Source organism: Aulonocara stuartgranti (genome assembly GCF_965226115.1).
Source record: "Aulonocara stuartgranti genome assembly, chromosome: 8".
In the NCBI taxonomy this organism is placed as follows: Eukaryota; Metazoa; Chordata; class Actinopteri; order Cichliformes; family Cichlidae; genus Aulonocara; species Aulonocara stuartgranti.
The window spans coordinates 21574841-21710326 of NC_138959.1; the positions used below are offsets into that span (position 1 = coordinate 21574841).

At 41.5% G+C, this 135486-nt stretch overlaps 2 protein-coding genes and 1 long non-coding RNA gene across 5 annotated transcripts; 1 reads left to right on the forward strand and 2 right to left on the reverse strand.

The window, feature by feature from the left end:
- Window positions 1-3100: 3100 nt before the first annotated feature.
- cpped1 (calcineurin-like phosphoesterase domain containing 1) lies at window positions 3101-62963 on the reverse strand. 3 transcript variants are annotated; one of them, XM_082543252.1, is made up of 6 exons: window positions 62711-62963; window positions 53602-53820; window positions 39222-39394; window positions 38297-38428; window positions 38046-38178; window positions 3101-4453 (listed from the first exon to the last, which is right to left on the reverse strand). In XM_082543252.1, exons 1-6 carry the CDS (start codon window positions 62772-62774, stop codon window positions 4227-4229), a joined length of 948 nt encoding a protein of 315 aa, XP_082399378.1. In that variant the 5' UTR covers window positions 62775-62963; the 3' UTR covers window positions 3101-4226. The 3 variants fall into 3 exon arrangements, with proteins under 3 accessions (XP_082399378.1, XP_082399380.1, XP_082399379.1); XM_082543254.1 differs by lacking the exon at window positions 62711-62963 and adding an exon at window positions 57620-57996; XM_082543253.1 differs by lacking the exon at window positions 62711-62963 and adding an exon at window positions 54858-55002.
- Window positions 62964-64991: 2028 nt separating this feature from the next.
- shisa9a (shisa family member 9a) lies at window positions 64992-126817 on the forward strand. The gene is made up of 4 exons (XM_082543248.1): window positions 64992-65855; window positions 67070-67176; window positions 108967-109152; window positions 118951-126817. The coding sequence occupies exons 1-4, from the start codon at window positions 65341-65343 to the stop codon at window positions 119832-119834; spliced, it is 1692 nt and encodes a 563-aa protein (XP_082399374.1). The 5' UTR covers window positions 64992-65340; the 3' UTR covers window positions 119835-126817.
- Window positions 98431-100516, reverse strand: LOC309712456. Its single transcript, XR_014278298.1, has 3 exons — window positions 100438-100516; window positions 98612-98704; window positions 98431-98516 (listed from the first exon to the last, which is right to left on the reverse strand). It is a non-coding gene; the product is annotated as an uncharacterized lncRNA (long non-coding RNA).
- Window positions 126818-135486: the final 8669 nt, after the last annotated feature.

The window sequence follows — 135486 nt, forward strand, 5'->3', positions numbered from 1 at the left end:
AAGTAAGGCAGCACGGTGGCACGGTGGTTAGCACTGTTGCCGTACAGCAAGAAGGTCCTGAGTTCAATTCCAACACCAGGCCGGGGTCTTTCTGTGTGGAGTTTGCATGTTCTCCCCGTGTTTGCGTGGGTTCCCTCCGGGTACTCCGGCTTCCTCCCACCGTCCAAAGACATGCAGCTTGTGGGGATAGGTTAATTGGAAAATCCAAATTGTCACTAGGTGTGAATGTGCGAATGAATGTGAGTGCGAATGGTTGTCTGTCCCTGTGTGTTGGCCCTGCGACAGACTGGCGACCTGTCCAGGGTGTACCCTGCCTCTCGCCCTATGACAGCTGGGATAGGCTCCAGCGCCCCCTGCGACCCTGAAAAGGATAAGTGGAAGCGAATGGATGGATGGATGGGTTAATAAAGTATTCTGATTCTGAGCTAAGAGTGACATCCGATGTGGTCTTCTGCTGTTGCAGCCCATATGTTCCGCATTCAGAGATGCTCTTGTGCATACTTTGTTTGTAATGAGTACTTATTTGCATTCCTATCAGGTTGAAACAGTATGGCTGCTCACTACATTTTCTCTTTTTCAGACCATTCTCTAGAAACCCTAGAGATGGTTGTGTCCATTCCAATCCCAGTAGATCAACATCTGGTACCATCTGGGTCAACTACCATGCCACATTCAAAACTACTTAATTATCTTTCTTCCTCTTTCTGAATAAATGGAATTTAAGTTTGCAGGTCGTGTTGACCATGTTGACGTGGCTAAATGCACTGAGTTGTCGCCATGTGATTGGCTGATATTAGGACTTGAACACGTGTAACAAAGTAGCCATCGACTGTGCACCTTTAAAACGTTTTCTACGTGTACTATTTCTACTTCCTAAAAAGAAAAATACGCCTTGTTTACGAAAAGAAACTGGCCTATCTTGGTTATAAAAGTCTAAAATATAAGAGGAGGAGTTCAGAGATGGCTCAACATTGTTTCCTGGGAGCGGATTTCAGAAGTGTCCAAAGTTCTTGTATAATACAAATTAACACTACATCTCACTGCCGTTTAGACACATGCATGAGAAATTGTTTGTGTGAGCTGAGCTTGTAAAGTGGTAACGGCTACAAATGAATGAACACACAAAAAAAATAAATCACAGAGTTAGTCACTGTTAGAGAAAAATCAACATTTATTATAAAAATACAATTGGCTGTCACAGTAATATTGTTCAGTATGGTCATTTGTTAGAATTCAACACAGGAACAAGTCAAAGTTGTGTAATGCCATCCCCCAACACATACATACATATATATATATATATATATAATATATATAAGAACATATATATATGTTCTTATATATATATATATATATATATATATATATATATATATATATATATATATATATATATATATACATATATACACACATATATATATACACATATACATATACATATATATACATATATATATATATATATATATATATATATATATATATATATATATATATATACACACACACACACACACACACGCACACATTTATGGAAGAAACATGCACAAAAACAAAATTTAGACACACATCCTCAAAACAGATAAAAGAACAAAGTGGCTGAGCTCGTCTACCGGGGAGGATATAAAAATAGATAAGGACATAAGGTTCCTTCTCAGACAGGAAATGAAGGAGATGGACTCAGTCGTCTTTCACACATCACACTCATTATCCATTCCTCTCAGATGCCGCCTCCTCCCTCTATCGCACGCCGACTTTTTGGAAAAGAGACCGAATCCGTCAGTGTGAAATGAGGTCAGTGATCACATCGCCGATGGAAAATCACCTACAGTACCCACCAGACCAGGGCCGAACACGAACGAACACACACACACACACACACACACACACACACACACACACACACACACACACACACACACACGAGGAGTAAGTAGACTTTCTCTCCGACACTTGCAGTCTCTCTCCGAGACACACACAGATGTGTTGCTAAATGGTTGCCATGACAACTCTGTTAGGTTCCCAGTCGGTCAGGGAGAGTGTGAGAGTCTGTGTGTGGAAAGTGTAATTGAGTAGAGTGATTTAGGGCTCACAAAGAAAGTCATTTAGTTTCAGAAACGTCCATTTTAAAAGACAATTCCAGGACCATTGGCTCCCAAATAAGCCTGCAGGGAGTCGAGCGTTAACGCTGTGACTAAACGGTCAGGAAATACTGTCCTCCTCCTCCCGCGGACACACCGCAGCACCGTCACATCATCGGTCTGACACCTCCTTAAGTTTGGCTTTCATCGGACAATTGCACTTCATTTCTTTATTTACGTCTCCGGGTCTGGTTTGCTGCGCAGACGCTGACGTGTGCGGATTAAAGCGAACTAGGTGTGCTTGAAGTGTGAGCTGCCGCATCCTAAATTTCGACTCAAGCTCCAGCCTAATGATGAAATATTTTCATCTGAGCCGCATCACAGCGTGAGAAAATCACAGTCAGTTTGATCTATGCTTCAATAAAATCGTAACTGGGAGCCACGGGTGGATATTGCAGCACTCGCACTACAGAGTCATTCATGGGTAATATGAAGCAATCTTAAATTTTTCGAGAGATTCTGATTAAATCACGAGTTATTATAGAAACTATTTATGGTCCCAATTCCTTTGCCATCCAATTTATTTACATTGTGTAATCACCTATTCATTTAGATTCCCTTGTTAGTGGCAGGTCCACCATTCCACCACGCTAGGCTTTAAATTGCCTTCATGAGCACATGAAGTAGCGCAGCGTGTAATCTGTACAGACGTATGAATATGAATGCAAATATGCAGAGTGGAGCTTTAATGTCCACTCCCATCTGAGCAGGTTTCGGTTGCAAGTTAGCATGTCTGTGGCGAGCTTATGCTGGAATTAAAAATGAAAATCAAGCTTCAATCTAAATTCTGCATTTGTAAACAACGACTACAGCATGAAACATGAAGTCCTGGCCAGGACATCTTCTTTGTTTGGCAGTTTTTCCATTTTATCACACAGATATCAACCTCGCTGTTTACTTTCTCTCCAAACCTGAGCCAGAGCTGCAGCTCAACTGTATAAATGTTCAAACATGGGCAAGTCTGTTTTTTTTTTATTCTAAGGTGGTCACATGGTGGTGTATTTGTTTACTGTGCCAATGAAAAACCAGTAAGCTTAAAACTAGTCTTAGTTAAAAGTAAGATTGTCAGTTTTGTTGTAGTTGACAATGATAAAGAACAATCTGTGAGGTCAGCTTATATTAAAAGACTCTTGATAACTGTTAAAAAGAGGGAGGGGGGGGGGGGGGGGGGGGCTACAAACAAAGAGATGACAGATGTACAACATTAAACAGAAAACACATACACACATCATAAGGTGATGTTAAAGATTGCATAGGATGTCCAAAAAAGGCTTCAGACTGCAGGAAGAGCAAAGAAGACAATTTAGGAACATTAAAAGGAAAATTCCAACTTTTCACAATTTTGAACTGATTACATTAAAGAAACAAGAGCTGAGGTGGACCTTTCCCCCCCTCAGTCTCATCCTTTTTACATACTCTTGTTGTGTCCTACATCTCCCATCATGCCTCTGGAATGTTCCAAAGAGAAACTGAGCAAACAAAGCCCAAGCCCGCTTCACTGTTTTAAGTTGGAATCTTCTTTTAAAAATGGAAAACTCTGGATGTGCTCAAAGTCACACACATAACACATGCACTGGACCGCACAGACAGACTGAGCTAGTGCCTGAGGATGTGATGCTACTTCAGATACAGGAGGACTGCACTTGTCAATAGAAGAACCCACGAGTCTTAAAACACATTCAAAGATCTGTGTGGCGCTTTTAGGAGAGTGGGAAGCACAGATAACATCTAACCCTCCAAGAGATGCTTGCAAGAAAACATTCAGTCGAGACAACATAAACTGGAAGCTTCTGTACACGTGACTACCTGTGACTGACATTTTTGCTGGCTTTGAATTCACTGCTTTTCTTCTCATAACTATTTAAATTATGTTGTTTTCACTTTGATGAAATTAACAGAGTTTTTGATGATTCAGTCGTTGGAGAACCCAAATCTGGGTCTGGTAGACCATAAGAATAAATCTCCTGTCTGATTAGAACAAGTGATCTCATAATACTGTAGCACGTTGCAACAATGTGCTGAATGTAAAATATACTAGTCGGTTAACAAAACACCCAGCTTCATCGTTGTTTGAGTGTTCGCTCAGGCCTGCAGGAGTTTCTTGAGGTCCTCGTCTAAGCCTCGAGCCCTCAGCTGCTCCAGGCTGTAGTAGCGATGGATGACGTTGTCTGCAGTCACTACCACCACCCTGACTCCGTGGGTGTCCTCTCCCAGCTGGCAGCCGATGGCCGAGCTTACGACCATGTCCAGGCCACCGTGGCAGCCCCCGGCGTTACGGTGATAATGACCGGAGAAAACCGCCTTCACCCCTGCAGCGAGGAGGGACAGAGAGGTAGTGGTGAATGGTACGGGACGCTGAATTTACAATAAATTGGAGGCAGAACAATATTAGATTTTTCAGGCTGATACTGAATTATGAATTTCTATTTAGATTTTTTAAAAACATTTTTCTATGATATGGTGAAAAACAATTACAAATATTTCACAGCTTTTAGAGTTTTATTGGCAAATAAATCACATTTATCCAAAGAGTCACTATTTACAGCCTCGATCCTTCTTCTTCATAACTTTTACAATTCTCTGTGGGATGCAGAACGTTAGCTTCTGGGTCAAATTCTAGATGAACCAATCCTGCCTTATCAGTGCTTGAAGTAGATCAGTTTGTGGGCTTCTGCCTGCCCACCTGCTTTCTGGGGATTGACTACAGATTTGATTAAGATCTGGAAAGTTTTCTGGCCATGGATGCAAAATGGAGCCACTTGGTTATCTCCTTTGCGTTGTGACAAGGTGCTCCATCATGCTGGAAAATGCACAGATTGTCACCAAATCACTGCTGGATGGCTGGTAGAAGATTGTCTTTGAGGGCATATTTAGCATGGTCAATTCTTAACAAGCACAAGCAGCCAAATGTGTCATGAGCGTCGATCACTGAAAAGGCAGGAATAGGGTGGCATCATTTAGGTCTATGATATATATATATATATTTTAAAGTCACTGTTTAATAGCTTCCCAGCATTGTATTTTATATACCACTTAGCAACATCTCTTGACTGATTGCTTGCTACTTTTTTTAGCTTCCTCTCTGGCCTGTGTGCTGCAGATGCCTTCAGTTGCTGCTTGTTTCTGGGTCTTTCTACATTCAGTTTTGTTTTTAATAACTGAAAAAGATGCTCTATTGCGTTGAAATCATGCGAATGACTTGGCCTTCATAAACTCTTTGGGTTGCTTTTGCAGTATGCGTTCATAGTGCAGTGCTAGCTGGGTTTTTTCAGGACTGTGGAGGCTCTCATGTGTTTTCTGGAAACATTTGATCTAGTCTTCTTGTTCTTGAGTGTAACCAGTGGTTTGCACCTAGATATAAACCCTTTGTATTTGCATTTCTGACAGTGTCTCTTGGCTAGTTATTGTGAATAGATTTTTCTTAACCAACGACAAAATTCTGCGATCATCCACTGTAGTTGCATGATCAAACAAACAAACAAAAAAGCAAGGGAATAAAAGCAGAATAATCTAAAAGGTGAGATGAATCGGGTAAAGAATCAGTGATGGACAGCAGGAAAAAAGGGGCAAAAAAGGAAAAATATGATATGATGTAAAGACTCAAAACTGGAAATTTACAAAGGGAGGAAGGAAATGAGAGAAAGGAACAGACGGAAAAGCAAACTGTGGAAGCTTCCACTTGTCACATAGGAAACTTTCATTAGGGTGGTTACGATTTTCAATTTGATTTCAATTACAAACAGCATCATTATATAGAATGGTGAGGGTTTGGCTTGGCCCTGCGGCAGTCATGCTGTGTCACTTCAGTTGAAATGAATGCACACTTAAAATGGCATGCCAAACAAGCCTCAGTTTGAATGAGGGGTGCAAGATAAGTTGTTTTTCTGTGTGAAGGTTGTATTTGTCTACAAATTTGTTTCTCGTTTGTGGGGAGAAACAATTGGACTTTTAAGCAAGCTCCTCTCATTTCTGGCCAATTTTCACTTGAGCGAGGGGTAAACACAAGGTCAGAATGTGAATTTGAGGGGGAGAATTTTAGATAAGAAAAGATAAGGTGACACTTGTCACTGGATTAATGCTTTAATATTAGGATATAATAAGGTCCAATACAGTAGGTACCCAAATTTTTAGACATTTCCAAAAATATTTAAGCTACAGTTCTATAACGAATAAAGACTCAGAATGAATACTGGCTTAACGTGAGCTTAAAGTAATTATTTTTGGTCAGGGGACCAGCGGTAATTGGATTATTGATTCAAAAACTCTTAAAAGGTTGTAAGTGGATCCCAAATGTAGTATTTACATTTGAAATCTGCTCTCAGTACAAGTGAAAAAGTCTATCCTTAGGCTTAAAAAAAACAACAACAGAAATCCACCAGAGAAAACAGAGAAGATTAGGAGTGGTCACATTAACAATACAGTACATTCTAAGAAAACAAAATGCTGGATGGCCGTGGACAAACACAGTGGCGTATGATCAAAAATGATCACAACATGGAGCTCAGAAAGGACATATTAGATGCTGCCCATGCCAACCAGTCGCCAACCAGTCACCAATCAGTCTCTAGATGTATGTGACACCAGCCTAAGATCAAGGAAAGTATGAAGACTCCATGGAGTGGCTTACAATGGCAACCATAAATCGTCATCTGTAAAACACTGAGAAGCAAGTGTGACGACTTTGGTATTTGTGGTTTCCAAAGGGAATCTGTCAAAAGTTTATAATCGATGATGTGGTACAAACTATAAAAACTGTTTCCAAGGACACAAGCAGCTTTAGAGTTATACAGTCTGCTCAGATTAAGCAAACGCAGCTAAGGTGATTAGAGATGCTCCATAGTAACAGTGCACAGTGATCTAAAGCGAAAGCAACACAGGAGTTGCAGGAAACATTCTGTCAGGGTCAAATCAATCACTTCATCACATTTTGCTAAGTGACACAAAACTAGTTGCCTGTGAAGAAGCCTCAAAGTACTCAAAACTAATTTGTGGTCAAGTTAATAGGTGAAATTAAACTTTAAAATGGGGGACTGTGAAAAAAACCATGGTTGTAAATCCTGAATGTTTCACTCAATACTTCAAACCCCTGAATTAATTTTCTGGAGCTAAATGTACTTGTGTTTGCAAGTTGCACACGTACGTGTAGGTGAGAGGGAGGGTTGAAATTAGTTTACAGCCGCCTTTTGGCAGAAAACGCGAGCTGCTCTATTTTCCAATGGCAAGTGTTTCCATGGAGGGAAGTCTGGCTGCTCGCTGCCTCATCTCTGGAGAGACACCCGGCCAAAAAAAATAATGAAAACTGGCAACAAAAGAGGATAAATTTCAGCCTGTTCATGAGAAAGACATCGGTCTGTCTCAGAAATCTGCACAACAAAGACAAGGAAGATCCCTCCCAGAAAGCTCTCATGTATCCACCGCTGATACTACTTCGATGTCGGCACCGTGAAATTGCCCTGAATCATCAAGTCCGCCATTCTGCATAATCAAACAGCAGCAGAATACAAATGTGACCTAAATATGTATTAATATTCGGAGCTGTGAGAGGACAGCGGTTGCACATTATGGACCATTAAATAATTAATCTGCCGTAGATGAGAATGGATGATTTAAGGCTTGTATGGGTGTATGCCTGGGCTAAATTCATTTCCAATAAAAACCTGGAGCAGCGTCGTGTGTGTCCAACCCTTCAGTGACTTGTGGGTGGGCCTGCAGCTACATCGTCATGGACCACACAGATTCATTGAATGTGTGTATATCTGTGTGCCCAGGAATACCAGCCTTCATGTAACCTTGCCACTTCTCGAGGTGACCGACTAACTGAGCAGGCTCAGAACTGTCTAGTCCTGTGTTTGCAAATGTGTGTGTCCTTGTTATTTTATTTAATGTGTTTTACATAAGAGCTGAAAGGCCATAAATGCCCTCTCTGACTGTAGGGCAAAGCATGTACTCATTATTCTGTATGATTATCAGTATGTGTGTGCTCTGTGCTGAAGGCTTCCCATGCTAGTGTTTTTATATCTATCCCACAAGAAATTATACAGTTCATCTACATTTATTCAGACCCCATGAATGACAACAAAGCGAAGAAGTGACAGAAGTGTGAACCAGGGGAAATGTTTGATTGCATCACCTGATGACTCAGTTATCGAGGCCGACTGTGGAAATTCTGGATTTGCTACAGTATCCACATGAGAGATGCGACTTCTTCATCACCTCAGAAAAAAAAGACTTTAGAAAGATGAGATGGTGGGAGGAAGACGCTAAGACGACAATAGTGAAGAAGTGAGAGACGAGGATTAATCCTGTAATAATAATGACGAATGAACCAGCGGGAGAAAGCAGGGAAGAAAAAAAAAATCTTTTTGAAGCTGAAATGGTTTCTCTGAACCTCCTCTGAAACTTCCAAAGATACCATGATTAATGCTGCTAAATAAAGTGTGTGGGAGCGTGTAAGTGTGCATATGTACATGTGTCAGTGCGTCTGAGTTCTGTCGCCACATCGCTGATGATCCGTATCCCACACATGCCGCAAAACACCACACAGCAGCAGTGCGCTTCCTTCACATGTATGTGAAACATTTGTGATATACAGTGGGGCAAAAAAGTATTTAGTCAGCCACCGATTGTGCAAGTTCCCCCACCTAAAATGATGACAGAGGTCAGTAATTTGCACCAGAGGTACACTTCAACTGTGAGAGACAGAATGTGAAAAACAAATCCATGAATCCACATGGTAGGATTTGTAAAGAATTTATTCGTAAATCAGGGTGGAAAATAAGTATTTGGTCAATAACAAAAATACAACTCAATACTTTGTAACATAACCTTTGTTGGCAATAACAGAGGTCAAACGTTTACTATAGGTCTTTACCAGGTTTGCACACACAGTAGCTGGTATTTTGGCCCATTCCTCCATGCAGATCTTCTCGAGAGCAGTCATGTTTTGGGGCTGTCGCCGAGGAACACGGACTTTCAACTCCCGCCACAGATTTTCTATGGGGTTGAGGTCTGGAGACTGGCTAGGCCACTCCAGGACTTTCAAATGCTTCTTACGGAGCCACTCCTTTGTTGCCCGGGCGGTGTGTTTTGGATCATTGTCATTTTGGAAGACCCAGCCTCGTTTCATCTTCAAAGTTCTCACTGATGGAAGGAGGTTTTGGCTCAAAATCTCACGATACATGGCCCCATTCATTCTGTCCTTAACACGGATCAGTCGTCCTGTCCCCTTGGCAGAAAAACAGCCCCATAGCATGATGTTTCCACCCCCATGCTTCACAGTAGGTATGGTGTTCTTGGGATGCAACTCAGTATTCTTCTTCCTCCAAACACGACGAGTTGAGTTTATACCAAAAAGTTCTACTTTGGTTTCATCTGACCACATGACATTCTCCCAATCCTCTGCTGTATCATCCATGTGCTCTCTGGCAAACTTCAGACGGGCCTGGACATGCACTGGCTTCAGCAGCGGAACACGTCTGGCACTGCGGGATTTGATTCCCTGCCATTGTAGTGTGTTACTGATGGTGACCTTTGTTACTTTGGTCCCTGCTCTCTGCAGGTCATTCACCAGGTCCCCCCGTGTGGTTCTGGGATCTTTGCTCACCGTTCTCATGATCATTTTGACCCCACGGAATGAGATCTTGCGTGGAGCCCCAGATCGAGGGAGATTATCAGTGGTCTTGTATGTCTTCCATTTTCTGATGATTGCTCCCACAGTTGATTTTTTCACACCAAGCTGCTTGCCTATTGTAGATTCACTCTTCCCAGTCTGGTGCAGGTCTACAATACTTTTCCTGGTGTCCTTCGAAAGCTCTTTGGTCTTGGCCATGGCGGAGTTTGGAGTCTGACTGTTTGAGGCTGTGGACAGGTGTCTTTTATACAGATGATGAGTTCAAACAGGTGCCATTCATACAGGTAACGAGTGGGGGACAGAAAAGCTTCTTACAGAAGACGTTACAGGTCTGTGAGAGCCAGAGATTTTCCTTGTTTGAGGTGACCAAATACTTATTTTCCACCCTAATTTAGGAATAAATTCTTTACAAATCCTACCATGTGGATTCATGGATTTTTTTTTCACATTCTGTCTCTCACAGTTGAAGTGTACCTCTGGTGCAAATTACTGACCTCTGTCATCATTTTAAGCGGGGGAACTTGCACAATCGGTGGCTGACTAAATACTTTTTTGCCCCACTGTATTAATATAGTGATGTTCTGTAGTCCACATTACTATTAGAAAAGCCATTTTTTACAAAAGCTATAGTAAGACCATTGTAGAGGCATTAAACCTTAGTAAAAGTTAGATGACTGATTCATGACTGATTTATGTTACATTGTACCGTATTTTCCGCACTATAAAGTCACGCTTAAAATCGACAGAGCGCCTTATAATCCGGTGCGCCTTATGTATGAATTCTGGTTGTGCTTACTGACCTTGAACTGATTGTATGTGGTACACGGAACTAAAAAAATCTGTCAAAAAATGTTCTAGTACGACTTTGGAAAGCTACGAAGCCGCACCGCTTGATGGATTGTCGGAGCATTACGGCTACCGTAGTCAGGACCCTCTTGGACTCGGAGTAATCTGGGTCCAAAACGCTAACTTTCTTCCACTCGATAAAAGTTAACGCGAGGGTTTCCGATGGTTAGTGAGAAATGCAATCACATGGCAGGATGCTGTAAACGGACCAAACTTCAGTCAGGAGAACACCTGAGATAATCCATGAACAATACGAGGAAGCCTCAAGAGAATTCAACATTAATGAATCAATGGTACGGAAGTGGAGGAAGCAAGAAGAATCAGTTGAATAACATTTGACTTTTGTTTCGATTAACCTCAAATCCGAACTCTTTCATGGCATGCATTTTTAAATTCTATTTGCTATTTGGGCTGTTTGGGACCTGAAGAATTACCAGATTTTTTTTTTTACCTAATTTTTGTTTTTGAGAAAAATGAGATGAGGACATTCGTTGTAAATTTCGATAGAACAGTGGCAGTAAAGCATACTCGTAGAGCAAAATCTTATATTTTGGTCTAGACAACCCAGAATGTGATTTCTACATATGTGGACGCCAGGTCGTAGGAGGTTAATGCGCCCTATAATCTGATGCGCCTTGTGTATGAAAACAGACCTGTTCATAGACAGTGGGCCTCATGGTCCAAAAAATACGGCAGTCAAAAACATTACATTTAGAATGTACAGTGGTGGTCAGTCTGTTTCTGCTCCTGTTTGCTCCAGAGTCCAGAGATCTGCCCTGGAATTTTCCCTATTTATGTAAGCTGTTTACCTCAGCTGTTGTCATGGTCCTGGGTCGTTGACCCAGCGTTTTGTGTTTTGTGATTATTTCCCTCTGTTCTAGTTATTCTGTGTCCTCCCCCCTTGTGTCCGGTTCGGGTCCTAGATTTCCTGTTTTGTTCTGAAAGTCTGTGTCTGTTGTCATTGTGTTCAGCTTGTCTCCTCCGGTCCTCATGTGTATTAGGTTCAGCTGTTCTTCCCTCCTGTGTGTGATTACCTGATTACCTTGTGTGTGTATATTTAGTGGGTGTCGGTCTGTGTTCGTTGTCGGCTCGTCTGCGTTCTATGGTGTTTCGTTCCTGTCTCTGCGTCTCTCTGCCCCGCACCCCTTTTGTATGGTCTCAGGTTTGTCATTTAGTTCTCCCAGTTTAGGTTTCTTCAGTTGTTTTGTCATGCCTCACTGCCTGTTTTTGCCACTCCACCACTTGTAAATAAACATCACTCGAATCATCAGTCACTGCCGCATTTTGGGTCCTCCTTTTCCTCCAACACCACACGGCTCACCCCGCCAGCCGTGACAGTACGAGCCGACCACAAGATGGATCTAGCAGCTTTGTCTGGAGAGAGCGACCTCGCACGCATCCAACGCCTGATGGACTGGGTAACCCACACCACCAACGCAAGGGCAAAAGTGGTGGGGTTAAAAGCCATCGAGGCAATCCTGGAAGGAAATCCCTACCTCTGCCAGCTTAAGGGAGTTTCAGGCTTAATTTGCAACCTGCATAAAGCCCGGGGGGTGGTGCGAGCTCGGGAATCCACAGACTTTGTCCAGCAGCAGCGGACTACGGCCGCCCCGGAACAGTCACGTCAGCTTCTCCCGCCGGAGGTTTTGCCCGGCCCGCCGGAGGTTTTGCCCGGGAGGAAGCGACGATCGCGCCGTCGGCGCGTCACCCTACAGCCGGAGATTAGGACTTCAGAACTGCCGGCTGTGTTGAGTGAGAAGGACCCTTTTTCTGTTTTGGACTGTGGAACAGTTTATCCAGGGGCTTTGTTTGGTGCAGCAGACGACAAGGAGAACTGTTTGTTGCCTGTTCATTCTCCTGCTGAGCTGTCTTTAGCTCGTTTAGCTGCACAGCCGCAAGCTCGTTTAGCTGCACAGCCGCATTCAACTCGGCCTCCGGTATCCCCGCTAGCCCAGTCATCCATGCAGTCTCCGTCTTCACAGACTCCCTCTGTACGGGAGGCTGCGTCTGTGCCTCCCATTTTGGACTCTTTTTCTAGTACGTATTATTTGCAGAGAGACAAACACGTTAAAAATGCAATCGTTCCTCAACAGCTGGCTAGTTTAGAGACTGTTACTTGCTCCAGGGCCTCACCAGAGGTTAAATTACAGCCCTCAGCTGACTCTGGACCCCTGGAGGCTAAGAACCCAGCTGAGGACTGCACCCGGCTGTGGCTACCTGAGCAGGGTCGGTGCTCCGCGCAGCTGCAGTCCGTTTTGTCCCTGCCAGAGGCCCGTGCGCCTGCTGGTTCCGACCCGTTCCTGCCAGAGGCTCGTGCGCCTGCTGGTTCCGCCCTGTGTGTTCCAGGGGCCCCGGTGCCCACTGGTCCAGAGACTGTTTTCGCTGGAGGGCCCGAGGAGCCCGTCCGGCCTCCTGCCTCGCCAGCTGGAGGGCCCGAGGAGCCCGTCCGGCCTCCTGCCTCGCCAGCTGGAGGTTCAGGGGAACCTAGCCAGCTTCCTGCCTCGCCAGCTGGAGGTTCAGGGGAACCTAGCCAGCTTCCTGCCTCATCAGCTGGAGGGCCCGAGGAGCCCGTCCAGCCGCCTGCTGCATCATCCGCTTCTGCCTCGCCTGGTCCGGCCTCTGCTTCTGCCTCGCCTGGTCCGGCCTCTGCTTCTGCCTCGCCTGGTCCTGCGGGGGCCACGCCACCATCGGGTCCCGGACTGCCGCCTCGACATCAGCGGTCGTCTGCTGGGCCGCTAGTCGGGCATCATCGTCGATATGGACGACCCCCCAGATGCTGCCGCTGCCTGCCGCGCGGCCGGCCTCCAGACTTGTGGCGCCGTTGCCGTCCGCCTGAACTGTTTCCTCGTCGCCGCCGTTGCCGTCCGCACGGTCGGCCGCCTGAACGGTTTCCCCGTCGCCGCCGCGTGCACGGTCGGCCCCCTGAACGGTTTCCGTTTCACCACCACTGCCCAAAAGCCGACCACCACGGTCGGCTTTTGGGTCTGTGTCGCCTACGTGGCCGGCCTCAGAAGAGGAATTGGCCTGGACTTCTGAGTTGTCAGCCTCCGGGCCGGCCTCCTGAACTGTGTTTTGTTCTCGTACTCCAGCATGTGTGTTTTCGTTTTGGACAATTCCCTTGGTTCGCTGGAGCTTGTTTTTGTTCGGTGTTGGTCCCTCCGTCCTGGTCCCCCGCCGCCCGCCCTGGGTTGGTCGTCCGTTTTTTGTTTTGGGCTGTCGGGAGCCAGCCCTTGGAGGGGGGGGTACTGTCATGGTCCTGGGTCGTTGACCCAGCGTTTTGTGTTTTGTGATTATTTCCCTCTGTTCTAGTTATTCTGTGTCCTCCCCCCTTGTGTCCGGTTCGGGTCCTAGATTTCCTGTTTTGTTCTGAAAGTCTGTGTCTGTTGTCATTGTGTTCAGCTTGTCTCCTCCGGTCCTCATGTGTATTAGGTTCAGCTGTTCTTCCCTCCTGTGTGTGATTACCTGATTACCTTGTGTGTGTATATTTAGTGGGTGTTGGTCTGTGTTCGTTGTTGGCTCGTCTGCGTTCTATGGTGTTCCGTTCCTGTCTCTGCGTCTCTCTGCCCCGCACCCCTTTTGTATGGTCTCAGGTTTGTCATTTAGTTCTCCCAGTTTAGGTTTCTTCAGTTGTTTTGTCATGTCTCACTGCCTGTTTTTGCCACTCCACCACTTGTAAATAAACATCACTCGAATCATCAGTCACTGCCGCATTTTGGGTCCTCCTTTTCCTCCAACACCACACGGCTCACCCCGCCAGCCGTGACAGCTGTGAATGCAGAGTGATAGGAGTGCACTATTATTTAGTCTGGAGGAGGATGTAAAACTCTGAGACACGGTTCAATGAGTCAGAGAAGCTAACCAATGACAATACTGAGGTGAGTTATTGAGGATATGCTGAACTGTTGGTAAGCTGTTATTGCTGCTGTTAGCTACTGTTAGCTGTTAATAGCTGATATTAGTGAGATTATCTTTGAAGTGGATCTGAAATTGTTGGACACTAGGGCTGGGCGATATGGCCTAAAATCCATATCGCGATATAATTTGAAGCACGTGCGGTAACGATATATATCGCGATATATTCTTTTCTTCTGTATAACGCATTTTCCACACTATAAGGGACACTTAAAATCCTTTAATTTTCTCAAAAATCGAGAGTGTGCCTTATGTATGAATTCTGGTTGTGCTTACTGACCTCGAACCGATTTTGGCAGAAATCTGTTAAAAATGTTTTAGTACAACTTTGGTAAGCCGCACTGCTTGATGGATTGTCAGAGCATTACGGCTGCCGTAGTGAGGAGCTTCGCGGAGCAATCTGGGTCCAAAACTCCGTTCGCTTCAGGTCCCAAAGTCAAACAAACACTGAGAGTTAAAAACGGTCGAAATTCTTTTATCTTTAATTAAATCATCAGCGTTGCTGCTTTATCGGGTGCAGCAATCAAGTTTAACATCCTGGCATCCATGAAAATAGAATTTATTAAATTTAACGGAGTTACAAGTTAACAGGACGTTAGCTCGCTAGTTTACACGTAAACATGACATACCATGTTCTGACAGAAATTTTTGAAACTAATTAAAACGTACAGCTCTGCTATCACTTCCAACATAAATGAAGACAGAAAACTAAACAGCAGTGGCGTTTGCAGGGTTACTGAAGTTTGACTACTTGGTATATAATTTTGTGCTACGTGACTGCTAGCGACACAGCTATGTTAGCATAACATTAGCACAGTGAAGCTGGAGGATGAACGCCAAATTTTTTCCACTCGATAAAAGTTAACGTGAGGGATTCTGGTGGTTAGGGACAAATGCAATCGCATAGCAGGATGCTATACACGGGCCAAACTTCAGTCAGGAGAACAACTGAGATTATTCATCCACAATACGAGGTTAGTCATTAATATACTGCAACAACATGGGAATAGAACAGATGTGAGAGAATTCAACATTAATGAATCAATGTTACGGAAGTGGAGGAAGCGCAGTTTTTGGCTTTCCCCATATTTCAAAAGTGCTTCATCTCTTTGCTATGACTGTCGTCCGGCATAATTTGCAGATGATAATGGTTGTAGCTGCTGCGATGCTTTCGACCAAAACAGTCGCAGCTTGATGACATCATCAACACGCGCTATCGCGGTAGAGTGATATAGTCAAAATCTATCGTTGGCCAAATTTATATCGTTTATATCGCCCACCCCTATTGGATACTGTTTGCTCTAATGCTTAATGAATAAACGCTCAAAAGATGTGAGAATGTAATCAAACTGTTTATCAGAGGGAAACTGTGATTTTTAGAAAACTCAAGCCTAACATTAGCTGGCACAATATTAGCTTATAAACAGCTGTTGTTGTCAGCTATCTGGAGACGGGAGGGTCACGTGTCTAATCTGCTGACAATAAGTCATTCTAACAATATCTGGAATAAATGAGCACATGTCTGCAGGTTTTTGTGTATTATAGGCCTGCCTTCATTTTTGGAGATGAGGCTTGAGGTGTAGAAGGAAGAGAATGAGATTTTTATTAAGATGCCAATTTCTTTGGTGAAGGGAATCAATCCCATCTGAGATGATAAAACATAGGTATGATCCTTCATATCTTGAGTGTGAAGGTGCAGACACAAATTTAAATGTACCTCAACAGCATGCAAACACTCATAACTTCTCTTCTCCTCCACCTTTTGGTTTACTACATGTGGCCACAGACATAACACAATTAGTCAAAGGAGATGTCTTTCCCCGCCACTTTATTCAAATATGGTTGGGAAACATGGTAGCTGCCACAAACCGGTGCCGACTCCTATGTATTTGTATTTGTCATTTTAACTTTATAAGAATGCATCAACTTGCTGGATTATGTAAATGCAGACTATCCCATGTATATTTGTGAATAGTATTTTCTTTTCTATTTTTCTATTAAAAAATCTCAGAAATGATTGACTTTAAGGTCCTACTCACATTTGCTCTGTGCCAAAGCCCAATTTTACTCCTAACCTTAAAGCTTCCCAAGTGTGCTTCATTTTAGATTATCGCTCCTTATTATTACACTCTGCTTTTTTTAGTGTTGCATTTGTGGTGACGTATCAATTATTTAACACAGTTTTATTATTCTCATCTAAAACCATTTTCAGTCTCTGTCGGATCCGCTTCTCTTGAGATTTTACCATGTCGATGGTAAAATTTGTTTGCCTCACGCGTTCATTAAGCAACTGATGCTGTGCCCTCTGGAGGATTTTTGTTGCCCGGAAGCCTTAACTGAAGAGCTCATTTGCAGACCCTTAGGAGTACTCCTGTTTTGTCGGCATCTGAGGCTGAATCCCAGGTGGTTCCTGTAGTCCGCCGTAAGACGGCGGACTACAGGAACTACAGGACTACAGGCAACGGGCAAGACACTTCACCCGTTGCCTACTGGTGGTGGTCAGAGGGCCCGGTGGCGCCAGTGTCCGGCAGCCTCGCCTCTGTCAGTGCGCCCCAGGGTGGCTGTGGCTACAATGTAGCTTGCCATCACCAGTGTGTGAATGTGTGCGTGAATGGGTGGATGACTGGATATGTAAAGCGCTTTGGGGTCCTTAGGGACTAGTAAAGCGCTATATAAATACAGGCCATTTACCATTTACCATTTACGTGCTGTTTGCTCATACTGACGTACAACCTTTAGGCAGTCCTCGCCAAAGTGGGTTAAAACGTCTTGATGCATTCTCAATCATCCAGGAAAGTAAATCTCCAAAAGTTGATTCTGTTCATCTGGACAGGGAGCACCTTTAAGACCGATTGTCTGCATGATCGACTCTGTCACCTATAACATCTCCAAGTTTCTGGCTTTGATCCTCAACCCGCTGGTGGGCAGCTCTGAACACCACATCCAGAACATCCTGGATTTTGTTGAGAAGGTGAGAGATGTCATTATGGAGGCAGATGAAACCATGGTCTCGTACGACGTTACATCTCTCTTCACTTGCATCCCAGTCACGGAAGCGTTGGAGGTAGTCCGTAAGAGATTACAGGATGACACCAACCTCAGCAACAGGACCACTCTCAGCATCGACCAAGTGTGTTTGCTTTTGGAACTGTGTCTTCATTCCACCTACTTCACATACAAGGGTCAGATCTACAGGCAGAAACATGGGTGTGCCATGGGCTCCCCAGTTTCACCCATCGTGGCCAATCTGTACATGGAAGAAGTGGAAAAGAGGGCTTTGCTATCCTACCCTGGAACACCACCAAGCTATTGGTTCAGATATGTGGATGACACCTGGGTGAAAATCAAATCTCAGGACGTACCACATTTCACGGATCACATTAACTCAGTGGACCGACACATCAAATTCACCAGGGAGGATATGAAAAGTGGCAGGTTAGCCTTCTTAGGCTGTGAGATTTCCATCAGTAATGGGGGACATCTAAAAGCTGACGTGTACCGTAAACCTACACATACGGATCAGTATCTAAGGTTTGACTCTCATCATCCACTGGAGCACAAACTGGGTGTCATCAGGACGCTACAACACAGAGCGAACACCATCCCCACTGACACAGCGGCCAGTGAGGCAGAAGAACAGCACATCAAGAAGGCCCTGAGTAAATGTGGTTATCCCAGCTGGACTTTTGTCAAAGCTGGAAAGGCACCTAAAGAAAGCTCCAGCCGATCCATGAGAGAAGAACAACCGCTGCCCAAGTGAAAACCTGTAGTGATCCCATATGTGTCAGGAGTATCGGAGCAGTTGAGACACATTTTTTTCTAATCACTGGGTCCCTGTGGCTTTTAAACCCCAAAACACGCTGCGCCAAAAATTGGTCCACCCCAAGCATCGGGTCCCCCGACACAAACAGAGTAACATAGTGTACGCTGTTAAGTGCCAGGAGGATTGCCAGGATTTATACATCGGGGAAACCAAACAACCTTTGGCGAAGCGGATGGCACAACACAGAAGAGCTACCTCGTCAGGCCAGGACTCTGCAGTCTATTTACACCTACAGGCCAGTGGACACTCTTTCAATGATGAGGATGTACACATCTTGGACAGGGAGGAACGCTGGTTTGAGCGCGGAGTCAAGGAGGCCATTTACGTGAAAAGGGAAAGACCATCTCTGAATTGAGGAGGGGGGCTAAGGGTACATCTTTCGCCATCTTACAATGCTGTGATTGCAGCCATTCCCCAACTCTCTGTGAATGGTACTCATGGCCATTGATCAATGGTCAATGGTCATGAGAATTTGCATAATTAAGATTAAGGAACTGACCTCCCAGCCCATTGTTCCTTCAGTGGGCTGGTTTCAGTCATTATGCAAATTATAAGATTTGGGGAAACCTGCAGTCAGCTGAGACTGAAGAAGTCACTTGGATGAGTGACGAAATGTTTCTCTCACAAAACGCTACGACCAGATGAACAGAATCAACTTTTGGAGATTTACTTTCCTGGATGATTGAGAATGCATCAAGACAGTTCTCAGTAATGCGTCATGGAGGCTACTGAGGCTAGATGCATATCTTGTTCTAGTCCAACTAAAGCACTCCTGAGAATCCCTTTAAACTGGTCAGGGTACGGTTAAGTGGTGACACTGATTAAGCAAAGTGGGCTCTGGAGGTCAAATGAGATTGACCGTGGTATGGATCACCCAGTCCGAGTCGCTTAGATCAAGTCTCACACTGAAACACACAAGTCTTTTTGCACGACTATCAGACCTCTTTTAGGACACCAACATACAACAGGCTCTTTTTTAAAAGCTGAGACTAAAAAAAAGCTGTTTTTTAATAGCTGAGATTTGATGTGAAGTGGTCCAATAGAAAACATGGATGTTTTGGAAATGGATCAGCCTACCCTGTGGGATTGTTCCAGTGGCTTTCACAGAGGAAAACCAATTTCATAGAAACAATTTAGATAAGCCCCAGTCACCTACCCTGACCCGAATTCGTTTGAGTGTACCCCTTTCACAGAACTATCATTATGTGGTTTTAGAAGTCAAAGACTCCATTCGGGCCCTTGTTTGCTAAAAAACACTCAGAGAAAAAGATGGCCTGTCTGAGACAGAAAAGCATCTTCAATCTCTAAAAGACTATCTGTATGAATAAAAGATAAATAACTGGGGAAAAAAAATAGAATAAAGGCGTTGAGAAAATGTCTCTGTAATGCAGTCAGAGGATGAAGCTGACCTTTGAAATTGTCTGTCAAAAAGTGAATGTCTGGAAGGTGGGAAAAAAAACAAAAACAATTTAACCACTTCAGGATTGAGTTGAAGGGCATGACGTTCCCATTTAGCACCAGCAACAACAGTGAAATTAGCAGTGGAGACACAAATTCACAGCTAAGTTAGCAGCTTTTCAAGAATGTACTGAAGTTGCAGTCATATCAACCATTTAAGCCGATTTAGACATACACAGCTATGGTACTATTATCTGTTTTTTCAGAAATACAACTAAAAACTTGGTTGAAATGCTCTATGTGGTATGATTAACAATTAATGGCACTAAATATCATGCTTCAAGCTAAATGCTAGTTAACATTTGCCAATAAAGGTTTTGTTTGTTTTTTTCTGTATTTTTGTACTTGCAGGCTGGGTTATGAAATGGTAATGGCGCTAGATGAAAAGTTAAGCTTTTTTATTTCAAATTCTTTAAAAATAGTTCACAAGATTCCTTTCATATAAACCATTCATTCTGCTTCGTTACCCAATCATTCATCCCACTGGTATAAAACATGTTAACCAATAAACTAAACATCACCAATAAGTCATAGTAGTGAGTAGTAGTTCTGTCCTGACACAACCTGTCTGAATTCCTCCTTCAGTCACTGACTATCAAGCAGTTTTCACATTTGAACTTCAGACAATTTTGGAAGCAGGAAATAGTCTGCTTCAGACATATTCACACTACCGTAAATAATATGTGTAGTTTAGGAGACTACTTGGATAAAGCTTCGGGAAGCACCACACACGATGCCCATCCATTAGTGGGTAAATGCACTGAACTATTAGCTGTACAACCAGCCCTCAAACTGAGGTTTGATATACTAGGAAACTGACAAGTTAAAGCTGGCAAATGTCCAATCTGACTGAGAGAAAGGTTTAGGGCTATGGTGTACATGTGGCAACAGTTTCTTCTACCACTATGAGTGTGTTATGTCTCAACTACCAGTCCTGATTTAAACCTTAATTATACTCTGTCGCTGACACATCCACGGAGAGCTGGGAAACCATGACCGACTAGTCATTCCTATTAAACTTTGAAGTTCATTGCCTGGGGTGCATGTGTAGCTGTTGAATTGTAAAATAAAGTCTCCGTGGATGAGAGTGCACGGTCAGGCAGGAACATGGATATGTGCAGGAACGCTCATGCTTGCTGTCCCATGATGAAATTTACACTCCTCAGACCTTAGTGTACTTGTGGATTTGGTAGGCAATAGTGTTCATGAACTACCCTTGTACAACTTGCCTCACATGCCTTTTTCTTAGTGATCAAAGCCAACAAGACAAGCCGTTTTCAATTCATGTCTGACCAACCCTACATGTTGATTTCAAGTGCTTTTAAGTTGAAGATAAATTAACTTCTTTAGAACTTTCTTGAAGACGTGCTACCTGCTGCGATTGCATTATAATTGATAATGGTGTCATAGGCCACCACTATTATAGGTTTAATAACGCCCTATCCAAGTGGACATAGAAAGCCTTTCATCCTTTCTGAAACCATCTCTCTTTTATTTTTTGAGACAACCATGACCTATATGACTGCAAACCTACACAGATAAAAAGATAAAAATGATAGATTGAATAGTCTCTACAACGGCCAAATAGGAGCTCCACATAATGCCTGAAAACATACTCCAGAAATGGAAGCTACAGTGTTTCAAATCTCCAGCAATGAATTTACAGGCAGTCTTAAAAAATAACACAGCAGTTGATTTCATGAATTGTCCACCTTCAACCAGAATGGGGACGCCATAGCAAACAAGAGCCGCAATCCTCTGCTGTAATAAAAACTGGAGAGCTTTTGAACTTCCAGACACTGCATTTGGCTACTGCTGTCTCCAGGATAATGACAGCTGGCACTCTTCTGAGCAAATGGTCTTGATTTGACAATGACAAAATACAATGCGCTACTGATTCCACTTCCTTTCACTCCAATCAAAGTTGCGTATCACCTTCTGTTGATTGTTATCCGAAGTGCCTCGAAGTTAAATTGGCGTGGGTGGCCTGGTAGGATGTAAACCCTTAGCTGGTGCCATGGCTCTAGGCATTGAGATATATTGGGAACAAAAATCCTCCTTCTTCCACTGACAATACCACACTAAACCCATTCAGCCACAAATAGAACATAAAACTGTGCTCAGTCGAATTGTCTTGAGTTTCCCGTGAAGCTATATGGTGACAGGAAGAGCAGTAAGCATTCAAAGGATGTTAAATAGCAGTATTGCATTTACTATAGGAACATTAGGTCCAATTTCACCACTTTTTTTTTGTCTGTTTGCCATGCTTTGCTGCATTCTTTCCTTCTCTTGCTAAGTGGGTGCCCTCATGAAAACACAGGCTCTTTGTGCTGATAATTTCAAGTCTTGTCTCGGTCTCTGTGGAAATCCCATTTACCTGTCAGTCTTCAAACAGCACCACGTCTTTTGTGCTTTTCTTTGTGATAAAGACTCCCGTGTGGAGACTGGACTCTGGTTTGACAGACGGAGGTGGGGAGTGTGGGGAGGATGGGGGGAGACAGAGAGGTGGGGGATGGACTGTGCAGGAAATGCTCAGAGTAAGCAGCCGGAGTGATGAAAACATATTGAATGCAAATTTGAAGGGGTTGCAGAAAAATGCACAGGAAGGAGACTGGAATTCCAATATGCACTGTATTTTGTGCTATGACTCGTCTATGCTGTAATCACCTGAGCTACTTATTTGGTTAGATCCATCTGAATATTCTGAAGAGCCTTGTGCTTTTAAAATGTTAATAAGATGCTGACCGCGTAATAATGGAATAAAAGAGGTAAAGAAACATCAGTGCACACTAATTAGGTTTGATGTTTATGATCTTTCTATCAATCGCTCCTCCTCTTCATCCCCTTCTTGCTTTCCATCATCTCCCTTTCATCTCTTGATCACTGGTTATTTGCAGGTTACAAGATTGGATTCGCTAATTGCGAGCCAAGTTCCCATTTGCCACTCAATCGCCTCCCATTGGTTAAAACCTCCAAGAGAATCATTTTTCTTCCAACCTTTCTCCCATTTCTCCTTCGTTCTCTTTTGACACAAACTCCGAATGTAGTTCTGAACAAAGCTGTCATCTGCACATCTGTGAGAATGGCAATGCGTAGGAGTGAACATCCAACATGCGCGCTTGTATTGAAGGGCGGTTGTCATTAAAGTGCAGGTCTGGGAAATAATTCATCATGAAACAGAAGCTGTTGATAATTTGCATGACAGAGGGATACAAAATGATGTAGCATGGAGAAGCATCTTACAGCTCTGGTTCCCCATAAATCACTCTGAGCCATTAGTCACCACGAAGCATCCCCTTCCCTGTGTCCTCCAGCTACACACTGGCACGGGATTAAAACAAAACAAGAAAAAGAACACGCAAACGCATGCAAGGAAGAAGAAAACTTGTGGTGAATGAAAGAGAATGCAATAAACAAAGGTTTGGTGAACAGCATGATTAGAGACAAGACATTTGGGTTTGCTGATGTATCTACATTTTCAATTGGACACCATCAGCTAAAGCTCCCAGGTGTCCTCCCTGACACAACCACAGAGGAGAGTGTAGACCTGGTGACACTGGAGGCACGCAGTCACCATTAATCAGCGATTGCTGTTATACATGCAATGTGTGTGACAATCGATCCTGGTTCCTGGTTAGAAACTGATGGCAAACCTCTGTGACTCTATCCTACCCCCGTCACTCAAGAGCCAATCGACAGCCAAAAAACAAGAGAACGTCTTGTTTTGCATTGCTGCGCTGGTGCAGTTTTTCCTCCCATTATCACCAAGTGTGATTGTTGGGGTTTCAATGTATTGTTGTAGAGTTATTACCGGACAAATAAAGCCCTTAAAGGTGACGGTGTTTGGGATTTTGTGTTTGTGGTACAGAAATAAAACTGAATTAAACTGAACTGAAACTGTGCACATAAAATTATAACCTGCTGGGCAAAAAGGGTTTTAAATGGCTTTTGGGGCAAATTTAACCAGTAAGAGATTTGACCGAGTCTATAAGTGCAGTTTCTATGACCCAAGTGCATGCATTCACCCATCCATCTATATTCCCTATTAACTGCTTGCCCCAGTTCAGTGGGGATGGAGTCTATCCCACCTCTCTTAGGGCAAAAGGAAGGTAGGGCACACCCTTAATAGGTAGCTAGTCTATCACAGGGTGAACACAGACAGCTTCAGATTAGGTGCAGGAATTGCTAAATGGTTGATGAAAGTCACTTGAAAGACTTTGATGCTGCCAATTCTCAAGGAGGGAGAGCAATAACTTAATAAAATAAAACCCAAACTTGAAAAAAAAAATCAGCTACCAACAGTGGACGCAGCCAGCCGTTATTTGTTCAACCGTCCATTGTCATTAACTGTAACTTTTGCATCTGTGTGTGTATATATATATATATATATATATATATGAATGATAGAGCCCAGAACATGATATTTTGAACTCACTTTGAAAAGTTAACAGAACAATTGATGAACATATTTGATTATTGAGGCGTAGCAGAGAGAGGTGTTTTTTCTCCTGTCCTCCTGATTCCAGAACCACAGCAAAACCACGGAGGGGTTGGCGAGAATCCAGGAACCAACCACCAGAAAGGGGAACTCAAAAGAAGCACAGAGCACAGAGAAACCTCTCAGAAAATTTGTTGTTTAGGTTGTATAGAAGATTAAAAGCTCGTTAGACAGAGGTTATAATGTGAGTATAAAAGTAATGAAGAGTAATGAGAGGGACTTTAGTAATAGTTTGCAGGATTTCTATGTTATGTAAATTGCCCAAACACAGTGTTCAGGCCAGATATGCTCTACCCGTTAAAGGGGGAGAAGAAACCAGGAGTAAGTTTTAAAGAGGAAATGGGTTAACTCTATAGAGGCCGTTTCCAAAGATTCACAAAAATAATCTAGGACCTTTTACCAGAAAAAGCTAATTATATCTGTTTTTAGTTCACAGTAGTTATTGAGGAAGTCAGTTAATTAGGTTAACTAATTTTATTAGCTAAAAGGGGGAAATAAACATATATTCTTAATGCTTATTTTCTGTTTATATTGTTTTATAGAGCCCAGTGTAGGAAAACGCCCTTGTGAGTTAGAATGTAGGCCAAAAGTCACAGAGTAGACTGCACGTCTTGTGCAGAAACAGGAAGTATAGAAAAGCGGAACTAAGTAATCTGTGTGTCGGTGTGACGCAGTGCAGAAATATATATACGGATTTAGCTGGCAAGAATTCAGACCTGAGCGTGTGTGTTCGTGTGTTCAGGCCTCCATTTCTGGAAATGTAAAATAAAGATTATTTTATGAGCTTGACCACTCTGAGTCCAGTCTTTCTCTGTCACCAAAAGAATTCAAAAGAATGGAATTTAATAGTGGGAACTCACTTCCCACAGCTTCACAGAGCAGCAGCACTGGGGTGACATGAAAGCCTATGGTAGCTCAGCACAAATAATCAGTGCTAAACACAATTTTTAGCTGAAGCGTCCACTGACAAGTCAAAAGAGTCTGCCCTTTATTAGTAGTTCTACCATTCACTATGCTATTAGCACTACCTTTCCTGGATTCTGTTTCAGTGCAGTAGTACCTGAAATGATACATCTTGACCTATGCAGCCCTGATATTCATTCTGAAATCCCAGTGCTACATCCTTAACAACTTCCACCTTTGGATGCGTTAGAAAAAGAGACAAAGACAGACTAAGAGAGCAAGAAACAGAAAAAGCAGAGCATTACTCAGGCTCATGATTAAAACAATGGGGTTAAAGGCTTAACCATGCCCTCTTATCAAATTCCCAGTGGGTGATAAATGTGTCTTCACTTTTGAACAGAGTAAAACCCTTGCTGATAAAGACAACCAACGGCAAGAGAGAGAGACTGTGAAAGACAGAGAGGCTATGCAGAGCAATACACTGCTTATCTTTGCTTCTAATTACCTATTGTACAACTCTTCAGCCGCTAGTAATGCTGGGAATTCCAATGAAATTCTGTATTTTAATTTTGTTGGGTTATTTTTTCCCCCTCTACACGTAAACAGGTTTGGAGGTGAACAAAGGCAGCAGAGAAGTGTGTCTGTACATTCATCCATCCCAGTGTGTAAGTGAGCTCATCCTTAATGTAGAATATAAACCTTGCAGGAGGAGAGAGAAGAAGGAGAGCAAAGAAATCTAATTACAGTACTCCATCTATAAGGAGAGGCGAGGCTGAGAGCACTGCTGGGATTTTGATACTCCACTTGCCGCTGAAAAGTAGACAACAGACCCCGGCGATGGGAATTCAATCTTCTCTGAGGAGTTTCTGGGTGTGCGTAAAACCTGTTTTCTCTAAATTCAACATCCTTGATGAGTGTAAAAGCCTACAATTTTTGCATGTCTTTCTTTCTCTACTTGCAGTATCTAATTCTGTCTGCGCTGGATTTATGTACTGTGGAAAAAAGGAAAAAAGAAAGAAAAAGAAGCAAAAGTGAGGTACTTTGACATAGTGTACAGATACACAGACCACACTTAAAGATATACAGATATGCAGACATCAATGAACATACTGATACTAGTCCAAAATGAACAGTAAGGTTAAATTAAGGTATTAAGTATTTAGGCCCCTGCTTGTCCTAAACATGATGTGCATATAAAACTTATACTAATGATCACAAAGTAATGCTTATTAGCCAAAAGCTGAGGCTCCAGACTACTCTAAGATATTTCACTGTTTTTGGTATCTTGGCTGTGTGAGCAGATATCCCTAATATGAACATCTCATGCAAATGGAGAGTGTTAGGTCTAAACATTTAAACTCAGAAGGTTAGTGTTCTCCAGTTCCGATTTGTTGTGCATTTTTCACAGTTTTACCATAGCTTGGCAAGTAGCTGCCAAGTGTTTGCAGTCAACTTGGCATATTTGATGAAAACTACTCGTAACTGTGGCAACCTACTAGCAACCGAAGCAAATGTACAGTACCGTTTACCTTTTTGCGATCAGCAACCACTCCCCAGCTGGAATACAAACTTCTTTGACCAGTGATTACCAAGAGGTCCACTGACTAGTCTCTAGGCCTACATTGATAGGGGTTTAGCAATCGAATTTACAGTGGCTGGCAGCAATTTCCAGCAACCAGTTTGCAACCAATCGCTGGTTAACATTTGTCCCTAGTGACCGGTGGTTGTCAGATGGTCAATGACCAGTCCAGAAACCTTTATGGCTTAAGTCTAAAGGAGTTGCCTCATAGTTTTAAGGTTTTGCCCAATTACTACCAATGAACTGAAACTAAATCGTAGTGAAAAGGTGTTCAACCAGGTATGCCATAATAGAAGATAAAAACATAAGAGCAGTGTGTCCAACTTGTTTTGTTTCATAATTTTAATGAAAAGTCTCCAAAGCCACAAAAACCTCCAGACTTAATTTATCTGTACTTTTGAAATGACTATGTTGCAAAACTCCAAACATATTAAATAGAGAGAGTGAGCTCACATTTAAATGCATGATTTAATATTAACCAAATCACTGTAAAAATCACAAACCATAGTAATTGCTTATGCAATTAAAAACAGGAATTTCTCAATACTAGTCCAGAGGGCGTCATCACTGAGACAGGGTATCATTAATACGAGCTGGAACGCACTTAACAGTTCCCAGTGTGGAACTCCTCGCTCTGATGAGCCAGAAGAAGACTAATTGGTGCTGCACCTTTCCCATGTGCATCTGTGCTGCTGAGATAACGTATAGATACTTAATGTACAATATGTCACGCATAGAAAAACAAACCACTGCACACTAATTTATATGCATAAATCACACACATACACAGACACACAAACTGTGCCGAAAATAAAAAATAGTTGCTCAACAACCACAAGCACACATGTTCTGTGAGATGACGAAGCGGGGAGAAAGACGACAAAAAGCTCTAAAATCTATTAAATGAGATTCTTTGTCTGCAGGGGACTATAATCGCTCTTTCCATCATATGCTACTGAGTGGTTTGGGGGCTGCAGAAAACACAGCGGCAGCAATAACAACATCACAAGTGCTGAACCCAGCAGACGCCACAAAAAGACGCCTTTGGAGTGGTCGGAGAAATCTGTTACACACAGCAATGTGTGCTTTTAAGGAGTGAGCTGATGCCAAAGAGACCTTTGTCTAACATCCAGTGATCCTATTACAAGGCCTGTAGTTCAGAATTACAAGAAGGGAGAAAGAGAGAGAGAAAAAGCTGTCCAAGTCAACATCTTCATTCTTGCCAAACTGCTATTTGGCTCAAATATGAACTTGGAACTCCCACCGTCCAAAGACATGCAGCTTGTGGGGATAGGTTAATTGGATAATTCAAATTGCCACTAGGTGTGAATGTGCGAGTGAATCTGAGTGTGAATGGTTGTCTGTCCCTATGTGTTAGCCCTGCGACAGACTGGCGACCTGTCCAGGGTGTACCCCGCCTCTCGCCCTATGACAGCTGGGATAGGCTCCGGCGCCCCCCGCGACCCTGAAAAGGATAAGCGGTAGCGAATGGATGGATGGATGGATGAACTTGGAAACAAGCACCCAAGAAGAATAACCTTAACTAAGAATATCCAAGTTTTCCAGCAAAGTTTATGTGTTACTAATACAATCAAACATCACTCATTAAAAGTTTTCCAGCTCTAAATAAAACATGCAATACTTCAGCTGCTTTCCTGTCTTCCAAGGCAAAGCTAGCTAGTCAGAGCTAGTTTCTTGCTAGAGCTAGCGAGTGCTGGCTCTAGCAAGAAACTCATCATTTCCAACTGCTCACTTAATGAAAATTTCAGAAGAAAAATGGCGTCCTTGCTTTCTGTGTCAAAGCTGAGCTGTACCTCAGTATAAATTCCTCAGAGAGAGCGAGAGAGAGGCATGGGAGAGAAGTGTGTTTTTTGTGTGTGTGTGTGCCTGAGGTTAATGATGCTGCCCTTTACTGTTATGACAGTAATGATCACCAGAGTGCAAAGCACATCTGGAAGCCTCAGATCACACAGTGTAGCAGTAAGGAAAAACCATAAGGGGAGGGGTAAGATGTGTTAATAACGCACTACAAAGAGGGGGGAAAAAACTGATCATAGCAGATCTACGTCAAAAAGAGACATAATTTATCACACAAGAGAGGAAACATGGCCCGTCAACTAACAGACAGGAAGAGTAGTAACACAGTTTCCCAAGCTCTCTTTTTTTCTTTTGTATGTGTTAATCATATAGTGTGATGATCTGACAGTCGTTTATATCCATTTTGAACTCGCTCCACTGGGGTGTTTAATTATTTGTTGGCCCTGCAGGAAATTTCCAACAGTTCACTCATTTTGAGGCAGAAATATCAAGTTCGCAAAATGCTACTAAATACTATTATGCTACTAAATATTTTATTAATAATATTTTAGTCGCTTGCTATAACGTGGTTCACCTTTCGTAGATTTTTTTTTTGTTTGTGTGCAATTTTGCATGCCTTTTGTTTTGTTTTTTTACAGTGCATTGTGTTCTGCATCCCGATTGGCTGTAGACCATTGTCAATCAATCAATCTCGTGCTGTGTCTCCTGTACAGTACAGAATGTGTTCAGCTTGTGAAATTTACATAAATCTTCAATCGCTAGCAGTGTGACTTTGAAGTGCTGCACTGTATGCTTGTAAGTTTTCTCCCCAACAAACACAACAATGTCGGCGAAATGTTTTGCACAGTCAAAGGACCCGTGGTAGCACCCAAAACGGTGGAGGAAGATGCTAACCATTGCACACAAAAAGTTGGGATTCTGGACATGCTAAAGGAAAGTAGAAGTTATTGTATTTTTCGGACCATAAGGTGCATTAAGCGAAACAAAACAGTCAGGTAAGTCAAACTTTACTCAACTCATTCTTCTTGCTTCTTCCACCTCCGTACCAGTGATTCATTAATGTTGAATTCTCTAGCAGCTGCTCTAGTCGCATGTTTTGGACCTAAAACAGGGTTTGATCTTTGGTTTCATTCTATAATACTGGGCTTATTTTTCTACAAAGGTTTGAAGTTTGAGTGTTTAAACAAGAATGAAAATTTTCATGCCTGTCTGAGAAAAGTGTATAAAGTGTTGTGAGGGGTTTTACAGCCTTAAAACATAATAATTTTAAAAACGAGGGACCACTATAATACTACATTGTTTTGCTTTTCCGTCCATCCATCTGTGGCTTGGGAACAACTCACTGTCCCCACCAGAAGAGCTGGAGAAGGTGGCCCAGGAGAGATGTGTTGGCTTCTCTCTTAGACTGCTGCTTCCACAACCCGAACCCAGACTAAGCAAACAATTTAAAAGTTTGTTAAAATAAATAATAAATCTATCCATCCATCCTCTTCCCCTTATCCTTATCGGGGTCATGTGGGGCTGGAGCCTATCCCAGCTGTCATAGGGCGAGAGGCGGGATGCACCCTGGACAGGTCGCCAGTCATCAATCAAATATAAAACAAGACTATTATAGGCACAGCTATGCGCAGTAAATGCTAACATTAGCTTTCTAACATGCTCACAACAGTAATGTTGATGTTTAGCTGGGATAATGTTGAAAATTCTGCCATCTGAACAATTGGAGCTCACTTAGACACTGTCCTCTTTCCAGTGCCTGTTATTTTCTGCCCTGGTAGTGACCCTAATGACTACAGTATCCATGACACAAATGCACAGTAGCAGCTCTATCACAAACTGACATGGAGCCTCAGTGATCACAGTCAGTCTCTTTTACAAGCATGCCTGCAGGACAGACTCCAGCAGACTCTAAGTACAGACATTACAGCATCAGTCACTTCTTGGAGGAAGGAGACCGTTAAAGTGAGAGAGATTAGAGGAGAGCAAAATGGAAAAAAGTGTGTTCTTCATCAATAACTGTCTAATTTCTATTATGAAAGAGTTGCTTTTTGCTAAATCCTCTGATTCCAATGTTGGGACTTATATTTTTAGCACATCTATCAAGAACTAATAGAAATAATAACATGGCTGTGTTTTCTTATCTTATAGTCAGAATGACTTAGAATCTTCATAAATATGTCAAAATGAAGGATATTTCTAAAGTACATCAAATCAAATCTCTCCATGTGAGCAGGAGAAAGAACACATTCACAGATATGTTCAGAGCAGAGATCGACTTAATTGTTATGCATACATTTATTTATTTATTTATTTAGGACAGTGCATGTTAATGAACATAAATGTAAAAAAAAAAAAATTACATGAATGTAAACATACCAGATTATAGTCAAGGGCTAATTTCCATCTGTTGTCCTCAAGCATAAAAAATAGACATAATAATTCATAAAAATTCATCATTCATTCATAATAAAAACTCCATCACCAAACGTACACATACGCACCATTCTGTTCCCAAATAAAACATTAAAACTATACAACTCATACATGATCACACACTTGATTTGTCCATAACCAGTTTTTAACCTTTGCCTTAAACAAATTGAGTGTAGAGCATTCTCTAATGGGTTGAGGAAGACCGTTCCACAGATGGCCTCCCTTGACAGAGAGGACGTTCTGCCCAAATGCTGTCCGTCTGTGGGGTATAAACAAGTCTCCTCGGATTGAAGCTCGAGTGGTCCTGTCTGAGCTTTCTTTATGCCTAATGAACTGCTTTAGTGGTGGTGGAGCAAGGGAGTGTAAGACTTTATACAGTGGGGCAAAAAAGTATTTAGTCAGCCACCGATTGTGCAAGTTCCCCCACCTAAAATGATGACAGAGGTCAGTAATTTGCACCAGAGGTACACTTCAACTGTGAGAGACAGAATGTGAAAAAAAAATCCATGAATCCACATGGTAGGATTTGTAAAGAATTTATTCGTAAATCAGGGTGGAAAATAAGTATTTGGTCAATAACAAAAATACAACTCAATACTTTGTAACATAACCTTTGTTGGCAATAACAGAGGTCAAACGTTTACTATAGGTCTTTACCAGGTTTGCACACACAGTAGCTGGTATTTTGGCCCATTCCTCCATGCAGATCTTCTGGAGAGCAGTCATGTTTTGGGGCTGTCGCCGAGCAACACGGACTTTCAACTCCCGCCACAGATTTTCTATGGGGTTGAGGTCTGGAGACTGGCTAGGCCACTCCAGGACTTTCAAATGCTTCTTACGGAGCCACTCCTTTGTTGCCCGGGCGGTGTGTTTTGGATCATTGTCATGTTGGAAGACCCAGCCTCGTTTCATTTTCAAAGTTCTCACTGATGGAAGGAGGTTTTGGCTCAAAATCTCATGATACATGGCCCCATTCATTCTGTCCTTAACACGGATCAGTCGTCCTGTCCCCTTGGCAGAAAAACAGCCCCATAGCATGATGTTTCCACCCCCATGCTTCACAGTAGGTATGGTGTTCTTGGGATGCAACTCAGTATTCTTCGTCCTCCAAACACGACGAGTTGAGTTTATACCAAAAAGTTCTACTTTGGTTTCATCTGACCACATGACATTCTCCCAATCCTCTGCTGTATCATCCATGTGCTCTCTGGCAAACTTCAGACGGGCCTGGACATGCACTGGCTTCAGCAGGGGAACACGTCTGGCACTGCGGGATTTGATTCCCTGCCATTGTAGTGTGTTACTGATGGTGACCTTTGTTACTTTGGTCCCAGCTCTCTGCAGGTCATTCACCAGGTCCCCCCGTGTGGTTCTGGGATCTTTGCTCACCGTTCTCATGATCATTTTGACCCCACGGGATGAGATCTTGCGTGGAGCCCCAGATTGTGGGAGATTATCAGTGGTCTTGTATGTCTTCCATTTTCTGATGATTGCTCCCACAGTTGATTTTTTCACACCAAGCTGCTTGCCTATTGTAGATTCACTCTTCCCAGTCTGGTGCAGGTCTACAATACTTTTCCTGGTGTCCTTCGAAAGCTCTTTGGTCTTGGCCATGGCGGAGTTTGGAGTCTGACTGTTTGAGGCTGTGGACAGGTGTCTTTTATACAGATGATGGGTTCAAACAGGTGCCATTCATACAGGTAACGAGTGGGGGACAGAAAAGCGTCTTACAGAAGACGTTACAGGTCTGTGAGAGCCAGAGATTTTCCATGTTTGAGGTGACCAAATACTTATTTTCCACCCTAATTTACGAATAAATGCTTTACAAATCCTACCATGTGAATTCATGGATTTTCTTTTCACATTCTGTCTCTCACAGTTGAAGTGTACCTCTGGTGCAAATTACTGACCTCTGTCATCATTTTAGGTGGGGGAACTTTCACAATTGGTGGCTGACTAAATACTTTTTTGCCCCACTGTATATTAAACACACTCTTTTAAGTTTCACTAAGTTATTGAAGTTCAGTAATTTATGTTTTTTTTAACACATGACAGTGGTGGTGGGAAGTCGGTTTTTTGTCAAGTAGTTTTAAACTTCTTTTATAAATGTTTTCAATAGTTTTAAGTGTTGTTGGACAAGCAAGTGACCAGGACGTCAAACAATAGTCCATATGAGAGATGATCATTGAGTAAAAATAAGTTTTTGCAACATTCATATTTAAATTATTACGTATATGATTAAAATTTCAATTGTTAAATTTAAGTACCTGGGACACTATTTATGTGACTCTTGAAGGATAATGTTGGGTCTAGAATGACCCCAAGATATTTAAATTCTGGAGCTAATTCAAGCGCTACTCCATCCAGGAATATGTTTGAGTGCTTCAAGTTTAAGGGGCGTTTTGAAAACTACATACAGACAGTTTTTGAGGTGTTCAACATTAGGCATGAGTCCTCCAGCCAGCTATGCATTAATGCTAAAGCAGCTGTAAGATCTTTTGCCACCTGCTGGACACTATTTGCTTGCGTATATATAACTGCATCATCCGCATACATTTGAGTAAATATATTTGGACAGACTTCAGGTAAGTTATTGATAAAAAGAGAGAACAATAAGGGCCCAAGAACAGATCCTTGAGGAACCCCTGTATCACAGTCTAAATATGGAGATTTAACCCCATCTAACACCACACACTGTTTCCTGTGTGAGAGATATGAGGCAAACCACTGAAGAGCCTGACTGGAGATATTAAACTGAGTCAATCTGGACAACAATATCTGATGGTTTACAGAGTCGAAAGCCTTCTTCAGATCTAAAAATACAGCTCCAACACAGGGACGCTTGTCCAGCAAGCTCTTCAAGTTCTCCACTAACATACACAGGGCAGTATCTGTGGAGTGATGTGCCCGAAAGCAAAACTGCAACGGATGTAATGAGGGTTGGGTGTTTTCTAGGTGAGCAGTGAGGAGTTTAACCACCCACTTCTCAGCCATTTTAGATACGACCAGGAGTATGCTTATGGGGCGATAATTAGCAATGTCAGTCTTCACACCTGCTTTGAGAATTGGTGTAACTGCAGCAATTTTCCAATCTGTTGGAACAATGGAGTGTTTGAAAGACATATTCAAAACATGAGTTATTGGACGTACAAGCAAATCCATATGTTCCTTTAGGAAGTTTGTGTTAATACCATATACATCAAGTGCTTTTGATTGTTTTAAACCTGTAATTAGTTTAGCAACTTCAGTGTCTGAAATATGAGTGACGGTGAACAAATTTTGACCAACATCATTCACATTATCAGAGCATACGACTGAGTCAAAGCTCTGACTGATCTCCTTAACAGATGAAATAAAGAAAGTGTTTAAGTTACTGACAATAGATAGAGGCTCTCTAACAATAGAGTTATTTACATAAAGTTCAATTGTATTTTTGCTTTTGTTTGAATGACGGCCAAGTAATTTATTTAAGTGTTGCCAGATAACTTTACCATTACCTTTGGCTCTTTCAATTATATTTATAAAAAATTTTGCTTTGGCCTGTCTCAAACTTCTTGTTACTTTATTCCGCATTGAAGTAAATCTCTGTCTATCCAGAGTTAGACCTGTTTTCAGGAACTGCTTTAGTAATTGATCTCTTGTTTTCATTAAATTCTTGCACTCTTTGTTTAACCAGGGCAAATTAGATGTTGTCTTTATTTTTTGTCGACCTCTAATGGAGTATGTTGATATAACATATGCAGAATTGTGGATCATCACTACACAATAAAGGCTCCCAGTTAACTGATGCTAATGCTTCTGCTACATTTTGTCGCTGACTTCTTGGTATGAATTCATAAAAGGATCTCCTATTAGATGAACTTTGAAAGTCATTCTTAACCCGTGATTTTATAAGTTTTCAAGAAAATAATATAAAATTGTGGTCTGAAATACCAGTGATAAAATTATAAGATTTAATAATTCGCTCGGGCTTATTACTGAAAACCAGATCTATTTTAGTTTTAGAGTGTCTTGTTATTCTTGTGGGTTGTTCAATGTGTTGAGTAAAGTTCAAAGTCTCCATTATGTCCTTGAGTGTTTTTCTGTCCTTTTCACAGTCCCAGTTGACATTAAAATCTCCCATTACAATTATTTCATTAGACTTATTATTTATAGCATGATATTTAAGTAATATCTGTAGTTGTTCATAAAAAATATTCTTTGCGGAAGGAGGGCGATATAAACAGATCAACGTAAATGACATTTCTGGGGAAAGAGTGATTTTAACAGAAATATGTTCTATTTTGACATCTATTGGTGAACTAAGTAAAGAGCAATCCAGGTGTTTTTTTACATACACAGGTATTCCTCCTCCTCTTGTTCCAATTCTATCCCTTCTGAATACTGTGTATTCTGGAAAGACAACCGCAGACTCAGAAGAACTTGTGAGCCAAGATTCAGAGATACCCAAAATAGAAATATTGGAATTGCTTAGAATATGTTCCAGTTGCTCATGCTTTGGTAACATACTGCGAATGTTAATGTGTCCACATAGAAGCCCCTTTGGTTTATTTTTAGTGTCCCAGATTAGTTTAGCCTGATTAAATGTCTTGCAGATCTTTGTTCCTCTGTAAATTTTAATAGCAGGATTTCTTGTCCTTTTGTTGACAATGCTATGAGCATTTAATGATGAGAAACCCTTTACTGGAGACTGTAGTTTGGGTACAGCAGGTGGGGGCCCAGGCAGCCGAGATGGGGGCCCAGGCAGCCGCGTTGGGGGCCAAGGCAGCCGAGGTGGAGGCCCAGGAAGCCTAGGTGGAGGTCCGAGCAGCTGAGGTGTAGGCCCAGGCAGCCGAGATTGAAACCCAGGCAGCTGAGGTGGAGGCCCAGGCAGCTGAGGTGGAGGCCCAGGCAGCTGAGGTGGAGGCCCGAGCAGCTGAGGTGGAGGCCCGAGCAGCTGAGGTGGAGGCCCGAGCAGCTGAGGTGGAGGCTCAGGCAGCCGAGATTGAAACCCAGGCAGCCGAGGTGGAGACCCAGGCAGCCGAGGTGGAGACCCAGCTAGCTGAAATGTAGGCCCAGGCAGCTGAGGTGGAGGCCCAGGCAGCCCAGATTGAAACCCAGGCAGCCGAGGTGGAGGCCCGAGCAGCTGAGGTGAAAACCCAGCTAGCTGAAATGTAGGCCCAGGCAGCTGAAATGTAGGCCCAGGCAGCTGAAATGTAGGCCCAGGCAGCTGAAATGTAGGCCCAGGCAGCTGAAATGTAGGCCCAGGCAGCCGAAGTGGAGGCCCAGGCAGCTGAAATGGAGGCCCAGGAAGCTGAAATGGAGGCCCAGGCAGGCCTAGGCTAACTAGGCTAATTAGTTGTAGCCAGTCCAAATCACTGATGTTTGAATTAGGTCCAGGATTTAGTTCTATATCACCAGCCAAAAGTAGCATCAGAACAAGTTTCAGAATCTCCAGCGACAGACGTGGTATATTTGATTGTTCATGTTTACCTGGGGGTGGTCTAGCATGACCACAATCCAAGAATCTTGTGAACAAAAGATGTTGACTCCATTTGGCTGGGAAAGTGGTATAATTATCCAGCTTTCTTGGACATGTCGAACTCCACAGAAGATAAAAATGTATAAAAACAAAAAGACAAGTTGATGTCAAGATCCAGGGGTTTTTAGATGGTTTTTTGGCAAACGCACAGGACCTGCCAAGCTGTGTGTCTGCACCCTAGCAGCCATCTTGTTCTCCAATCTGGAAAACCAGATTTTTTCGTTTTTTTTTTTAGATCAGACACATATCTATAGTTCATCTTTCTTATACAACAATCTGACTTCAGACTGATTACTGAAAATACCCCTTGACACCCCTGACCTGAAAAATTCTCAGACAGCACATTCATCTGAAGAAGGGAAAAAGGCTTATACTCATGATAAGAGTATAGATAAGAGTCAGAGGAAACATGGATACTGAGTATTCTTTGCCTTGCTGTAATAAAGGAGTATCACACATCGCACTTAAGCGCCTGAGAAAATCATACCATATATTTAAAAATCAGCACGTCTGCACGTCTGTTGTCAGTATGAATCTACGTGCTCGTAGTTCATGGAGCGCTTGCTCTGTATGTGGCCCGTGTTTATAATTGCTAGCAGGGCACAAGAGTGCGGGTAAGAAAAAGGGCACCAGCTCATTCTACAGCAATACCCTCCTGCTCATGATAAGAAAAAGCTTGTAGAGACTGCCCTTTAAAATTTTAAGCAGTGTTGCCCTGGAGGAGAGATCAATTATGAGAGAGAAGGGTCATCAGACCAAGACGGGCCAACATGGTTAAATATGTGCAGAAATAATGGATGGATAATGAAATTAAAACCATCCACCGTCTGTCACCTTGATGCATGATTGAAAAGCTCGGCACTGAGTGGTGGCTGCTGTCAGTCAGCAGCGCAAAGCTGGCTGACGCACCTTCGCTGAGATTCTGCCTAAAGACGTGTTGTCCTTGAGGGAGGGTTATTTTTTTCTTTTTTGCCCACTACTTTTGTATCGTTCTCTTATAAGCTTACAACAATGGATTGATTAAGGATTTATTCTCCTTATAGGAAGTGAATGGAATAATTAATTCAATTATGTCTGCATTGTGTGTGTGTGTGTGTGTGTGCCAACAGCTCTTCCTGAGGCTGCTGGATAATGACATATTAATCCTCTGGGCTGGGATCTTAACTGTGCTTCAGTGAGATATGCTTAAAATGAACAGGTTTAATAGGAATAGCAGCTAAGGCGTATTAAGACAAGAAACTTAAGACCACTCACATTGGCCTAAATCCATTATTCTAAAAGAAAAGAAAAGAACAAATAATAATGCTCTTATTTCAGAGCTGTGGAAGCCAGAGATGCTTGACATTTAAGATAGTAAAATTGATTTATCTATTCTGCGACTTCTAATTCTAACCAAATGCACAAACCTGAACTAGGCTGCCAATTTTTAACCAGAGGAAATCAGAAAACCCCCATAATTTTCTGTATTCTGGTCTCCTACCTGCTTTCTTGAACCTGTCCAGCAGGTTTTGCCTGACTGTCCTCTGCAGGTTGAAGTAGTCATCCTCTTCATCAGGACTCTTTAGGTACAGGGGAATGTGCTGAAATATCAGGATGTGTTTGGGTTTAGGTTCCTAAATGGAGACAGATGTGAGCGTTGATTACATCACAAGATCTCTAAAGACAGAAATTCAAATGATGTGCCCACATGGCTTAAAAAGGCTCAATCACGCTGGGGTCATGCCATCCTACCGTAGAAGAGGAGGAGGATGCTCTGCTCAGCTGCGCCTCCAGCCAGGCCTCCTGAGCCTCCCTCAGCTCAGGGCAGGCCGAGGCGTCGAAGAACAGCTGGGAGTTCAGAACCAGGCAGAGAACTCCGCCCACCTGAGACGGCAAAAGTGTGAGAAAAAGAAAACAAGAGAGGAAAACAACAACTTGAATCATTTCCCATTTCATCTGCCGTCCCTACACCCAATTTAATATTATATTCCTATAGATTATCCAAACCTAACTGCTGACAATAAAAATGTTGGTGAATGCGCAGTGGCAAAAACACTCCAACCATGCAGAATTTTAGCAAAATACCTCTGGCATGCATTTTAAACTACATGTATAAAACTCATTAGCCATGTCCCAAATTGCAAGGCCTTTAAGGAACCATATACTGTCCATATACTATGCATTCTGGTCTTATGTTAATAAGACTCTAAAAAAACTTTGCAATCCTAATTAGTAATGCTTTTATGTTTACCAACTGTGTGCCCATGGCACCACATCAAAGTTTGTTATGTTACCAAGAAACAGTTGCTATAACTGAAATATGCATCGTCACAAAGCTCCCTTGTGCAACTTCTGGTAAAAGAGGTCTAAATGGCCACCATAAAAACTGGACCACACCGTGATATACATATATTTTTTAACTGCAATATCAAAGTACAGGGAAGTCTAATGCACAAAAGTAGTCTAAATGACATTAGCTATACATGCTGAGGAAAATAGAACCAAAACATATTTAATGTCACACACCAAAACAGGTGCAGGGTTTTTGGTCCTTTGCTATTCTTAATCCTGTGAGAGCAGAGATGGTGTTCGCAGGTACCCGTCATTATAATATTCCATTCATCCAACAACCACTGCTACAGGCTGCTACTACTAATTATGGTTTGTGTCTGCTTACCCAGAAGCTGAAATAGTCATCCCCCCACTCCCTGCAATACTGCTCCACTGTGCTGGGAGTGGGGGTGTTACCCAGGTCATGGTTTCCACTGACAAACACCAGAGGAATGGAGGGATCGGTCCCCTTCAAGGCTGCCTTCAGATCTTTCTCCTGACCTTCTCTAAAGGGTGTACCTAAAGGAAGAATAACAGAAAACCTATTGTCAACATGGCATGTGTTACTGTCACACATATGATTAAAGGTAACATAAAACCAAACAATTTACGACCTGGACCTAAAAAAACAGATGTTTGATTAAGAAAAGCATTCTACTGTATGCGGGTGGAAATGAGCCAAAGACAGCCTAAAAGTGTGAATGAGGACAACGTGAGAGTGAGAGAGAGATTATATGGATGATGATGAGAGCGCTCAAAGGATGATGAATGCTCAGTACAGCTCGACTTCATATCACCATGGTTACTGACATGATTAGTGGTGCTCTGGCGGTATCCTCTCGGTCCACATGTTGCAGGCAACAGCTGTGTAGACCGCTTTCCAGATTCAGGTTTGTGAAGACATACGAGGCTATTTGCTTTAAATACACCTCCCCCCCAAAAAATTTTAAAAGTGCTATAAGCCTGGAGTTCACAAAAAGGGTAAACATCCAAAAATGGGTAATGTTCTGAGCCAAATTAATTCAATCCCAGAGTGTATAAAGGGCAGAGAATGGGTGACTCTCAAATCTATTTATAACTTTGAATTTATATCAAACAAACCCATCAGCCCCTGCTCTTGTGTTATCCCCGGTCCTCTCTCTCTCTTCCCTCTCATATTTCTTTTCATTTTTATTCATCTGAGTAATTATTTTACTGGCCTAGTTTTGGAGCAAATCTTTCCTCGGATATTTAGATAGGGCTCATTACATAAGAGCCTTTCCCCAAAGAACATCTTATTCGTGACAGTGGGAGAAAGTGTAGAGTTTAAGAAACATTAAAAGGGAAAACATGGACTGACGTTTATACAACGCTCTTCCAATCTTACTGACCACTTAAGGTGCTTTGTAGACTGCAAGTCACATATCGACTTAATCTACGCAACAAAAGCACGTTATCTACCCTCAACTACGGCTAATTTAGAGCTAATTAACCAAACATTAATATTTTCAGACTGTTTGAGGAGGTATTCAGAAAGGTGCCAGCCAGAGTTTGGACCATACGCTGTGAGGCAACAGTACTGCCACTGGACCACCATGCATCCTGGAGCTGTCACTTGGTACTCCTCTGCAGGTAAAGCTTCCAAACGTAAAATATCTAATATACTTGTTGTTCATGATCATGGAGTGAATAGTCCTTTTGGTTGGGCCCACTTTCATAACATCATTATAGTACCACTAGTAATACTTTCAGTTTTCTTTTCTTTTTGCGGACATGGTACTATTGACCGTGTAGTCAAATTACTTCTGAACTATTGAACAGCAACACCATGTCGCTGTGGATGAGTGCAGGTGGAGAGTTTGACATTTATTTGGAATTTAATGCTAAAATGAGTCCAAATTCAACTGTAGCCCACTGAGCTTCCTTGTAAGTATGCTAGATTTTTATTCAATGTTACTCACCAAAACAAATGAGTTGTTAGTTTTGCTCCAAGATAGAATTTAATTGCCATCCTATAAGATATTCCACAACTATCACGAAAACAAGCAAAAAATTTAATTTGTGCGAAACACAAATGACATCAAAATAATTTAGTTCTGCATGAATAAAACTGCCTTACAAATTATCAATAAGTAGATAAGTGGTTTTAGATTAGATTAGATTAGATAGAACTTTATTAATCCCTCGGGTGGGTTCCTCTGGGAAATTCGATTTCCAAAAAAGCACAGCACCGACAGAAGTTACAGAATATTTTATATATATATATATATATATATATATATAATACACACACACACATATATATATATATATATATATATATATATATATATAAATACAGAGACAATATAAATAAAATATACAAAGGGGATAAATAGAATAAATAGGAATAAAAATAAAAATACAAGTGAATTGCACATTTCAAGTATTGAGTCTATTGCACCGTTGACTATTTACAAAAGTATTGCACAGTGAGGTGAAGAGGCACTACAGCTTAGTTGTTCCCCCCTCCTTTGTCCTCCTGTTTCCCCTCCCTCTCCCCTCCAGGGAGGAGTTAAACAGTCTGATGGCGTGTGGGACAAAGGAGTTTTTAAGTCTGTTAGTTCTTGTCTTTGGGAGAAGCAACCTGTCACTGAACAGACTCTTCTGGTTGTTTATGGCCGTGTGCAGAGGATGTCTGGCATTGTCCATAATGTCCATCAGTTTCTTTAATGTCCTTTTCTCTGCCACTGTCACCAGAGTGTCCAGCTTCATGCCGACCACAGAGCTAGCCCTCCTGATCAGTTTCTCCAGCCTGGATGAGTCCTTCTTTGCTGTGCTGCTCCCCCAGCACACCACAGCATAGAAAAGTACTCCAGCAACCACCGACTGGTAAAACATCCTCAGGAGCTTCCTGCAGATGTTAAAAGACCTTTTCTCTGATGCCAGCACAAACTCAAACTTGCTTTTTTCGTTCCCTGTTGACCTGATATTTTCAAGTATAATCCTGATGAAAGGAAATGACAGCTGAAGCCACAACAAAGCGGATTAATTATTTCACAATATTTGACCGCTGCCACAATTACATACAAACAAAGGCCGTCTCACTAATGAAGTTTAGATGAAAAACCGGGGGCGCAAAGATTGTTAGGCAACTGTTCCAGCTGATAGCACTCTCTGCAACTTTGCTGCTACAGACAGATTACAGTACCTGATTTTCTTCGTTTATTTACAAGTTTTAATTTGCATGAGGTCATTTTCTTTAGGATTGGCGAATGAGAATCAGTCTACTGTATATTTTAGCACCATGAATATGCCCCTTAGGAAGGTACCTGACCTTGTCAGCTGCTCCAGTGGATTTGCTCAGTGGAATAGCAAAACATGTTTATGCTTGACATCGCCTAAATGTGAATACATAATAGGTAATCAAGGGAGATTCCACATTAGATACAATTGATCTTTCCTCTGTGTGTGTGTGTTGATGTTGCATACTCTTATCTTCGATTACAAATGCCAAAAAACAGTTAGGACGCTTTACAAAATGTAAATAAAAACAATGTCATTCACAATAGATTATTCACAACACATCCAATGCAACTACATATTTAATCCCTGACATATCCTAATATAAGAAAAAGTGCAATTTCAACAGCAAGTCTCAGTTTTGCTACGTGACAAAGAAATGCTGCTGTAATAAATGAAAGAAATCTGTCAGCATGTCTTTTTGGGATTAAATTGTAGAAGATAAAAGGTGTAAATTTACAGAACAGGTTTTACCGTCAGAGATGCAAGCTTTTTATCTGAATGCTAATAGCAAGTCAGCTAGTCTCTCTCCTCTTAGACCAGAAGACGCGGTGTCCATGCTTTCCAGTTATCCGCTTTGCCTCGGTCCATTTTAAATGAGTTTGGATCTAGTCAAGACAGCAGTGTTTCTGGATCATTTTCACATAAAGCTTCTTCTTTGTATGATACAGCCTTAACCTGCATTTGTTGATGTTGCAGGAAACTGCTCACTGACTGAGCCTGCGCACAAGATCACGGGAATACACTTCTGATTTTTGACCCTGTCAATTATGCACAGAGATTTCTCCAGATTTTCAGAATCATTTGAGGACATTATGCTCTGTTGATGATGAGAGATTTCCTTCATTTGTAGATTCAGTTTTTCTCCAAAGTGGTGAACCTCTGCCCATGTTTACTTCAGAAAATCTCTGAGATGCTCTTTTTTTATACTCGATCATATGCTGACATGTTAACAGTTAAACCAATTAACTGTAAAATGTTCCTCCAGCTGTTCCTTTTTAGCAGCACTTACTTTTCCAGTCTTTTATTGCTCCTGTCCCAATGTTTTTCAGACGACTTGCTATTATTGATATTTTTCATGAAGCAGTAAAATGACTCAGTTTAACCATTTGACATGTTTTCTATGTTCCACTGTGAATAAAATCTGTGTTTGTGAGATTTGCAAATCATTCCATTCTGTTGTTATTTACATCTTGCGCAGTGTCCCAACATTTCTGGGACTGAGGTTCTATCGAGCACTTGAACAGGCTTGAAAATGTAAAACAACTGATAAAGTTTGTACAGCTAACTTTATAATTGAGTACTACTTCAAGTTTCCACCGCTGTTTTGGATTTATTCGACACTCGCGTCTGTCTGGAAACCTCATCTGTCATGCACGGTAGCAGATGCGAGAGTCGAAATCGGAAAAACGCACAGATTTATGAGGTGGTGCAGAAATGGAGGCTTTTTCCAAATATGTTGTAAAACATCCAGTGTCTCTGTGAGACCGGAGAGAACGACAACAATAGTCGAAAAATGTTGACGTCCTCTGCCCTTTGAGATTGACTGTCACGCTGTGCTCGACTACCCTATGCAACGTTCACACTTATCAAATGTACTGGATTTTGGGCTCAACAACAGCATCTAGCCACACTTACGTTTCTCCTGATAAATAAATGTGAATAAATAGCACTGGTTGCGACACACAGTGGCAGGGACGCTGTGCTGCCTTCTGCTTCCTCACACCACCACCTGCCTGCCCTCAATTACAGCCATCTGTTGACATAGTACAAGCATGAATCAACAATCTCTGTGACACAGCTCGAACCAATCCTCATCCAAGCCCCATCTGCATTTAAGATATCTTGCTCCAGCTAACAGTGATGTGTTGTGTGAGTGACTGCAGTAAGATAAGAGGCCCAGTGAAACAACTGCAGCTCGTTTGGATGAAGATGTGTTGCTGCACTTGAAAGGAAATTATTTTTAAGTCACAGATGGTTTTTTTCTGTCTGTAACAGCAAACAGGAACAACCACTGTGTCCTTCAATAGACCACAATCTCTCTCTCGGTTATTTAGTGTAAATCTTAATTTAGAATTATCTGGTTACATTAGCCGTGCATTACGTTCTTCTTCACTTCCCTTTTAATAGCACTATATGTAATTTGCCCAAATGGACGCATAAAATATGAAAGAAGTGGTTAAAGCAGATGTGTTGTGCATCACTAAATGAAATAAATGATAAGGATTTTTCATATATAAGAAATAGCGAGAAATTCCATTTCATACAAACATTTTTAACGCCAGCACTGTCTTGCCCTACTTTCCTCCCTGCAATATGCAGCACATGTAGGGTATACGCAAATAAAAACACAATGCTGCTCTCCACTCCCCGTGGGGCTCTAACTGAAAGGCCTTGTTCACTTAATGAGATTGCAACACTGATTCTTAAAACCTGACAGGAGACTTTGGCAGGTTCTCATTGAGCCTGTCCAACACTCTAAGCACTTCTCTCAATTTCCTTTAAAGACTGGCTGTCGAAGCTGCACTGAGTCCTCAGTGCCTGGGGTCTTGCTGTTGTATACATTTTCTACACTTGAACAACTGTATTTTGTGGCCTCTATATTTGTGACTAACTCAAGCATGCATCGACATGTTGTGCTTGTGCTGATGTGGCACTGGTGTTTGGCAAGATCTTAGTGAAGATGTTATATTAAATACTTCAGACAATCTCACAAACGCAAAATGAGGTAAATAGTGTTTAGTACAGTTGCCCAAGTACATATTGGCAACTGATACATCTGCCCTGTACAAACTATACTGTACTAATACTAGTCGACAGCCCCCTTAAATTTACACTCACAGGCTGATTTATTAGGTACACTTTGTTAGTACTGGATTGGACCAGTAAGGAAAGCCTTAATGCTTCGTGGCATAGATTCAACAAGGTTGCTGCAGATTTGTTGGTTGCGCAGCCACAAATTAAATCCCAAAGGTCCTTTATTGGACTGAGATTTGGTGACTGTGAAGGCCATCCGTTTACAATGCCATGTTAAAGTGACTAGTTTAAGAAAAACTAAGCTTTGTGACATGGAATATTACCCTGCTGGAAACAACCATCAGAAGATGGGTACACTGTGGTCATAAAGTAAATCATGACCTTATTGTGTCTACATGCCTAAATGCATCGAGTTGTTTCCATGTCATTAGCTAATTAGATATTTGCATTTACAGGTGTTCCCAATAAAGTGGTTGTGAGGGTATTTTGAAAGTTTAGCTGCTGGTAACCAAGCTAACATTCAGCTGCCTCTCCAGAGCATCTCTCGTTCCACCATTGAAAGCATCATGGATGGGACTCTAACTAAGCAGGCATGGACTGCTGCTTGTGATAATAGATCTGCTTCAAGCTGCAACACGGGTGGAGAACAGCTTCATAAGCAGGACAAATAGCTGCAGTCCAGAACCATGAAGCCGGACTCCATGAACACAAGTAAAGTTTTTTTGAGAAGCAGCCACAGTGAGTATTTTTACCATTAATTATGGCTGAGAAAAAATTCACAGAAAAACACTTTAAACTCCAAAACTTGTGAACTATCATCTGAAACATGCTGCGATTTCTTTGCTAAAGATAACCTCAAGAATTAATTTTCTACAGTTTCAATCATTTTTAAGCCTGCACTGGTTAAAGGTAACATTGTCTCTTCACGTTTTCTCTGTGCATTACAATTAATGTGATTAGTTTGTTCTTCCAAAAGCGCAGACTCATCAGTACTAGTGACCTTACCTAATGCTGCCTTACCAAAAAAGATGAAGATGTGTAAAGCTTGCAACTGAACTCAACAGGTGGGATCACTGATGGACGTGTCTGAAATGAATTTCTTTGAAAGGGCAGCAGGCCTAAAAGTTATAAGATAGTATTAGGGACTGAGTGGAGCTCTCTGTCACCCAAAAAGCAGTCCCAGATCTGATTAAGACAACGTTATGCCTGAAACGCAGCAGCCAATGCAAAAACACAAAAGTGTTTGCTGTTCCGACCTTCAGGCCCAGAGGATTGGCTCACGGAAAGAATGTCTAGACTACTATATTTAATCACACTGCTACCATAATTTGGACTCGGATAAGGCACCAAAACCCTGTTTTTTTAATTCTTTGGAGTCAATCAACTGGTGATTGGAATCAGCCAGATTCCACTTGATCCACTGTGAGGTCAGACTTTTACCACAAAACAGAATAAACTAACAATTAAGTCACCCAAGAAAACTGCAGTTAGTTAGGGCTGCTCGATTATGGCAAAAATGATAATCACGATTATTTTCACTGAAATTGAGATCTCGATTATTTGACGATATTTATTTAACCCTTTAAGACCTACTATAGAACCAAGTCCGCCAGAGCTTATATTATTTTTTTACATGTTGTAGTGCCATTTGTGGGAGCATTTCAAGTTGCTAAATAACTGTTATAGCCCATATTTTAATAATATGTATGCATTAAGTCCATAGTAACTACATTAATTGCAAAAAAGTGCAATAAATTACAAAAAAAATTGAAAATCGTTTTTGTTTTTTTTTTTACATATATTTCTACTTGGAGAAATTTAAGAGGCTTATCCCTCAAAACTTTAAATACAAAAAAGTTGCAAAAAATAGTTTACAACAACAGGAAATTTATTTTGAGTGTCTTCATAGTTTTATTTTGGAGATACACCAATTTTTATATACTGCAGGAAAAACAAAAAAAAAAACAATCCTATGATGCAAATTTGCAAAGAAAACAGCAGGTGCATCAAAATAAATTATTTCCAGCAGTGCAATTCGAGCTCTAAGCATCCCAGAAACTATTCAGAAAAGTCAAACATGACCAGTAGAGGTTTTTAAGGCCTACAAGTAAAAAACTACATTTCCGCGAAAATGACGTCACTTCCGGTTTCGGCCAGGAAATGGCGGACATGCGACAGTTCGTGCTGACGTTTGTTTCACTGTGGGAAGTGTTACGAACAGCTGATCGGATCGGCAAAGCGTGTTTCTGGAATATTATGTTTTTGTTCCTGCAAGCGCTTTTTATGCAATTTTTGCAAAGCTTTATGTGGAAGGAAACCGTGACCGAGGACAAGCTGATGGCATAAGATGTAAGTACAACTCCTCCGGTTTCATATGCAAAACAAATTATTGCGCTAGCTTACGCGGTTCAGGTTCTACAGGGATTTAAAAATAGTTACACAAAACGGAGCATGCAGCTCTGACCGGATTTAAAGGGTTAACAATGACTTTAAAAAATAATATAAAATAGTATGCAACACCACTGAAGCTTTTTTTTTTTTTTACCTCTCTTTTCAACCAACAGCAGTCACTCTCCTCTCCAAATAACTTCTGCTTAGCTTTCCGAGCTTCCCTCGGGTCCTCTTAATCAGCGGTCTCCAACCTTTTTTGCGCCACGGATGGTTTATGCCCGACAATATTTTCACGGACCGGCCTTTAAGGTGTCGCGGATAAATGAGGGAGGGGCTAATAATCGGCTCAGTCATTTTTAATGATCGTTGAAAGCCCAGATCGTAATCGTGATTAAAATTCGATTAATTGAGCAGCCCTACAGTTAGTACACCTTTAGTTTCCACAAATACAGAGAGGGGACAGGGAAGTCCCAAGGCAACCTCTCCTTCACCTTTCAGAGTTTTGCACACAGGTGTGTACATGCGTACTTAAACATTTCTCCCTGCTGTATTATGCGTAACATCCTTCAAGAACCCCCAGAGACACAGCTTGAATCCTTTGTAGTGCTCATTAGGAGTGTCAAGTCCAGCATGTTTCTCTAATCTAATCAGCTCTATATCTGGCTCCCCCACCCCCACCACCTCCCTTTGCTGCCCCACCCCCTCCTACTCTTTATCCTCTTCATTTGTCAGCTTTGAAAGTAAGTGAGAGAAAGACACGGGAAAGTGAAATTAAGCGAGGGAGAGGCGGCAATGGCAGACAGAAAATTAGGTGAGATTGAAGGAAGTCCTTGAGAAGAGAAAGCATCTCTTGGGGGTTTAGTTGGGATTGTGGAGGAGAGGAGACAGGGAATTAGAATCAAGGAACGTGCTATCAGTAAAGGTCTGGATGACATGATGAAGTTAGATGAGACACTTTCTACAACTTTTCGTTTTGGGGAATGGGTCGCTCCTTGTGGACCACTGCGATGAGACGCAAACAAATCCATCAGTCTGCCCAAGTCTTTGATAAGGAAGATCATTTGTTATACCAAGACATCACCACTTAGCCCGCAGTTTTCCTACAGTATAAATTTAAACCTGAAACTGACACTTACACCCACACACATACATTTCTTCCCTAACAATTACAAGACAGGACCTTTACACCCTCAACACACAGTTAATTCACATAGATGCTTCACACAGATTCATCAGAGGCAAGAATTAATCAGCATGTTTGCGTAAGTGTCAGACTTGCAAATGAAGGTTGTCAAAATAGGGTATGAGGCATGTTACCGCAGCGGTTTACTAAAGAGAGCAGACAGATAATAGAGGAAAGAGACCGAAAAGAAAAAGACACTGTGAGGAGCAACGGCGAAGAGAGATGAAATCTGTAGGAGCAGAAATACAGTTGCCAATTTCCTGTCGCCGACAGGCAGCGGTGTTGACAATGCCGGTTGACAGCCAGCTTCCCCTGGCCGCCACACATTCATTCTGTATTGTAAATAAACAGTTTAAGGGGAAATGTCAGCCGAGAGACGGAAGGAGCAGCTTCGGTTATAATACCTATTTCCCTCCTTCCTACCAATGCGGCGGCCCAGTTGCCAGCCGAGTGACAGACGTGGCGAGTAATGAGGATGGCACGCACAACCTGCTCTGCTGGTGCTGACAGTAACAGCAGCTGACGCCGCGGTGTTTAAAGGTCCCTGAGGTCTTTAGGTTTAAACCTGATGCTTACACTATTTACTGTACGACGACATGCGAAGTAGATCGCGCTTTGACCTCCAAATGCGACTGATCATAAGGGGAGATGGCAGGAACATGGAGACGAGTGTGTGTGTGTGTCGGGGGGGGGGGGGGTAAACTGATGTGGACATGTTTTTGGTTTAAATGGTGCAGTCATGGGGATAATAAGGAGACTTGGATGCCTACAGCTAGATGATAGTGGGAGACAGCTCCGGGAGGGTTCATGACTGTGGCTGTGCAGCTAAAATTGGTGGTCATTACGACCCAGAAAAAGAAAAAAAAAAAAAAAAAGACAGGGGGGGAAGAAGAGTACCTCTGTGACTAAGCCAAACCACATCTCTGCTGAATATGAATAGTTTGCTTCGAGTCAAATTTTAGAAAATGGGGAGCAGAAGGACATTTTACTAATGGCATACTGCTCCACATATAAATATTTTTATTGGCTTTAATATCTTACATGGTCTCCAGGATTAGGCAGAATAAAACTTTCATCACGATCCAATCAAACATGTCACCAGAGCCCAGAGAGAGAAAGAGCAAGAACATGCAGAGATGGAGGGAGACAGGTTTGCTTGCTGATTTCCCTTCCTGGAGGCCAGCCAGGCAGGTAGGCGCCACACTTTAGACCCCTAATTTTCATGCAAAGGTAGTCTGCATTGCTTAACGGCTTGCGGCGCTTTTTTGCATCAAGCATTAAACCTGCAGTGGGCTCTGTCAGCCCGTTCCTCATAACCTGTTGTAAAGTCAGACTGCACACTCAGAAAATCAAGAACACAGAGCCATCGTCTTCAGCTAAAGTGTAAATTTGATGTCTTTACCTTAAGAGTATAATAATTTGTTTTCTATTTAAAGGTTATGTGGTGTAAATCATCCTACGTTCTACTGAAACAGACAAGCAGAGGGGAGGACTGGACGCAGGACAAGTCAAACCTGGTGTCTCGGTATCAGACAAGGTGGGCAACACAGTGATTGTGGCGTTTCCACATTCAGGCATTTCTAATGTAACCAGCTTTTTTCAAATTCAGTTGCGATTCAGAAAGCATCAGGTGACAGGATTGGGGGGAACCAGCTGCCACTGTGGCAAACACACACACTCACAGGTTTGCTGTGCTGCTTACAAGATAGCTACAATCTTTACCTCAGAGAATAGGACAGAGACAGAATCAAGTGCAGCCCATTCACATATACTGTTTATAGCCTAACAAACCTTCATTTGCAGCTAGCAGACTTCTACTGAATAATTCAACTAAAAAAATAAAAATAAAAAAAAAGTGAAAGAAAAATCTTCTCTTCCTGCAAATAGCTTGAAGGCACCCAGGTGTTTTTTATAGATAAATACTGCATGCTGTCACAGGGGGGTCTGATGTGTTCAAACTAGACTTCATGGGCAGAACTAACTTTCTTTCTTTTCTTTTGCCTTCAAGCTGCAAGAGTCGTAGCACCGCAACACAGCGGCATCTTTCTCGCACGGATTCCTTTAAATTGGGCGAGAATTTAAAGCCTGTCTGGTCTGATCGATAGCCGAAATCCTAATCAGCATCAGCATCGTGAGAACAGACAGAAACCTTCTGCTTTTCATAGATAAATATCAGCTACTGTCAAATGGGAATACGTTGTTTACAGACTCTGGCTGGGAAACAGAAGAAAGCTAATGCTCAAACCTACCTCAGTGAAAACTATTCTGAGGCTGAACAGTCCCAAAGCTGATGTTCTTCGTGGAATAAATGAATTAGAGCAGGGTTATCTCAATATATATGCGTTTACATTCAACATTTGCATAAATATCACAAAACTCTGTTTCTCTTGAAAACATCTAGAGCAGTGGACACAGATGTAAGGTGCTGCATGGGGTGGGTTTAAAACTCAAGACAAACTATGATATACATGTTCACTCACACATAACTAATAACCACACATGGGAAATGAGTCTGAATTTGAAAAAAACATGTCTGTTATATGCTTGGCAGTTGCCACTTTAATATTAGCAGAGACGCATACATGTGCTGATTTTTCAGGTCAGGTGAGCCCTGCACTCTTTGTGACCATGATTAACAGAAAAAGCATAACTGTTTTACCATTGTGACTGATGTATTTCATACTGGGTTAAAGGGACTTATCGGGGATGTCGAGGCTTCCCTCATATCATAAGTTAAAACCCACAGTGGGAGAAGTGTAAGTAGAGTCAGATCTGCCTGTTTCGTACAGTAACACCAGTCAAACATCAGACCGAAACGATATGTTCACAGTTTAGATCACAATGCAGCAGCTGTTTTAAACTGAGTAACATTTCAGCTTATAAAGGCAAATATAAGCACACAGTTTACATTATACAGAACTGTGAAAAAAAACCTTGAACTATCCCTCATTTCTTCACACTTTCTTCTGAGAGCCTGAGTTGCAATTTTTTTTAAAGTGGTCCTGAGCAATTGTTCTCCAGGCTTTCTGAAGGTCTTTCAGACCTTTTCCTTTGGACATTTGGTGCTTTTTCACTCATTTTCATTCCAATGAAATGATTGGTGAACCAATGCTGTAGGGCTGCTCAATTAATCGAATTTTAATCGAAATTACGATCTGGGCTTTTAACGATCATTAAAAAGGACTGAGCCGATTATTAGCACCTCCCTCGTGCTTTACTCTCGCGCTGCTCCGTGTGGCAAATCGAGCGCACCTCTCTGCGTTTCGAACAGGCATCACAACAATTAAGAGGAGCTAACAGAGGGAAGCTCGGAAAGCTAAGCAGAAGTTATTTGGAGAGGAGAGTGACTGCCGTTGGTTGAAAAGAGAGGTAAAAAAAACCCTTCAGTGGTGTGGAAACATTATGGGTTCGTGGAGTCAGACGTGGATCAAGTAGACATAGTGTGTAAACTTTGCTACGGTGTCGTAGCTGCACCACAGAGCAACACTGCAAAGTTCACTAAACATAGATATTTACATTTTTCATTTATTTTTTATATTGCAAACATTTGCACTGTTATCAGTATTTGCACACTATTTTATACTATTTTTTGACAATCTTTAAAGCCATTATTCAATACATTGTTATTGTTAAATAAATATCGTCAAATAATCGAGATCTCAATTTCAGTGAAAATAATCATGATTATCATTTTTGCCATAATCGAGCAGCCCTACAATGCTGTGTCCTCACATAACTGTGCAGAATCCTTATTTCTGACAGCCTTTCACAAAACATATTTCTTTGTCTCCCAAAGAATCCCAAAGTAGCTGAAAACATTGAATATGGAGCCTCTCAGCATGTTGTGCACGTCCCTAAAAAACTCAGAAAACTGAAAAAGTGAAAAAGAAAAGAAAAAGTGATACAACAGTGGGTGTCTACAACCATCTGTAAAACACAGTGGAGGCTCTGTCATGGTTTGGGGTTACGTTTCAGACAGTGGTGTTGAGAATCTTGTCAAAACAGAAAAGCACAGTGCACCATGAAATAGAATCAGCCAGCAGGGGGCGACTCTTGTGGGTACAATAAGAAAGTCTATGGGAAGACTTTCAAGAGCCCTTTTTTTATTACCTCAATAAGCACTTTATTGCAGAGTCGATCGTCTCAAACACTACTTTCAAACCCTACTAAATACAAAATGAGGTTCATTTTGTGGCTTATGGTTCCCAATAGTCAAAAAGGACAATAAAGCAGGGTATTAGTATTCAGTGTCCCTCAGTTGCCTAGTCGGATCCACCCCTTGTTCTTCACATCTGCTTCAAAGATGCCAAAATGGCAGACGTCTCACATCAACTTAGACCAAAACAGTCTAGACGGATCACTTACATCTTAACGAAGTCATTTAGTTTGTATTCTTTCCTCAACAAATACGTACAGAGAAAATTACCAAATGAAGTATGAAGCAAGCTGTATTGTTGAAATGCTGTTCAGTGCATGAAATCACAGCGTGTGGTTCTCAATAACATGCTGTTATCTGTAACCTGGGAAAGACATTTTGAACACTTTGAAATACGTGCAGCCTTTGAACAGGCTGGAGTGACATCCCAGATGCGATGGGATAGCACTCCCAGGACCGATACTGTATAATCTGGTCAGACCATAAGAGGCTAAGCGGAGCTAAATCTCATGCAGTTCGGCATCTGTGAGTTCACATTATGTCCCCAAACATTCGCAGATAATTGGCAGTCAGACTGGTTGATGCTGCTATCTTGTTTTTCCTGTCCATATGGCTGTACATCCACTGGGAACCTCTCATCGCTGCTGTGGCTTCCTTTTTTCCCCTCTTTTGGCTGTTGTGCTTTCGCTCAGTTAAGTTAAAAGTAATTTAGTGTTTAGCGAAAGGCGATGCACTTCAGAGTTTCATTACGAAGGAACAGCAGGAAGGACGCTCTGTGCTTTCCCTAAACACCTGTTGAAAAATCTCTGAATCCTTGAAAAATGACAAAGACTGCCCGGTAAAACTTTACCGTGTGAAAAACTGTCAAGCCTACCTCTTCATTTTTATAAAATATTACACCACTAACACAATCATTTAGTAACCTTGCAACATTTTTAAAGAACTGTAAATGTTTCTTTGTTGTGCTCTAACCCCTACCTGGCATGGCGTGGACCAAGTCGCCGCACAGCACCATGAATCTCGGCCTGGGTCTGAGTTGGTTAATGGCCTCCACGGCCTGCTTAGTGAGCTCCACTTCCTCAGCCCATTCTTCCCCCCCGCCGTCACAGTCGCCGTCCCTCCAGGCCTTCATAAGCCCAAGCTGGGGGTCTGCAGCTTGGATGAAGAAAAATGGTCCAGTCCATTTGTGCTCTGCGTCTAAAACGAAAACAGAATAAAGCTTCTTTTAGCTAAAAGACAATGCAGGTTAGACAGCTTTTAGGAGTGCCACTCTTTTGTCTTCCACTCAGGACACACTGCACAGCATGCCAAAACATGTAAGTTTGATGCTAACAACTCATGGGAATCAACTGCAAAAATACTATTTCATGCCTCTTAAACTGTTACCTCATGTATTATTTGCTGACTCAACTAAGAAATACAGAGCAAATTATGTGCTTTTGTGTTATGTCTGTTTTAAAAAAAAAAAAAATCTACTAACAGATCTTTGCGAAGTTGTCTGATTCATCCTTTGAGAATAGATGCTTTTTTTTTTAAATAACTGAGGATTCACAGAACAAATAAACAGAAAAACACTCCTGTGAAATTGGTCGAGACCAAGAACTGGACTGAAAATGAGTGAAAAAGCTGCCAACATCCAAAGAAAAACTTTGAAAGACCTTCATAAAGTCTGAAGAACTACTGCTCAATGACAACTTAAAAAAGAAATACAGGTAAGTCTGGCTCCTTGGAAGTAAATAAGTGAGGGGTGGTTTGAGATGCTTGCACAGCACTGTACATATATATCTATATATATATATATCTATATATCTCTATATATATATCTATATATCTCTATATATATATATATATATATATATATATATATATTCTCAGCAGCATATTAAACATATCAGGTCTCCATAAGGACAATCCTGTGCTAACAGCTGTCTAAATGACTCGGCTAAAGTTTGTAGCATGCATGCTTGTTTTTGTCTTTGCACTAGGATGATGTCGGTGTAAATGTGCAGTCATATTCGTTGTGTTCCCACTAGTGCTTTCAGGTTAATCTCGTTGAAATAACCTTAACGCCACAACACGGCAAATCTCCGTTAACGAGCTACCCTATACAGAGGGGCTAGACGGCCAACACGTTAACGAGCTAACTGCGCTAACACACTAGCTCCCACCCATGTAATTGAGCATTGCATGGCACATCCAACATACTGTTTTACTTTAGTCCATGACTTGCTTACCTTCAGGGTCATACGTCACATGAAAACCAAAGTAATTCCAAACGCCAGATCTGAATGAGGGTGGGGAGGTCCACTTCTGTCTCGCTAGCTTGCCCTGCGCTCTTCCTTTTTTTTTTTTTTTTTTTTTTTTTTAAATAGGGTTAGGGTTAGGCGCCTAGGCAGATTCACTGAGCGCTCAACACGGACAGCATTGTCAGAAGGAAAGTTGATAAAATAAATTACAAATTTTGTATTGTTCTTTTTTTTTCTCCCCTTTGGTTTTCTTTCTTTCTCTCCCCCTCTTTCTTTCATTCTTTCCCCCTGTCCTATCCCACAGTCATGTCTGTCCCGTTTGCAACTGAAAATAAAATAAATTCATAATTATAATAAAGGTCAATCAAATGGACCAATATGATGATCCACTTAAAATAAATCCTCTTGGCATCTTTCTTGGCCTCAAGACAACAATTCTGATGGCTATAGATCCAAACGGGACACAAAAAAAAAAAAAAAAAAAAAAATTGAAAAAAAAAAAATTGAAAAAAAAAAAATTTGAAAAAAAATTGTATTGTTCGATACATATGCGTACCGAACCGAAAGCACTGTATCGAATGGTTCAATATCGATACGAATATCGTTGCACCCCTAATATCTATCTATATATATATATATATATATATATATATATATATATATATATATATATATATATATATTGTTGATAAGCTGAGCTCTCTGGTGAATCCCCCTCCAAAAAAGAAAAAAAAGAATCAGTTAGTGCAGCAAAGCAAATGACTAATCTCAAAAAATAACAGGGTTTTCACTATAGTACTGAAGCCCAGCAGCACACCAGGCCTAAATCACTCTCCCGCTGGGGCCACAGCACTAGGGATTTTTTAAGATACAAAACCTACAGTCAGGTTAGCTATTGTGTATTGTAAGACTACTGTTTCACATAGAAATATAATAAGAAATAGAACTAACTAAAGAATCAGAAAATTTTAATGACTGAACAGCTGCAACTGATCAGCTAAAATCCATCTATTTTGTCCGTTAACTACAGTTTACAAGGTCGGATTATTCATTGCGGCATATGAACGAGGTTATAGTTCAGATGTTAAAAACTGTGAACCCCTTGTGTTCTCTCTCCTGGGACTCACTGTGTGCCCAGAGCTCTGTTATTCAGTTTGTAACACACAGTTAGAGCACTAGTGAGTGCAAATCACTACAAAAATCAAGTGCAGTCCTTTAGATTTCTGTGTATCCTCCACTTTGTTGCTTGAGTTCCATTAACCAAATACATTTGAGGCAGTAAACAGTCTGCAATACCCCTGAAGCTTAACTGAATCTACTTTTTCTTTTTGAGTAGTCTGTATCTGCAAACAATGACCTGCACTGTCTTGAACTAAATATCCATCTATCTGAACAGCCTACACTGGTTTACCTGGAAGCTTCAGCTGTTGCATCTAGAGGCAAAATGAGAAGACAAGCTGATAAATAAAAAACAAAACAAAAGTTTACATTTTTAATTGAATCCCCCCCCCCACTAATTTTTATATATATATATATATATATATATATGCATGCACTAGAGCTGGGCGATATAAGATTTTTTTCATATCACGATGTTTTTTTCATTTCAGGCGATAACGATATCTATCACGATATAAGCCAAATAACTATATTTGTAAGATTTAAATGTGCCGTTGCTCACAAGTAAAATGTGAAATAATGAGCAGCTTGTTTTTATTTAAATATTTATTTCCCATAATAAGTTCAACAGGGTAGATGTACTTAAGGAACATGAGACTTTTTCAGATAAATAAAGGCAAATATTGCAAACTACACAAAAGGCAGCCGCTAAAGCGTTTAAGTTTCAAAATAGAACAAACGAAACAGACTAAATTGTCAATTCCACTTGGAAACAAAATATTAATTCTAAAAAATAAATCTTAGTTTGTTTTACAGAAGAACAGACAAAACTGACTAACTTTTGTCAATATCAAATAAACTGAGAACTAAAAGGAAATTCTCAATCTCTCCTTGTTGTATAGCTTAGCTTTTCAAACAGTTTTAACAGTTACTTTAGTCTGACAAAAACCGAATGACGAATTAGCGCTTCCAGTCAGAGACTGAGGCTACGTCCACATGTACACGGGTATTTTTGAAAACGAAGATTTTCCGTTTTCGTTTTAAAAAATAATCCCGTCCACACATAAAGGGAGAAATGAAGTGAAAACGCTGCTATGAACATGCCAAAGCAGCAGGTGGCGCTAGATTCCTAACCGTGCAGAAATGTTGGCCAATCAGAAGTCTAGAAGCCTCGGTGGGAAAAAGTAAACAAAGCTGGGGCATAGAAGCAGAACCGAGTCGTATGTGTGGAGGGACAGTAACTGTGTGTATGTGTAAGCATTTAAACACTGCAGAGAGTAGAATTAACAGTAACAGTATTGTAGAAATTCATTTCACCGAAACAATAACGTGGCGCACAGTGTGACGTCAAAAAATGCGCACACCTTTGACGCTGCGTTTTCTCCGTTTTTCTCGTCCACACGTAAATGCAAAAACGGAGTTTTCAAAAATCTTCGTTTTCAGTGACCAAAAACGCCGTTTACGTGTGGACGAAAGGTGCAAACGCATAGAAAAATCAGCGTTTTCAAAAATACCCGGGTACGTGTGGACGTAGCGCATGCACCAGTTTATTGTATTTCCAGACTTGCTTTCGGCACAATTTACAGTGGACGCTACTCTGTTTTTTGTCAGACTTGAAATAGCCAAAATACCTTCACACTACGGAACTTCTGTTGCTCTTCCGTTCGACAATCTCTCCGGCATTGGAACCATCATCTGTTTTCTCTTCGGTAACCTTCGGTCACGCTCGGTTGATTTCTCTAGTCGGCACACTCATTTCCTCCATTACCCGGGCGGTACGGTGGCTGGCTGCTTCCCAAACAAATACACATGTGCGGCTTGGCACTTGTGCTGTACGTAACAAGTCACGTGACGTGACGCTGCGGCTGTGATTGGTTCGGCTCTGCGCTACTTAATTTGGATTGGCTGTTCTTTTTTTTTTCTTTTTTTTTTAAGAGGACAAGAGCGGCGAGGTCTATCGCGATAGTTTAATTTTTCTATCGAGAAAAAGTTATATCGCGATACATATCGTTATCGTTCTATCGCCCAGCTCTAATATGCACTCAAATCGTTTTGCTATCTCCTGGGTATCAACTACTGGTTACATCTACAGTAAACATTGGTGTTTCTATACCAATAAACTACATGATGCTTTAAAAAAAATAAAAAATAAAAAAATGTAATGAGCAGAAACATTAAAGCTTCATGAATTAGGTGTGACCACAGCATTACTCATTTATCAGTGGAAGGCCTGCTGTGAAAACCTCATCATATTCATTCTTGGAATTGGCACAACACTTGATTAGTTAAAACCGACGTGGATCAGGATGTAGGACTGGGAATTAAACCTCGTCGGCGGGGAAGAGACGTACGTGCTCTCTCCCTGTGAGTAACCAATGCTAAATAATTAACAGCGAGATACACGTTAGAGGATGAATGGCAAAGAACAAGTGTTTTACATAATCCTGATATTACGCAACAGAAGGGCCCTACAATCTAGTCACTCTCAAATATTCATTTACAAGGCAAACAGTGCCCACCTTTCCATGAAAAGAGACAAGCAGACACTCAGTGAGGCTTGGCTGATGGTAATGACAAGGCGTGACATGAAGGACGCCCGCCAAAGTAATATGGAAACGGAGGCTCGCCATTTCCCCCGAAACAGACAGATACTAAGAGCAGGTGTAAACAACAGCTTTCTACTCCACTCGCCGAGTTTCCGGAGGACGTGGAAGCAGTACCACTGTAGTTATGCACTGCTCTGTCATCGTGGAGAGCCCGCATCTGCATTCTGCACAAATCCCCTCACTCTCACTCAGCGGGGGCTTGTAACTGTTCAGCATCCTGTGTTTAACATGCTCTCCATGTATCACCCTCCCAAATGAGTCGGCGATAATTCTGTCCTCCAGAGAAACTCGAGCGAAGATAAGAAAAGAAAGAGCAACAAAAAAGAAAAACAAAAACTGCCTTGCTCCTGGGAGGAAAACTCGTAAAATCTCAACAATGACGAACTCGGTGTAATTGACATTTATGACACATTTTGCTTTTATGATTATCATCATCATCAACTCGATTACTTTAGAATGCCTCGATCCAAACAAGCCCAGCCTTGATCTCAGCTTATACTACACAGCGAGTGCTGTTGATGAATTTTGAATTCAACCTGAGGCTGGCCATATTAATGTAACAAAATTTAGAAGCACCTAATATATCTTTTCCAGACTTTCAGCAATATATAGAACGCAATGCGAAAGTCTTAAGCAATCCCTAACGTCTTCATATTTTGCTCCCAATGAGCCAGACTTTTCTGGGTTTTTTTAAAAGTGGTCTTGAGCAACCGTTTGAGACTTTCAGCATTCAAAGTTGTGCTTTGGACAACTACAATACTACCATAGGCTGTTAGCTGGAATAGGCTGTAGGCTAAGTGGAATAACTTGAAGAGAATGGATCGAGAGAGGCACCAGCAGTTTGTTGCAAAAACCAAAAACCTATTAGCCAAAAACTTGGTATATGTTGGCATGGTGTGCAGTGTGCCCATACAAAACTTTGAGGAAACTGGAAAAAGGCCAAAAGTAGCAGACATTAAAAAAAAGACTATCTACAGCAGGGGTTTCAAACTCCAGTCCTCGAAGGCCGGTGTCCTGAAACTTTTCCATGTGTCCCTGCTGCAACACACCTGAATAAAATTAGCAAGTCATTAGCAAGACTCCATAGCACCTGACTGCATGCTGAGGTGGCAATTCAGCCATTTGATTCATGTTACAGCAGCTCATGAGTGAATGAACATGGTGCCTGATCTACAGCATGAACAGTATCCAAAAGAAACAAATCCAAGAATCCAAAAGAGCAAAAATCCAACAAAGATCTGACATGGGACCTAGCCCTTCAGTTCATCCATCTACTTCACTGAAGCCTCATCAGAAATAGTCTCTATTCAATGATGTTTGTCAAGAAGCCATTCCTAAGGAAGGGTGAGGTATGCCAAATTATACAAGAACTAGACTGAAAGTCTCTTACAACAGGTCTCGTGGAGTGATGAATCCAAGTTTGGTTCAAATCACCATCAACATGTACAGAGTTGGTAGGGAGAGACATAAAGCAGTGAGCATCATGGTTTGGGAATGCATTTCAGCCAGAGGTGTTTGTTTCTTGTCAAAACTGATGAATTATGAGTGCAGAAAAGCACCATCAGATTTCAATCCACCATGCAATACCATCTGGAAAGTGTCAGACTTCCAACAGCTTCATTTTTGAGCATGAGGATGATCTCAAACACACTGCCAAATATGGACTTTTAAGCTTGTTAGAATTGTACAAACTGTTTTCCTTATATACCATTTTCCCATGGATGTTTGCAGATGTTCCTTGCATAAAGATAAAGAAATGTGTGTGTCTCAAGACTTTTGCATAGTACCATTGCTTAAAAGCTGGGGGAAGGGAGCTAAGGCTTGTTTCAGACAGAGAGCAGTGAGGGGCTGCCACTGTTTGATAAATAAGCATCATTTCGAACTGTGACTCATGCAAACAGTTCACAAATAAAAATATGGAAATGAGCATAAAAGTCCTCCTTAAGTTTGGTGGAAAAAGCCTAATTTTATCTTAGCGGGCTGTGACAGTCTGTCAGCATTTTTACTTCTTGAGAGGATAAAGACTAAAGCTGCATTTTAAAGTGTAACTTGACCCCCAGCTCTGAGCCAAACACCACCCATTGCACAGTTTTGAAAAATCCTCAAAAGTTTGCAAGAGCAGGGAGAGGAGCTGTGGATGTGTGAGGCCGGGGGTACTCAGGGGCCACAGAAAAATGGAGAGTGACATAAAACAGCACATACTTTCTAATGATTTTTCCTCTCCTGAATCTCCCCCATACTAAATCTAAAGGGGATATTTAGTGTGGTGAAGGACCACGGTGTGGAATTAAATTGTGCCATTAGATCCAGCCCCTGTAATGCCCAAAGTCAGAGCTCACTCACTCTGGCTCTCTCTTCCTCTCAGGTATCAATAGAGTGATCTAACATCTCTAAATAAATAAAACCACTAAGTAGAAGGTTAGTAAAATGTGGAAGCCCCCTATTGATGATGATTTTATATTTGCATATGCAAAATGAAAGTACTTTCACTAAATTCCACTTAAGACCAGTGTATGGAGAAGGTGTGCCAGCCAATCCGGATTAGAGTGCATTGCTAGGTTACCATGTTTAAATAAGTTTGACAGAAATGTCAATATTGACACCGGCACTGAAATGTTTCAGTTGTTGGTACTTCTGCCCGCTACCTCATTTCCCAAGGGGTCACCACAGTGAATAGATCTGCATGACTTGGCACAGATTTGTTTTACACAGGATGCCCTTCCTGACAAAACCCTCCCATTTATCCTGCACCACCCTCTCAGACTGTGTTTGCAATTCCTCCTGGTGTCAGACTGGGGATCTTCTGCATGCAAGGTGAATGTGTTAACCAGTACACCGTGGAGCCACCCACTGAAATGCTTCAGGTACACTTTTATAGCTGTGAACTAACCTCCTAAAACCAAAAACTTTCACATCTTTGAACTCATTGTTTGACAGAAAAGTTTTTAATTTTGCACCAGCTTTAAATATGCTTTGATGTGAATTTTGCTTCCTGAAAATATCAACTTTGGATGGGATATTCTTGGCAAAGGAAAAAGGCAAGTTCAATATGCAAACATATGTCCCTTAAAATGCTGGTCCTGCCCCTGAGTACTGAATAACTAACAGATACAAAAGATTTAACTGACCTCATTAAAATAAATAAATAAACCTTTTTATTAGATTCAGGACACTTTATAGTGAAAATGTTTTTACTCTGTGAAGCCAGGTATGTGTCTATTTGAATGGCATATTTTAAAAGAAAAGAAACTGGCAGTGCTCTCACACCCAGAGATAAGCAGCAGCCTTCTTGCAAAGTCAAACACCAATCGCGCTGATTTCGGCCACTGCGTGGACTCCACATAACAAAACTTATGACCATTTCAGATTAAAGTGAATGGGCTGCAAATAATAAAATACTGAAGATCTCAATTTTTGTCCCCCAGTTTCCTCATACTAGCCTGCTTCCAGCAGGGGGTGCTAAATAAAGTAAAACAAACAGGAGGGGCAGCAGCTCATAAACACATAGCTGTGGGCGCTGTGATCATGTTTTCAATATTTGAATATCTTAACGGCAGGACTACTTTGCCACTTAAGAGTAAACCATCTAAATCTAATACACCCCTCAGTTTCTTCCGAGGCACAGAAAACACTTTCGACTGAAAGAAGTCTGCCTAAACCTTCCAGGACAGGGCTTGATTTAGCTATAAATGAATGACTAATTAGAGACTGCAGCCGAAGTCAAGCATGGGTTTTATTTGTAAGTTGTGCATGAATGAATACTCAGCTCTGTAGCTCTTCTGCACCAGAGTTAGAAACAAATGCAAATCGAAATAGCCGCAACCCCTGTGTTTATGGATTGCCCCGATTTGATTCTTTGCAAGAACAAGATTGCCACGCTCCCTACTTTTAATTTTGTAAACACGAGCTAGCTAGCTAGCTAGCCACTCTGTCTTCCTGTGGTTGACAGTGTCAGCTTGTTGGTTAAAAGAAAGCTACGCAAACCTAAGTGACAGCTTTCCCTCTGTCAGAATATTAACCTGTCGCCACCAACAACCTGTGTCACCGGTGCTGCCAAGTTAGCTCACAGAAGTTGGCTAGCCGGCAGAGCTAAAGAAGCTAAAGGCAGTCAGTTACCTTCAGTGAGTCCGCTGAATGTCCGGTGTTTTGCCTTGAGAAAGATATTCTCACTCTCAGCCATAACACCCGCTTGGTTAAACCGTCTCCAGAGCAAACCGGCAGGTCCGAGTGGGATGGTTATGTAGCTGTTATGCTTCTCCTCAGCTGTTCCTGCGGTTAGCTAAACCCGAGACTCTCGGCGATCGACTAAACAGCCTTTTTGTGAGTGTGTATGTGATCGTCACTGCAGCGGCCCCCAGTGTGACTACCAGTTAAGGCAAGTACAAGCGAAAAAAAAGTCAGTTTAACAGGTTTTCCCGCAAACTTTTAAACCAGATACAACCTTCATGCTTACTGTTTAACTAGTTTCAACGACAAGAAAGAGAATTATGCTATCGTTTTAGCCACAACTCATCGTTTATAAATCAGAAAACAAAAGGGGGAAAAATCGATCAAGTCATCAAACATTCGCATCTTCTTCCGATAAACCTTTACAAAGCAAACATCTGCATCGTCCACACCATTACGTGTTTTAGCTGTGTGTGAGAATGGCAAAATAAGAAACCACACGAAAGAAGAACCTTGGACAGAGGTTAGAGTCTTTCAGAACCACGGAGAGAGCCACGTCCACCCGTCCTCCTCACCGCGCTGATTGTCTGCATACTTTAACACTAGCTGAATAAGGGCAAATCAAAGGTTTTTTTTCTTGCTTGCCAGACAGTTTGAATACATCGAAGGTCCTTTAGAAATCGGTTTTTTAACCAGAGAATGAATCATCAGAGGTGACAGAGGGGCTTGCATGTGGAAATATATTCGATTTTTATGATTTTTCATTGCACCTAACCTTTAATGAAGGCAGTTTTCACTTGAAACAGCATCTGTTTGAGATGAAAAAGAATTGCATTTGAAGAATTTACATAATCTAGTAGGAAACAAGTAATGGATGGATATTTTTTATTTTCATGTCTGGGTATCGGCTTTATCCATCTCCTGTGTCAGTAATTGGTAAAGTTAATAATTCGTTCATCCATTAATTAGTCATATTCATTAATTCATTCATTCATTCAAATATATTGGAGTATCTAACTCATTATTCAGCCACCTTCCCCAATCAAACTTAAACCCCCAAACCTTCATCTAACAGCAGTATCTTCTGCACATAGACATAAACAAAAAACTTCCCAAAATGATCCCACAGCCCCACACACATGATCCACGAATCCAAGCAAAGCAAACACTACATTTGCATCCACTGATGCCATGTTCTCCTCCTGCCCTGCCCTGTCCGGTCGGGTCCATACACATCTAAATGAGAACATATGTTTAAAATAATATATAAAGGATAGATAGATAGATAGATAGATAGATAGATAGATAGATAGATAGATAGATAGATAGAAGAAAATTACTTTGTGTTGCGCTTTGAGCGCCACAAAGAAAAGACTGGGAAACTCACTCTACAAGAGTCCGGGTGGATTAATATCCCTACAAGCCAAAACATTCATAACTTTATTTTTGTTTTGTGTTGTTTTTTGTTTGTTTGTTTGGTTGGTTGTTTTTTTTTTTTTGGAGGGGGGGGGGGGGGGGGGGTGTCTCTATTTTTTGGTAAATTATTGAATTTTCCCTTTTCCCGAAACAAATTCTCAGATTTCTCTTGTTTCGCCTGGTTTATTGATACAAATTGTGAGGATTGTGCTCCGAGGCAGACAGATACGTACATTTTTCTTTTTAAAAAAATTTCATTTTATATTTTTCTGTTCCGAGCACCTTTGGCAAAAACCACAAGAGTGAGACATTTGCCTGTGGTGGAATATCACTCGTTACGGGGTTGTGTCTCTTGGTTATGGTCTTGATGGGCCAGATTGCTGTCTCCTATAGATGTCCCCTGGGATCTATAGGTGTTGTGTGGTTTTTTGTTTTTGTTGTTTCAAAATGTATCACCTGTTCTTAGAAGCTCTGCCAGCCGCTGCCTATTGTAACACATTAAGCTACTTGTGATTTCAGGATTTCTCCAACAATGGCAACCTACGACTGGAAGTATTAAAAAAAATGGGGCTCCCACGACTTTCCTCGCAGAGCGTAATAGTGATGTGCATAGACGCTTTTATCATAATATTTCACAATAAAGGCTCTCTCTCTCTCTCCCTCGGAGTCAGCCCTTGCAATCTCCCTCCCTCCCCCTGTTTTCCTCCTCCTCTCCGTTTGTGTGTGTGTGCGTGTGTGTGTGCGTGCACCAGGCTCTCCCACCCTCGGCTCTTCTATTCGCTCACTGCGCTCTCATCCTCGGTGCGGCTTGTGTCTCTGCCTACTCCCGTGCGTAAGTGCGCACAGACAGAGGAGTGAAGTGATGCACTCCCGAAAACGCAAAATCTGAGCCTGATAAAAAAGACAAAAACCTTTTGGGAAAGGCGTCTAAATGCGCACTCGCTGGAGAGGAGTTCAGTTAAGTCAAGTTTAATCCACATAGGGTTTTTTGTTTTGTTTGTGCTTTTTATTCCGCGCGTTTGTTTGTGGATAAAGATACGCGAGCAAAGATGTTCATCAGCGCGGATATTTCTGGACTTTTCGGCATATCATGACCGTGCGCCCTGTCCCCTCTCTTCAGGTCTTTTCGTTTCCGCGCGAAGTTGAACGGAGGAGAGAGCACAATGAGAGGGAAACACTTTCTCCCCTGCTTCTTGTTGCTCAAACTTATGGCTCTCGTGTGCAAGGCTGGCGGGATTCCAGGAGCGCTCGGGGGATTCGTAATGATCGCCACCTCGAACGGCTCCACGCCGGAGGAGAGCGTGTCCGAGCAGACCCCGCACACGGAGGAAAGGTGTCGGGGTTACTACGACGTGATGGGCCAGTATGACCCGCCGTTCATCTGCAAAACGGGCGTGTATTTGTACTGCTGCGGTACCTGTGGCTTCCGCTTCTGCTGCTCCATCAAGGAGTCGCGGCTCGACCAGGAAACCTGTACAAATTATGACACCCCGATGTGGATGAAGAGCGGGCAGACACCCTACAAGAAAACGAACAAGCCTCACGACAGCACCAAAGACAAGACGAACTTAATAGTTTACGTCATTTGTGGAGTAGTGGCGATTATGGCTCTTGTGGGGATTTTCACCAAGCTGGGGCTGGAAAAGGCGCACCGACCCCAGAGAGAGAATATGTATAGGTGGGTCTCTTTCTTTCTTGGTTTCTCTCTCTCTCTCTCTTCTATCTGTGTGTGTCTATCTCCCGCTTCCTCCCTCCCTCCCTCTCTGCCCGATTCTCTCGGTGCGCTTGTTTACAAAGAGACTTGCAGTAGTAGCCTACGCGCGCAATGATCTGGAGCGCGCAACGTGTGGACGTGTGCTTGTCGTCTTAACAGAGCACCCCACCACCACCACCACCACCACCACCACACACACACACAACACACATAAATTTATGAAATTAAATTAAAGAAAAAACTCAAACCCTTGACCTCTTCATTAGGGTGGGGGTCTCCTTGTCTCCCTTTAGTGGAAAGACTTACTGCAAAGTTGACCACCTTTGTCTTATGACAAACCCCTTTCTTCCCGATAAGAGTGCTCTTCTACAGGTTTGGGTCACTGAGTATCAAAATGATGTGTCTTAGGTTGTGATCTAGTCATAGAAAAGTCTAACTAAGTGTCAAGAAGCCAGACCAATGTTGTCCACAAATTAGAGGTTAGCTCATTTTGGTCTAGAGCAAAGACTTGGAGAGCGAAGAGCAAGCCAAGGCCAACATGCAAAAAGAACATCGAAGCTATTTTGGCTTCACGTGGTGGCCTTGGCATCACACTCAGTCTAAATTTTCCTTTAATTTGACACCTATCCGTGCCATAAAACATCATAGATGAACTTGTGCATGTTACACTTCACACACGTGGTTTCCGGGCAACAAGAGCAATGTATCGCATCTTCTGTTATTAAGAGTCTTTATGAACAGGAACTGATACCGCATATTCCTTCCACTCCAGTCTATCCATCTGTTGTGGCACAGCGTAACATTATGAGCTGCTCTCCTCTCATGTGAGGGGCGGAGGGGTGTCTTTCAGTAGAGTAAGGTGGCATTGCACTCCATTGTGTATCACTCTTGACTGGAGATCATTTGCTTGTTTTTACACCTTCATAGTGTTGCAATTCAGTAGGTGTGAGTGAATGTGCAATAATTACAGTAAAAATAAATAAATAAAAGGGAACAACTGAAAGGAAATCTTTTCCACTCATCGTGGAAACTAATTTTTCTGGTCAGCTGCACCTCATAATGTGAGGTGCAGCTGAAACGACAGTGTGCACCGGTACAGTCGAACTGAATAATTAAATTAGCCATGTCATGCACAGTTCCTCATGTCTGCACGCCTCATCCATCTCTCTGTCTGACAGGGTCGTCGCCAATGTGCTGCAGGGCGGGTGTCCAGGTGAGCAGTATCGCGGGGAAGAGGCCCTAGGGATGCATTCGCAGCACTATGTCGCCAGGGCCACAAACATCCGTGAGTTTTTTTTCTTTTTTTCTTCTGGCAGTTCTGGACAGCTCATTATTGGTTGTTGTGAACTGTGTGTATAAGTTAAAGCAGCATATGGAGGCGTGGGTGGAGTGCGTATGCGTGTCAGCAAATGCATTTTTTTTTTTTTTTTTTTTAAAAAGCTGCTTATTTAAAGCGAGATTGAGTGGATGCCGGTTGGTGTCAGAGAGCCTCTGCGAAGTCATTCGGAGTGATGGAAGGATGTGAGAGTTTGGGATCAAGTGAGTCGTCGCAGCCTTGAAAGCAGCCTCGTATCTGGCCGATGGTGCAGAGTCGGAAAATCCATTTTTAAAAAAAAGAAAAAAGAAAAAGACACGACCATAAACGTTGAGAGAAAACGCACATCCCTGCAGGGCTTGTTCTGTGTTTTTTTTGTTTTTGTTTCAAATGACAGCACTGGCTTTTGTTTTATCTCACACTGGCCAGATATCCATCCATTTCATAACAGCCTAGAAAGAGAATACCTCCCTGTCTTTTCAGCCGTTATTCACCGTTTTATTTTGGTTCATGCCCACATGATATAATGAGAGAAAGAGGCAAGTGGAAGTGTGTGTGTAAGAGGAAGTAGTGGTGGTGGTTGTCTGTTTACATATGTGTGTGTGTGTGTGTGTAGGGAGGGTATAATACAAAGCGTATGAATGCCATCTATTTCTTCTGTGTCCCGTGGGCTGCTACAGTATCAAGCTTATTTGCTTTTAGAACATCGAAGACCAAAGAGATGAATGTGCACAAAACCCGCACATTCGTACATAAATGCATGCAGGGCAGAGAGTACAGTAGATGACATATAACACATACAGGGACAGCACACAGCATTTGGGCTCACTTAAAAATTGCGTCACCTTTTTATGCCAAAACAAAGTAACAAATCTAGTCTGGTATTCAGCACAGAGACACAGAGTGACACAGAGTTCCCTCTGCCTCATTCTTATTATCTAGTTATACGCGAATGGCACCTTGTAGCATTATAACTGACTGGAAGCTGAAATCCTCACACATCCAGAAGCCTTGCCTTTTTGTGCATTTGCGTGCATCTCCATACTTTTGTGAGTCCAGAAAGACAATTTATTCCATCAAATTTGACATTTACACTTGATTTCTAAAGTTTTTACAAAAGTAAAAAAAGAGCCTCCTCTAGCAGCCTAAACCTGTTGCAGCAGGACTAAGAGAGGGTGCAGAGTCAATCGAGTCAGCCGTAACTAGAAGCTTTATCAAAAAAGACAGTAGTTTCAAGTCCAATCTTAAAAGTGGAGAGGGTGTCTAGTTCCCGAACCCAAGCTGGGAGCTGGTTCCACAACTCCCAGTTTGGGTTCTGGAAGCTGGTCCCACATAAGAGAGGCCTGCCTCCCGTTCTACTTTCTAATACTCTAAGTAAACCAGCACACTGAGAGAGAGGAGATCTATTGGGGTGATGCGGTACTATGAGTTGTTTAAGATAAAAGGGTGCTTGATTATTATTGAACACAGAGACAGCAGTATCCATACATTCCTAATTCACTCCTTTCTCTTTACATCTTTAAACGCGTGACACGTCACAGTTACAAATGACTGCTAATGAATCAGGACGTCCGCATCAAAGGCAGCGGTCAGGGGGTGCGAATGCCTGCATCTGTTTGGGAGAATGAGATAAATGCGCAATCCTGCAACGACAGGGTGACATAACCCCACTCAGCGTGAAGCGCTACACCCACAGATGCCATCAACATCGTGATGAGAACACATCTCATAGAAAAATGTGTGGAGAAAGAATTAAAAAAAAAAAAGGTTGCATTGATTTCTTTATTTAAAAAGAAAAGGGTCGTTTTTCGGGGGAGGGAGGTGGGAGTCCTAAAAGGGCTTCCATGAAAAGAGATGAATAACACTTTCAGTAGGTGTCAGGGTCCACTGGAGTCCTTTTTTTCTCCCTGTCCACACTGTGGGAGAGAAGAGATAGCTGGGTGGCCTATCACCTAAGTGGCCAGGAGGACACGGCTGTGAAATAGCGATTATTATTTGCAATGTGGAACCCGCTCCCCTTAACCTTCTAATCCTCTGGCTTGTGGGTAATCATGTGGAATGTTATTAACCTCCACGATCTGCCAGGACCCCCCCCCTACACACGACAACCACCTGATTGGTTTACGGACCCCTCCCTCAAACTTCCATAAGCATTGCAGTCGATTTATTAGGGTTGCAGGAATGGAGGTGAATTAGGTATGGATTTACTCAACGTGTTATTCTTATTTAAATGATTAACAGAAGATAAATAGATTGAAAAAGGGCAAGGCGATTTATCATTACAAGTGTCACTGTGAATGTGAAGGACAGATGGAGGGAAGAAGGAGAAGAAGAAGAGGAAGACTGAAGACAGTGGTAATTGCAATGTAAAGATAAGTACTCGGGTTAAAGGGACTGTCATGCACTTTGTGCACATGAAGCGAGTCTGCTCAAATATAGCGAAAGATTGTGCTGGAAAATCTATTTTAGTGCAAAAGCACTTATTGATTATAGCTTATGGCCAGATTGCCCTATTAATGGCATGATTGAACCTGGTCTGGCAGGTCTCCTTTGTTTATTTAACAGAAGAGAAATTCCTTTTTCCTGTGTGACAGCCAGAATGCCAGTTGTCTGTGAAGGAATCATTGATGACCGCCACTGCTGTATCATTTATAAGGTTCAGTCTATTTGAGGAATATCCCACACAAGTGTGAAACACCCAGAATCAATCAGCAACACACAAGTCCGGGGTTTCTGTTTATTATGTCCACCCCCAATCCTGCATATTAAAAATGGAGATTGAGGTTGCTTCTTGAACCAGAACCCACCAACCTATAAATTACCCAGATGGGCAGGTTTGTTGACTTTTTTTTCATCCCCCCGCAAAAAAAAAAAAAAAAAAAAAAATGGAGACTTTGTTTGAATCCTTAAAAGGCTCCTCTTGTAGCATCAAAGAGACAAAGAGGGGAGGGATGAGGAAAAAAGAGGGGAAAGTAAGGACAAGAAAGAGGAGAAAACCATAAAAAGGGACCTATTCATCTTTATGTTGTGTTTCCTCCTACTGAACATGAAATCCTGCTGTCTACATGAACAGATTTCCTTACCTGGATGATTGAGCGTGCGACGAGTCAAATGATCTCAGTGGCAACATCCAGACGTACAAAGGCAAAGATCACTGATGAATGACAGAGCTTTCTACTGGCCATGTTGTCTACATTTGACATAGTTGCGACCTTTGCTGTTCCACTTAATGAAGACGTTAGTTGTGAAGTTTTACCGTAAAACAGCAGCGATCCTTGTGACTTCTTTCTCTTGTCATTTGGGATAACACACTCAAGAGCTTTAGGTGGGCATCACTGTTGGTATTATTAAGATAAAGCACACACTCACACACAAACACAACATACATATCTCTCAGTATTCACAATGCAGCTCCCCATTTGCTGGCTTAATTACCTTCCCAGTAGTTATAATCTTTTCCTAAACATTCTGGAAGGATGAAGGATGAAATTTTAATAGGTAATTGCTTCTGAGATTGCACAGGCACGAGAAAAGACCCCCATCTGCAAAATGCTCCGGCTCCGCGTTGTGACTGTGAGTGTGTGTACGAGTTTGTGTGTGAGTGAATGAAGGTGCGCGCAGGCGTACAGTGTGTATGCAGGCAGCACGTAAATGTGTTTTTCAAGCGCTGCACAAGTCTGTCAAGAGGAGTCGTACGTATCCTTCGTTAAAAGTAGGTGACTGTGTGACCTTGTCTTCGCAGCTGTCATCCGAGCCTTCAGCATGTCACATTTGATTGCAGAGTGCCAGATCCGAAAGCAGAGCCTCAGCTAGTGAACCTACGTGCGGGCCGTAGAAACAAGCAAAGAGAGGCTGTGAAAGAGAAAATGACAGAGCTGTAGGTAGTTATCTGTGAGGCGTCACTCCAGCTTGGGCTCCGTTTGAAGCTCAGCTTCTGTCCTTGTGTTCAAACAGGCGGGAAAAGCGCAGTCGAGGTTCCATCCCCGAGTTTGTCTTTTAGGCTCATAGCCGGCTGGAGTGACAGGAAAGCTTCCACTACATCTGCAGTTAGTTCTCTTTGATCCAAACCACTGAGTAAAAAATTGTCCCATTTTTAACTTGACTTTGCTCTGTCATACTCGCAGAAGCAAGTTTAGAGGATATTTTTATACGTACAATTAAATAAGAAGTTACCTATTTTTTTTTGGCAATATGCTTTTTAACTTATTTCAGTTTGAAGATGGACTTGTTTTTCTGTTTCCAAAAAAGGAGTCTGCAATGTGTTGGAGGTGTTGGACATCACAGGGGCTGAACTTTGTCACTGATTCTATTTTTATGGTAGGAACTGAGCTGTGGAGGGTGTCAGATTTGGTGAATCCTTCATGGATGAAGTGGTCTAGTCAGCTTCACCGAGTGAGGACTTCTAACTCGCACTGAGGTAGTTTTTGACCAAGTGTGTTGCTTGGAATGAGAATTAGCACCTCCAAGTCTGAGGCCATGGTTCTCAGTCAGAAAAGGGTGGAATGGCCACTCTAAGAACAAGGTCCAAAGTGGAGGAGTTTAAGTATAAGGATGCTGTACCTGTCTGTTGAGGTGAAGAGCGGTCGACCTACGTTCTGGCCGTCAGGGGCACCTCCTGGGTGAGCTGTTATGAGCATGTCCCACCCAGAGGAAGCCTTGGGACAGAACCAGAACACGCTGGAGAGAGATTATATCTCTCAGCTGGCTGGGGAGAGGGATCCAGACCTGTGTGAGCAGCAGAAAAAGGATGGATGGATAACTCTTTCTGTGAACATTAAACTAACCTTTTATGAATTTATAACTTAATTAAATTCATAAAAAAATCTCAAAAGCAACAAAAAACAAACACACAAACAAACCAAACAACTTTTAAAAAAGGAGCAAGCTACATTTTTACAAAATATGCTATTGCTAATTAGCTAGGTATCGCTAGGTAGCTATGTGCGTGCTCTATCCTTCTGCAGTCAACCACAAATTATAGTGCACAAATAAGCTATTTCATTTTTGTGTTGCTAAAATTAAGTATATTTTATATATATAAAAGTATTGTTTAACAAGCTTTGGTTGTAGTGGATTCTTTACTCTCTGGGCCAAGCTGCTAACTGTCTCCTAGCTTTAGTTTTATATTTAGTACATAGATCTGAGATTCCCGATATCATCCTGTCTCTTTAGCGTAAGCAGCTGTCACTGTGCTGACAGTTGTTTCTACCCAGGAAATTAAAGCTTGGCAACATCTGTTTACATCTGAGTCACCTACCTGTGAGGACAAACATGCCCTGTGTGATTTTTTGCATTTAGCTATTTTTGTCCTCTTTAGCGCTATAAATTTCAACACGTTTGAAGAAATCAAATTAGCTAGTCAAACCCTAATGCTGTGTCACATGGTAATCAGCAGAGCTGCATCTTCAGGCCCATTTGGATTCATCACTCATGTGTGCCGTTTGCCACTCGGGTTTATGGATGACTCATAGAGAAATGATAAGGCACAAATGTCTGCAATCTTTGGCACAGCTCCTCTTTTGCTGGCTGTCACATAAGACAAGCCTCTTCATGATACCTTGCATTAAGTGTGATTTAGGTGGTTTGAAAACCTCATTTGCAGCCTTGCTATGGGGTTTAATAAGGTTACAGAGACCAACAAACCAGAAGCAGAGAGAGCTCAGATTCTCAGAAAGTGCACAAGTGTCTCCTCCTCTTCCTCTCCAGGGCCTCATTCCTGCACCCTCTCGCTGCCTAATTATCTTAATGTGAGGCCCCTCAGCAGCCCTGGGACACCATTAGACTTCTGCTTATTAGGACTTGGGGGTGGTGGGGTGTCTCAAAGGCGGCAAGCATCGACCAAACAGTAGACACTGACTCAGAGGGAGGCCAGACAAAAAGGTGTCAACACTGACTGAGGAGGGAGACTGGGGCTGGAAGGAGAATAAAGGCAGAAAAGGTTTTAGAAACTGAGAAGATATGCAATGCAGAGAAGAAAGTGTATTTTTAACTTCTTTTATGAAATCCTAAAGAAGTAGCCGGTTAACCCTAAGCTGTATCACACTTCTCTTTACCGAGCACAAGCTTCTTTTGGAGACGGTAATTGGAGCGAGCGCTCGTTCTGCAGAGAGAAGAAAGCAAAAGCAACGTTTTGATAGGCAGTGAGAGTGTTTTAATTCATGCCACCCATCCCTGTTCATTGTGGTGTGATATAATAAAAAGCAAATTTAAAAATGGAGCGAGGGATGGAGAATATCTTAACGTCTAATCAGCCTAACACCCACCACCCTCCAAAACCCATCCCTCTTTGCGAATATTAATCAGTTCATTTACTCTCAGGAAGTCACATCTTGCATTTGACAGGTAATTATGTCTGCGCCTGTGGGTTTGCGGGTGCGTGCATGTTCATGTCTGCGCTCACTCGCGTGTTCGTCACACGTCCTGTATTTGCATGTGGCGCTGTATGTCATAACCTGTGGTCAGCTTCGGCCCAGCAGCGAGTGCGATGAGGGATATTGCGTCCATCCATCTATTTCTCTCTCATTTACACAAGACTGTCTGTGATGATACAGCACTCGCGGGCGGCCGTGGGATATTCAGACAGGCTTCCAGGCTGCCTGTTTGAACAGGTGGTTTTCGCTGGTTTCTAATTAACTGCTACACTGACTCTTCCCAATCAACTCTTCGAATGAATCAGACAAACCTTTTGCAAATATTAGGATTATTTTCAGTTGGATTGATTTGAGTTAATTATTCATCAGGATAGGATAGGTGTAAACAGTTTCCAAACTGCTTTTTTTTTTAACTTGGAAGGGATGCTTTAATCAGTGCGTGTATCTCGACTGCAAGCAGTGAAGCTACTGAGAAGATCGCTCTGTTCTTTGTAAAAATAACAAGCTTAAGGTCTGTCAGATTTACTGTGAAGCAAGCTGTACCACATGGTGGAATTACAAGTCTGTTTAGCTCCCCCCCTCCAACATGTTACCTGTGTTACGCTGAGTAAAATCCTCTGTAATCTGCTGCCATTTTCATCGTTTTTCTTAGTCTACAGTTTCTACCACTGTTGCTACTGTTGTAGTAAAAACAATAGAGCTCTAATCTTCTTTATTGCAAAAAAACCAAAACAATGAAAGAAAATATATTTAATAAAAGAAAAAAGCTAACCTAACCTAAACCCCACAAGAAATAATCCAAATAAATAAGAGAGAACTGTGTTTTCAAATCAGCATCCTTACACAAATTTAAATTCAGATCTCCTTGTTCAAAGTCTCAGGATTGATTGATGCCTGTTTTGTCTCTACGCTGTCTCGTTAGACGTGCCACCATTGAAACATACGTCATTTCGCTCATACGAGGTGTGATCAGAGGTGGCAAAAGTATAGACATTCTTTACTAAAGTATAAGTACTGCAGCTTTACTTAAGTTCGTGTGTTTTCACGGCTCGGCAGCGAGTCATGCTCGTTTTCTTTATTTCATGTTGTGGTTTTAGAAAAATGCGACAAACACATTTCAGACAAATCCGGGCTAGTGCGACAAACACACTAGCCCGGATAAATTTGAAAACAGCGTTCTTGTCTAAAAACGCTCCGTGTCCACACTATCGTTTTCAGTCATTTCCGAACAGTTGTTCATCCACACTGAAACGACTGAAAACGCTTAAGTTCCTGTATTGCGCATGCCTGAAACGTAAGACTATTCAACCTGCGTCATTTCTGTCTGCCGATTATTTACTTTCCGGCTCTTTGAAACGGGGCAAAATGTCGAGAAAAAGCAGCGAGTTTTTTAAATGGACTGACAATGAGGTGGAGTTGTTGCTGCGAGTAACAGAAAAGTACAAAGTTGCAAAAGCGAGTGAGAATTAAAGACTTTAAAGAAAAGCTATGTGGACATGGGTGTGACTTTGTGCTGACCATTGGGGGGGGGTGTCCAAGATCTCAGTCTAAATAATGATTAAACATGCAACTATTTTGCTGGTAATACCTGAAACAAGTAAAGAAAATCAACAGCCTGTTTATGCAAGATAATTCATAATTTTATTGAGGGGGTTATATTGGCTGGGTCTGATTATTGGGGGGGTCATAGCCCCCCTAACCCCCCTGGAAATGATGCCCCTGTATGTGGAGCGTGTACAAGCTGATATTAATCTTTAATAGGGCTGTTAAAAAAATGCGTCACTGTTTCCAAAAGCCTGCGGTTACGCTGTCCACACTGCGGCGCAAAAACGCCGTTTTCAAATGTATCCGCTTTGGAGAGCATTTTCCAAAAAGCTACGTTTTCCTTGACCAAAAACGTCATCTGGGTGTGGACGTAAGGCCAAAACTGAGAGAAAAAGATTTTTTTTTAAACGAAAATGTATTAGTGTGGACATGGCCTAAAACAGAAAACACGAGTCTTCATTCTGCACCTCTGGACCACTTTGAGCGCTGTTGATAGTTTTAGATCTACCTAAACTCTCACCAACATTGCAGACTCCTGTTCTGACCACAGACATAAAACATAGATGTAGCTTCAGGGCTGGAAAAATGAAAACAATGCAGAAGTTAAGAAGAACCTGCATTCCATCTGAAATCCACCACCATAGATGTGCAGTCCTGTTGAGGTCCTTGGGAATATGGGTTTCAGTTTGTAAACACTGAGTTTATTGGCTCATTCGCTTATTTTGGGTTGTATTTTATAAATCTTGGCCAAACTGTGATTCAGGAATGGATTTTACATTTATCGACAGATTTGTAGAACCTTCTGATCGCTAACTTATGCAGAGTTATTCAGTTAGGCAAAAGGACATGTTAAACTTGAAGTAATTAAAAGATCACTGAATTTAAAATCTTGATTATGGCTTGGTTATGATTATAATTAGTGCAGTCAGAGTACTCTTAAAAGGAAGTTTAGTGTGGTTCATCTGAAAAAATACAAATTAAAAAAAAAGGTTGGTACCACTGAAGTATGTCAGAGAATATTTACAGTATTGTAGGAACTGGCCATTCACTTCTTTCTGTGTACGTACCATGAAAGTCTTGGCTTTGAAAGAGAACAGTCTGTTTCCATGAACCGGCCAAAGCAGCAGATCACTTTACATGTCCCCAAAGTACCGGAGGCTCTTTTTTCTTTCTTATATACACACATGCATATGGAAACCAAAAGGCGCCCACACACGTAGAGCCTCCACACACACACACAATAATTCTGTTCCAGGCCTCAGTTTCACATGCCTGAGTTTTCACATGGCCCAGGGGCAGGCAGCACATTTGCTTGGCTGGCTGACTGATGCCACCAGCGTCACAGGCAGGGAAGGCTCTTGCTGATAGCACATTTGTGGCCCCCACCATCCAAAAACACCATTCAAACTCAGGGTTGCGGTCTCAGGGAAGCTAGCTCTACCTCTGTCTCTCTCTTTCGCCCGCAGGCATCAGTATGGTCTGGCTCGCTCACCAACCTAGCCCAAGGAGGTTAGGCCACATTGGCAAACTTCACGCTGTAAACCCTCCCATCCTCATACACACATATGGACACACAAGAAACAGTAACACACACAAACTCATGGACAAGCTTACAGCCCCCACCACCCCCCACCCATCCTGCTGGGCACTGGCCCATGGATAGGGGACATGTGGCTGGGCAAAATGCGTCACGATGCTGGGCTCTCAGTCCGACAGATCCTGTGCCTGTCTGCCTGCTTGCAAATTACCAGCCTGGAACGCCTCACAAAAACAGAGAAGGAGTTTTGTTTTCTACCCTTCTGATCGCCGCAATCGCCCTGCTCTCAGCCTCGCTCGGCTTCTGGCCACTGTTGCCTTTTCTTTTGGCATTACTTGTCTCTTATGGCAGTAGCTGGTTGTAGAAACAAGTTTCTTTTCTACTCCTGGTGTTGCTTCTGTGTGTATTTTCTACAAAAAATTCTACCAGAGAGCGGCAGAGGTTTGTCGATGTCTGAACCACTTTACGGTATATCCATCAGCGTTGGCAACCCCTGATAAATATGTTCCGATTGTTACACCACATCAGTGTTTTTTTGTCTTGTGAAATATTGGAGTCCACAGCTGAACAACAGCTCTCCTTCCTTGAAGGACTTAAACCTGGAGATGAAACTGTTTTTAGAAGCTTTTTCTTTCAGAAAAAGGTCAGATGTTGTCTTTATTTATTTTGCCCAGACTGGCGCTGTTGGAGAAACACAGTCAGAATTACCTCAGTGTCACAGAAAAGAGTCAAGGAGAGCACACTGATTGAATGCATTATACTACTACTAAGGCTTTCAATCAACTAAAAGTTTATCCTCGAAGAGGAAAAAGCATTAACTGTTATGCTGGATTGCAGCACTTCGGCATTAAAATAATATTTTAGAGTGCTATAAAATTGGATATTCAAGCTTCCCAAGAAAATGCTTGCAGTATGATGTACCTATCCTGTGTTGGTCTGCATGCATCTTAAAAAAACACTCTTATTTCAACCACAGTATAGTTAAATACAGCTAAATAACTCATTATTGTTTAGGTGTGGAAGGGGAATTGACTTAAAAACAGTATGATGATGAGGAGCTGGGATGAGGTGGGTTGCACAGCAGCTTGCAGATGTAGCAGCAACGATGGACTGGATGAACAGCTGTAATGATGTAGCCTTGTATGAGATTAGTGACTTGAATGTGTAGAGATGTCAGCTGATGTGGTCTGGCTTGACTGGATGAACTAGCTCAGGGGTAGTCAACTCCAGGCCTCGAGTGCAGGTTTTAGATACCACCCTGGGTCAACACACCTGAATCAAATGATTAGTTCATTGTCAGGCCTCTGGAGAACTTCAAGAAATGCTGAGGAGGTGATTTAGCCATTTGAATCAGCTGTGTTGGATCAAGGACACATCTAAAACCTGCAGGACACCGGCCCTCGAGGCCTGGAGTTGCCCACCCCTGAACTACCTGAACACATGCTATGATCATCATGTGCAATATCAGTTTCAAAGCTGATAGTTTGGATTCCTTCTTTCCAACAACAGTCTTTGGTCGTTTGGTAGATCTGTATATCTAACACTTGCATTTGGATTGTTTTCCTTCATTTTCATTGACCGCTGTGATTTGTCTCATACATATTTGCAAATGGACCATTTCAGCATCTTCTCGTCAGATTCAGATCACAGGCATGACACTGTGTCTGCACACAAAGCAACTTAATGAGCTTTATAATCCCAACATGCCTTATCTTATTGGAAAATCAGTGAGCACACTGATTTAAGTGGCAGCCCAGTAACGTCTAATATACTCCAGCCTTCCTGTGATAAAGTATTCAGTTTATATTTAGTTCTGTCATGAGTAGAAATGAACTGCATGCAAATGCAATACTTTCCTTGAGTGTCTGCCTGACAACCTAATCGTAGAAGTTTGCATGTCTTTCCACATAGGATAATTATCTCCAATTTCACAAGAAAGGTACTTTTTTTACTATACAGAAATGGAAATTGCACAAAGTTCTGCAGTGAGTGGAGGGATGTGACAGAAGCATAAAGGAGAGGAATCTAGAGGGAGACGCACCTTAGATGTCACTGTCAACCTCACCAACAGGCAGCGATTGAATCAGTCCTCCCAAGGAATCTTGAGAAATGGAAGCAGAGGGGATCTGAAAGTGCTTTCTTTCCTCTTTTTCTGATATGCAGAGCCTGCACAAGTGCGAAAGACTGAGCAGAAAGAGACAAATAAAGTAAGAGAACAAAAACGAGAGGAGAAGAATGCAAGAGCAGAAGCAAAGATGAGAAAAGAATGAATGTGGTAAAAAAAGACAGCAAGACTGTAGTTGACAGCTGACGTGTGAGGAAATCTATATCTGAGACCATCGATCTTTTTAAGCCTTGCCTGGTATGAAAGTGGAAAGACACAGAGCAGATAGGATTCAGACAAAGCTCCCTACTGCACTTCACGTCCAAGAACACAATGGTAACATTTCTCTGTTGTGGCAATGTGGCTTCGGCGTTTTGACATTCATTTACTCCTGAATTGGTCGAAGTCCCCATTTGCTTTCGCATTGGCCATTTGGTTTCATGTCAAGTGTGAACAAACAGTATTGATGTCACTGCAAAGGGTTTATCAGACTTTTATAGCTTGCAGGTAGATGTTGAGGGCTCCCTCACTGGTGGTCAGTGAGAAAACTGTGATAATAACAATCATATTGGTAACACATAGGGGTTAATTTTCTGTCAGAAGTAATAGCTGAAGTGTTGGGTGGAGGGGGGGCATCCATTGGTTACTTAGCAACCTTTTGAAATAGGCATACTATCCATCCATCCATCCTCTTCTGCGTACCCTTTCAGGGTCGCGGGGGAGCTGGAGCCTATCCCAGCAAACTGGCAAACTAGAAAATACAGTGTTTTCCTGCATATGAACTCTTTAAAACTATACAAAATGAACTTTGTTCAGGGGCTTTCGAAGTTATAATCACCAAGTGCTAAAGTAGCCATCACATAAAAATGCAAACATTATTTCTAATGTGATTAATTTGGTGCTTTTTTACTGTTACATTCTGACATCTGTTATAATTGTCACAGTCAGGAAGGTTTAGTAAATTAGGATGGCTAAAAGTAAAAAACAAAGTTTCTTATTCTGTGCTGCTGCTATCATAATATAACATGACCTTCTGATGAAGGAAATTTACACTATTGCTGACTACATACAATGTTACCAGGGTACACCTTTTGCCTGGGGGGATGACTTTGAGAGCTTTGAGTGAATTATTTGAGATCATCAAATTTTGAAAAGGTCTCCTTGAAAAGAAGAGTGAAGTTAGCAACCCAAGGAAATCTTGTTTACTTGGAAAAATAACTATACCACTTTATAAATACTTTTGAAATAAGGAGAAATAATCTACTTTGAGAGGTGTGGAAAGAAAAAGGGTAAACAGAGCAGGACTATCCTTTATTGAATAAATACAAGTTGTAATTGTGAGTTGTCACAGTTTGCATTTTGCAAAAGGACAATATCTTTCTTTGCATGCATACATATCAAATAGGGCTGCCACAAACGATTATTTTGATAGTCGACTAGTCACCGATTATTTTTGCTCTTATATAACTATCATTAGCTTACAGCTTTAAGTGTTTAAGGTATATGCTTACTAAAAATAAAGACAAGATGATAGTTTATAAAATTTTAATGAAATTTGCAGATTGTTTCGGTGGAGTTTAATAAACGCAGCCGTCTGCTCCTTGCTATCTAAAATATAACAGGACACCGGAGTATATTCTCCAGCATCTCACACTTCTGATAATCAGTTGTCTACTTGACGTCTCCGAAAACGTCGGAGCGCTTTTGAAAATATGTGGTGTCTTCATAAACTGAGCAGATATTTGAGGTTTACACAGCTACATTCTCGCCTGAAAATATGTTAAACGTTTATTTTGTGACCCAGAAAGAATAATAAGAGTAACATTAAAACTAACTAGCTGCCGCCATTGTTGGAAACTAAGCAGGGCCGCGCTATGAATTCTGGGATAGGTTGGGCCTCGAAGCGACCCACCCTTCAAATCTGGGGGGAAAAGGGCGCATTTATCGGCCGCATTTGTCAGAGTCTTCGAATTTGGACAGTCTTTGTGGTGTTGCTGTAATGTAATCGGCCTACAAATAAGTGCACAGGAGGATGCAGTTCATAAATTTGGACACAGTTACGATACCGGACACTGCTTCTTCTTCTTCAGGGTTTAACAGCAGCTGGCATCCTTGTACATGCAGTGCTGCCATCTTCTGTTTCAGTCCGTTATTACACTCTTAAATCCTACTACTTATTCTTGTGTCTTTCGGGATCTTAAAGAGCTTCAAATGATGTGTCAACTATTAAATTAATCGTCGACAATTTTGATAGTCGACGTAATCGTGACTAGTCGACTAATCGTGGCAGCCCTAATATCAAGTCAATCCAGCTTTGACTTTTACAGCCTCTATAACATTAGGAGAAAACAGCAAAGACTTTCCTATTAGTGATACAGGGACAGGAAGGAGGGTCTTAAAATGTAACAATTTTGTATCAAATAAAAACTCTTAACTCTGAGGGACAGTTACAGAAACTTATATCATTTCGGAAATTTTTGGGAGGCCGTTGGTCCCATTTATGAAATTTGCTTTATTGGTAGTTTTGCATGTTGCAATCCTGATTGCTGGTTCCCCAAAAGTTGATTCTGTCCATCTGAACATAGCGCTTTCATTGAACATCCATCTTGCAAACCTGATTCCTTAACTTTTCATCTCTCATGCAAGTGACAAAACATTTCTCCCACTTAAAACGCTACAAACAGATGGACAGAACAAACTTCCTGCCGAATCCTTACCTTATTTAGCACGGTGGCATGGTGGTTAGCACTGTTGCCGCACAGTGAGTTCTGATGGTGAGTTCAATTCCACCATCAGGCCAGGGTCTTTCTGTGTGGAGTTTGCATGTTCGTGTTTGTGTGGGTTCTTCCCGGGTACTCCGGCTTCCTCCCACATTCCAAAGACATGCAGTTAGTGGGGATAGGTTAATTAATTAATCTAAATTGCCCATAGGTGTGAATGTGAGTGTGAATGGTTGTTTGTCTCTGTGTGTTAGCCCTGTGACAGACTGGCGACCTGTCCAGGGTGTACCCCACCTCTCACCCTGTGACCGCTGGGATAGGCTCCAGTGCCCCCCGCGTCCCTGAAAAGGATAAGCGGAAGCGAACGGCTGGATGGATAGAAGCAGGTAGTTTTTCATTTTGCAAACCTGACAACGCAAGGGATTGAATTAATTCCATCATTATCATATAGTAACAATGTCACAACATGTTAAAGCATCAACCAATATCAACTTAACATCATGTTAATACCACAAATCAGTCTCTAAACATACTAATGCACAGATATATGATTTTACTGCTAGCAAGTTATCATTTTGTTATTAATATATTGCTATACTATTGTATCACATGTGCCTGAGCTTTATTTCTACATTATTGCCCCCAGTTTCTGTATCTTATTACCCAGTAATATACATTTTAATGTAATATCATTCAGCAATAGCCCCTGTTACTTGCATCATCAGTGGTTGCAACTTGGTTGCAGGGGAATTCAATGCGATAAGCCTGTGGGATTGTTACCTCAAGAAAACAAGTCTAAATAAATTAACCCAATTTCATTAGAAAACATGCTTACTTATCTCAAGGTAAAGGCATTAAAAAAACTGCAAGTGCAGCCATTCTTGACTTCAACCGAAATCCCAGATTAATAAAAGAATTCATAAAATTGCCCAGCAGCTTTTGCATGGCTAGAGATGCGAAATATTAACTATGAAACCTGCATACCAAAAGGACTTTACGTAAGAAATATAGAGAAACTCAATTTAGAAAGCTAATATTCTTGCATTAACTTTCAATGGAGATACTGTGATAACATTTGTGGATATGGCGCGAGCCTAGATTATCTAACCGCATTATTTAGAAGGAAAACTTAAAGTGGTTACACCTGAAATGTTGGTAATAATTTACCATTGTACGGAAAAGTTGTGCAAGCGCAATTAAGGCAAATGTGTTAAGACTAGAAGAAAGTTTAACCAAGAATGTTTGTCCCAAATCCTTCCAAAATTCCTACCTTTAAATCATTGCCATCGGTGCCACACATGAATACTTTTTCTGTGATCAGAAAGGACACATGCAACATTTAAAAAGCACCTTTTATTATTATCTGACAGTAGTTAAAATAATACAAAAATAAGGCAATAAGAAAAATGGATAAAAGCACCCAGAGGTTTCTTTGCAAATCACGGAAGTATCGGAAGCAGTGACAGAGTGGCATTTGATTTAATTAATAAAAGTAGTAGAATATCGTTCAATTAATCTACTCTCACAGTAAAAGTTGGTACAGCTTTGTTTTCATGCATTAGTGAAATGTTACTAAGGTGAGAAGAAAAAGCAATCTTGGCGAGGAGACATGCATACTGGCATCTCTGTTAAAGTGAATTAGTAATGATTCAACCTCATGTGTGAATCACCACTAATAACTTAGATTTCACGCACGATACACGATGATGGAGAAACAGAAAAACAAAAAGTAACAACCTTTTGTTTTCATGTGATAACTGAATAATTTGTTATTGATTCAAGAAAACAAGCTTTATTATCTGCGATTGCAAGTCAAATTAAGTTGTTATCACGGAAAGTGGTGTTACCTGAAGACAAATGTAGAAATTAGCCAATCGTCACAAGATGGAAACACTAAAAAGTACTGAAAGAAAGGCCATTCTTAGCTTCTTATAAAACCCAATTCGACTCTTTATGCAGTCTTAAGTTGTCATTTTGTCCCTCAAGTCCAACTTACATCCTTGTCGGAAGGTCTCTGATTTTTCCCATTTTCTCTTTTTGTTGTCAAAGGGCACACGTGAATGCTGGGTGTGTTAGTGCGGCTTTACGCTCTTTGTAGTTTGGGTGGACCTAGACATTTCACTCTTCTGCCTGTCTGTGCGTCATGTTGTTTCAGCATCGTATTGAATTTCATCTAGCTGTACCTGAGTCACGGACTCCAGCTGTATGTTTGTATCGATTTTAATCTGCTCCCTCAATACATTCCCGCCACCAGCTACTTCCTCTTTCCTCATATCATACTTCTTCCTTTCTCATCCTCTCCCCCTCTCTGATTGTGTAGATTGTTTCACAGGGCCCTACCATGCTATAAGATCAAGAAGAAAGCCATAAATGATGTATAAGTCATTCCATGCAACAGTGCCCTCACAACAAATTAGATTTATGTATGAGGGCCTCCCTTGACCCAGAGTATCTATTTCCTGGTACTTTGCTAAATTACATTGCTTTTTACATTTATTTATTTATCTCTTTGGCCATTTCTACAAGAATTATTATGACCTTTAGCTAGTTTTTAACATCAACAAACTAAGCAACTGTGAGAACAAGTGCATATAAAACGTGATCTTGTGGTTCTCAGCTTTAGATTTAGGTTTAAACTGTCCCCCAGTAAGAAAATTGAGTCTGTAATATGGGTGTAATGTCATAAAAATATCTCAATTTAATCCAAAACACGATGTTTTTCCTCTCCCTAACTAATTAGGTTTGGTGCTCTAAACTGTAGTCCCAATGGCCCAACAAACAATATGATTGTTTAGTTGGAGGACTTGCTGAAACAGAGCAATGAGCTTGTTGTATGTGCTCGAATAAATAAAATAAATAAATAAAGCCATAGCTTGTGAGCTAATTACTTAAGACTGAATCATCTGTCTCTACTGACAAGCAAAAGAAAACATGCAAAAGTAATAAAAATGCTACAACCTCATTATATATAATTCTGTCCCCACTGTTTGGAAGCCAGTCTCGGTTAGGCTAAGGAGCAATCTTCGGAGCTGAAAAATGAAGCCAATGTCATAGTCTTAAAGAGTACAGTTTCTCTAGGTGGCACTCTTGGCTGTTTCCAAAAGGGTGTCAATATCAGTAGATTTTAGTATATTATCAGTCCATTATTTGCACCAATTAGCATATATGTTTGCCCCTACAGTTTTTTACTGTAGCTTGCTAACCTAGCATGATGGGTTTAGCTAATAACTTAGCACTTCAATCTTTCATCCACATAACTTTAGTCTAAAAAAGCTCTTCAAAATGTAATCAAAAATAACCAAATGGAAAACCGTCAAATTGTTTTTATGTTTATTTCATAAGATTGGGGAAATTAAACCCAGCCATATGTAACCATAACTAGCTAACCATAACTCATCCTAGCTTCATCTTTTGTAACATAAAAATAAAAATATCATCTTTGTCATTACATGTATGTGATAAGCTCTAAGAACCATGCCGTGGCACCTGTTAGCTTAAACTGCAGTCTTGTACCACAAATTCCATTAAAGATCAATTATGACTGTCATTTATAAGCAAATCAGCCAGAGCAGGCAAACAGCTCAGCTAATATTAGCTCAATTAGCTAGTTGGCTGCAGCTATAATTTACAATTTTTCTTTCACTGTATACATTTTAGTGTTGTTATAAACCTTACAAACAAAGAGGTTGTGAGGCAGTCCACAAAAATAAGAAAAAGAAACAAAGCAAAATGCAGGGGACGGCCTATCAGAGCTGCCCGTGTACATTATGACTTGCTGCTATATAAATAAAACTGGACTCAAATTAATAGCTGTTTGCAATGACAGTCGTAATTATCTTAAAAAACATGCTGCGCAGTACACATCTGCAGCCTGCCACATATGCAATAGTTCTAAAAAGAAGCTCAAAGACATTGGCTCTGGCTGTACAGTCGGAGCAACCCAAGAGTGGAGGTTTTCATACCAAGTGGTTGCCTTATGATTAAATTTGCAGCATGTTTTAAAGTTTTATAGAATACTATTGGTTTGAATATCAATATACAGTCCGGAGACTACTGGCCTGCTTTTCCAACCACTAGTCTGGCTACCACCATTACCATCTCAGCATCAGCTCTGTCATGAATTATTTATCTTTTCTGATTGCATTTGCCAATGAACATCTCAGGTTTCTCCATCACCACGTCCACACTCCCACACTGTCTACCCATCTGTGTTTGATGGAATTCCTCGACTGCTTTATCCACGAGCGTGGCCACTGCGGCAACATTTGTTTATAGCGGCGCTTATTTATTTTTCTGGGATCATTTAGTAACAGCAGGCACAGGGCACACAAGTTGATGGAGGTAATAAGCAGGGGAGAGAGAAAGGAAGATGGAAGCCAGAGAGAGGGGGGAGAGAGAGAAAGACAGAGTGAAGCTAGCTAAACCATGTTTTTATGGAGGATAATTTTCCTCCCCAGAAGGCAGTGATTGGCATTAATTACCTAACAGGTGCTAACAGCGATGAATCTCATAATTAACCAGTTTAGATTTAGTTCATTTGGAAAGACATGAGAACGAGGCTGTGGGTGGAGACGAGAATGTGTGTGTGTGTGTGTGTGTGTGCGCGTGCTGTAGTGTGTCTGAATGCATAGGAAATAACAGAAGTGAGAGACAAAGTGAAAGATTATGCCAGCCAGACATATACAGGATAGAGGTACTTTAAATCTGCATGCGAGTGAATGGTGAGTGTCTGGTTGAAGTTTTCTGTTGCTTTGCAGGATTCATATTGCTGTTCTCATTTGATCCTCTGAACCACAAGCTGCAGTATTCTTGTTCACACCATTCTTATGTCAGTATATCAACAAATCAGTTGCACTTAAAAAGTCAAACTATTTCAAAGATGGAAGAATCAACAAGCCTGTTGCACTTTGCCATTTCCAACGTTCACTAGACTGAATTCTTACAGCAAATAACTGATCGAGAACTTAAATGTCCAGCAACATGATGTAACTACTGGAAGTCAGTTTGGAGACAAATTACTGCGACTATGCATAACAAGCTTGCATTCTTGTTGATTTGAAATGTGTGTTTCAAAGACAGGGACCAGGTATGTGACCACTTGCTGTTAGTTGCAGCCTTTAAAGTGACTTTGATGCATCAAGACAGCAATAAAATAGCAAAGAATTGGAGTTTCAGTTTGCAGGTCAGTTTGGCAATTATGTGGAATCTGTTTATGATAACATGACGATTAACTGTGACAAACGGGCAAAAATCACAAACCTGTTGCCGACTGCTACAAACCTATTGTCATCTACATTCACATGTAATACTTACAATTCAGCCAGAAAAAGCCAGAAAATTCAGAAATTCCTCCACAAATGGTGATTTAGTTGCTGCAGGACGGCACTTTACCTGCAATAGGTGTTATACAAGCATCCTTTTACATACGAATACAATCAGAATACAACCAGTTGAGTTCTGAATTGCAAAAAGAAGCGTTGCAGTTGCACTCATCAGCGAATACGAACTCAGATTGATTGCAGGGTGTTGGAAGTCTGAGTGTATATCAATTTTCAATTCTCTTTAAGAGTTATTGCAGTCAATCCAAGTAAGATGGTAGTGGTTTGAGGACCGGTTGTCTCTTACCAGAAAACCTTTAGTGCGACTTTACTTTACCGTGACTCAGCTGTAAGTAGACAGTGTTTGTTACTTATTGATCTGAAAGAAATAATGGCAACTAAATATCATTTTGTGAACCTTCTCTGCATCAGTGGAAGAGGCTTTCTGCCTCCTCTAGCTGGTTATATTTGTTGATTTTAGTGTTACACCTGTTATGAGCTTATCCTCCGTGATATATCACACCTGCAGGAGATCCAAATAGCCACCGAGAGAAATAAAAACACTGTCCAGTGAGGGTTTGGTATCTCAGTCCTGACCATTTGTTTCACTGGAAAGTGGACCCAGCACCAAGCAGAGTGTGAGGCAAAAAGGTCCCGATCTCAACATAGATGGCGCCCTTATTCTACAGTTATAGTTATAGTGCTTCCTAATGATGAGATAAAGCAAAAAACTTGCCTATTACCACTTTAAGCTGTATTTGTTATTCATGCATTATTTATATTGGAAGTCAGAATTTACTTGCAAAGCTTGCTGGACTGCATTTTATTTGATTAAGACTGCTAAGCAACAACTGCCACCCTATGCACAGGCGTCTTACGTGCTTTTAATGTGCTATTAGTTGAGACATTTAAGCTGATTGCAAAAGACTTTAAGTAGATTTGAATTGTTAATGAAAACCTCTGCAAACTCAAAGACTATTCTATAATATTATTTTGTAGCTTGCAGCCAACAATGAATTTACTACCATAGAATGTTGTTTTTTGCTTGCTGTGCATGCTGTTTCATGTTAGCATAGTCTACATTTTGTCAATGCTGTGCCTTTAGTTTTTGTGGATTTTTAGAGACGCCTTCAAATAAACCAGCAGCAAGAAAGCTACTTGTGCCTGCCTGTGCTTCATGGAAATATAAATCTAGCTGTACGTGTGTGTTACTTGTTGGAATGTGCAATCTCCCCATGAAAGTGATTGTCCCTTACATGCCTCAGGGCTAGTTTTGAAGGCCCTCTGGCAGTTCAGGCATTGCCTAGCAGGATAGGGGGCTGCATTTGAGGAGGGGTGGGTCACCCATATGGGGATTTCCTTATGACCCAATTATAACCCCCATGCTGTTACACAGAATCCATCTCTTGCCTGCCTGCCTTCCTGCTCTGCAGCATTCGTCAGGCAGATGGAAGTGTCTTTGTCTGCTCGCACCGGTTCCCTCACGCTCCCTGTTGCCAAGGCACAGAGCGGTGGAGAAGAGCCGACAGTTACACTGCCACTCTGCAGGATCATTGCCTTGCACATACCCTTGCATGAATGGCATCACATGGCATTCAGCGGATCCTTGTGCATGAAATAAAGGCACATGGAAGCGCGAAGGCATTCACGCGGAAAAATCCGCTTTAAACTGTTGCATAAATGGACACTCGCGAGTGCAAACACCCGTGTGACAAAAGAGCGCTCATTCGCTGGAGCAGATGTGCAATAGCATGTGCACGCTTACACTACGTCTAGCTGCACCCATCAATATACGCTGCTATTTCTGCTTTTCTTTGTACAGTTCTTACACAAAGACACAGTGACACACAGGCACATTTATACGCTGACAAAACACAATGACGCACACACACACACAGAGTACACTTTGCACCCTGCCAATGCTTGTCTTCCCTTGCTTACAAATGGAGCGAGGCAGCCGGTCTTCCTTCAGTAACCTACTTTTTCTCTCGCCTCTCCGTTTTCGCTTGGCTCTCTGAGGAAGTGTGGATGTCGTGCTTGGTTTGACTTCTTCGGCGCAGGCCATCGATAAGCTCTGCTTTTAGTTTGTGTTGCCAATAGCAGAATGTCACCGTGGCATCTTTGTGGATGAGGAGACGGGTCCTGCGGTGAAATGTGGGACTCACTTGTGGGCTAATATCCTCCCTCGGAGCAGGGAGATCCCTCAGGACCACTCCAAGCTTCCTGAAACAATATTCCTCACTTCGTAAATGTGACATCTTTAATAACTGTGAGGAGAAAGGTATCAGATGCCCTGGTAAGTACACAAGTGTAGAGGAAAGCATGCTGACTCGTTCCCTCTCTGTTTGAGCTGCTAAGACACAAAAAAGAAGCAGAGACGGGCAGATAAATACTCAGGATGCTTCTGACAACAGATGGACCGAGAGAGCAGAGGACTGTGAGAGGAGGAGGAGGAGGAGGAGGCTCTCTTCGCAGTGAAAGAGAAGACAGATAAACAGGTACACAAATAAACAGGCGCATGGGTAAGAGTGTGTTGCCTACCATGTGCTGATATCAGACAGGCATATGGCCACAACACAGAGGCAGCGATAGAGAAGAGATCACTATAAACACCGAGGCTCTCAATCTGGCCCTGCAGCAGCCCTTTTTTAATTCTTTTGCTAAACTAATGCTACATGAACACTGCAGCATCCATTCACAGTGACTTTAAGGAAATTACGCTTCGACTACGCAGCCAAGTGCACGCACAAACCACAACATATCGCAGCCACGGCGAAGTGGAAGAGCCCCCCGTCACATTGCCCCCGGAGAGCAGAACAGACGGCAAAAATTTGTGTTTTTAGCTAGTGCGGGAAAGGGCCATGAGATGAAAGGCTATTATGCACCCTCGCCTTGATTCGCTCCATTATTCATACGTTGTCTTGTGGCTTTTTTTTTTTTGCAGAACACATGCAAAACATGAAAAAGTTACAAGGACGAGAAATTAGCTGGATTCTGTTGCTTTTTGGAAACTTCCGAAGGCCATAAAGTTCTGAGTCTGCGATCACAAGACACATTATATCTGTAGATTATGATTTTCAAGCGTTATTTTTTGTCCTTGATGTCTTTACTTTATTTGTTGAGCAAAAAAATCAAAGAAACACTTGCTAATATCACTCTGGGATGGATTAGACTGTGTGCAGTCCTTTTTTTTGTTTGAGTCAAACAATTACTGTCATGCTTTTCTCATCCCACTGCTGCTCGCTGCAGGAAATCTGCTCTGTGAGAGGAAAGCTGCCCTCTCCTCTGCCTTGTCTTCGCAGGCCAAGAAAAGTCCCACACAGCTGTGCTCTGATGCTTAAATCTGCCAGGGATTCAGCCCAAGGGCCAGGTGCAGCAGACTAAAGCTTTTAAACATAAAGCTTCTCTTTAGCAGAGCCAGTGGAACAGACTTTGGGTCAGAGACCGCAGGAGGAGGGGGGCTGAAATTTCAGAGGTTACACTTAATTAAACATTGTCAGCTTGCAAAACCTCGGTTCCTTTCTGTTTGCAGGATTAAGTGTTAAGGTGAGGAAAGTATCACGAATCAGCTACCAGCCTAACAACAATTAATATGTCTAGATTAAGGCCTTCATGATTGCAAAAGCTTTAACATAGATCTTACTGCCGTTATTCAGGGTGTTTTAGAGGCTTTCCTTTCTGTTTTGAATATATTCTAGTGATGTGTTTTCCTGTCTAATTTGACAATGAGAGAAATTAAACCTTAGTGAAAACCAAAGACCTCACCACAGCACAGATGGATGTGTTTTTTGTCAGACCTTCCTTGCCTCCATAATGTCAGCTTTTCTCAAAGTTTCACAGATTGTACTTTTTAGGTTTCAGAGAGAATTTAAGGTCAGGTTTCCTATGCGTGGGGATCAAGATGTGTAGTGAAGTATTAGTGGTGGAAAGGCGTAGATTTGTTTTATAGCTGCATATGTATTTGCAGGAGTTTTCCTTCTAGGCTGTGGGTTGAAATGTTTCTGGTAGCCACTTTACTAAAACCTTGCCTTTTTTCAGGACAACAAGTTGACAGTGAAACTATATTAATCACACAGAATCAAGTTCTTGTCAAACGTTTGAGAAATAGCTCACAACATAGATCTAATGTTCGTTTTAAACACAGCGGTCCTTACCTTTGAAAATAATCTCTCCTCTTCCTATCATGTCCTGTCTTTCTTACATTTTTGTCCATCTCTGAGTGTCGGACATTAATCTTTTTTTCTACTCCTGGGAAATACAGCAGCTTTACATTAGCTAGCAGACACATTCTATGACAATGAGTTTGTTCGGCTGATCATATTTGTTGAGCTATTTAAAAAGTTGGATTTGAAATTACCTGCTACTTAAAAAAGCAAAAAACCCTGCTCACTTTGTTTATGCTCACTTCTCTTCTGGCTAGCTAGATGCTGAAATACCGCAGACACAACTTTATTACATGTGCACGGTGAACATGGGAAGTGTTGAAGGTGTAAATAAGCCACAAGATGTCATTATTTTCTTATTACTGAGCAAGTATTTCCGTGTCATCAGTTACAGTGAGTGGTTTTGCAGTTTGAACTTGGATGGATGACTCAGTTACTGAAGCTCAAATCTACCTACAGGTACAAATAAACTAACCTGAATCTGAATTCATCCAAAAACAAACAAATATAAAATCCAGAGAACTTAACCTCTTAAGCCCCAACACCCCCTGATACGGGGGCAAAAGGCAGGAGATCAGCATGGGGCTTATTAAAAAGTCTCAGTTTGGCTGGCAGATTATTGCACCCTACAGTAATCAACTTTCATGTATATTTTTCCTTTTCTTTAATTGTACATGTTAGCTAACATATTGAAAAATATCATATATACCAACAATGTCATTCAGGAGTCAGTCTTTCCTTTGACTTTAACAAATATACAAGCATCACACGGCATGCAGAAAAAACATCAGGCGCTCTTTTAAATTGAAATGGTGTGGTTGCACAGCAACAGTAAATTTGTAAACAACTGAATAGTCAGAATCTATTGGTAAATAAATAAAGTTTTCTATTCTTCGACGCACAACCGTTACAAATACATTCCAGGGTCACGTGATCGATGTGTTTGCAGTAAAGCACCTCTTCTTTAGATGAATCCTGTAATCCCAGCTACCTGGATTCCTTCATTGAAGGTTGCCCCCACCTCCTGGACCCCATGCAACCACCTCGGTCCTTCAGTGTCACATTAGAGATTTTGCTCCAGCATAAGAAAAAATGGATTCTCCTTCAGCTGCCTCAGAAACATATCCTGAAAATCTATGCTCATACTGTATTGTTATTGTCAGACTGCAAATAACAAGCTGTGCATGCAAAGGTACTTGTAAGAATCTATTGATACCAATTTCATTATCTGTTCTTCTTATAGCACCATTGATTTCCCTACTGATTCCCGATTGCCTTTCTCTGTATGGATTGTGGCCGCCTCATGCTTATTAGCCTTACTTAGTAAATCTGGCTCTTTAGTCTCAAGAGAAGCCTCAGGATCAGCATCAGGGTTATTTTTTCCAAACTTTGGAAAGTCAAAGCCTGAATCTTACTCCTTATGACAAGCGAACTGAACTTCATGTGTAAAAATCAATGAACTGCCCTTTAATTCTGCTGTAACCAAAGGCTCCGCAGTACAATACTGCACACTGGGCTTTTGCTACAATTATAAAACTAATCCCAGCTAAATATCACATTCCTTCAGTTTAATCGCATATCTTTTAATTTACTTTTGTCAACATAAATACCACAGCTGCTTGACAGATCCTTCCGAGCAACTGTTGGAAAGCAGTGTCATGTCTGTCTCTCTCTCGGTAGGTTCTGGGTCGGCACTGCTGACATGTTGTCGGAGTGTCAGCCCCCCATGGAGACGCACATCATTATCATCACCATCTTCCATTGCCTCCCTCCCGATCTGTCTGACTCTGTCTTGCTTTGTCTCTAACAGCGTGTTGCCCTCAGTTGATAGAGCGGCAGCCCCACTGCTGACTCATAACACCGCATGAGGGGGGTGAACGGTATGACCCCAGTAAGTCAAAGTGGCACTGCCAATCAGGAAGGCAAGAAAGACTCAGAGTGCTTGAAAAAGGAGACTCACGGGGGAAGAAAAGAAAGAAGTTAGAAGAAGTCAAACACAAAGGACACAAGAAGTTTTTAAAGGCTGACCTCTATTTGGCAAAAACATCAGAAAGAATCAGGGAAGATTTAGAAATGGAACACTTTTCAGTGAAAGACAGAAAATCATCGAGAAAACAAAAGATGTCATTGTGGATGCTCCATTTCCTTGAGTGGTGCTCCGTCATCATGATGAATAAGGGCTGCCTTTTGTCAATCATGTGCTTTAGTGGAGCAGGTATTTATTCCTTTGTTTACAACAAGAGCCTGTCTCCCTCTCTCCGTCTGTGGCCTGGTGACTGATGAGCCCTGTCACAGGGAGGAACACCCAGCCTGGAGCCACAGAAGATGACTGCCCGAGGCTCGTGTGACAAAAACCTGAACTCTAACAAAAAACAAGTAAAAAATGTTTTTTCTTTGATAGCCTTTCAGGAGGTGAGGAACCATGTGGGAAAAAATAAGACAGAAAAAAATGACAGACTGTTTTCGGGTTAAATTTGTTTTACCTGTTAGCACTAAATTGATTGTTTGAATCCACCACACCAATATTTTTCCCCTCTGATTTCACAGCTCAAGGTCTGTATGCCTCACCATACAGAATTTATTGACATTCTGTTCAATTCAATATTATACTGCAAGGTAAAGATGCTATAATAATACAGAGAAAATGCCAAAACGCAGACAATCCCGTGTGAGCAAGCACATAGTGACAGTAGGCAGGAAAAACTCCCTTTTAACAGGAAGAAACCTCCTGCACGACCAGGCTCAGGGAGTGGCAGCCCTCTGCAATGACCGATTGGGGGTGAGGGGAGGGAGACGGGGCAAAAGGCAAACTGTGGAAGAGACCAAGAGATCCAAAGTGGTGTATAGTGTATGATGGTGTGAAGAAACACTCACTGCATCATGAGAAGTACCCAGCAGACTAGGCCTGTTGCAGTGTTAGTAAGGGAGGGTTCAGAGTCACTTGATCCTGCCCTGATAATAAGCTTTATAGAAAAAGAAAGTTTTAAGCCTAATCTTTAAAGTAGAGAGGATGTCTGCATCATGAATCCAAACTGGGAGCTGGTTCCACAAATAAAGGGACAGAAAGCTGAAGGCTCTGCCTCCCAATCTACTATTAAATACCTCAGGAACCACAAGTAAGCCTGCATCACTTCTCATGATGCAGTGAGTGTTTCTTCACACCATCATACACTATACACCACTTTGGATCTCTTGGTCTCTTCCACAGTTTGCCTTTTGCCCCGTCTCCCTCCCCTCACCCCCAATCGGTCATTGAAGGGGGCTGCAACAGGGGCCAGCAATTGTTGTGCCACTAAAACTTAAGCATGCATGAGCATGACTGAATGACCGCAACACGACATTAGGACCAACAGTTGTTTCAGGAGAAATACTACACCGGAAGATCCTACTGGGGTTGCCTGTCATACTAATTAAAGCTTATTAAACTGTAACTGTCTACACAAAGCTAATGTACTGTTTGAGTTCTTGCTGATATGAAATTGCAGTTATTAGGCAGTACTCTGCAGCTTCTTTATATTCCAAACAATTTTTTTTCCCTTTTGTTTTCGACCCGGTGTTCTCCCAGACATCTGTCAGCACCCAGCGGTTGCAGAGGCCTTGTGGTTTTAAGCATCTGATAAGCTGATCTTTTTAATCTGGATGTGTTATTTTGCATTTCATTTGCTCACTTCTGTCCAAAGTAGACGTCACGATTCCGATTTCTTTAAGTATGCAGTGAAGTCTGTGGCGGTAACATGCCGGTACAAACGACTGGCCGCATCAGCCTGAATGCGTAGTGAAAATGTCTCACGGGACAGCGATGGCCATTATTTGAATTGCTGGATAATCTGTGTGGGATTAGCTCCCGCACAGATAACCTTTAAAACACAACTCAAGTGGACTGAGATAAGCAGCTATCAGAGTGACATCTTACTATAGATTCAGTGACTTTCTGTAACAATGTCCTGTGAGACTGCAGTCAATGCATTGTGCTTTGACAAGACAAGACAATACAATAGGCAGACAGTGGTTGAATCTTACTGCAAATGTTCCACCAACAGAAAAGAGGCAGAGAGAAAAGGAACAATAGAAATCGATAGCTCTTCAAAATAAGGGAGGTATGACGGAAAGCTCTAATCATAAAAGGGTGCAGGGGAAGTCATTGTGCTTTCAAAGGCTCAGGGAGGAACAATTAGGGTAGATAAGCTATTCCCTCTGCTATCATTTCCCTCCACCATTTCCCATGACAGACTTTTTAATAATAGTGTTTCTCTGCATCACACTCTTATCTGTTTAATGGTCAGTTCTCACGGGATTTACTCAGAGGTATGTGCTCAGCTTCGGAATTGGAGTCGGCTTGCATATTTCTCTGGATCTCATAAGGATTTCATGACGGCACCTCTCTCCGTCGTGCTCCCTTCCTGAGTTCTCCCTCATCATCTCTTCCTAAATAGCAGTTCTGTAATGAGCAAAGACAAAGCTAGCAGCATATGGTGATGATAATGAGATGAACAATGTTTGGAAAACAAGGCCATATATAAGGCTGAGGGGTCTGACATGTTGCTCGACAGAGTGTTGTGCACTGAATTTTGTACAGCAGCCTTCAGGCAAAGCTACATGATATATATTATTCATGACAATGCACGCCCAAGTCCTAAAGGCATTGTTTCTGGGCAAATGAATGACTGCTGATGCAGTGACATGCTTCTACTGTAACATTCTTTTATCGTGTTGCAACAGGAGTTTTCACAGTCCTGAAGTCTGAAAAGTGGAGGTTCTGAAATCTCAAGTAACCCTTGGTCAGTGCAACCAGACAAGTTCCAGATATGTTTATTTGAAAAGAGTTTAAGCTGAATTGAATCTTTAAAATATTTAGCAATTTAACATTGAAAAAAACTACTGTTAATTAATGTTTATGAACCAATAGTAGTTTATTGCACAGTCAACTACAACCACTCATTGTACCACTCATCCACCAGCCAGGAAGTAGCATTGGATTGCAAGCACTGATGTGCATAAGTGTGTAAAAGTGTCCTACGCTCTGCTGGCTCAACAACTGCACAGTTCCAGACCTCGTCTAGCATTAACATCAGCACAAAAACCGTGCGCCGTGAGCTTCATGGCATGGGTTTTTGTGACGGACCAGCTCCTGTAGGGTGTAACGTGTAGGTGGCCCAGTACTTTTGTCCAAGTATATTTACATGAGAAACAATCTCACAGACATAAATACCTGCCTTTAGTGCTAAGTAACTAATAAATAAAATTTTACTCACCTATCTATTTTCATACACTTATGCATTACTTTTAGCTAACTGTTTGCAGTCTTTCTATGTATACCTTTCCTACTCTATAATTACCCCTGAAATACCTGTAGCTTTTACTACTTACTCCTTGACTTTTGAAACACCTCTAAAAACTGTGTGCTGTTTGCTTGGCTCTGGCAGCGGCACAAAGTCTAAGCATCAGTGTCAAAATAGTTTCTTTCTGTGAGCTTTCTGGCCCTTACACATCAAACTCGCCTCCCCACTGCTGACAGCACCAGCAGGTAGCAAGACCCATGGAGGCTCAGACATCTGTTCTTCTCTAGCTGTCTGACTCTTCTAGTGAACTTTAATGTTTATGCGGTATTATCGCGAGCATCTGATGGTTTTCCTCCCCCCGTGGCCACCAATCACGAGGGCCTGACCCATTCACCTCAGGGCGTAAAAACTTCCCTCGCTCGAGCCCTCACCTTACCGCCCGCCATTCAAAAGGGGGGATTTTACAGCCGGCTTCCAGTGAAATTCCCATGAGCTCAGCAGTCGTATAGAGAGGCCCCTGCTTGCTCTGTGATCCTCGCTGTCCTCCATGCTGCAGGCGAGAGATATGGGCCCGGAGGGATGAGGTCAAGACAGATGCAGCTTCTTATGCGCTGTAAACAGACAGCAGGGCGAATAAAGCGGAAGCTCTCGCAGTCTCACACATAACCTGCTTACCATTTTCAGTGTGACTAAATATGCATATGCAGAGAAACACAGAGGACCCCACACACACTCTCTCACTTAAATGCGAGGATGTGTGTGCACGCTCCGCGTGGATGATCTCTGACAAGGCAAGAACTCCTAACAAATGATAAAGGAGACTTTTCTTTTTTTCCCAGTTTATAGGGAAGCGTATGGCACAATTTTCACATCATCCTTATGTCACATGTTAGATCAATCCAAATTTCCATAGTATCGATACCAATACCAGTATTGGCATCGGATCAGTGCTGTTCTGATTGGAGCGATAAGTTCAGTGTGTCACCCAATTAATTGTGTTGAATCTTTTTTTTTTTCAAACATGCATTTGCAAAAATAGTGTTGACTGTCACGTCTATTTTATTTATAACCTAATGCATGTTTAAACAAAAGTGGACCCAAAGTGCTTTAGAGAGGCACATTTACATTCAGGTCTCCAAAACACATAGTTTCAAAATACATGAAAAGCTAAAAGGAGTTATTTATAATTTATATTATTGTGGAAAGTAACAAATCACAGTGATTTTGTGGTAAATAAAATTTGCAGCTTTGCACAGCACTAGGTCTCAGTTTCACAAAGCAACACAGGCAGCAGCAGCTTTGGATAACTGCACATGTCTCATCTTTCATTTTCAGGCTCTATTTACACAGGTTTTTCCATTGTCAGTGTAGACTTTTTCTGTCAACATTGAAAGTGCTTTATCCTGCCATGAATCATAAAATTGACTGTTTGCCAAACCGGAGCATGTCTTTCAATAAAACCTGTGCTTTTTAAAAAATTTATTTATTTATTGTGACTGTGCCTTACAAAGCTACTAGCATGTGACCTAGAACAAACTCATAGGAGGCAAACAAGACACGTGAAGAATCAGCAGAGAGAGAGATGAACAGACAGACCAACAGAGCAGCAGGCAGCACAACATAGGTTGCATAACAATGACTTTTTTCCTTTTTTTTCAGTACTGTACAGCCGGCCTGCCTGTTGATATGTGGGCGCGGGTGACTGCGGGACAATGCGAACTCGGCGTGTGCTGGAGAGCAAATACTACGCGAGAGAATGTTGTTGCCATGACAAGAGATAGAGAGAGAGAAAGAGGGGCAAGCCAGAGATGGAGAAAGATGAGTAACAACAGAGAAGCAGAGGCTCGAGCCGAAGCAAAGAAGAGGGTTTATCCACTTGCAGAGCGAGGAGAAAGACGGAATAATAGATGAGTCAGCTGCTTACACTTTTTTTTAGTGCCGAATCAAACAGGCGGTGAAATTACACTGTACAACCAGTAGCGATGGAGCCGAGCCAGGCCAAGCATGAGATAGATAGAAACACTCCTACATACATGTGCTATGGCTCTTTATTGATATCCGTGTCTGTCTTTATCATTTTTTTAAACCCTTCCTTTCCCTTGCGCACGCACAGCTGTACAGCACACATCAAGGGACGCAACCCGATGTGTGTGCTCTTATTTCCCCTCCTTCAATGTGTAGAAGAAAAGAATACATTCTCGTCTGGGAAAGCTCAGATACCGTTTGCGCCTCGGGAGGATTGCCTCACAGCTCCATGCTGGATGTCTGGCTTCCTGCGAGGGAGAGAGAGAAAGAGAGAGAGAGAAGGCAGCTTTGAAATCGCCGTGCGCGCTCGCTGTCGTGCACTGCTGACTGCACTGTCTGTTACCTGGTGGTCATAAGCTCATCATCATGTTTCCACATGCTGTCTCATCAGCGCAGTCACACTCACTGTAATCCTGACAGCTCCTGCGCCTTCGCCCTGCAGTGTAAATTCATGTAAATGTCAACTTCTTTAATGCCAAAATGAAAGGCTCAAATGGTGGCATACATTTCAAACCAAACGCAATCGCACCCCCCTCCCGGCGCAAGCGCTTAAGCGGGCCCTCTGTGACACCTTCGTGTAAATAAAATCCCTTTCTGACTGTCAGTGATTGATGTGACGTAAGAATGATTCAACCTTAAGCTAATTTACAGACAGACCTTGTTACAGTAGATTTGCAAGAAGCCATAGTGTTTGTGGGGAGAGAAAAACAGCAGAAGCAATAAATATTTTATATTGGTCTGTAATCTTGCACAGTCAGACATCAATCTTGTCAAACTCGCAGAGGTCTGAGGAGAGTCGTGAAAACTGACCTATACAACAACTGGCTGTGATATGGAACACCTGCCGTTGGAAACAATGCAGGCTACCTGTTGGATTCAATTATAAGTCGGCGCTGTGGGCTGCCTGCATCAACAGCTCTTTCAAAAGAATTTCTGCACTTTCCCTCAAAACTGGCACAACATCGACTGAACACAGCTTGCAGCAAACTTTTTCAGCCCCCTGCGCTAATCCCACCAAGTCCTCCAGCAGGATGGTATTGGATTTTTTTGTTTCTTACCTGTGTTTCTTACATTCATGTATTTTCAGTTCAAAAGGGGGGAAAGCAGATAGGTGGAGTGGAGAAGGCATTGACTTACCTTACTTTAATCCTGGAAGCTTGTGTTGACCTATCTCCCGGGAACAGTTATTTTTATTTATTTATTTTAAAGTTTTCCATCTAACATGCTGCTTACTTATTTCTCACTTGCTTTTAGGTGAGATTAAGACTGTATATGAAAGATGGATGTAGAAACAGTGACATCATCCAGCCTTCTGGGTGGGGCCATGTTTGTTGTGGTTCTTTTGGTTTTGTTTTTTAACTACAGGGTAGGGTGCTAGGTCATTTGTAAACACTAGTAAGCTTAGTTAGCAAGTTGGAAACGTAAAATAATAATACACTGCATAACACAGATATATCCTAATAAGTGTTGGCCAAATTAAATACTAACTAATATCCATTAAGTTGTATTTATTCTACAAATGTGAAGCACAAATCAAACATAATGACAGATTGTATTATTATTATTATTATTATTAAATATGCTTCAACAAGCACCAACACCACAAACATGGTAGAGAGTTTCAGTTTAGTGACTTACACAGACGTAACTTATGCATTAGTAAAAATCCAAATGGTAAAGTTGTTACAAAAGGAGAAATTTGCTATAGAGGCCATTTTGGTAACAGCTACCTTAGATTAAGCTAACCTCAAGGCCACTTGACGCTAGCTTTTTGGTGACACTTTGGTGCTGAAGGTTGCTGCTTGAATATAGGTTTCAAAAAATACTTGCTTAGGGCTAAGAAAAGCTCTTGGTCTTAGCATTGTTTTCAATAAATGTGATTAATTATTGCTAAATAACAAAACAGTGCTAGATATCTCTTCTACTGACACCCCCAAAGTGTAGCTAAATTCATCTTCATGTACGCTGGCAGAAAGCAGGCCTTTATCTATGGTTATAAAAAGGGGCGTTTGAAGGAAAACACAAGTGTAAAATATTCAAAAATTTAATTTAAAAAAGGTCAAAAGCACAGCAGCAAATACCTTGCGTGATTCATGGCTCCAGTGTATGCTTTCATTCCACATATGATTTTTTTAGACAGCGTTTTACAGAAAGATATATTTCACTAACCTTTTCTTTTCCTCACACACACAGGGTAGTAGCACATGGCAGCAGCAAGGCATTTCTGTGTTCTTTTGGTCAATAGCGAGCCACCTACAACAGAACACCAGTGAAATGAATAGGGAAGCATATGTTTTCTGTTATTGTTACTAGAGTAAAAGCTCCGGGAGAGGATTACATCCCCATACAGGATTATGTCCAAAGTCAACAATAAATACTTTCATTAGCATCCAAATTGGCTACTTCAGACACCACAGAGGGTTTTTAGTTATTTATTTATTTGCATCATGACAGTGGGAAGACTTGCCAATTGTACAATAATTCATTTCCCAGTGTAAAAGTAAAAGGTAGGTTCGAGACTAAATCGCAGTCTGCTATTTTAGTCCAAATAAAAAGACCTACTTTTAAAAGTAAAATGTAGTTAAAATGTAACCATTTAAAGCATAAAAGCCCTCTCGAATCTTCCATTTTCACTGTATAAATTGGTCAAATAACGGGCTGTTAACTCATTAAAAGGTCATTGATTGTGGTTGCAGTTTATTCAGCATGTCCTCTGGATTTCCTACTAATTGCACTCAAACTGCAGATTTTGCAATCAACTGTGACCACGTCTGCTACATGCACATGCAATTTACCAGTTTACCCCCTTGGTAAAATGGGTATAAAATAGTTTTCTTCCACTGGTACCACCATCATTCTAATCTTTCTGCTCTTAGATAAACATACTTTTTCTCCTGGCCTTTTTCGTAATCTCTAATATCCTCTATTTGTGCTTGAGGGAACTTTAACATCAATTTTTCATATATCTATCTTTTTCAAGACTCACTGAATTTTCCAAATAGTTGTGAGTCGATTCAGTAAAAATACTGCAAGATTTTTTCCTAATTTACACTATTGATTCCCAACTGCATCTGATTTATTCTCATTTCTTTGTATGTTTTGGTTGCTGTAGCATTTGGTAAATCTCTGAGCAGCAGGGGAGAGGAAAGAAAACTGGCTGTCACTGGTAGTAAAAGTCTGTCGTGACCTCTGAGAATCAGTTTGCTTTGGATCAGCTTGGTGAAGCACTGTGACCACACCACCAGACTCCCACTGCATCCCCTTTTATCATCCTGACAGACATCCCGGTGACAGCTGTCAGTCATCCTGGTGAATGGGCTCACGGTGTGGTGTCACCTGGGTGCCTCGTTTGTTTCTGAAGTTCATGTGTGTGTTCTTTTTCACTAAGATCATAAAGATGAGAGGGTTTGATTGTGATGCATGCTGGTTCACAGTAAACTAGGGGAGAATAATAATGGGATCTATCACAGCAGCACTGTATAATAGATAATGTTTATTTATTCATTTTCTTGAATGAGGCAAGGTTGCTCCCTATAAAGGCAGACATTTTCTTGTAAGTAAACAGTCATAATGATGAAATCCTGATGCAAGTTTCCATCCCTGAGCCTGGTTTGGAGACAGGTTTAATTTCTCTTAAAAGACTTTATGGGATGGCAGTGGGAATGCTAGAGAATCATCCTGTTTTAAAGAGCTCTGTCAAGTTAATCCTGCTGTCACTCCTTTAGTTTGTACACAGCAAATAGGAACTATTAATAATTACTTCTGCAAGCGTCAGTTCCCAAATTAATAAAAAAATATGGTGAATGATGCTGTTGTTGCTGCCACAGTTCAACTGAAAGTAACAACAATTAATCATATGTGCAGTCATGCAAACTCACGATAAGACCTGTTCCTTCCTTGGATTAACCCCACAAACGGCGATAGGGAGATTAATTAATGCTACTATTATCCCAATTTCCTCTCAGACTCCCAGGTTACTTGCGGTTGCAAGAATTTCCAAAAGTAAAATGGGAGGCTGTGGAACCAACTCCCAGTTAGGTATGAAGAGAGAGACACCCACTCTTACTTTTAAGCTCAAGCTTAAAATTTACATTTTGATGAAGCTTGTAGTTAAGGCTGGATCACGTGATTGTGAATCATCCCTTAAAGCTTTTTATACCCACCACATGATGCTTTGCGAATGGTACCTTGACATTAAAGTGACTTCACCGTGCCTGCCGGTGTTTCTCAGCTGTGCGCCTCTCAATTTTTGTCACCTGGCTTGAGCTGAGATGAAGTCACTAATAATAGTTTACCACCACTTTAAGGATATATCAGTAAAGAAGCAGAGAGACACAGATTATACAGAGGAAGATTTTTCAACACTTTGAAAAGATGTCAAAGCTTTATTTCCAGCTTTGACTTCTTCACTTACTATAACAGTGCAACACCTATTGTTACTTCAGCAGCTACCTGAGCCATAACAGCGAGCATGAATGGATGTGCATTAGGGCTGGGCCATATCATACCGTTCACGGTAATACCGGTATAATGTTGGGCAACGATAAGAAAATGAAATATCGCGATAGAATATGGGTAAAACGCGCATGCGCAGTGCCTTTGTTTTCATACACACATGGCGGAAAAAGCATGGCGGCAACGCAGAATGAGAAGGGTGAAAGCGGGTCGTTGAATGAAACGGATGAACCAGAATTGGTTTGTAAAAGTGCTGCAACTTCAGTGGTGTGGAACTGGTTTGGCTTTCGTCCATCAGATACACAACAAAGCACTATTTTTGGTAGAGCATGCTAGCGGGCCGTCGTTATTACCGTCCTTTGATTTTTCTGAAAATCAACAGTGCCCCTTATAATCCCGTGTACCTTATGTATGAATTCTGGTTGTGTTTACTGACCTCGAAACGATTTTATGTGGTACACGGCGCTTGAAAATCTGTCAAATGTTTCAGTACAACTTTGCTAAGCTACGAACTCGCACTGCTTGATGGATTGTCGGAGCATTACGGCTATCGTAGGCGGGAGCCTCGCGGAGTGATACGTACGGTGCTTCAACATAATATTACCGTATTGTGTGTGTATAACGTCTTTTTAAGTTTTGTGGATATTATACATGGTTATGCTGAGGATGTGTCGGCCAATTTCCACTGGAAATGCCTTTTGGTTAAACTGTCAGCAAGGAATTTGCATTTGCACTGTTACATTTTTATATAACTTTAATGCACATGAAAAACAGCTGCTTGTTTAAGGGAAAATACATTGATGGGGTTTTTTTTTTTTGCACTAATAAAGTTGTGGAGTTGTAAAATATGTTGTCTAGTGTCAATTATATCATCAGTTATATCGTTATCGCACATTTTCAAATGTATATCGTGATAGATATTTTTGGTCATATCGGCCTGCTCTGATGTGCATGTGTGATGGCGTTACTGGCAGCACGTGAAGCAACCAATGCTGCAGATATACTGGGGCCATAAGTTATGCCACGGCATTTTCCATGATGCACTAAGCACTTCAGAGAGAGACACTACTGAATGTCTGCTCTCTCCCTTACTTTGTGTTTTGTCCTGCGTGCTCTGAATTTTCATCCTTTCCCCTCATCCTCCAGCCGTTTGTGGCAGATGGCTGCACCTCCCTGTTCTGGTTCCTGTTAAAAGGGAGTTCTTCTTCCACACTGTTGCCAAGTGCTTGCTTATAGGGGATTGTCTGAGGGTTCGGGTTCTCTTTGTAATATTTTAAGGTCTTTATCTTACAATATAAAGCCACTTGAGGCAGATGTTGTTAAATGGCAGCATATATAAATAAAAATTAAATTTGAGTAAACCAAAGCGTTTACATACAATCACAATTTTAGAAGGGCATGACTGTTTCATGGAGCTGAATGAGCTCATGGCAGAGGGTAGGTGCACCTGTGCTTTGATGGGGTATTGAATTTTACAAATGTGCTCCTCAGCTAGACAAAATCCATTATGAAATGAGAAAATTGTTGACCCCAGCCATTTTGGCCTCACATGAAAAATAAAACAGCCTACCAGCTTTTATCTTGAGAGAGAGAGAGCGAGCGCTTCGGGATCATAACTCAGTCATCTCGCCTTAAGTGAACCCGCATTGCCAAACCGTTACAGTAAATCCCAAAGTATTTAACCGACAAGCGCATCATCGTCATCTGTGTATTTGGCAAGTCCAATAAATTTCTCAGAAAATGACTCAACCTTGCATTTTCCAGGCCGCTGTTATCTATCCAAACTAGGATGTGGGTCCATGTTTCATTTCACACAACACCGTGGGACATTTCATCACATCAAGGAATCTCGTGTCTCAGTCTTTTCTACAACGCCTCACACTGGCTCTCACTTTGATGCTCTTTTTAATTGTCTCCACTCTCGCCGTACCTTGTCAGTCACAGTGTCTGTTAAGAGTGCGTGCGGTTTGAGCCTGCGCCAGGGCTTAAGTGTTTAATTAGTAAGAAGAGAACTTGCTTCGCTTTGACAATTGAGCTGTGCAGATTTTAAGGACTTTGAGCTCACCCTGTGACTCGAAACCTCGACGACAAGATGAAACAGGGAGAAAATGACTCGAGGAAATCGATGTTGTCGGGCTGAGGCTTCACAGTTTCCCCACCTCAGTTTGCCATCTGTATGAACACCTTTAAGAGGTGCTAAAAGAAAAGCGAGAGGGGGACTTGGGAATATCTGTCATGATTAGGCTGTGTGCAGGCAGGATGAGGACCGAAACGCAAACTCACGGGAAAACAGGACTGAACACAAAATATAGCTTTATTGCTGACAGAAGATAAAGGCGATACAAAATAATATGAAACTAAACTGGGAAGTTCCAAAGGAACTGACTCACGAGGAAACTCACGAGGAAACACACGGAGGGGCGCACAGTCATGAGGGAGAACACGACACTGAACTGCCGGAGACGCGGGCATAAATACACAGAGGGTTAACGAGGGAAGTGGGAACACACGGGGAACACAGCTGACACAGATAATCGTAACGAGACACGGCAGGAGTGAACACAACATGACGCTTACTGACGAGAGACTGTCAAAGTAAAACAGGAAGTACACAGAGGTTCAGACAGGAGGAGAGAGAGCACAAGGAGAGCACGGACATAACCGCCTGGGGAAAACATGGAATAAAACACAAGGAGGGGAAACGAGGGCTCACAGATACATAGAGGGGCACACAGGGGGTAATCAAATAAGGAACATCTTAACAGAACAACCTAGGAACCAAGGCATAAATACAAAACACACGAAAACTAAGAATACTGGGCCAATATGGCCCAGGACCATGACAATATCCATGTTTTCCTTGTCTGTTTGCCCTGTATTTTTTACCTTAATGATTTCCTTTTTTTGTCTAGCTTCTTTCGATATTTACAAACCATCCTCATATCTCTGTCAGCATCGTTTGAGACGTTTTCTCTCTTTTCTCCTCACGTATCCTCTCCATTTTCCGCATTTCACTTTTTCCACTCTAATTCCTCACTCTTGCTCTCTTGTCTCGTAACGTTTACTTTCCTTCTCAAATTATCAAGTGACAGCATTGGGGCTTTTAAGAGAATGTATTCACTTAGTAAGTATACCTTTGACTTCAGTAACAGGAATTTGCAATTATCTGTCAGGCTCAGTGCAGCGAGAGAACAATTCCCACATTGTGTTTTAACATTCGGCTGCAGTTTAAAGTCAGACTGTGCAGCTCTGGTAGAGCAGTTGCCCATTTCTCAACCCACTGCACATCTTCTGAAATCTAATTATCACTTATTTAATTAGAGGAAGACATTACAGTTAGCCTGTAATTAATATAAGACATCTGCTACTTCCTACACCATAAGCATTAAGCAATAAATAAATAAATAAGGGAAATGCAGTCACATGCTTCTGTGCAATATAGCAATAGTGAGATGAAGTGCTAAAAGTTGCCCCAGGATTTCTGAAGAGATTAGTGAGTCATACTTAACTGAAAGTAACCAGACAAATTGTTAAATTGAAGCTAATTAAAGGTAATGGATAAATGTTTAATTTGGCCGACTAAATATAAGGGATATGTAGTTGGCTGCAAATAATGGATAAATGGTTGAAATTTGAAACACTTAAAATAATAATATGCAATTGAGCGAATGACTAAACATAAAAAAGCCTTAAAAACATCGACATACAATGACTTTCTCTGTATTCAACACAGTTTACATGCTGGAAAAGAGTAGGATGAAGTTTGCTTATTTGATTCTATGCCCCTTAAGACTATTCAGTCATTTACAATCAATGTTCGTTGATATACAATCAGATAATATACATGTATAACTATAGACACACATATAATACACACACAAAAAAAATATAAATAAACCAAAACAACAAAACTACATTTTTACATCAAGCTATAAACCGTGTGATTAACACTCCTCTTAATCCCTGTATTTGTTAAAATAATCTCTTTATATTTGTTTTTTAAACTGACTCTAACTGAGAATTTGTTCTTTCATGAACCTCTTTGAAATCCTCTTATTGTACTTCAAAAGTTTCTTCCCATGTTTTAGGAAATTTACTGAATTTTTCTTCCATTACTTCTCTGTATTCACCCTCTGCATTATGGACGGGCCCCAGGGGTCCAGGCTGGTCCATAAAAGTGACTGAGCTACCTCAGCTGGATACAACTGAAGTGATTTGATAACTATAAGTAAAATTAAGTCTAATTAATTTTGTATTGAAAATAGGAACAGCCGTGCCCATGTTAAATATTCTGGTAATAATTGTACTAGCTTGACTGAGGAGGGCACTGATTTTGGAGCATGTGCATGTCAGACCTTGGGATGTCGTCTGGCCTTTATATAAAATATGTCTCTTAGGAAGTAAAGTAGGTCATCATTAGCTCGTGAGGCTCACTTAAAACTTGAGAAGAACAAATATACTATGCACTTACTGTGGGTTTATTGTTAATACATATAACTGTTCATTATGTAGTTTTAAAGGGTTTTCCAAGTTTGCTACCATGTTTACCACTATAAACATGGTAGCATTAATCTGCCCACCTTTGTTTTCCTTTGTTTTCTTTCGTAATGAAATAGCAAAGTGAGCTGAGTCTAATAGCCCCATGTCAAAGTTTGTCACTTGTCCAGTCCATCTATGACGCAGTCTAGCAAACTGATATAAAACCCGCCTAATGCTTAGTTTAGCACACTCTAACTAACACTGAGCAAATCCAGATGCGGCTCCACAGTCGATATTCCTTAGCTAGACCCACTTCTGCTAACTATAACTCTAAAATGTCTGTGTTATAAACAAAGAACAAAAAATGCTGTTCTGTTGGCTGCAAAAGCATCCCATTAGAACTGATGCCTGTTGCTTTCGAAGGACAACAGTTGTGCTGTGATTTCAGCTCATTTACATGTAATAAAATCACTCAGAAATCTAAAAAGAAAAGAATGTGTTATTGATGTGACTCAGGCTGCAGTCACGAAGGTGTAGAGACTGGTTAGCAACCACCTGGTGAGCACCAGTTGGTAAATCTCTGCTGATTTAGAGAATATGCTGGAGTACATGTGATCAAATGATTCTGGAGGGTTGGCATTTGAAATACAGTCAAATGATATGAAAACAGAAAAAGCTCTTTTTATGATAAAAAAAAGTCTAAAGGTACCAATAAATGCTTGATATATTTCCTTTAAGTAACTTTGCACTCACTGAAAAACTTTCAATCCTATAGTCCAACAGTCTTTCAAGCCTATAGTCAAAATCAGGAAATGGTGCTGTAGTAAATGAAAGAAATGTGACTTCACAACTTTTTGGGCTTAAGCTGTAAGAAATATATGTGTAAACTTACAGAGGAAGTTCTGGTAGCTCATTGGCCAGACTGTCTTGTTGTTATAAAACAGAACATTTTGATAAATTCACAAACACTCTCCTTTTTTTTGTTCCTTTTTAATCTTGTGGACCCGTTGTAAAAAGGAGACATTTATGTAGCAGATAGGGAAAAACAGCAACTTTTCTGTCATCCATTGTTTATCTATTGCAGACTTCTTTGAGCTAGCATGAATGGCGATGGGGGAGGTCTTTATCAGGCAAAGCTGCGAAATGTATTAAAATGCATTTTAAAGCCCAAACTTAGACCCTCATTCACATTTTCCAAATCTCTCCAGGGGGCCAGACTTGAACCTGTGCTGGGCCCATTCTGGGCCCCGAGCCTCATATTTGACACCCTTGTTCAAGACATTGAACAAGGGTGTTTAAGAACATTAAAGCAGTTCTGAGACAGACAGTTCTGAATCATGATGAGTGAGGCTACATAAAGGACCTCTGAGAGAAGTAGCACAGTCCAACTGGCAGATTTAGACTAATTCATCAGATGTGCAAAGAAAATCTCTGGACTAATAAAGACATTTTTTATTCCAGGAGGAATATTTCAGTTGTAATGGTGACATAAATGTAAGAGCGTGTCATGGAAATCTACTGGTAAAATCCCAAAAGATAGAAATGAGTGTATATTAGTTGAGAGCAAGGCACAAAATATCTCAGCCAAGAAATCATGTATTAAAAAATAATAATTTAAAAAAAGAAATTAGGTTATGTAAGTAGATTCTGGAAAATGTGAATGAGAGTTTCACCAATCATTTGACCAGCGAGGGCTCCTCTGGTGCTGGACTGGAGCTTTAAATGTTATTGTAACCTTGCGCTGTCTCATGTCCCTGTTCACAGAGGGTGGCCAGATTAACAACAACGTGGGACCGGCTTCAAACATGGGCCAGCAGCACCCTTACCCTGCCCTCGGCCAGCTGTCTCACGTCTATGAACAGCACCAGCAACAGCAACAGCTCCACCAACAGCAGCAGCAGCAACAGCAGAACAAGGATCTCAACAAGTACGCCTCTCTGAAGGCTGTAGGTGAGTGACTGCCAAGTTTCTTTTTTTTTTAGTGGAGGGGAGTTTAGATGAAGGTGAATATTTTTACAGTTTGTGGTAGGCAGTAAGCCTGATGTTGTTCTGTTGGTAACTCTTACGACTATAGCAGTGTGTAGATTAGCAGTGAAACCTAAGGCTGGGCCTGCCTTGTTAGTGGAGTCATCGTGATTCATCCCAAGTTGGCAGTGAATTTCAAGAAAAAGGAAAACCTCCTATAAGTGACTTTTTTTGTAGTATAGTTTACTGAATGCTTTTTGAGCCCCTGAAACACAAACTCAAATAGCACCAGGTGGTTTTTTTTACTCTGGGAAGGCTCTAAACAACAGCAAGCACACTGCACACATAATTGACAGTGGTTTTTTCACTGCATCGCTAACCTGGATGTGGTGTAAGACATAAACGGCTTATACATAAATATTTTTCTCCTGCTTACTGGGGATTTATTTAATGGGAAATTTACACCATAGCTACGCCGCAACCTCAAATTTCTTTTGAAATCGTATGCCGTGCACCTCCCTAGAAATGTAACTACACTTCAGGTCAGTCCGCAACTACTGTGACTGATCTGTTCAGTGTTGTTAATGCCTTCTGTGCATATCCAGCAACTTTTTCGCCACTGTTTTTGAATTTATCAGTGACAGAATAACAATCGGCACCTTAGTATAAGGAATAATAATCATAGCATCAATGTAGGGACTGAAAAATCTCAGCAAATTCCTGGATTTAGAATTCCAAAGCTATTACAATGGACAAGAGGAAATGTAGCCTATAGATTTACCAGTTTAAGCAAACGTATTATACAAAAATATCACATAAAAACAGTGGCTCACATCCTTAGTGGTGTTGTGCAAAAAAATCCATGTTTAGCACAACACCACCAATGATGTGAGCCACTCACACAGGTACAGTAATGTCATAGGCTCTGCAAAAGTTTAGAACTTAAAGGGGAATAAATATAGTCATCTTCTACTCCACGTGTTCCTTGTTGGACTCTACAAGATGGGAACATCCTCACAGTTTAAGCTCCCAGTTCAAAATAATCCTTATTTACCTTTTAGAGGGCTTCGGGCAGCCTCCCCATTGTCTAAAATCAGTTTCCCTCCCCCTCACTTTAAGATGACCTTCTCCTGATGCTGGCCGTGTTTAATATCAGCATTTTATATTTTAAATGACAGTGGATACACTTTCATGCATGCAACCAAATCCAGTGAGTCAGCGGCTGTAGCAGCTGATCTAAAGTTGCCTCATCACCATACGTTCTTTGGCAGTCACATTGCTATTTCATAATCTGAATTCATTCGAGGCCGACACGCAAGTGCTTCCAGCGAGCGTTTGTCAGCTTGTTTATGCTAGACAGGTACTCTGCCTTCACTAGATTCAGAATTCAGCCCACTCACGACAGATACAATCTACAAATGCATCTAGATGTCTGTGTAAACAGCTACGGGATGCTATTTGTCTGCATTCGCTCCCTTTTATTTGAAAAATGACCGGATAGATCGTGTTTTGTTCTTTTTTTTGAAAAGCCTATCTGTCCAGCATGTCCAGCAGCACAAAGTAAAACTGATTGTGATGACAAATGCATCCTGTATTGTCAGTGGTATTCCCTACACTACTGTGGCCCTGACTCATCTCCAGACATGTTACAGTAATAGATTATCCTGCTTGTTTGTGCTGAGTAATACTTTGTGCCCCTGAAGCAAGAAGAAGACGTGTCATTATTATGGTAGCAGTATATGTAACTGCCAGCGAAATTGACAACAGAGAAAGACTTGAATGAGCAATGAATACCAAGCGGTAAATGAACGCATCATTTTTAAGCTTAAAGGATTACACCAATAAAAGCACAGGAGTGAAAATAGTGGTTAATGCTGTCATGCCTGAGTCCTGAACTTGGCAACTTTATTGTTTGATGGTCTATTTTTATAATTCCCAGAGAAGTGGCCGAATATAGACATCAGAGGATGCCTAGATATTTTCAGCACAGCCACAGTTGTGTTTGATTGCAGGAAATTGTTCAGTTATCTAAAACGCCAGCAGAAAACATCTTGGTGTCAGTCTGCGAGAATCCAACCATTCTTTCTTAACTCAAAATTTCGTGCCAATATTCAACGAGGAATAAAAATTCATCAGACAAGCCAATTTCCCCTGAACACATCCATGCACTGCAACCGCAAACTGTGCTGCAGTTTGAGTGCAGCATACAAACCCACTGTTTCTCAAAAAGTTTTTTCCTTCGTCTTACTGCACACAAACCCAACAGATGGATGCAACACATGCTCTGGGGATTGTGCGCGGCATTGTGGGAAATGAACGAAATCTCTATCTGTTGGGAAAACAGATGAGGCAGGTACAAGAGAATTCTAGCAGTGTTATGGAAATTTATGCTATAAGAATACAAACTAAAAAAACTGGTTTTAAAACTGTTTCCTTGGAAATGTTAAAAATAAATGTAAAAAAAAAAAAAAAGCGGCCTAAAGACATTCAGCCTGCATCTATATCCTGTAAGTCCAACATTAAGAGATGACCAATACCCAAGCATTTGTATTGTGAATAGTAAATTTTATTTTGTTTTCTCCATTAAGAATTATTCCTACCAGAGAGGCTGGTCTGACTCGTTCAGAGCCTGCTGATCTACTTGAATCTTTAGGGAATGGTCTGCAAAAGAGAAAATATCCAGTGAGCAGCAGTTCTCTGGGCTTGTTGATGCTAGAAGTCAGAGGAGAAAGGCCAGACTGCTTTGAGCTGATAGCAAGTGTCTGTTGGTGTCACTGTGCTTTGATACCCATTGTTTCCAACTGTGCAAGAATGGTTTGCTGAACAAAGCAAGCTTTCGCTGTAGTCATTTACCGTGTGACCAATATAGCCTCACCACGTTCAACCAGCGCATATAGTATATGTAAAGCCCAAGAGCAGGTGCACAAATTGTGGTCCATTTGCGAACCCTAGCTGTCAGTGCAGCATATATGCTTACTTTTTAAAAGGGGCCATTAGTCCATGGCGCTATAGTGCTGGGCTCACCTTAAATGAGTCATATGGATCTGCCCAGTTCTATCCCCACTAGCCGCAGGGTGGGCTATAGAGGTCTAGTACTATGTGGATCAGGCATCGATCAGGGGCAGAGGCCTTGCCCGTTTAATCCCCAGCTGCCAGAACTGGTAGACAAAAGTGGTTCTGATGGGGGGAGTTTCTACAAAAATGTAGCATTTTATGAATCTATTGCAAGTCCAAATCAATTTATGATTCATTTAATACACATCCAGTTGGCAAATCTAATAAAGGTCTTGCATGGTCTCTACCTTAAAATATAAAGCGCCTTCAGGCAACTGCTGTTTTGATTTGACATTAAAAATAAATAACGCCAAAATATAAATAAAACTGAATTGAATTAAACAGAGGATACACAATATAAGTTACTTTGTCTATCCTCTGCCGCTTTGCCGCTGTAACTACAAATCTACAGCCATTTCACATCTGCAAGCTGCTTTGTAACCCACCTTCATCCTAGCCCCCATATTCATGCTGTTCCTGATGTAATCAATGCGATACTTGTTGTTATTCCTGCTCGTTTCGGCCGGAGTGTCTTAATATTCCTGTCTTCTGCAGCTTTTTGTGGTAACACAGAAATCTTGTCACATATAAACTATTACAGATGTCAAAATTAATAAATAAATCATTTTACAAACTGAAAGGTCCTGATGACGTTTTTTAAAAGTCTTTTTTAAAAAGTATTAAAACTATATGTGCTACATGTTCAGTAAAGGTTCTGGGTTTAAACCTCTCATCAGCCAGGTTTTCTGTGTGGAAGTTGCATGTTTACCCTATTTGTGCAGGGGTCCAAATCCTCATGCTTCCTTCCAAATTCCAAAGACATACATATTAGGTTGACTGGTTACTCTGAACTGAGTGCGGGGTGACTATGACCATGAATGGTTGCCTTTTTAGTCCTATTAAGGACTTGGAAACCTGTCCAGGGTGGAGATGGGTGGCTGTAGTTGAGGAGGTAGAGCAGGTCGTCCACTAATCGGAAGACCGGTGCTTCAATCTGCTCCAGTCCGCATGGTGAAGTATACTTGCGCAAAATACTGAACCCCAAGTTGGGATGTGAATGCTAGACAGAAACCACTGCATGAATTTGTGTGAATGTTGTATGCATTATATAAGAACCAGTCCACATTAGCCCATTCACTATATCCCATTCCAGTATATCACGGCAGAGAACTTTAACTACAAACAGAAAAGGTTGACACAAACATCAGCGTTCAGTGTCAAACTTGTTGTAGAAGATAGGAGGCAGTTACGCGGTGTTTTATAAGAAACACAATGCAGAATTCAGCAGGATTCTCTGGCTTTTTATCTTTAATGAAAGCACGGATCTGGGTGCATTTTGGATTTGACAGCTTAAGAATTAGCTTTGCAAAATGAAATGTCATCACCCAAAGGCTAATACGACTCCAGCACTAATAAACAAGACTGGCCAACCAGCACACACTGGCACGCTTTACAAAACTTCCAGCCAGCTCTGTTCAGCCAAAGGAAATAACTCTGCCCACAGTTAGTCGTAATGACATCCGCCAGCAGTTGGGGATCATTTTTTTTTCTTTTTTTCTTGGAACAGAAGCAGTTGTTTTCCTGTGATTGAGAGATGATACACTGCTTTACTATACTGTAACTTTTTTTGATTTGAAAGTTGGGGTATGTAATCCTTTTTTATTGTTGGCATGTACAAGAAAACTTCACACTTTTCCTGTTTAGGTTTCCAACTATAACTTCATTGATTTTATGATCTCTATGGTGAATTGTTTTTCTAAGGAAGTATTAACTCTCAGCAAGTTGACTTTTTTAATGTACTGACACGGTCTGAAAGCAGTGACAGCCTGTGGGCCATAAAATCAATATGAAAAGCTGTGCAGCATGGCTCTCAAATTGTCTGGAGGTAACATAAAGTTTCATCATTTAAGTTAATGTGATAAAATGTACAAAACTACTCATGAGGTTCATTAACAATAAGCACTTTTATTTTATTTGGGTTTTTACAAGCCTCTTTACTTTTCTTCACTCACACCCTCCTCCAGTACCTTTCTGTAGCCGTCGTACTCGTCCCTCCCACCGCTCCCATTTTCCCATGAACTCTGTTTTCTTCTTTATATCAGTCCCTTTATCAGCCATCTCCTGCCCTCTGCATTTTTATCTCATCTTTGCTTTTTGCTTCTTTTGTCTTTCTTTCCCATTATCTCTTCTTCACCCTGACTCCACCCCACCCTCAATTCATCAAGCTCCATATCGCTCCTTAAAGAACCATTGGGCTGTTAATCTTGATCCTCCTTTACAGGGGCTCATATTTGATTCCATTTCTATAATTGAACGGAGGTCTCTTCCCTTCAGGCTCATGGTTGACTGACAGTTTTCCATTTTCCAAGTGGTATTCAAAGATTCACCTATGAAATGATTGGAAACCTGTACACACAGGCACCCAGGATTCCAGGAGGCAAAATGCCATTACCTTGAGTTCAGTGATGGGAAATTGACACACAAGCTATGAAAAATGCATGTGAGGGGGAATAACAGAGACAAAAAGAAAATGTGCAAGTGGCAATCTCGAAGGCTGAAACACAAAACGGCAGAAATGACAAACACTGTTTTTGCTAAAGTGGACACACAGCTGGCCCTAAAAGTAAATCAGTCAGCATAACCTTGATATTAAAATACACGGAGGTTAATCAATCTAATCTAAATCTGACCCCTTCAAACACCAAGATGGTGAGTGGTCCACAAACTAGTAAAGTGTAAAGTGAGCTTGTTAGTCCCCATAGGGAAATAGTTCCTCTGCATTTAACCCATTCACCCAGTGAAGCAGTGGGCAGCCACCAGTGCAGCGCCCGGGGAGCAGTGTGCAGGGACGGTACCTTGCTCAGGGGTACCTCAGGGTAGCCGTTCAGTGGAGTCGAATCCCCGACCTTCCGATCATTCCGATCATGGGGCCACCACGCTACCTACTGAGCTATCCTAGTTGCATCCAAGCTAGAGATAGGAAATAAATGTCAGCAAAAGAAATCTGAATAGCTAAATTATTCTCCTCTGATACATGTTCTGGTGTGCTCACTAACTGGAAATGGAACTAGGTCTTAAGCACTACTTTCCCAGCATCCCCCATAACAGCCTTTCCTCTTGTTCTTTAATTGCTTCTGCCATTTTAATGGCCGATGATCCAGTTGAGAAGGCCCTCACCTGTCAATCAATAGCCATCTCCACTGTCCCTCTGTGCATCTCTATAAGGTCACTTTATTGAGTTCTAACAGCAAACAAGGCAAAAAGCAACCAAGAACGATCCCTGGATGCAGGCCTGCAACTCAGCCTGAGTACAAATGACCAATTATGGCCCACTTCTATTGTACAAATGCTCTGCTGTAGTTAATGACCGTCCTACATCCAAGAAGATTCTCTTGTTCTTACATGCTGGCTAATAAGTCAATTTTCCAAATGCAGTAAGCACAGTAAATCCTAGGTAATTAGGGCTTGTTTTATTATTATCATTTTTTTTAGACTTGCACATAAGTGGACAGAAATCAACAGAACATCTAAAAGCATTAACATTTAGTTATTTGTCTTGTGTGTCTTTCTTTCTTTTGCCTTTTTGTCCATGCAAACGCGCAGCTACGTTAAGCGCTGATTTTGAAGCAGATTATACCCTCCTTTGTTTTTTCTTGTATTTTTTTAGCTGATTGTTGCAGCCGCACTCCACATGCACATTCATTTTAATGAGGACACTTGAGACACATCCATGTTGCAAGTGTCAGTTATATGCTAAGATGCCGGCTTTAATATACTGTGATGTAGAATACATTTAATAAGAACCTAATAATAATCATACAATTATGTTTTCATATAACAAATGAAATGACCACAGTAGATATTCAGTCTTACTCGAGTACTCAAGATATTAAAATGTCAACCGCCTAGCATCACTAAGGAAAAAGTCATTTGGCTTCTTTTGGATACCATGAATAAATCATGATCAAAATTTGATTGAAATCCATCCATTAGCTGCTGAGGTATTTCAGATTCCATAATCTCTCGGATTTTATAATGAGGCACACGTAATTTGCATCGCCAGCTTTAGTCATGCACTACAATTACCAACCCTTAGTCACTATGGGAGATAGTACTGTTTTTCCGCGGCAGAGATAGTAGCTAATAGAAAGCACAGGTGTTGATTGCGTCTCAGTGATGCATGGAACACGGTGTTATTTTGAAGGAGAAAGCAGTCTAACACCATTGCACAGTTACAAAGAGTTTCTGGAGTGGGAAAAAAATAAACCTCACAGACAGAAAACTCCATTTAAACCCAGACTAATGGATGTTTTTTGTTTAGGATGGCAGCACTGTGACAGCAGGATCCACCCACTTATAGTGAATACTAAAAAAAGGTCTTCAAATTTGGGTAAACCATTGGAAATTTGAAAACGTTTTAGAGACTTCAAGAACTAATAATCCCCCCAGTAAATTGGCAGTAGACGACCTAATTGCCTAACAAAAAGCAGATTGATATACTGGTCTAAACCTAATAAGGTTTTTATGTTGCTGGCACTGTGGGACTTCACGAAGCAGTTCTCGGTTTTTCCCCCTGATGTATAATGTGTGCGAGTCTCTGCAGGACACTGCTTTTCTCATGCAGAGGCATGCTGAGCCCACGCTGCGTAGCAGTGGCATTTTTCCGTTTCCACTCACGTACACGGCTGGATGCATGTACCATCGAGCTGACTACTGCCGGATTGATTCACCTGTCGCCTGAGCAAGTTTGATCCCCAGCGGCAGTCTCACAGCGACTCAGCTAGTGAGGCTGTGGTCTCCCACCACTCCCACCCTTACCTACAAACCCCCACGCCTGCGCTTGCTATCCGCTCGCAGGCCCGCGTTAGTTATTTCTCTTCAGCGTTTGCACAGCGATAAACTAGATTTATAGTTACAGCGGTAAAGCAAACTCACTGAGTGTGTTAACTTTATCTTCAAGGACGTAGCGGCAACAAGGGACTGAAGAGTAATGACTCAACTGTGAAAGTGAATCTGACAAAAAAAAAGGTCACATTTCGCAGTGATAAGAGAGACTGTAGCTTGGTGACACTGACTGACAGAGAGAGGAATAAATGTGAGCCATTAACGCTGACTGCTCCAAGGCTGAAGAAACACACACGGATACACACACACAGATATAGAAGATGCAACAGATAGAGGAGTCTGTAAGTCAGGAAACAGACACATTCTATGTTTTGGTTGACTTTTTGTTCATACTTTTGACAAACAATTCAACAATTCTTCTATACAAAGTATAGAAGACATGTTCTCTGGAGGGAGAAATAATACTTCTGCGTCTGGCAAACCGATTGGTTGCCAGGAGAACTGCACCTCTCTGACTGCACTGTGATGATGATTTGCCTGAATTTGGAAAACACTCTGTCAACTTTACTGTTATGTTATGTTACGACATTAATGTGAAAAATTTATACTTTAAAATATAAAATTTGCATCTGGTAGTTCGTTTAAGCTAGCTTTGTAGCACTTACCTTTGCTTTAATGATGAATAATTTCATGTTCGTTACCTCCCACACAATAAGATTGTTTACCCATCAAGATCAAAAATACATGTAGCTGTCCATACTTTAAACGTTTTCATCCTGGCAGCAGTGGAAGGTGAGCAATTTTCTACAAGATACATAGATGTCACTGAACTGGAGCTTTGGCGAGACATCGCCATTTTTAGGGATTTAAATTAAGCTGTCGGAGCAAAATACGGATCACAAGTCACCAACATTCATAGTTTCTCTTCATATCTTTGCTTTTCCTCCATGGATAGATGATCCAACTAGTCTTGTAGTACACTTTTGTCTTGCAGTACCAGGGACTGTCTACTATTGTCCATCATGATGCTGTAATGTTTTGCTGGCCTGGTTAGTTAGTCGGTCACATGACTGAAAACTATGGATGGATTAAGAATGGATGTCTCTCAAGTTCATATGTGTGTACACACGTGTAAAGGCAGATAACCAAATACTTTTCAAAACATTTTTGACTTGTTTAAAAATACTGAATGCAAAAATAAATGTCTACAACTTAGGCATTCTCAAAAATCCACTAGTTGAGCGTGCACTGAGGTCTGATTGAAATCTTTCCTTAATCTTATGACATAACTGTAATAAACTTGCACCGAGTTAGAAAAAAATCACCCATGTCATGCCTAGTTATTAGCCTCACAACTTTCTCCCAAAATTTCTTCCTTCTTTCTCATGTTGAACTCCTTCCCACCATGCAAAAATTGGATGTTTTCTTGGCTTTAAAAGGGAGGAAGAGGCGAGCTGGAGGAGAGATTCTAGGCTTTTCTTTTGATTTCACTCCTCCAGTAGCAGCACGGGCTTCTAACTTGCAGGCGTTAGCAGTGGTCCTGACACTCTGCTTGGTCAGTTAGGTGAGGCTGACTAACAAAGTATAGGGGTTTGTTATATGACCTTCTTATACTGTGGGTGTTAAAACTGATGCAATATCTATATTTCTGCTTTCTGTCTGTGTGTGCTCATAGTGATGTGTTATCTTATGGCTGATCAGCAAACTGCTGAAAGTGTTATTTTTTGATTCATTCAATAAAAAAAATCTTCCATGGTGGCAAATGGCCAAATTTAAGAAAGTATATATCGTTTAATTCAAGATTTAAGCTCTGCTCTGTAGCAGTTTTTTGTGCCCACTTAGTGTTTCATTGCTTCTCTTACTCTTTCTCTTCTTCTCCTTTAGCTGCCAAGTACAACGGCGAACTGTACAACAAGCGTCGCCTGATGGTAGAGATGCCAGCAAAAGGACTTCCTCTGCAGCCCATGGGCAACTCCCGACCATCCATGGCGTCCATGGGCAACATGTCATCAGTGACTCCTCAGATGACCACCAACCCCATGGCTTCAAACCCTATGAGCGCCAACCCTATTAACCACGTCATGACCCCAATGACTTCAATGACACCCATGACCTCGCTCACCCCAATGACTTCTATGACTCCTATGACTTCCCTCACCCCTATGACCTCCATGACTCCTATGACTTCTTTGGGTCCACTGACTCCAGAGCCAGTGGCCACTTATGTCACCGAGATGCCCAGCATCTCCTCTGTCTCAACCCTGCCGACAGAGCGGCACATAGCCGCTGGAGGAGGAGGGGGACACAAGCCAAACGGCCAGAAACCCAAAGTCAGCCATGGTCACACTGCCCACAGCTCTCACAGCTCTCACAGCTCTCACACTCATCTTCACAGCCACAGTAGCAAGCCACCAGGACTAGGGGCTACCTCCCTGGCACACATGGCGGGGACCATGCCAGGTGGCACATCCCTGGGCATCTCCAGGGCTGCTGAGACTGTCATTGGCCACGGCTCAGCTACAATGGGCCGCCCACTGGCGTACAGTTCCAATACAATTGCGTCCTCACATGCGATGGGGCTGGGGCTGAAGGGCTGGGACGGGACTGAGACGGTGGGCCGGAGGAAGACCTACGGGCACAAGAGGCCTCAGTGTACCATCCTGGAACCGAACCAGCTCCACAGCACTAGAGGCCACAGCCACAGCCAACACTTCCTCCCCACACAGCCCTACTTTGTGACCAACAGCAAGACAGAGGTGACAGTGTGAGAGAGAAAGACAAGAAGAAATAAAAAGAGAGGAACAGGATGCATGTGGAGTGGTGACACGAGTAATCTCTGAGTGGAGATACAGTACCAGCTCTTGAGATGTTCAAACGTGCAGATCTTCACGTGTGTTTGTGTGTAGAAGTCGAGGGTCGTTGGTTTACTATGTCCGAGTGGTCCTTGTTTCACAAACAAAGTTCACGACGAAATCTCTCTAAAAGACCTTTGCTGTCAAAAGGACGGCCCCCGAGTAGGTGGCATCTGTAACCATACTAACAAAGAGCCTACAGAGCAGGGATGTCTTTACACTTGTGGTGATATTAGAATGTTGTCTCACAGCTAATATCTACTCCATAATGATACCGATATTGGAGAATTACAGTGCGACTGCTCTCAGATGGGAAACTGCTGATTTAAAAAAATGGATTGGTTTAACAAACCAAACCTGAGAAGCAATATAAGGGATCAGCTGTAGGCACTGAAGCATCACGGGTAATGAGAAATACAGCAATTACCCATAAACCTCGTGACAAGAGGTGTGCTCACCTGTCCAGCAAAGTACTGAAGGGTTTGGAAGAAAAAACACTTCCTCGTGATTCACACCCAAATCTCCCGAGGGCTTTCCAGCAGACACACACGATGAGGGCCCTGGGCTTTGGACTGCAGACATGAAGGCTTCGTACTGTGGCTTTTCACACGCACCTCCTTGAGCTGTGCGGCTGAAGGTCTCCCTTTTCCACAAGAAACTCCAGAACAGAGAGCGGATGCTGTGGCACTGGTTTTATTTTGTTCTGATCTCGTCTGCGTGATGACAGCTGACCCAGGGGAGGGACAGGGAGGCCGGGACGAAGCATCTGCATGATGAAAATGCACACATTCAGAAATACACGGACACGCAGAGTTACCACACAGTTGGGTTTTTAATTATTGATGCCAGTGAATTTAACTGGCATCAAAATTAAATAGGTTTGAAAATGCTCTTTTACGTGACACTTTTGACTTTTAGTAATGGCAGCTACATCAAAAAGACCAATGTAATCCATGCACACACAGGAAACATCTTTAAGTTTTCAAAAAACATTAAATTGCACATTTAAAAAACATTTTAGACAACATGCTATGTGGTATATGAGAAGACTGATGCCACCTCTACATGTCTCTGTGTTAAATTTAATGCTAGAGGCAGCAGATAATTAACCTAGCCTAAAAAATAAATAAATATATGGAATGAATGTTAGAAACAGGAGGGGGAACCATTAGCCCAGTTCTGTGCAATCGAACAATAATGAAATTGCCTTCAGGGACCTCAAAACATCACTAATTAAGATGTTACATCTACTTTATTTATTCTGGAAAAAAAGAAACCTAAGAGTAAAAAGGACATCCTGTGGTTTTAAGTGGGGGGGTATATGTCAGACTTCACATTAGGTTGCCAGGCAACAAACTGTTGAACTATTCCTCTAAAAGAATTAATAAATAGTGCAAAAAAAAAAAAAAAAAACCCAACCGTGTTCTAATGTAGCCGTGGTGAGGATGATCACGCTGGAAGCAGACAAAATGACTAATTTAATTTAGACTTTGTGTGTGTGTTCCTTTTTTCTGAGTGTGCAAAGATGAGACATGCCCAGACATTTTTACAAAGTGGACCAAATGTAAGAGTTTTGACCTCTCATCGTGTTAGAGTTTACAGAGCTCTGGGATTTAAAAAGTCCTAAAACTGCCACAAAAAGAGCGCAAAGAACAAACACCTTGCTGTCGCCCGCGAGGCACTGCCACGAGAAGCTAGTCTCGATCAGATCACTAACTGTACTCAAGCTCCAGCTGAAAAAAAGAAACCCGGCACAACCAGCTGTAAGAATCTATCTGGGTTACATGACTCAAACATAAAAATAAATCCCCTTAAATCTGGCAAATAGGCCAAATCTTCTAAGGGATTCTCAAAGCCTATTTGCTTGTTTTTTTTCATGTAAGATATATTAGCAGCAGCAGCCACTTTTATCATGTAAATCTTGTCTTCTAAAGTGCTTCATCCACCTCTATTAATTCAACGAATTAAGATGCTTTTTAAGTGATCAGACTGCACTAAAAATGAGAAGCATTTGGCAGAAGCGTAAACACAGTTGACAGCAGACAGCATCCCACTAACAAAGACAGATTGTGAGGGCATTTTTGGATAGAGAACAAGGAAGAAAAAAGCCGGGGGGTGTTTAAAGTAGGAAAACCTGAGAGGGAGAGGGCCACGTGACAATCTTGTGAGAGTAAAGGATATGAATATCAGCGTATACCTGAGACAGTTTTTTGCCGGCATCAGCTGCACTGCAAGCAGTTTGGGCACGTTATGGATGGAGGTGTAAAAGGAGAACCTAATACTGCAGTAATACTGCAGGTTCTAAGTCGGACACGAGAAGAAACACCTAGGCCAGCTGAGCGCATAGATAAGGGGCTCTGAGGGAATATTTTTCCCCTCATGCTGTGGAGCCCCCTGCTGCCTTCACGATCACGTGACTGTAACCCGAGGCCAGATTGAAGGCATGGAACAGGATTTAATAAGTCATCAGAGCATTAAAATGTGTCACCTACACACTTAACACACACACACACACGTGCGCACGCATGTCGCGAACACATTACAGGGTGGACTCTGCTTTCCTTGTGTTCCCACTGTGCCGAGCGGCAGGTGTCATCACAGCAGAGAGACCAAGAGTCGGTACTGTTACTGCGCCTGTTGTACATGAAAGACTGTGAAACTCCAGACCATGGCCCTTTGTAGCGATAACTGATATTATGCTTTTTATATATAAATATATATATATATATATATAAATTTACATAGCCTTTCTCTCTTAATCTATTTCTTTTCATCCTTTCCTCTTCTACTCTTTTCCCCCCTCCTCTTATCCTTTTCTCTGTCAGTCTAAGGAGAAAGACCTTCAGAGTAAATATGTGAGAGAAAACAAAAATGGGGCTGCGATGAATCTTTTCTGTAACAACAAAGTTCAGGCACAGTAAGACTGTGAGTCATAATAAGTTACCTTGATAGGCGTGATTGGTTTCCCCGTGCACACTGCACACATTTCACTGTTCACAAAGTGTGTGTGTGTGTGTGTGTGTGTGTGTGTGTGTGTGTGTGTGTGTGTGTGTGTGTACATCCAACCCAGGCTGATGATTTTGTGATTATTGTCTTTGAAGGAGTCAAATTCAAACAAAGTCATATTTAAAAGGGATTCAAAGGAATACAAATACATATATTTGTGTTTGGTGATGCTATGCAGGATCCCCCCCTTATATGTTCCTGTTTCCTGGCAGATTGTGTTGTTTAGGACAGAGTTGAGAAACAGGTCAGTGTTCGCTGGACGTACATTATCAGACCCAATTGGCTTAATCCAGCAAGGCAGAAATGTGGAAATGTGAACCCTCCATGCAACCTCTTGCTGGCAAATCTTTGAAAGCTCATCCAGCTCTGCGAAAGCAGCCAGCGGAACAATTCGTAGGACGGTGGAAACAGTTGGCAAACAAAAAAGCAACCAACAAACCCCCCACCTCCCCCATTGCTCATTGTAACAGCCAAATAAACCTGATATAAAGGAGGGAATTTGTTTGAGCTGGCTGTGTCATGGTTGATAGGGTCAGGGCCACAGATGAGTGGGTTCAGGAGGCAGTCATGTCTGACATTCCTCATCAGACGAGTCAGCCAGACAAAAAAATGCCAGAGCAGAAGGACACAGGTAGTCTGCAGGCTTAAAAAAGAGTTCATTTATTAGTGCATTTTTTTTTTTTACAGTCAGTACTGGCTTAACATACTGCAATAATCTATACGGTATTAAAACTGCTGCATAGGGAAAAGTAATTCAGTGCAAAGTGTGGAAGTTTTCATTAACTTGTGGGTTGATGGTGCTGACCAACAGAAAGCTGCACAGTACATCTTTTGCATGAGAGTTGTACTCTCATTTCAAATTCTAATCCTAATAGGAAATTGTACAAAGGTATTTCAAAGCAAAATATTTTACTCCCTTGCCAACTGCATTCGCTACATTTGTTTTAGACCTGCAAATTTTCGCTGGTCTTGATAGACGGCCATTGTTACAGTAAACTACCTGTGTCAACTGCTTTTTATTAATGAATGCATTGTTAGCGTTCTACCCAGCCTGCCCTGTAGGCCTGGTCAAAAGTTGTGCAGTGTGACATCAGTGCTGCATTAAACTAATTTATTGATGAACTGACAGTAAACAGCAGCGAGCAATGATCACAAGAACTAATATTGATAATCAATCTCCAACCCTTCACGCCCAACTGGTCGCAGCAGATGGCTGCCCCTCCCTGAGCCTGGATTTGCCAGATGTTTCTTCCTGTTTGAAGGGAGTTTTTCCTTCCCACTGTCAACAAGTACTTGTTCATTGTTATTGTACTACTTTGTTATTGTAGGGTCTTTACCTTACAGTATAAAGCACATTTAGTGGACTGTTGTTGTGATTTGGCCCTATCTAAATAAAATAAAAATGAATTGAATTGATGCTATCGTGTTGAAAGGGGCTAAAGGAAGAGCTGACAGGCAAGCAAAGAATAACTTACCCACTTACAAAATAACCTAGAAAAGTATTAGCAGCCACAAACTGAGTATTATAAGAGCTTGGGCCACACATGCGTCACTGAAGGACAAAAGGAGGTGAATGCGTCTGGGATATAAAAATTGGGGATTAAAGCCCTCCCTCCCCTCTCTTGTTTTTGGAGTTACCTTAATAACAAGTTCTCCTGTTCAGCAGAGCAACCAGAGTTTTAGATAGAAGTGCTCAGCAAAATATCTACAAAGGGTATTCAGTAAGAGACAGAAGAGGAGCTGCACTGGGGCCTGTGGCCAGGGGGCTTTATTAGTTCTCACTGTGGTCTTTAATCACCAAAACCCAAAGAAATGTGGGAAGGAACTTTGATGCTGCAACAGGGACTCCACAGTCCACAGAGGCGCACAAAGACAGAAGAGGGAAATTAATGTCAATAGTTGGGAGAAGCTTTGAATTATTGATACAGTAAAAATGGTGGTGCATGAGTGCTAACAGCTGTGAATCAAAGACAATTTGTTGGATCTCACACACACAAAGACACATACATATACACAATCTCTTCTTTCCAGTGTTTTGCGTTGCTCAAATTATTGATTATTACTGCAGCACATGCAGCTCGATAGATTCTCGCATCAAAATCGGCTATGTGTATGCACTGGAACATTGCGTTAGCTCCTTTGGGCTTTATTTTTACACTGTGTCCTATTTAAGCTGAAGATGTGAAGCATGGATTGTTCTTGATGTCAGTCTAAATCAGGAAAACGCAGCTGTCTGTATATATTAATTTCTTAGTGGCAAAGTAGTAAAGAAAGACCGCCCCAACCCCACCCTTTAATTAGAACAGATAAAAACGCGACGTGCTTGTTTCGCCGAAGAAAAGACAGAGCAGGGTCATCAAGACTGCAAAATGGGATATGTACAGTTCATCAGAATGACATAAAAAGGGCTTAAACACAAGATACGTTTTTCTCCACTCTTTAATTTCTCTGCTCTTTACTGTTGTTATTTGCTGGGCTTAGTAGTGTTGTAAACATGACAGCTAATGGAAAAGCAGCATCTTTGTGACCATACATCCCGAGATTACCGTGTTATCAAAGACGGTTCTCGTCAACTATGTTTACAACTTTGTATAGCATCAATCCTTATGTGCAGTGTTTTCTCCACCTGGAGCTATCTACTTATGCACAGAAGCAGAGGAGATGCGGTGTTTGTTGTCCAGTAACGCTCAACATTTGTTTTAAAGTGGACCAATTACGCTATTCCTTATTTTATGTCATGTATATACAATTCTCATATTAAACCGGGGCCACGTATCAATTAATGAGGACAGCATATGTGAAAGTAATCCCTGTAAGCCAGCTTTTTTTTTTTTGTATGACGTCAAAAAAAAATCAAATATCTAGGGCTTACTGAGGGCAGAGAAGCCCCTCCCACCTGCTGTTGTTCTTTTATTTGGGAGAGACAGCCAATCAGAAGAAAGTTAGCTTACAAGGGAGGCTAGCCTTAAAGAGACAGGCGCTAAAAAGGCTTGTTTCAAACAGTAGATAAACTGGGGGCTCATGTATTAGCTGAAAATCAGATATGTATTGATTATTTGAGCTGTGAATCATGCTACTCTAGTGAAGTCCAAGAATAAATACATGGAGCCTGAAATGAGCACAGCAGACCGTTTTTTCTATGGCTTGCGACTATGGTGGATTTCATATGTAGGGTTTTTATCAGAAGGTAATTTTAAATATAATCTAATTGCTATTAGGATTCAAAGAAATACTTCAGTGACAGTGCATTTAAATGTAATCTGCATAGTGACTTCTGCTAGGGCCCAAAGTTAAAGGGTTTTCCATCAGTTTTGAAGATTCAACAAGTTATTTGCAGTAAAACTATGATCCATTAGTATATCCTTTTATAGAATAAGTCACTGATTAACTCATTTTAGTGTTAATCAAGCAGTACATACAAAGTTACCTATAGGAGGTCCGGTTTTCTATTTTTGATGTCCAGACCAGTTTGTTGTACTTATGCATATGTGTTTATGGATAAGTAGGGCCCCAACACTGCATTTATGCGTAACGTAAAGCATATTTTTAATGGTAGAGCCCCCATCTCCCACTATTGTTTGCAGAGTAGCTTATAATATGCACCGTGATGCCCCATTGTCCTTTTACTGTTTACTGACTTTATAATTTGTGGAATTAAGTTATGAAAAAGCTGTATTTTGGTACTATTCAGATATTGTTAAGAAAAAAAAAGAGAAATATAGCAGATGTATTGTCCCAGAAATATATTACCATAGTGTTGCTATGACTGTCTATTTTTCCTCTTTTTTTTCGCAGGGGGGAGGGGTTGATAGGGATATTTTTGTTCTTCTTTTGTTGTTGATTTGCCATCTGACAGTACAGTATATCACCATTGTTCTATATACGACTTTCTTACGTGGCAATAAAAGATGACTTCTGTAACAGCGCTCCTCTCTTTGCCTTCCTTTGGTGTGTCTTTTTAATTCTCTTTTGTTTCCTCATCTTTTGTCCTCAGGAAGAGATACTGTACAGTGCCTCAGCTCGTCTTTATTCTCCCATGCTTCTTTTCTTTATAGTCCCCCTCCCACTTTCCTCCTGTCCATTTCCCTTGGCTCTCGCCTTCCTAGCAAACATTTGATGTTATTAGATGTTGTTAGGACACTGAAGGCTAACTTTAGAAATGCATTTATGCTGTATACACGACAGCAAAGTAAAAGCTGAAGCAGCGCTCATACATCAGCATCGGTTGTGGCTTTGTTCCTGAGGCTGACAACTGAATTTCTCACAGATGTCAATTTGAAATAAATCTGTTTGTCTATTTCTGTCAGTTTAATGCAGCTTAATTAGCAGTTTTCTCGTCACAATAAAAAAAATTGACATGTGACAAAGTGGCTCAAGAATGACATGCAAGATCTGGTTCAAGGCTCTTTTTGAGTTTAATAAGTAGTGATTTTAAACATATATACAAACATATATTATGAATCTCCCTCCCACCCCCCAGGAGGTGGTATGTGTGTGTGCTCTTAAAGCTGAGCTCCTCTATCAGAGGCCTGTGATTTTGAAGGTTCAGCACAGCATCTTAACTGTTCCTAGGACTGCACCCCTCTGGACAGAGACCTCTGATGTCGTGCCTGGAATCTGCTGGAGCCACTCTTCCAGTCCTAATGCTACTATTACCACTGGGACCACTTTGGACTTTACCTTCCACATCTGCTCCTGTTCCCCTCTTACCTCCAGGAGCCACTATTGGAAAGTGTTTACCAGAACTGTGCATTATTCATCACTACCAGCCTCAGCTGGCCAGAGTGGTGGCCCTAGATTCATCAGTTCAAGCACTACAGTATGAATAATGCAAATTTCCATAGGCCACATCTTTATAGTGAACAACAGCACGTAGGGCCATTATCTACAAGTTTATCCTATGCACCTCACTAATAAGGTTCTCTTTAAATATATATAGACATCAAAAAGCTATATTTTAGCATTTTCTGTCATAGATTTTCATCCTCTGATCTTATGTTGAGTTTTATTTAGCAGGGCTCATTCTAAATCTTTCCATACTTGGTTTGATTTTCAGGGGATTGCAGCTAGAAACTGTAGACTTTCTAACTTTTCAAAAGCTCTTAAAGACAAAACAGATGGAATTTATTATTATTACAAGTCAACAGGGACCTGTAATATTCAGTCATGATAAAATGAAAGCGCACCATCTGTCAAATTTAAGGTTTTGCACATCAGGACATCATTTAAAAAGATCGAGCACTGCCCAGATCTTAAAATGAGGCGAATACGCCCTGCGATAGACAACAGCACATGACATATTTCATTGTTGCATCAATTCATTTGGGTTTGTAGACATATTTATGCACAGTTCACTCAAGATCCTGTCACAGCATTTTAGCATTTAGGGACTAGCGTTTAGGCCAGGGGTGGGAAACTCCAGACCACAAGGGCTCGTGTCCTGCTGGTTTATATCTCCCTGGGTCAAAACACCTGAATCACATGATTAGTTCATTACCAGGCCTCTGGAGAATTTCAGGACATGTTGAGGAGGTCATTTAGCAATTTAATTCAGCTGTGTTGGTTCAAGGACACATCTAAAACCTGCAGGACAGCGGCCCTCAGGGCCTGGAGTTGCCTACCTCTGGTTTAGACTTTGCCTGGACCATTATTTTCTTTTTTAGCCATTCTGCTGCAGATTTGCTGCTGAGCATGGGATTATCGTCCAACTGCATGATCCAATTTCAGCCAAGCTTTAGCACTTGGCCTCCCATTAAACTCCGGAGTACATTGGTGTAGAGACGCGTTTGTGATCGACTCAACTTCAAGCTGCCAGGCCCAAAGACAAGCTCAAATCATCACACTACTACCTATCAGTATGAAGTGTGTCTGCTGGTGTTCGGCTGTCTCCAAATGTGGTGCTGTGCATTATGGTCAAGCGTCTCCACTTTGATCTCATCTGTTCAAAGGACTTTTTTCCAGAAGTGCAGTTTGTTCAGATGCTCCGAATGCTCCAGACCGGCTTTCATAGAGGTGCTCACAGTTGCTGATGATCAGTTAGAGAAGTGCATTTGATTAGCAGCAAGTGACTGCTACTAACTCTCTTAATGTCTATGGAAGTAGTAAGAGTTTACTGAGTTTTCACACACTGCTTCTGCATTTTCAGTTTTTGTTAAGTTAATAGTGGCACAGAGTCGTATGTGATGTTTTGTTGTTCATAGGGAGTTGTATTTACCTCACTGCGAGACATGCTAGGGCCAGATGATTTTTATTATGCCTTGATGTGGGAATCATGTTTACCTTTTCTTATGATACGACTATGCATATATTCTTGTCTTCTACAATCAAGCTACAGTCTTTCAGATTTTCACGAGTTCAGACTACTTTTTGTGTTGTTTTTTCCCCACAGTAATCAGTGATTGAATTTATTTATTTTAATTTTTGGTTGAATGGTCCACTGATCCTGCACATGATCTAAATTTCCTTCCTTGACTTAATCAGACTTACTTCAGCCTCACTCTGTGCTATTCACTCTTTTACTGTATCAGAACTGCTTTGGCTGCAATGATAATCCAGCATTTTCCTCTCCGGTTTCTTTGCATTAAAAACTGGAGGTGGTGAACATGATGTATATGTATTCGTCATAGAGATTAGTGATGATAATTACGATCAAAACAATGAAATGATAAATTGCCCGCAGATTAGCTTTAAATATTGCATGAAGTAAATCCTAACGGGATTAAGCAGCCATACTGACCTGAAGATAAGGAGCAAATGACTGCAAACTGCCAACTGTTTTGTGCTCTGCTGCATATTTGGAAAATTACACAGCATGAAAACAAATTACTGGGTAACTGAATGACGATAAACGGCACATGACTTTCTTCTGACTTTTGGGAACAGGACTGAAATTTTTGGAATATAACCTGAGTTTTAATGTTGTGCTTGGTCTAAATGTCACAAACTAAGGACCACAGATATCCCACAGATATTTAATAATTTTTACATTAGATTTTTGCCTTTTATTAATGATAACGTCACAGATAAAAGGTTCCAGTGTAGATGAAATGTGCCTTAGTCTACAAAGCCACAGTGTTCAGACAGATATTTAATCACTCTGCACGCAGAGCTGAAGCCTGAGAGCTAATGTGTCCTTTGGCCTTCAGTGGGACGTCGTTGCCAGAGAGAATAAAACCTTCAGTTTCAGTTGTAAATGTTTCCTTTATTGCCTTCAAATGAACTGTGAAAGCAAAGTATAAACAACAAAACAGGTAAGCGTGTTTAAACCACAGGCAAGTGTTGTCTTCACACCTATCCAAATACAAAAACACAAATACACATCATAACCAGACACACCCATTCACACAATGCGAGTTTACACTAATTACTCAGGCTGCCAGTGCTGTTGGCAACGAGGAAACAGTCCAGGGAATTTCACCCAAAACAAAGCAAAACCTGCTTTTCCTCCTGCTCCCCTGCCAATCCCGCTACCTTCTCGAATTCTGCTCAGCAGAGCGGAGCTGTACAATGAGAGCGCTCTGTGTGTTTAAAGCCATCTGGCACTGATCTCTGCTTCAGCCTTTAGGGGCATCGTCACTGTTGTCATCGTTGTTTTTTGGTAGTTGTTCTTGTTTGTTGTTAGCTGCTGCTACTGTGCTTAATTAAGATTGTGCTTATCAATAATGTCAGTAATAGTAGAGTAAAACTTTTCCCCGAGTGCGATCTGCTTTGAGGGCAATAGTCCAGCACACACACACACACAAACACACACATACATACATATATATATATACCACACCAGGCAAGACCCCAGGTGCAGGCTGTGTAAAGATGCCCCAGAGACAATCCAGCACATAACAGCAGGGTGCAAGATGCTAGCAGGCAAGACATACATGGAACGCCATAACCAAGTGGCCGGCATAGTGTACAGGAACATCTGTGCCGAGTATAACCTGGAAGTCCCGAGGTCAAAATGGGAGATGCCCCCAAGGGTGGTAGAGAATGACCGAGCTAAGATCCTGTGGGACTTCCAGATACAGACGGACAAAATGGTGGTGGCTAACCAACCGGACATAGTGGTGGTAGACAAACAGAAGAAGACGGCCGTAGTGATCGATGTAGCGGTTCCGAATGACAGCAACATCAGGAAGAAGGAACACGAGAAGCTGGAGAAATACCAAGGGCTCAGAGAAGAGCTCGAGAGGATGTGGAGGGTGAAGGTAACGGTGGTCCCCGTGGTAATCGGAGCACTAGGTGCGGTGACTCCCAAGCTAGGCGAGTGGCTCCAGCAGATCCCGGGAACAACATTGGAGATCTCTGTCCAGAAGAGCGCAGTCCTGGGAACAGCTAAGATACTGCGCAGGACCCTCAAGCTCCCAGGCCTCTGGTAGAGGACCCGAGCTTCAAGGATAAACTGCCCGCAGGGGCGTGCTGGGTGTTTTTTTTATTTTTTATAATAATAATAATAATAATAATGGATACTTTATTGATCCCCATGGGGAAATTACTTGTTTTTCTCTGCATTTGACCCATTCACCCATTTTATATAGGCTTCCACTGAGAGGCCAGTTAAGGACAGACAAAAATGGACCCTAAGTGCATTTCAATAAATTGCTGCACCTATTTTTTTATTTTCATAGCAAAATATCAAGAACTGAGTGATGAAATGGTGGGAGACCTTTGCATGGTGCTACATGACCCACTGGTAATATCAGTTTGTGTGTCATTTGCATTACAATATGGTTTTTATTCCAAACATGACAGAAATTTGTCAAAATAATGAATGTCTGCTGGCATCAGAAAAAGCACATTAAAAGATTTGGGTAATAGCAATAGTGTTCCCTTTATCAAGAAGAAATATCTATATGATTGTTTTCCTTTTGGAACTTTCCTGCTCAATCTTCCACAGCGCTGTACATCAATTATATAGTAAAAAGAGCACTCGGCTTTTTAGAAATCGTATATGTTATTCTCATGGCCCAAGGGGGCAAAAATCAGCATCTGTGAAAATGAGCCATTCCCTTCCAATGCTTCAGACCAGGAGGAGTCACACTCTAATCTGTGAAGAGAAAGCGATGTACAGCCTGGAGGGATACGTCTGACAGTGATGCTGGGACTCACTTTGTCGTCTTTTACGCTGTTTGTTTGAACTTTCAGATCCGACGGAGCTTCATTTCGTAACATGGTAATGGTGTCAGTTAGAAATTGGAAATCCTGCCTCATAGTCAAAATCATTCTTCCTTCTTTTTGGACTTTTTTTCCCCCATCAGTTACTCCTCCATTCTGCCAGTTCAGGTTTTATCTCACATTTCAAATTAAAAGCCATTAAAAACAAAATAAAGAAAATATAATAACATAAAGAAAATAACATTCTTCCGTAAATTACTGTACATATTTATACATGTAAATAAACAAAAAGTACTTTTTGTTAAACTTGTCTTGAGTAATAGTTCCCCAGGTTTTTTGAAGAAATTTCAAAGTTCTTCTTTGCTTTTTCACGCATTTTCAGTCCAGTCTTTGTACTGGACCATTTTCAGAGGAATGTTTTTGTTTGTTAAGCCACAAAACACTGACCTATAAATCATTCAAGCATAAAAAGCACCTAATTCAAAGAGTGAAACAGTGCTGTGTCTACACACAACAGCAATTGGACCTTTAGGCACTTTGTAAGAAGCAGCACGTCACAAAAACATACAGTTCATTCTCATTTTTTTTAGTTGAAACAAGAAAATATACTAAACATTGCACATTTTACAGTATAAAATATCATTTTTTGCGTTCACCAAGGAGATTATCAACAAGCTCAGGAGAAGAGTGGATGCCAAGAAGCTCTTCTTAAGGAAGGGAAAAGGTGAGAAGACACTGAGGTGTAGAAAATTACATAAGAATTGTGTAATTTAGCCCAATTCATTGGGGCTAAAGGAAAGAAGCACCATTACGCTTGATGTTAGTGAACATGGCGAGGGTAATGTGTACATCTGCGAAGGAACCATCAGTGCTAAACAGCAATTCTATAGGTTTGGGAGCACCATGTTCTCCCATTCAGACAATCTTTGTTCAGCAAAGTTTATACTCACTTGAAGATAGTGCCAAAAACAACATTCTGAAAACAGCAGCATGACTTTGTACCAAAAGAGTTGAGTTGCTAAATTGGTCTGCCTGCAGTCCAGACCTGTCACCCACTGAAAGCACTGGGCCCATTTGGAAACTTGAAATTTTCACAAAGGAAGCCTCTGTTGTTGAACTGCAGAGGAGCTGAAATCCTATATAAAGCAAGAATAGAAAAACATGTCACTCTCAAAATTGTAGCAATTGGTCCCCTCTGTTTCCAAACACACACACACACACACACACACACACACACACACACACACACACACACACACGCGCACACACACACACGCACACACACACACACACACACACACACACACACACACACACGCACACAGTGTCGTTAAAAGAAGAGCTGATGCAACCGAGTGAAAAAACACAACCCCGTCCCAAACTTTGCGAAACATGTCGCCGGCGTCTCATTTAGAATAAACTTCCTTGCAGTTTCCACACTGGATGCGTTGTACACTGTTTTATATTAACATTTTACCCATCATCCTAACTTTTTGGAAACAGTGGTGACCCTATAGAAAGAAAGAAAAGAAGATCAGCATCTTAGAGTGCATTTATTATAGAGTGCTCTTGTATTACAGATGAGGGGGCATCTTGGCAAATAGAGGGGAAAAAAGAGGCGAGGAAAATGTTGAAGAGGAAGATGTTATGAAAGAAAATATTATGACAGAAATGGGGGATTAAAGAATCCACAGAGAGAAAGCGTTGCATGAGGAGGGGTGAAGAAAAAGGAGACAATGAAGAAATGTCTAATTGAATGCGCATAAATTAACACAAAAAAATCACACACTCACGCCCTACATCACTGAAACAGCTGACGCATGCCCTCTGGCACACTTTCGCCAAATCGCATTTTGTGGCACTCGTGAATCATGACTTCACATGTCACAAAAATCCTTCCCAACCTTTTACCCTCAGCTCTGATTTCTATTTTTTGTGCTCTATCCCAAAGATTCACACGACCAGAAGAAACATCTGCAGTCTGAAACACTCCTGCTCCATTTTTTCAGAGTGAATTTAAAGCTGAACCAGAGCAGCTTAACTAACTTTTTAACTACCTTCAGCTCATTTTTGTATGCAAAAGGAAGTAATATGGGACTATCCTCTACACAAAAGTTCAGTGACTCATCTGGACTGACCTGCCAGGATCCTATCGAGACTCATTCTCTGTCTGTCTCTGTGTTATGATCGCACAGTAGTCAAAGACACAGACAGAGGCAAAGTGGGCTCTGGGCTCTCAGGGATAAACGCACTATACGCTAAGCTGGGCTCTTCTCTATGCTCTTTAGAAGAGGTATAACGTGGAGAAGTAGAATAGATAAGTTCTCTTTTTTATACCTTTCTTTGTCAGACTCTCCCTCTCATTTACAACAGCAGGACGCTTGACTGAAGTGCAGTTACATTATGAGAGAATGTATTGCTCTCCACTGCACATCTGGCTTTGTGAGAACCAGATGATTAGTCATTTTTCTTCATGCGTGGTGTAATATGACATGCTATGTCACTGTTCTCATATCGCCCAAAATGTTCAGGCTGAATATAGAGCACTGCTAGCTATAGCAGTTTAATTACATGATTTACATAATCCACAAAGACTTACATAAAGGCCGTTTCTCAAATTAGAAGACCATGTTTAAGGTATTTATGAATATCTACATATAAATGGCAGAGATAGTAATCCAAGGCTGGACTGGAACAAAAAATCGGCCCGGGCATTTTGACTAGAGACCGGCCCACCAGGATAAAGATTGAAAATGTGACGTCATTCAGGGATAAAACCGCAAAGGATTCTGGGAACTTGTGGCAAGAGGTACTAGCGCACGCAGGCTTTCAATTGAACTCAGTTACACAGCGATAAAAAGAAACCCAAAAAATGGCAAGAAGCTGTTGTATCACTAATTGTCCATTGCGATTACAATATACAATATTATTGTCACTGCTACATTTCTGTAATGCTACTGTAACCGGTTTCTGCTTCATCCCGCTGCAACAGTTCGGCCCAAACAGACTCCTCGACTCTGCGTTGTGTAGTGTTTTTAAAAAGACAAGGAGTCTCTGATCGATCGTTGCCACTTTATTTCCTGAATGGAAACAACGGTGTATTATCAGTGCACAGGCTCGCCATACACCACTCCGCACAGCACACTCTCGTATGGCTACGGCAGACTGGCAGCGATTACTGCAGCAATATTACAATTTCTAATATACAATAAAATAACAGCAACAACAAATGATGTACCTGAATGGAAACAACGGTGTATTATCAGTGCACAGGCTCGCCACACACCACTCCGCACAGCACACTCTCGTATGGCTACGGCAGACTGGCAGCGATTACTGCAGCAATATTACAATTTCTAATATACAATAAAATAACAGCAACAACAAATGATGTACCTGAATGGAAACAACAGTGTATTATCAGTGCACAGGCTCGCCACACACCACTCCGCACAGC

What these genes read in the sequence shown, in the direction of transcription:
- shisa9a (XM_082543248.1), top strand. Translation starts at nt 65,341, where the DNA reads ATGAGAGGGAAACACTTTCTCCCCTGCTTCTTGTTGCTCAAACTTATG. An exon ending in CAGAGAGAGAATATGTATAG is followed by an intron (nt 65,856 to 67,069) that starts GTGGGTCTCTTT and finishes TCTGTCTGACAG; the next exon opens with GGTCGTCGCCAATGTGCTGC. An exon ending in CGCCTCTCTGAAGGCTGTAG is followed by an intron (nt 109,153 to 118,950) that starts GTGAGTGACTGC and finishes CTTCTCCTTTAG; the next exon opens with CTGCCAAGTACAACGGCGAA.
- cpped1 (XM_082543252.1), bottom strand. Translation starts at nt 62,774, where the DNA reads ATGGCTGAGAGTGAGAATATCTTTCTCAAGGCAAAACACCGGACATTC. An exon ending in CTTGGTCCACGCCATGCCAG is followed by an intron (nt 39,395 to 53,601) that starts GTAGGGGTTAGA and finishes TTCTTCCTTTAG; the next exon opens with GTACACCCTTTAGAGAAGGT. An exon ending in CATCCTCCTCCTCTTCTACG is followed by an intron (nt 38,179 to 38,296) that starts GTAGGATGGCAT and finishes GTCTCCATTTAG; the next exon opens with GAACCTAAACCCAAACACAT.